This window comes from Alnus glutinosa, chromosome 7 (genome assembly GCF_958979055.1).
Source record: "Alnus glutinosa chromosome 7, dhAlnGlut1.1, whole genome shotgun sequence".
Classification (NCBI taxonomy): Eukaryota; Viridiplantae; Streptophyta; class Magnoliopsida; order Fagales; family Betulaceae; genus Alnus; species Alnus glutinosa.
In genome coordinates this window covers 24,583,348-24,703,202 of record NC_084892.1, presented here as the reverse complement: position 1 = coordinate 24,703,202, position 119,855 = coordinate 24,583,348, and the positions used below count along the sequence as shown (strand labels likewise).

Here is a 119,855-nt window from a genome sequence, read left to right as displayed (position 1 = left end):
CAAGTGATAGTAAATTGGTATAATTCACTAAAAATGTATCTTAATACTATTCGCATTTTTTTACTTTTAAACCTTAATATAATTTCTTATTTTTCGCTTAAACATTATCACGGCATATAAGATAGTCCAATTACATTTTACTATTAATCTTTTATGCAAACCTTATCACGGCATTTATTAAGGCCCTTAAATATTTATTTATCAAAATAGGTACTGTTTCAGTTATTTTAACTGAAATAGTAAGACACCAAAATAGGTTTAAGCTAACATATGACTTATTTTTATATTAAATAACTTAATAATTTCATCAATATAAATAATGAGCTTTACGTTTTAAAAACAAGTGAATGGAATAATAACATAAATAACCTTATTTTAATCTTATAAAATCTGGGTAGAATAATGGCATTAGTATTAATAATGCCTAAAAATACTTTGTTTTCATTTGGGTTTATAAAATATTTACTTTTTACTTTGGCATCATAATAGCATGTTTTATAATTTAATCACTTCGCTTTGAAAACTCTGTTTAAAACTCAACTTTAAAACATTATAATTCTTTAAAACTCATAAACATTTTAAAATACTTATAACTTTGAAATCATGACATAATTAACCAAAGTTAAATAAGGAACTTACCAAATATATCACAAAGTGATATATTTTGTACAAGTGTAGAGAATCGGCTAGGAGAGAGTGAGATGAGATTTCTTCCTTTTATTTTCCTTTTCTTTTACTGATGCAAAGAGAACAGAGACAAAGAGTGAAAGGATCCTTTTCGTTTTATCTACAGACCAGAGAACGTGAGAGGGAGAAAGATTTCTTTTGGTCTTTTTTTTTTTTTTTTTTTTTTCTTTCCCTTGTCAACTGAGAGATATAGAGAACCTTCCACGGCGAGAGAGAGCTGCTGAGATGGATAGGATCCTCTTCCTTGCTATTCACCAACCGGCCATGGCATGAGGAAGAAGAGAGTTAGAGAGATAGAGAGAGTTACAGAGACTTTTTTACTTTCTTTTTCTATTTTCTGTTTTTCTAATGCACCCTTATTGTTCTCCTTCCCTTTTCTTATTCTTGGTGCAAATGACTCGCACACAGGGCGAAAAGAGAGAGGCTTACCGAGAGCTTCTTCTAACTAAAGGAAACTGCACCATTGCTTTGCACACTGATTGGCCGAATGAGAGAGAGGTGGAGTGTGAGTTTGTTTTTATTTCTTAACCAAGAACACAACTAAACCAACAACAAAGAGACCAAACAGAAAAGAAAGAGACATAAGTTTACCAAGAGAGAGGGAGAGCTTGAGAGGACTTACCCAAAGAGAGGATCCTTTATATCTTCTCTTATCTTTTCTTTACTGTTCCTGTACAAAGAGGGAGAAAAGGAGAGTTTTGGGAGGATTTTTCCTCTTTTCTAGTAGGCTAACTCGAGAGAGAGAAGAAGAGGTTTCTTCTTCTTCTTCTTCTTCTGTTCTTCTTATTTTATACAAATAGAGAGAGATAGCACAATGAGAAGCTAGAGAGCTTATGCCTTTAGAGAGGAAACAAAGAGGAGAGAGCAAGAGAAACTGAGAGCGAATTGAGAAAATAAAGAAGAGGGATGCGTGATCCGAAGGGGGGTGCCTCTTTTAAATACATTTGGACGACCAAGTCTGCCAAGATCAACCTATTCTGATCGTATCCAACGGTTGCAGAAAGGTTGAGATAAGATATTTGATAAAAATATCAAAGCCAGGTGTTCGGCGCTGCTACTCATCTATTGCAGAACAAGGTCGATCGATTGCGATCGATAGATTGAGTCGATCGATCAACAGGTCAATTGATCGCCCAACGATGTGGATCGATCGACCCAGCGGTCCACTGTTTAGTCGTGTTTTCTTTTGCTTTGGGTTTATTAAACCATTTAATAAATTAGTCTTATAATTATACTACTAATAAATATTTATATCAAAACTGATGAATATTTATACCATAAATATTCAATTTTATTATATTTCTTTTATTAGGCCTTAAATTCTATTTTAAGATATTATACTTTATATCTTAAAATCTAGGATGCTACAGAATGTCTCTAGTTGGAACAATGTTTCCATTTGGTTGGCCGTTTATAAGGATAGAATACGTGATTGACCGTACACAAGACATCAAGAGATGAATCCAGCGGTCGTACGCCGTGCTCATGTCTAATTTTAGAGCCATAAAACCCTCATTTGCTTTCAATTGGCTGTCCATAGTGTGTAACGTTTCAAAGGTCACCAAAACATTGTTCGTAATTAGGCGCCTCGAGATGAAAGCGCTTTGTTCCTACAACATGATATGGGGCAACACTATTTTGAGCCTATTAACTAAGACCTTTGCAATGAACTTATAAAGCACATTACAAAGACTTATGGGCCTATAATTCGTTAGTCTTGTAAGAGATGAGACTTTAGGGCTTAGCACAATATTAGTATCATTAATAGTAGCATCAAAAGGACCCCCATTTTAAAAAGACAGGACAACTTTAGTTTCCTAAACCCCCACCGTAGCCCATGCTTGTTGATAAAACCCTGCTGAAAAACCGTCGGGGCCCGAGGCTTTAGAGGATGCATTTGATTGAGGGCAATTCTAACCTCCTCTTCTATAAACGGTTGCAAAAGTTTTGCATTCATAGCCTTGGTGACAAGACTTTCCACAAAAGAAAGAGTGGCTACAACTCCCTCAGGCCGATGAGAAGTGAAGAGTTCCTCATAGTAGGTGATGAAAGCCCGGCTTATCTCCTTTTTCTAGCTCCAAACTCGGCCACTTCCATCTGTGATACTCCGGATAGTACTAATCTTCTTGTGATGATTTGCCTGAGAGTGAAAAAATTGGGTGTTCTGGTCTCCATGGCAATACCAATTCTGCTTCGCCCTTTGCTTCCACTTCACATCTTCCCACGCAAGAATCTCATCAATTTCAGTTTAGAGCCGCTTTATAGAATCAGAAAGGGCTGGACTTTCTTGTTTTTGAAGCTCTAATAATTGTTTAGTTTTCTCTTTGATTTGTTCTTCCCCGTTACCAAACTTCCTCCAACTCCATCTTGTAAGGGCTTGTTGGCATGTTGAAAGATGTCGTTGAACAGCCTGCATAGGGTACCCATCGAGAATATCATCCCCTTAGGCCGTGTGCATCACTTCCTGCCACTCATCATCTAGAGTCCAACTTGCCTCGAACTTAAAACCTCGTCTATAGGGCTGATGTTTAGGTGTTTTGAAAAATAGATGACTTCTATTTTTTAATTGTGTGCGTGTGCACAATGTGTTAACAAAATAATATAAGTGCAGAATTTAAATAACACAAGAATTTTGTTAACGACGTGAAAACTCAATCAAGAGAAAAACCACTCTAGGGCAGCCAAACCTAGGATATCCACTATTCAGAAGACAAAGCTAGTACATAGGCAGTAACACTCACATACTTGATGCAGCGATTGTATCTAGTATTCTGACGTGTAACCCAACACGAACGCTTCCTAACCAAGTCACCTACTTGAAGAAGTCTTCAGTGGAATCCTTTACCTTAAGGCCAACCTCTAAGATAGACTTCAGTTCAACACAGCAATAGCACACAACGGCAACGGCAACGGCAACGGTAACGGCTTGAGAGAGATTGATTCAACACAATAACTCTAAAATATAACTCTCTAAGCTTTACGAAATTCAATACCGAATTCTTACAATCAACATGCCTAGGGACCTCTATTTAAAGGCTATAGAAGACCTAAATCGCGTCTGATTAGGTTTTCCTAGGCGCCGTTCGGACGGTAGACATAAGGCGTCCGGATGGACAATTGTGCGATCGGCTTTCCAAATTCGCTTGAAATTCTTTCTTGAATAGAGCCGCGTCCGGACGGTGTTGCCCTAGCGTCCGGATGGTAGTACTTTAGCTGCACGCAATTTCCATATCAAGGGTTGGAGCTTCTGGACCCTGAAGGCTGATGTCCGGACGGTTGAACTTTGAATGCATGACTTGCCTTATGAAGGAGAGCGTTCGGACGGGAACACAAATCGTTTGGACGGTTGCAACTGTCTTCTCATATATATGTTTTGGAAAGAAATCCAATAGCTGGTCGAACACTGAACGGCGTCTGGACATTTTGCTAAGACGTCCGGACGGATGTAAACTGGAACAGTTCGAAGCTTCTTGACACAGAGGAAGGTTCTGATGGATGATGTTGGACAATTGAGCCTCCGGACGGAATATCACGTCGTCTGGACGGATACAAGGGATCCGAATTCTCTAACTTGGAATCAATGCAGAAGCTTCTAGAACCATAACTTTGAATAAGAAGACTTTTGAAAATGACAGAACCCTTGTATAAAAGCATCATTACATGAAAGTGATTTTGTCCAACAGAATGTAGCTAATTACAAACCAACAAACTTCCATTTTGGCTATTCTAGGACAAAAACACTTGACCTGTTAAAAAAATACAATTCTGGTCTAAATTAAAAAATACTCCCCATTTTTGTCACAAAAAGATAAATGGTAAAACAGAGTATTAAGAAAACCCAAAAAGATTACTCCCCTTAAATGTCTCAGCAGGATAAGGGTAAACAGAATAAAAAATATCTAATAACAGTTCTAAAAAAAAAAAAAAAAAAAAAATCAAAGAACCTGTTAAAAAAGAAAACATCTTGCTGAAAAGGGAGAGAAAAACAACAAGGTTAGTTCCTTCACAAGTAGAGTAGCACACGCATGTTTCAAATTCTGAGAAATTAGCCAAATTGCAAGTCAGGATTACACAGACATAGAGTCGATATACAAGCATTAGATTGGCAAAAATTTTCCTGCAAACATAATAATTAAAATAGCTTGCTCAACTCATGTAATGGGTGTGTGTGTGAAGGTTTTCTCAAAAAGGTTTTCAAATTCATTGATATGACTTAAAGCAACCAGATTTTTTGGACAAGAGAGAAAATCATTGAAAGATCAGTCAAAAGTCAAACATCATTATTTACTATGGCCTAGCCACCCTCATTTGATACACTCCCCCCTAAGATGCAGCACCTAATTGTTTTTACTTATACCATGAAGGACAAGGTAAAATTTTTATTTGCACCATGAAGGACAAGATATAAAGCTAATTCAGCACAGAAGCAGTGAATATAAACATATAACAAGGAATTCAGAAGAATAACTGCTTGTTTCTTTCTGGTGCTGCAACCTAGAGAGAATGTTAGAATTTTTAGCTCTAGGTGCAACTAGCATGTTGGTCAATTCAACTATCTTATCAAAAACATCTCTCTCATTAGAATTTCTAGAACCAAGAAGTCAGAGAGGAAAGAATGTACCTTAGAGGGCCTTCGATAGTGCATAATATCATCACATGAGAAAAGCAACTATCAATCATAAAAAGTGAGCAGGAAAACTTTGCATATGTCAGACTTATGTTCTCAACCACATGTAAGTATAATTCATCAAAGCATAATGAACCAATAAAAAAGAACAAGAGACATGAGATAGCTGACAAACTTTTAAAGAACCACCCTACTACAGAACTCTCCCATTTATTATTATTATTATTAAAAATATCATGCTATCAGAGGACAAGACTTGAGAAACACAAAGAAGTCTAATCCTAGCATGGAAACGCATGTCTAGGACATGTCATACACACCAATGACTTTTCAAAGAGACTCAAACCTGCTATAATCCAACGGTTTAGTAAGAATGTCAGCCAATTGGTTATCAGTGGGAATGAAAGAGAGAGAGACTACCTCAGATTTCACAAGATCACGCAAGAAGTGATGTCTGATGTCAATGTCCTTGGTTCAAGAGTGCTAAATAGGATTCTTGGAAATATTTATAGCACTAGTATTATCACAGTTGATAATCGTGATATCCTGAGTGAATCCATAGTCACATAGCAGCTTCTTCATCCACAACAATTGGGCACAACAACTTCCTGCAACAATATACTCAGCCTCAGCAGTAGAGAGAGAAATCGAGGCTTGTTTCCTACTCATCCAAGCTACAAGATTATTTCCCACATAGAAGTATCCTCCCGAGGTGCTCTTCCTATCATCAGCATTTCCAGCCCAGTCTGTATCAAAGTATCTTGCAACAGCAAGATTTGTTTCCCTGGAATACCATATGCCATAGAGAATAATATCATTTACATACCTGATGATACGCTTGACTACAGTGAGGTGAGATTCTTTAGGATTTGCCTGAAAACGAGCACAAACTCCTACACTGAAGGCAATATGTGGTCGGCTGGCTGTGAGGTATAGGAGACTCCCTATCATACTCCTGTATAGAGTTGGATCAACTGTTTTCCCTATAAGGTCACTGCTTATCTTAACACTGGTGCTCATGGGATTTCGGGCATGAATCTTCCCATCTAGACCGAAACGTTTAACCAGATCCTTAGCATACTTGGATTGAGAGATGAAAATACCTTCAGAAGTTTGTTTGACTTGAAGACCAAGAAAGTAGTTCAACTCACCAATCATGCTCATTTCAAATTTCTGCTTCATCTCCTCAAAAAATTCATGGGCTAGGGAATCTAGAGTAACTCCAAATATAATGTCATCAACATAGATTTGAGCAATGAGCTTGTGTGTACCTTGATTTCTGATGAACGAGGTCCGATCATCCTGTCCCTTTGTAAACCCCTTGGCTAAAAGATATGTAGTGAGACACTCATACCATGCTCTAGGAGCCTGCTTAAGACCATAGAGAGCTTTTTTCAGCTTGTAGAAATGAAGGGGATGATGAGGATCTTGAAATCCTTTCGTTTGTTCTACATAAACTTCTTCTTGAAGAACGCCGTTCAGAAATGCACTCTTTACATGCATTTGATAAAGCTTGAATCCAAGATGGCAAGCGATGGAAAGAAGAATTCTTATGGATCTAACCTGGCAATCGGAGCAAATGTTTCATCAAAGTCTATGCCCTCAATCTAAGTGTATCCTTGGGCAACAATGCGTGCTTTATTCCTGATCACTGTACCATGCTCATCTGACTTGTTTTTGAAAATCCACTTGGTGCCAACGATATTATGATCAGTAGATTGGGGAACCAGAGTCCAAACAGCATTTCTGGTAAACTGATGGAGCTCATCATGCATGGCAGAGACCTAGCTTTCATCTTGTAGGGCTTTGTCAACTTTCTGGGGCTCTGTTTGTGCAAGGTAGCAGCTGTAGGAAACTTGATTAGCTACTTCACTCGACGGTTGGATGACTCTGTTTCTTAGCTGACGCATTTCTTCAATAGACCCAAGAAGCTATTGGGGGGATGATTGAGCTTCACCCATGACCGCTTAGGAGGATTTGTGAAATTATCCTCATCTTCAGAAGCTTTGGCAATAGTATCAGAAGTTGCAGGAATAGGAAGAGATTCAGCTGGAGACATACTTGGAGAAGTCTTGATCACGTCAGCTGAAAAAATAGGCAGTTCAGCTGAAATGAGCTGATTTTCCTCCCTCTTGCTTGGTGCATTACAACATTGATAGATTCCATCACAGTCTTTGTTCTTTTATTGAAAACCTTGTAAGCACAACTGTTTGTGGAATACCCCAAGAATATACCTTCATCACTTTTGGGATCAAATTTCCCAAGGTTCTCCCTATCACAAAGAATATAGCATTTACTTCCAAAAGTTCTGAAGTACTTAACTGTGGGCTTCTTACCTTGCCAAATTTCATAGAGAGTCTTATTTGTTTCAGGCCTCAGGTAGACTCTGTTGATAATATGGCATGCAGTATTGACAGCTTCACCCCAAAAATGTTGAGTTAGATTTTTTGAATGGATCATTACACGAGCCATCTATTGAATCACCATGTTCTTTCTTTCTACAATTCCATTCTCCTGAGTGATAGGAGAAGAAAATTCTTGCTTGATTCCATACGAAAGGCAAAATTCTTCAAACTTGGCATTTTCAAATTCCCTTCCATGATCACTGCGGATCCTCATAATTTGGCAGTTTTGCTCAATTTGAATTTTCTTAAATAAATTTTGAGCTGCATCAAAAGCATCAAATTTTTTTTCCGAAGAAGAATAGCCCATGTGTATCGAGAAAAATCGCCTACTACCACCAATATATACTTTCTCCCACCTAGACTAGTAGTTCTAGTGGGACCCATGAGATCCATATGCAGCAATTCTAAATTTCTGGAAGTAAGAATACCTGAGGTCTTCTTATTAGTTGCTCGAGTCTGCTTCCCTAGCTGGCAAGGACCACAGATTTCTTTCCCAATCTTCTCCATTTTAGGCAGATCTTTGACAATGTCTTTGCTAGCAATCTTCAACATATCTGTGAAATTCAAATGCCCCAACCTTTGATGCCACAGTTCACTGTTATCTATGGTTGCCTTATTGAAAATAATTTGAGGATCTGAAGTGAGACCAGGAAGGCCATAACAATTGTTAGCAGTTCTTTCTCCCCCCCCCATAAGCCACTTGCCACTGTTGTAAAAAATATTACATTCATTTTTGGAGAATTGAACCACCAGATCATTGTCACAGAATTGGCTGATACTGAGAAGATTTGCCTTGAGCCATTTCACATACAAAGCTTCCTGAGATGCTCTAAGTCCTGAAATGTCGATGATCCCTTTTCCAATAACCTTGGATTGGCTTCCATCTCCATAGGTGATTTTTTCTCATTTGCCCATCTGAACTTCTTTCAACAGAGTCTTATCACCTATCATGTGTTTAGAGTAGTCACTATCCAAATACCTATGATGAGTACAAAGTATTGTATATTTGGACCCTCTAATTTGCATATGTTAAACCTTTAACCTTGTTATTTTCTAATGTTTTTAGTTAGTTTTGGTATTCTAGTGTTTTGCAGGACATTGAGAGAAAACGACAGCTTTAAGGTGAAAGATATAAAGTTTGGAAGAAAGTACACTTTGAGAAGACCTAGATGCTGTGGTTATGTTTAACCAAGTCAATGAAAGGATTAAATTGAAATTTCTCTAATTGGAGTCAAAATCGGATTGGACTAAATTTTAGATTCTGTACATGTCATAGTATTTTGGCCATAACTTTTTGTTCAAGTATTGAATTAAGATTAAATTAGTGGTGTTGGAAAGCTAACTCAAAATGCTACAAATCATTATGAAATATGATTTTTCTAATTCGGACTTCTGCTATGCCAAAAGTGTCATATAATATAAGAACGCAAATCTGGACGATTTCTATTCCGATTTGTACTATGATTGCTTCTAAATTTGACTAGGAGATTGAAGTTTGATTTTTCTAGAAATTTTAGGGCTTCTAGGGTTTGTTTTCTCCCTATAAATAGACATCTAAGCCTCAAGAAGAGGAGAGGGAGCTAGAGACCAAATATATTTTCTTCTTTTTAGTTTAGTTTTTCTTTAGGTTAGGTTTTATTTTCAATAATCATGTGTAGTTAGATTTTTAACTAAGGTTGAAGATGAAGTCTCACCAATGAAGAACAACAGCACTTTTATGTAAGTTTTTATTGTCTGATTTTATTGGGTTTAATATTTCAATTGTTTTACTTCTTCTCAATGTGTAGAATGATTCTTGGTTATCTTTTGTGATTCAATGATACATTAAAATAAATGTAAAAAATATATATATAAAAAAAATTATTTGCAATATTTTTATTATATATATTTTTTTTTTTACATTTATTATTTTGGGGTAATTACCTTTTCCCCCATCAACTACCAGCCATTGTCAACATGCTCCCATGAACTGACACCTCGACCAAAAGAGAGCATCCAACTACCAACTTTACACACTTTGCCCCTTTCCGTCAAGGAATTCCGTTAACTTGGACGGAATATTCCATTTTTGGGCGTTAATTTTGGTTTAAAGACCAAAATGCCCTCCAACAGTAATTAATAAAAAAAAAATTAAAATTAATATGTTTAAAAAAGTTGAGGGCATTTATGTCTTTTTACGAATTAAACTTACGGAATGGGGCAAAGTGTGTAAAGTTGGTAATTGGATGCTCTCTTTTGGTCGAGGTGTCAGTTCATGGGGGCATGTTGACAATGGCTGGTAGTTGATGGGGGAAAAAGGTAATTACCCCTATTATTTTTATTTTTCATTTATTACAATTTTTTTTTTCTATTCTTTCTTATATATATATATATATATATATATATATATATATATATATATATATATATATATATATATATATATATATATATATATATATATATATATATATATATATATATATATTTTTCATTTTTATATTTTTATACAAACAAGTATCAAGAATTTTTAAGGCAGTATGATCAACTAGACACAGATTATCCTCTTTTTTAACCCAGACTTGTTTGAAAGTTTTCTTCTTATTGTTAGCCAAGACAGATATCTTTTCATTAGGAGTGAGGCTTCCTAACTTCTCACTAATAAGATTAACTTGATCACTTAAATTCTTGACTTGGTTCTCGAAACTAGGTTCACCTTCCCTAGGTACATGTGATCTATCCCAAGGTTTTTGAGAACGAATCTGGAAGCAATTAGGGCGGATGTGACCACTAATGCCACGGTGATAACAAGTAGGGATAGAATTACAGTTTTTATGACTAACCCTTTTATCCCCACAAGTAAACTGAGTATGTTTATGAGACATGCTAGGTTCAATAAACATAGTTCTATGAACAGATATAGCATGAGAAACAGAATTGACAGACATGCTATAAACAATAGAAGTCAAACAGAATAACACTCGAGAATTTAATCTTCTCAAAGCGTATCAAGCTTTGATACCAATTAAAAAATAGACGATTTTTATTTTAACCGTGTGTGTGTGCACAATGTGTTAACAAAATAATATAAGTGCAGAATTTAAACAACACAAGAATTTTGTTAACGAAGAGGAAACTCAATCAAGAGAAAAATTACTCCGGGGCAGCCAAACCCAGGATATCCACTATTCAAAAGACAAAGCTAGTACATAGACAGTAATACTCACATACTCGATGCAGCGATCGTATCTAGCACTCTGACGTGTAACCTAACACGAATGCTTCCCAACCAAGTCACCTACTTGAACGGGTCTTCAATGAAATCATTTACCTTAGGGCTAACCCCTAAGATAGACTTCAGTTCAGCACAGCAACAGCACACAACGGCAATGACAATGGCTTGAGAGAGACTGATTCAGCACAATAACTCTAAAATATTACTCTCTAAGCTCTACGGAATTGAATACCGAATTCTTACAATCAACATGCCTACGGGCCTCTATTTAAAGGCTACAGAAGACTTAAATCGCGTTTGATTAGGTTTTCCTAGGCGCCGTCGGGACGGTAGACATAAGGCGTTCGGACGGACAACTGTACGATTGGCTTTCCAAATTCGCTGGAAATTCTTTCCTGAATAGAGCCGCGTTCGGACGGTCGCAGTTTAGCTGCACGCAATTTTCATATCAAGGCTTGGAACGTCCGGACCCTGAATGCTAATGTCCAGATGGTTGAACTTTGAATGCATGACTTGCCTTATGAAGGAGAGCGTCTGAACGGTTGTAGTTGTCTTCCCATATCAATGTTTTGGAAAGAAATCCAATAGCTAGTCGAACACTGAACGGCGTCCGAACGTGTTGCTGAGACGTTCGGACGGATGCAAGCTGGAACAGTTCGAAACTTCTTGACATAGAGGAAGGTACAGACGGAAAGTTCCCGTCGTCCGGACGGATGTTGTTTGGACAGTTGAGCGTCTGGACGGAATATCACGTTGTCCAAATGGATACAAGGGATCCGAATTCTCTAACTTGGAATTTGAGCAGAAGCTTCTAGAACCGTAACTCTGAATAAGAAGACTTCTAAAAATGACAGAACCCCTGTATAAAAGTATCATTACTTGAAAGTGATTTTGTCCAACAGAATGCAGCCAATTACAAACCAACAGGTTTGTTCATTGAATTCCATCAGCATGGATTGTGATATGAAGTTCTTGCTGCCATAAATTACAAACCAACAGGTTTGTTCATTGAATTCCACCAGCATGGGATTGTGATATGAAGTTCTTGCTTCCATAATTGTCACTGAGATTGTTTGGAATCGGAAACCTACTCCAAATTAGCTACCGCTCTATCAAGTCTTTCATTTGTGAAACTCTCATCCTGTCTTTTGTTGCTCCAAGTAAACCTTGGTCCCTTGTAGCCCAAATCACAAAGACAACATTCTTCGAAGGCTGTCTGGAATCCATCCATATGGGATTCCCTTCTAAGAACCTCTCCCACTTTCTCTGAAGGCTCCAAAATCTCATTTAAATCTCCCACACACAGCCAAGGGGCTGGTTGGAGGGATTTTAAATGTTTTAATAAAACCCACTAATCCGCCCTTCTCGCACTCTCGGGATGGCCATAAAAGCCAGTGAGCTTCCATGCTTTTGTACCATCATCCTTTTTCACGACAACATTGATGCGTTATCTAAAGAAGTTATAGACTTCTAGTTCTCTTTCCTCCCTCCAAAGCAGAGCAAGGCCACCACTTCTTCCCACGTGGTCCACAACAAAATGGCCATCAAAGCCTAACTGAATCCTTATCCTTTTGAGATGCGTCTTCGTGCTCAAAGTTTCCATAAGGAACACAAAGCAAGGTTTCTTTTCCTTCACCATCTGGTGGAGGTCATGAACTGTCCGGCCTCGGCAATTCCAGCTTAAGATACTTATTGTGGCAAGCGGGGCTGTGTCATAGCCTTCGCCAATGCCATAGTTCGAGTTTCTGTGCCTGAAGTCCGACATTTCTTCTACTGTATCCCCTGGGCAGGTTGGATATCAAGGAGTGGAGCTTCTTGTTTACGTTTTCCTATGATGGCTACATTGATTCCAACCCTGGAATCACGGGCCTGCCACTTCTATTTTCGAACAGATTGTTCCCGGTGTTCTGAAAGATCAAGAGGTGTGTTACTTATGGTTTTCCCGCTTGGCGATGCATGGGGTTACATGGGAATAGTTGTCATAACGGACGTGGGACAAGTGCCCCTAGATTGGTCTTTAATGCCTGCCCAATTAAAACCTCCACGTGTTCCAGTCATGCAGGTTTGGTCCATGCGCCCCGTGTCCGCATACGTGGGAGGATCAGCGCCCGCCACTTTCCTTTCTTTCTACAGGAAAAAATGTTACTTGCGCTACAAGCCCACAACATGGGCACAACAACCTCTCACATGAGGGTGGGGCCCGTCTGTAGTGCAACAATGAAAACTCTTCTACAGGATACCAGCTTCCTTAATTTTCGTAGTAACGGTGTGGTTATAAAGGCTGACCTCCGTATTATCCGCCAAAATATTTTGCACCAGCTTTGCTATAACGGCTGCCAAATTAGTAACGGATGAGCTGGCCTGCGAGATGCTCCTAGAATCCTTTCCAGCTTGATTATTTTCCTTGTTGATAGGGAATTCACTTTTATGAGCCTCCGTAACTAGTGGATGAAAGTTATGACTCCCCGGGGAGCTGTTTGTGCCATCCCTGGGTGGTAGGACATCATCTGAATTTGACTTGCCAGCAGCTGTGGTACTAGTTTTCCTTGCTTCTCGCAAAGTTTGGCCTCCATTCTTGTACTGAAGATCATCAGCTCTCAACCAAACCCCCCACTGCTTCGCCTGTGCGTCCTCATTTAGACGAACCCCTCCTTTGCCATTATAGCTAAAAAGTTCATGGTAGATCCGCCCACAAGTATAGCAAAATTGGGGCAGTTTCTCATATTTGAATGACACCCAGGCGAACTTACCATTAATCATGAGTGCACGTCCCCGTTCCAATGGTTTAGTCACGTCTAGATGAACCCTAATACATAGACAATGACCCCATCCCACTCCATCTCCTGTGACATAAACATCCTCCACCATCCCCAGAGTTATCTTGATCTTGTGCTCTATCTCACGGTTCATGCACACTAGAGGCATATCGTGCACTTGAACCCAAAAAGGGGAGTGGTTAAAATTCATCTGTGTTGGGGATATGCTATCCTCCACTTCCTAGCTTTAGCACCAACACACTTCGGTCAAAATGCCATGGCTGGCCGTCCTTTACCCTCTGCTTATTAGATTCATTAGAGAATTCAATAAGCTAGAGGTTTTCATGTATTTCTTTAAACACCACGTTGCCCATGGTCTTCCACAGCCGAGACATCAAGACTTAGAAGGCTTCTTTTTGAATATGCCGTTCAGACATAAGCTTCCCAATAAGGCATCTACCACTCTTTATTCGTAAGTCCGCTGTTTCATCCCCCGAGATCGTTATGCCCATCTTCTCCCCGTCTGTGAGTGTCATTTTTCCACAAAGAGACTCCAACAAATCGGACATCCTTGTGTTCCACAGTAAAGAAAACCAATGCACACTTCCTCAGAAAGAGGAGTGGACTAGAAACTCCTAGCCGTCAAGACGACAGGAGACGATAACTCTCTCCTCTATGGTATCCTCAGAGAAAAAACCCTAGAGAGAGGACTTCAATGTATTCTAGTTAAATTGCACCATCCAAGGCTTCTGTCAATGCTCCACATAATACTACCAGAAATCTTCTCTAAATGCCAACTTCTTGACTTAAAGACATGCACACGTATCAAAATTTTATTAGACATGACATTACTATTAACCTAATTAAATGTTATTGCTCTCCATTGAAAAATCTAACAAAGGGAGTTATTTGATAACATTCTTTACCTTCGCGCAGGTTTTGGTGGGGTTTTATTCTAGTACGCAGATAAGCTTATTCTAGAGCTGGTTTTTTCGTTTAAATGAAGCCTTATACAGACCTACCGGCGACTCCCTACACTCTATGCTGACCTATGTTATTTAGTTTAATGTTTTTGGCTTCTTTAGATTGTGTTCTGTTGATTAATCTCTGCAGCCTATCATGATAGACTTTTGATCTAGTTTTTAGATCAGATCTTGCTCTCTTATCTTTTTATAGTAGAACTTATTGTAAAAGAGATGTGTTTTTCTGTGTTCTTTTGCGAATGCAGCTGCCATCCAAGTCAGGAATTAGTCATGTACTTTGTTTTTAGGAGTATTTGTACCCCTAATTACAGCTTTTGGCTATTTGGGTCGCAAATAATTATAATGAAAGTTATTTCTTTGTTAATATATATATATATATATATATATATATATATATATATATATATATATATATATATATATATATATATATATATATATATAGATACGTTGTAAACCATTAAACCATTAGAAGTGATTTGATAAAATGTCAATCTACATAGACCAATGCAATATTTTTCCCTTAAAGTACTTTAATGTCCATCATGGTTAAAAGTTTCAAACTTCCATTATAGTTAACTTAATTTTCACATATCATCATGTAATATTGTTGAGTACGCAAATTTTCATATTAATTTTAAAGGATACTAAAAAAAAATTAATGACAATGGGAAATTTCAACTACCCATTCGAATTCGAACAGAAACAAAATCACCTCATCTCAATAATAAAATATTAAAATTGCACTAAACAGAACATATAACATGGTATTTGTAGAAATCTACAATAGAATAATAAAAGTGGAAGCAAGAGATAGAGAAAATAACACAAAGAATTACGGGTGGTTCGATGTTAGACACTTACGTCCACCACTATGAACTAACTCTAAGATTACAGTGTGCTCATTAACTTATTTGTCTATAGTATAAAAGTCCCTATTTATAGGGTTTGAAGTAAATACAAGAATGATAATCAAATCCTAAAATTTGATTGCAATTAACACGTAAATAGAGAATATTTTAATATCAATTAAATAGGAATATACAAAAAATGTAATATATTTTCCATATATTCTAACAATATTGAATCAAGTTCCCGATTAAAGTAAGAACTTTAAAAAGCTTTTATGTAAATGATATAAATAAGATGAAAGGCGATCTCATCTTTTGAATACATAGCTAATGTTTGTATGATAAGTACTGAACAATTTATTCATACACAATCACATTGTGCTTAAGGCATTTCTAAGTAGAGCAAGTACGTATAGCAAAACAAAGCATTACATGTATATATATTGTGCTGGTTTACAGGATCTTTTTGACTTCGGCGAGGCAGTTGTCGTCGGTCATTGGTCCTTGTGTGTAACGTAGAGGGGATTTTGGATTAACTCGCTTGAGCCTGCACTCATAATAGTAAATGTATTTGTAAAAAAATTAATATTATTTAGCAGACTGCTATACATTTGGGACGATGTGGCAGTAGAAATCAACTCTTGATCTTTTTTATTATTTTACAAGTGCTGATCTAATAGTTGATTTCTACTGTCACATCGATCATTAAGCTATATAGCAGTCGTATAACAGTCCATTAAATAACATTATTCTTATAAAAAGAGTTATGTTATTTAGTAGATCGATTGCTATATCACTGAGATGAATCATCACATAATGACAAAAAAAGAAAAAGAAAAAGGGATATATACTTCTTTAGTAGATCATGTTAATTTTTAATTTTTTAATTTTTAATTTTTTTTTTTTAAGTAATTGCTTAATCAACTGGTTTTCTATATATATATATATATATATATATATATATATTAGGTGTGCCAGCTGGTGATGTTTCGTTCCCTTGGAGAAAGAAAAGAAAGGAATGTTGCCCATATTGTAAACTCACTTGTAGTTGAGGAGAAAATAATGAAGGAAAATGGTTATGATTAGCTTGGCCAGATCACCTCCAGGACAAGATCTACTTCCTGCTCCAAAGGGCATGAAAGCTGCTGCTTTGGTTTTTATATTCTATTACAAGAGAGAAAACGATTTAATTATTTCGAGAAATATATAGATATAACTATATAGGCTAAAGGAATATAAAAAAAGAAAAAGAAAAAAAAAAGTATAATATCTACCGAAAAGAAATTTTTTTTTACATACTAGTAGATCACTTACATCCCATCTTGATGGATTAAAGTCTTGTGGGTCTTCATAATTTTGTGGATCCATATGAACAGCTCCAGTCCAGACCATGATTTTCCATCCTTTTGGTATGGTGTAGCCTGAAAATATGGATATATAGTTACTTTCTCCTGATGAGCCATAAAATATATAAATAAGATGAAAATAAAGCCAGGGAAATATTAATTGGGCATTCATGACTAGTTACCATTGATGCTAACATCGACTTTTGCCTCTCGGAATATTGACAAGGGATTTGTTTTGCGCAACATCTCATCAATCACCTATATCATCAAAGATATATAGGAGTTAATTTGCAGCTTAATTGTTGCGTGTATTGAGCGTTGAATCAAGCTTTTGATCATGAGGGTTACTGACACAACCGAACCTTTGGAGTCCCCTTTGTTTTTATGCAGCATTTCATATGAGACATTTGGATTTGTACTTTTTTTGTCAGCATTAATGGATTTTTATTTTATTTTATTTATATATGGTTATTTTCGCTATAGTTTTATGTGGTGAGTACTAGCTAGTCTTGTTCTCCAAATTATTATTAATTGGCAACAGTATATATTATTAGTATCTAGATTAACCACTATAAAGGTTAGAATCCTAATTTATTTTTTCAAATGAATTTGGTATTTAGTTTATAAGTTTCAACGCAGTAATTTGGTACGGTACTATGCACCAGTAAGTTTCAACCATGATCATTTCATCTTAATTATTTGATTGGTAATTAATTTGGTGTTAGTTTAAAATTTAGTCCTACTATTTTTGTAAAAATGTGGACAAAGCCAAGTCAAAATAGATCGAGAAAAAAAAAAAATGAAAAAGTCGAAAACTCCATGCCTTATTAAGATATTCCATCTGTTTAATTTCTGCAAGACTCAATCCTTTCTGGGTAGATGGTCTTCTCTTCACGATCTCATCTTGTTCTTCCTGGAAAATGGAGTAAACAATACTTCATATCAATCGGCATCCACATGCATGATGAATATTGGGGATTTGAATCCAGGATGTTTGGTTTCAATACAACATAAATATATATACCTTGGCCTTTTTGAGGGCTTCAGGATTTTCTGTTAGGTATACTATTGCCCATAACGAACCAAATGCCGAGCTATCAAAACCAGCCGAAAAGGAAACGAGTATCATATCTATGATATGCTCATCCTCCAATTTTTGCCCATCCTCATCCTCAGCTTCCAGAAGCAAATCCATCAGATCTTTCTTTCCCTCGTGTTGATTGCTTTTAGCCTTCACCCTCTTTCCGTCCAAGATAGATTGAAGGACCTTTACCAACTTCTTTCTTGCCTGATGCATTCAAACCATATATATCACTCTAATTTGATTCATATCTGATTAATTCCGTTTAAGAGAACAAAGTTGGAAACCGACTGATCTTAATTAATTGTTTATTTTTTCACAAGCTACTTCTGATGGAAATTCATACCAACTTTAGTACCCCTTATTTTGATGGAAATGCCAAATTTTAACCACATAATATACATGTATGATTAAAAAAAAAAAGACAAAATAATAATAATAATAATAATAATAATAATAATAATAATAATAATAATAATAATAATAATAATAATTAAAAATCTTAACCTGAATTATTAATAATATCAAAATAAAAAATTAATAAAAACAATTAGGTTAGTTGCAACTATTCACCATAAATTGTAGATGGAGCTTTTTGCTAATCAACACCATAATTTGAGATCAATTTATAATATTTATCCCTAGTTGAAATTAGTGTCAAAATGAATATATTATTAGATAGATGAGATGGTGGAGAGCACTAATAATCTATTACACATAAATTGTAGATCGACCTTTTTGCTAATTAATCAACACCATAATTTGAGATCAATTTATAATATTTATCCCTCGTTCAAATTAGTGCCAAAATGAATATATTATTAGACAGATGAGATGGTGGAGAGCACTACTAATCTATTACACATAAATTGTAGATCGAGCTTTTTGCTAATTAATCAACACCATAATTTGAGATCAATTTATAATATTTATCCCTCGTTCAAATTAGTGTCAAATGAATATATTATTAGACAGGTGAGATGGTGGAGAGCACTACTAATCTATTACACATAAATTGTAGATCGAGCTTTTTCTAATCAACACCATAATTTTAGATCAATTTATAACATTTATCCCTCGTTCAAATTAGTGTCAAAATGAAAATATTATTAGACAGATGAGATGGTGTAGAGCACTAATAATCTATTACACATAGTGACATTATAGGCCAGGGTGGATATTACAAATTAATCTCGAATTCAAGATAGATAATTGCAGATTACCTATAACAATCTCCATCACCACGATAGGAGAGAGAGAGAGAGAGAGAGAGAGAGAGAGAGAGAGAGAGAGAGAGAGAAGTAAAGATGGTAAGTACGTATAAGGAAGAAAAAAAAATTCATGCAAAAATTGACGAAAATGTAAACAGAGATCTTAGACTGAAATCAATCAAAGCCTAGTTCTTGGGTCTTAAAATCAAAGTAAGGTAAAAGTAAAGAGATGTTAGTAATTATGTCTTCTCTTTTTCTTTTTCAAAAAAACTCTTACTTGACCGAATGAAAATATAAGAAGATTCTTTCCAAAGAAAAGTATTCTTTCTCAAATTTTTGGATGGAATGACTATTATTTGGTGGAGTAAAAGTATAAATTAAAGCCATCTGATCTGAGCTTATAATATATTTTACGTAAATCATTCATAGAGCAATGAAGTTTTACCTTTAATGCTTTATGAAAAGTAAACCCCGGGAGATCAATGGCCATGGACATTAGTCCCATACGGAAATCATTGTACAGATTATGCGTTGTCCAGAAAGTAGAATCACTGACAGAGCCCATAAAAATTTTGGTCATGACCTTGAAGGTAACCATCTTCATTTCTGGGCAGAACTCAAATGGCTTGTTCATGCTAGCAAATTCATCCAAGGAATTAATCACAATATCCTCTATATTTTCGATATACATTGCTAGGGCTTGATGTCCGTTGATGGGATTCGCAATTAGCCGGCGCAGACGCCTGTGTTCTGCGGGTGTAGTATTGTGTAGCGATTTTCTCCCTGCTAAAAGATATGCGGATTTAGGATAACCAAGTCCGAAAGTATCGTCGTTTGTCAAGACACGTCGACATAATTCAGGCGTACAAACGATGATACTTGGATAACCAAACAGGTGGGTTCTGTAGATGCCAGTTTTCCCATATCTGCATGCATATCCAACTTAACATATATCACTTTGTGATTCTTTTGACGATATATATATATATATATATATATATAGAGAGAGAGAGAGAGAGAGAGAGAGAGAGAGAGAGAGAGAGGACCTGGAGGCGAGGTTATTGACGAAAGAATTAGGGTCACCAGATCTTAGAGATTTGAGGAGAGACAACATGTTCCCGAAAAAAGGCCATCCCAAATCACCTGGTGGAAGAGGATATGCCGTTCCACCTCCCATCCTGCCAACATAATACCACTCATTCGCTCTCCTAAAAAACCAAAATACAAAAACTCCGCCAGCAATCAACCACAAGAAATTCAACTCCATCTTGAATTTCCTCTCTTTCCTCGCACACAATATGAATTCAAATTAACAGTGATGGAGTTCCAAATAGCAAATTATATGTATATATATATATATATAGAGGGAGAGAGAGAGTTGTTCTACCTAAAGTACTAATTACTCAAAGGAAAATAATAAAACCACAATCTCTTTGTACAACTTCCTCACAATTCCACTCACAATAGTGTGGAGTCCATATACATGGGTCCTACACCATTGTGAGTAAGGATTGTGAGGGAGATGTACTTAATCAAAACCTAATTTCTTTAGCAAACTTGTTTTTTGGTCTATGACAGTTAGGTTTGACATCTACACGAGTTATTGACGTTGACGAGGTTACTATTTATACGTTGCGGCGCTGCTAGTTTAAAGTAGCACACATGCAGTTACGTTGCAGTCAAATTCTTGCGGCGCTAATAGTTTGAATTACACGTAGTTATCAAAGTAATTAAATGCAACCCACGACTATTGCCACCAATATTACGACACAAAGTACTCTAATTTGTGTATATTGAAAAATTCTTATGGTTATGTGTATAACTCTAATTATTTTTTTTCAAACTAATTAATTATTGAATCTTTTTTTTTACATGTAGATCGGTCTTAGATATCCGGTGATTAATTTTAAATAAAAATTGTTAAAGTTGTACAGAAATTGTAAATCTATGATCATATCTTGTGTACACATATATATTTAAAGAAATACTAGAGGTATCAAATCTTTTACTAAGAGATAGGCACTAAGATGATATGCAGCTTATTTATTTGTACTCGTAACATTTCTGTTGCCCCACCTATTTTACATTGATTTCTTTTTCTTTTCCTTTTTAAAGAAAAAAACAAATAAAATAATAATAAGTTAAAGAAATTCGCGTTGGATGAGTGAGACAACCAAGGTACAAGATGTACAACCTAACAATTTTCAAAAAGGAAAATGATTGATTTACAATACCACCATAACATCTACACAACAGTCCCTCACATGGGGTGAGGTCCAGTGTGTAGGGTCCACCTCCATATGAGGGGCTATTATACAATTATTGTACTGATGAAATGTAGGAATCAAACTCCTTTCAAAAAAGTGAGAATATTTAATACGAGATTCCGGATGACTTTCACGTTCATATACAATCACAACTACATTTTGAAGGAAAATTTGTTGTGTTAGTTTCATGTGATTTAACGTTTAATAAATATATTTATAAATCCTTGTGTGCATCTACCCTTTGGTAGAGGGTACGTAGCTGAAAAGTTGTGCGTGAGCGAGCGACGATCACACATTCCGTGGGGTCATAGACTACTCATGGTCCGCCGGCCTCACCTCACGTAGCCCTAGCATGCATGAGCCACATATGTAGGACATATATGTTTGAAATCACACAAACTGCCTTATATTAAATTGACCTTGAAAAATAAGGGCACATTTAATTGGAACTTGAAAGGACAATTTTATATATTGAGAAAATCATCGATAGTTATATAATAATAACTATCGATAATGAAAGAATTAAGTTGAAATGGAATATCCATTCTTATATTTTAGTTTGATTTTAATAATGGAGTAGACACTGATCGAGTATATATTCTTTTGTTTGATATAATGCAATATACTGGTGAATAAAATTATAATATTGTAACTAAATTTTCTAAAACAACTTTATAATACAATTCTAATTTATATTTTTAAGGATTTTTTTTTTCTTTTTAAAAAATAACAATTATATTACAACATTGGCCAAATTGGACTAAACTTTCATTTTCAATATTCTAGGATCATAGTCCGGCTGAATTATGTCATCTTAGATTTGGCTGAGGTTTGGAGCCAAAAAAGTCAATTTTAGGTTTGGCACTAGGGAAGTAAACAAATGAACTATTTGTTAACTTATTCGAGATCGACTCGAATAAACTCGACTCATGCTCGATCGATTATTAAATGAGCTGTTCATAAGCACAAAATTAAACTTGATTATTAAACAATATAAACTCGTATAAACTTGGTTTGACTTGACTAATATTCGTGAACCCGCTAGTATAAAGATTGACTCGTTTATTAAGGCTCGATGTATATGTATATATATATTATAAAAACAAGTTATATATTAACAAATTAATATATAACTTATTTTTATAAATCACTCAATGTAATATCAAAATTAATTCAGAAATCTATGTAGTTTGCCTAATTTACAAATCGTTTCCTGGAGTCAAATTTCGTTAAATATAAATAATTAATTGGCTAACTAATCTAATGACAATTTTGATACTTAATCATATTTTTCATATTATATAAGAATAACTATAAAAAGGCCTCCCAAACTACCAGCCATTTTTAAAGTAGCCCCCTAAACTACCAAGTGTACTAATATGACCCTTCCAAACTACTAAAGAGTGCCAAAAAGCCCTCATTTTGTCAAAATATTTCTATAATACCCTTGCCATGTGTCATATATTCAATTAAAAAATAATTAAAATTTAAAAAATTTAAAAATTAAATTTAAAAATCAAAGAAACACATGTCATATATTCAATTAAAAAATAGTAAAAATTAAAACAATTTAAGAATCCGATTTTGGCCAATGGTAGTAGCTGGCCACCCCTATTTTGGAGAGTACTCTTTAAGGGTGGGCACGGGGTAGGGCCGTTTTCCACCCTTTTTTGCCCCACCCCGCAATCATGCGGGTTGTATAATTTCAACCCGTGAACCGCTTATTTTAAGGGAAAATTGTGCGGTGTAGGTATGTGCAGGGTGTGGGGTGCAAATTTGCAAGGTGGGGCGGGGTTTCTTCTTCAAATCATCAAATGGCAGAGAACCCAATAACCCATCACAGAGAAATATGTTTGCAGAGAAAAAAGAAATCAGAACAACTCGCAAATCAGAACAAAGAACTCAGATAACACATCTCAAGGACAAGAATAGAACCCAACAACTCACAAATCAGAAGTCCCCTTCATCTTCATCTACAAAGAAATCTCAAATTCATCGCTCAAACGAACAGTGCACAACTTTCTTCCATGAAAGGAAGACTGAAGAGAGAGAGAGAGAGAGAGAGGGCAAACTAGTAATAGATGGCAGAAGTGGGTCTAAAATAAAAGAAATGAGTGAAAGGGAAAGAAGTTGAAAGAAGCAAACCAGTCTAACCAGAGAGGAGCTAGATGAGGGAGACGACGAGCAGGGAAGAGACGCAAATGAGGAGAATGGTGGACTGTGAGAGGAAAATGAAGAGAAGAAGCTAGAAGACTAAAGAGGAGGAAAATGAAGAGAAGAAGCTAGAAGACTGAAGAGGAGTACGGTGCTACTAGGTTTAACATGAAGAATCTAGAAAAAAATGAAAAGACGAAGGTACGGCGCTAGGGTTATTAGGGTTTTTAGACTTTTTTTCCTTTTTTTTTTTTTTTTTTTTTTTTTTTTTTTTTTTTGCAGGGTGGGGCAGGTCTCCGGGGTTTTTTTAAAACCCCAACCTGCAACTTGCCCTGCCCCACCCGGGTTGGACAAAATCCAACCAGTACCGGCATACAAACACTTTAAAACAAGTGTATTAGGGGTGAGGGACGCAGGTTGGGGTAGGTGGGTGGGTTTTTGCCCACCCCTAGCCTCTACAAACTTTCACATTGAGTTTGAGGGGTTGTTAGAATATATGGTTTTAATCAAATCACTCTAATTACATATATATCATCTCCTATCTTTTAGGAAATCAGATTTAATTGATTTAATATTATCTTCATCTATCATATTGGTATTATCTTCACTAATTACTTCAATTCTTCTGCAGATAGAAGTCATTTGTAATGTAAATGATCAATTAAGCAATAAGAGCGAAAATGCAGTCCTATTGGGCTCTTTCCTAATGATGGAGGTAGTTGTCTAATATATATATATATATATACTGAACCACCCGTAAATACTTTATCTATATTTTCTTTGTTTCCTTTAATTTTCTTTTGTCATAATTAACTTCTTTAGCAACCACAACCTCATCTCAGTCACAAGCATATAGTGTAGCGAAAGACGGACAATCAGCCACCCCATTCGTTAAATCAACATCAGCAAGGATGCGTATACATGAGTTGGCTCATTAAAAGAACTCTTCAAACCATTTTTCCATTGCTTTCATTGTTGTTAATTTCCGATAGATCAATAGCAAAGCGATTCTAGTCCTTTGAAGAAGACGTAATTAAACATGCTACTCCCAAACAAGAGAAGATGGCCATGAATTGGAAGCCTTGACTCAACAAACATTAATCCGACCATCTTCAGTCTTTGGCAAATCCTTTTTTGCCATTGGCTTATAAACTTGATCAATTCATGCATTCCTTTCTCCTTCACAGATTAACATTACAAGCTCGGACTATATTGAGTTAGTATGACAAAATTTTGTAGAATGTACTTTTTGCTTTTTGACTATAAATATGAAATAAATGTGAAAAATAGTTTTAAACGTTTTAAGTTTTGAGTTGTGTTAATACTTTTAATATTTTGCTAAAAAGATAAAAACTACTCTAAAAAGCATTACCAAACAACCCAATTATATCTTATTGTGCAATTCATCTATCCCAAACATCTCATTTCAATTCAGCAAGCTTAATGATGATCATTAGTGTTGTGTTTTTCAGTCCCCTTTTAAAAATAGGACTCTAACATCTTTATTTTGTGACTTTTTTGTTGAAGGCCGTAAAATTATTGTCCTTTTTACTAAAGGATGGCAATTTATAAATAATTTTCATCAATTTTTTAAAAATGTCGTAAAATTAGTGTCATTTTTACTCAATGACGCCAATTTATAAATATTTTTCTTCATTTCTTTTCAAAGGTAATAAAATTAGCATCATTTTTATTAGAGGACGCCAATTTATATATTAAAAAAAAATCAACATTTCTTTAAAAGGGTAGTAAATTTAGCGTCATTAATTTTTATGTAAAGGACGCAAAGGACAAAAAAAACTGTTTTTTGGCATCATTTTATAAAGTTCTTTTAAAGAAAAGACACTAATTAAGGATTTTTTTTTTTAATCATCATTTTATTAAAAACACTATAATCGACCATTTTTCTTCATTTTTTCCGTCGTTTCTAGCCACCTCTTGCAAGCTGTCAAACACTAGCCTTTTATGCATTCCAGTTTTAGCCGTTGAATTAAACCTTTTAATCCTAACCCTCCTATCCTTATCATTCAACACTTAATTCCCCTTAACTACCCAACCAACCACGTACGTGGCAGTCATGCGATCCCCCTCTTAAAGACATGCCCATATCCTAAGTCGTTAGATTATAATTCCACTCCTGATCTCGACCATTGAAGCCATTTCAGCTATGCATTTAATTTACTGCCCACCTTCCCATCACATGTCTTCCCATACAACCCTTCATATCTCAGCCCTTCAATTTCTTAAGCTCAATCTGAGTCATCCAAAAATCCCTCAAACTAATCGCCCCTTTCAAAACATTTCGTATTCTCCCACTTTCCTTCTCAATTCCTAATTTCTTTCTCTCTTTCTCTCTCTCTCTCTCTCTCTCTCCACTTTCCTTCTTCCCCCAACCGCATCTTGTTTGACCCCCCTGCAACCCTAGATTCCCTCCTCCTCAAATATCTCTCTCATCCTTCTCTCTCTCTCATTCTTCTCTTTCCGAGGTGGCACATTAATCCCCATCTTCTCTCTCTATTGGTACCCCATTCTCTCTTTGATCTCTCAACCCCTGGCCTTCATCAACTGCCATCGGAGCATCACACGACCACTGTGGGTACATACATTATAGTAGGATTGTGTTTATATAAGTTTGATTTGAGAATTTTGGATTTGATTTCTCGAGTGTTTCTTAGGTATTTGGTTTTTTTATTATTATTATTTGTTTTGATTTTTCAGAAACATTAAAGACAATACTATTTCTTTTTTCCTTTAATTATGTTGCAAAGAAAAGTTTGGAAGTGAAACCATAACAAGAAAAGCAAAAAGTGTTCGGGATGATTTATTGCTTCGAACTTAACGAAGAAGAAGAAAGAGCTGAAGAAGAAAATGAAGAAGGTCCCTGTAAACCCCAAAATTTATTGTTTTGCTTGCTTTTTGGTTAATGAGAAAATATCAGCAACCATTTTTTTTTTTTTGAAAAAAAAAAAAAATAATAATAATAATAAACTCAACGTCATTTGAAAAACGACGTGCAATTCGTTTGTGTAAAGGATCTTAACTAAAGGCGTCATTTCTCTAACGATGCAAACAAATAGGACATGAACTACAAGTAAGTACAATCTTCACTACCTTGAAAAAAGGATATGAAGTCACATCCCTGAAAAAAGGACGAGACTTTGTTTACGTTGTTTTAAAAAACTTCTTGAAGAGATTTACCCGGGTTCCTTTAGAGCTCTCCCCTCTCTCCTCTTAAGCATTACTAGTAGCTTCCCTACAAGGGATCTGTTCCCTAAATTTGAGGGAAAATTTTAAGAAAGTCAAAAAAATCATCCCACAGCAGCTTCCCTACAATTATCTGTTCCTTAGGAAGTGAACAGTGCTTCCCAATGCATTGGGAAGCACTGATCACCTCCCATTCAATTGTTTATTCTAAAAATATAATCTCTCTCTTACTTTATCTCTTTCTTTTCTTACTTTTAATTAAAGTAAAAGTAACAAAATAATATTTTAATGATATAGAGAAAAATGAAGGGAAGCTGCTGTGGGGTATTTTTTGATAGGGAAGTAAAAAATAGTTTTATTCCCTACATTTAGGGAAAATGAAGGGGAAGGGAAGGGAAGCTGCTAGGAATGCTCTTAGGACAGAAAACTGAAGACTCGTCTTCTACTTAGTATTGTTCCCAGTTGGTTACGATTCTACCTTCCTTCTTCCTCTCTTCCTTTCTTCACCCTCCCGTCTTTCACTATGATTTCTACCGCAGATCTTAAAGCACTGATTTCGGAGACCCAAGCCCTAAAGTTTGATTTTTCGGTCCATCTAAGTTTTGGACAAACCACCTTCGAATAGAGAGGCTTTTGCTTTGATTGGTAAGGTTCTTTCGCTTAAACCTATTAATACTCAAGTTGTTAGGCATACGTTTACAGTTTCTTGGAGTTTTTCAGTTCCTATTGCTGTTGAAACTTTAGCGCAAAACAAGTTTCTGTTGGGTGTTTCGAACCCGGCACATGTGGATACTATCCTTAGCCAGGGTCCATGGAATATCCGAGGTTCCTTACTTTTACTGAAATTATGGTCATCGGAGCTGGCCATTGCTGAAATCGAGCTCACTCACTGTCCTTTTTGGGTTCAAATTCACGGGTTTCCGCGTCATAACATGGCTCTAAAAAATGTCATTATAATCGGGAAAGCTTTGGGTGATATCCTGGCGGTCGAAAATCTTGATACCTCTGGCTTGGTATGTCGACAATGGCCTTGTTTGATAAGCATGGTTACAGAACAGGATAGTGCTTGGTGCTATTTACTGTACTTTTTTTTTACTTTTTTATTTTGTCCAACAACAATTCACATTAAAACATTTTTACTTTTTTCACTTTTTATATCACATCAATAATTTTTTATTACTATTCAAATAAAAAAATTCACTACAATACAAAATTTTTTCACTTTTTTATACAAATTCTTTTTATTTTATATCACATCATCACTTTTTACTAATTTCAAAACTAACAACTCACTATTCTGTTCTGTTCTTTGGCAAACAAGTCCAATATCTTCGGATAAAGGTGAATATAGATACTTCCCAGCCTTTGAAACTTGGTTTCCATTTACCCCGATCAAAAAAAAAAAAAAGGATCTCTGGATCAGTTTTGGTTATGAACGTCTGGGGTATTATTGTACCAAATGTGGGTTGATTGGTCACAAAAAGCTTGGTTGTCCTCATCGCCCGGATTCGTGTTTTCCGTTGGTTCAATATAGTATCCCCCTTCGGGCTCCATCTGCCCTGAGCTCCCTTATGATTATCTTTGGAAAATCGAGATGATTCTGATTCAGGAATGTCTTCGGAAGGTCCAGCCCAATCACGCTCTGAGGTAAACTCCAACAGCTTCCATGGTACGTGTTGAGTCCGCTCAGTTGCAACTGGTTCCTCATCTCCAGTCGCTTAGATTTTGCCAACCACGTGTCGTTACCCCATGGATTGCCGTCTGACTTTGGTCTTCATGATACTCGAGTGGTGGCTCCCTTCCCTAGGCAAATGCATGAATCTACTACTATGGACACGTTGAATACTTCTGGATCTGCCTCAGGATGGTCGGCTCCGGAAAAGGGGAAGTCTCCCTTGATCGACACGTATATGCCAGCTCAGGCTCCGAATCCCCATCCATTTCTTCCTGCCGATTTTCACCCTGTGAGTTTTTATGGTTCAACCCCTCTCTCTCTATGAACTTTACAATTACTAATATTCAGGAAGTTTTGGATATATTACGATATATTTTATCAGTTTAGAGACTAGTTGTTCTTTTAGTTAAGTTTTTGTTAATTAGTTTCATTTCTGTTATTCAGTTTTGTATGAACTGGATCCTAGCTGTATAGTCGAGTTGGATTCTTAGTCTTAGTATAAATATTTGATTCTCGGTTGTAATTCATTTACGCACTTTTATCAATGCAAGAAGAATTTTCTTCCCTCAAACACTTTCTTCTCTCCAAGCTTTCTTTCATCACTTTCCTTTCTAAAAGTCAATATGGTATCAGAGCAACCGTCAATGGCGTCTGGCTCTTTTTCTTTTGCATTCTCTGATTCTTCTAGTCCTTATTACCTTCATCATGGGGACAATCCCAGCTCCGTTCTCGTTTCTCAACTTCTCCAAGGAGACAATTATCACACTTGGAGCCGCTCGATGATCATGGCTTTAACAGCCAAGAATAAGCTCAAATTTGTCGATGGATCATTGAAGAAACCATCTATTGAGCTTGAAGATGAATTTCACGCATGGAATCGCAGTAATAATATGGTGTTATCCTGGATCTTGAATTCTGTGTCCAAGGATATTGCGACGAGTGTGATCTACATCAATTCGGCTGAAGAAATGTGGACCGATTTAAAGGATCGTTTTTCACAGAAGAACGGGCCTCGGATTTTTCAATTGCAGAAGGCAATTTCTTCTCACTCGCAACAGAACCTCTCTGTTTGTGAGTATTATTCTCGACTCAAGGGGCTTTGGGATGAATTGACCAATTACAGGCCAATTCCACAGTGTTCCTGTGATACTCCGAAAATTCTTGCTGATCATTATCATCAAGATTACGTTTTTCAGTTCCTCATGGGACTGAATGACAGTTTTGCTCAAATCCGAGGGCAAATTCTCCTTATTGATCCATTGTCGTCGATCAATAAGGTGTTTTCTCTAGTGATTCAGGAGGAAAGGCAGCGCGTGATTTCTGTTAATCCTATTCAAGTTGAAACTGTTGCACTGCTGACGAAGACTGCTTCACAGTACCAAAATCAGCTGAATCGTACTGGCAAACCACCGTTTCGCAAAGAAAGACCTGTATGTACTCAATGTGGTTTACTCGGTCACACAATGTAGAAATGTTACAAGCTCCATGGTTATCCCCCAGGGTACACATTCAACAAGAACAAGCTGAATTCTTCTTCAGCTAATCAAGTTCAAGAAGCTGATCAACCTTTCCAGGTTCCTCAGCTGTCTATATCTCAGGAGCAGATTCAACAGCTACTGGCTCTAATCAAGCCGTCCACTTCCAATTCAGTTACTGAAGTTTCATCACCTTCAGCACATCAAGTCGTCAACTCTCAGGACCATTTGTTTTCTAATATGGGAGGTAATGGTTCTCATTCCATTCAATTTTCTTTTGCTTCTTTCCTTTCGAAATTGAAGCATTCTATGGTTCATTCTGTAATTTCCTCTGCTTCTGTTTCTGTTTCTTTGGACATAAAGCATTCCGTGTTTTCAACTTCACATTTACCACCGCATAGTTCATCTATTAATCTTCATTCTTGGATTATCGATACTGGTGCTGCTGATCATATGATCAGTACAATATCATTATTCACTTCAATTACTGCAACCATTTCTTCTCGTGTAAAATTACCAAATGGCAATTTTGCCATGGTTACTCATATCGGTATAGTTAAGCTTTCTGAACATCTTATTTTACATGATGTTCTTTGCGTTCCTTCTTTCTTTTTCAACTTGATTTCGGCTAGCAAGTTGATTAAATCTCTTAATTGTTGTCTAATCTTTCTTGCTAATTTCTGTTTCATACAGAATTTGTTGGATTGGATGATGATTGGAGTGGGTAGATAGCACGGTGGTCTCTTCTATTTGATGCATAAACCACGTTTACATTCTGCATAGGTTTACTCTGCTTCAATAAAGAATACTTCTAATGACATATGGCATTATAGGCTAGGTCATTTGTCACATTCTAGAATGAAATTGTTAGAAAGTTTCATTTCTGTTATTCCTTGTAGTCCTGATTCTGTTTGTACAGTTTGCCCTCTAGCAAAACAGCATAAGCTTCCTTTTCCATCTAGTATTTCTGTCTCACAGGCCTCATTTGATCTGATTCATTGTGATCTGTGGGGTCTTTTTAATGTGAAATCCAATAATAATGCTAGTTTTTTTTTGACAATTGTGGATGATTTTAGTCGTTTCACTTGGGTGTTTTTGTTACATTCTAAATCCCAAACTCGTTCTTTCATTCAATACTTCTTTTAAATGGTTGAAACTCAATTTCATACCAAAGTTAAATGTTTACGTTCGGACAATGGGGTTGAATTTGATATGGTAGAATTTTTTATGGCTAAAGGAGTTATTCATCATCGATCTTGTGTTGAAACTTCTCAGCAAAACTCCATTGTTGAACGTAAACATCAACACCTTTTAAATGTAGCTCGTGCCTTGCGTTTCCAATCACATCTTCCTTTACATTTTTGGGGTGATTGTGTACTTACAGCCGTTCACCTCATTAATAGACTTCCGACCCCTTTACTATCAAATAAATCTCCTTATGAGATATTATTTTCTAAACCTCCTTCTTATTCACATTTGCAGGTCTTTGGATGACTTTGTTTTGCTTCAACTTTAACAAGAAATCGTCATAAGTTTGATTCTAGAGCTGTTCCTTGTTTGTTTTTAGGATATCCAGCTGGTGTCAAAGGTTTCAAGTTGCTTAACTTACAAACTAAGTCCACTTTTCTATCTCGAAATGTGATTTTTCATGAGTCTATTTTTCCTTATAAATCATTTTATAAATCTGATTTCTTAGATTTTAATCATTCTGTTTTACCTCATTCTTTTTTTGATTTTCCAGAATCTGTTTCTCATCCTATTCCACATATTCCTTCACATACTCTCCCTGTTCCTATTCCACATACTTCGTTAGATAATGCAGATTTTGTTCCAAATTCAGTTCCTGTTTCTATTGATCCTATTTTTGTTCGACGATCTACTCGTGTTAAATGTAAACCTGGTTATTTGCAACAATATCACTGTAAGCTTGCCACTCACCCATCTTCTTCATCCTCTACTGACGAACAAGGTATTCCTTATTCCCTTTCATCTTGCATTGCTTATGACAAACTTTCTTCTACTCATAAACATTTTTGTTTTAGTCTTTCTTCTCATGTTGAATCGAAATATTTTTACCAAGCCGTTAAATCACAGTCTTGGATAGATGCTATGCATGCTGAGATATCTGCACTTGAACTTAATAATACTTGGACAATTGTTGACTTACCCTCTCATAAGCAACCTATTGGTTGTAAATGGGTTTATAAACTCAAGTACAAGGCCGATGGCTCTATAGAGCGTCACAAGGCCAGGCTTGTTGCCAAGGGGTACACACAGTGTGAGGGCTTGGATTACTATGACACTTTTTCTCCAGTTTCTAAGCTCACTACTGTGAGAATTTTACTTGCTGTTGTTGCTGCCAAAAATTGGTTTTTACACCAATTAGATGTGAATAACGCCTTTTTACATGGCGATTTACTCGAAGAGGTTTATATGACTCTTCCTCCCGGTTTTGATTGTCACGGGACTTTATTACCTACTGGTTGTAAACAGGACACCACTAAAGTCTGTAAATTGAATAAGTCTTTGTATGGTTTAAAACAGGCTTCAAAACAGTGGTTCTCCAAATTCTCTACCACTTTACTTAATTCGGGTTTTAACCAATCTTGCTATGATTATTCTTTGTTTACCCGGGTTCAAGGTTCTTCCTTTGTGATTCTATTGGTTAATGTTGACGATATTATCCTAGCCAGCAATGACTCTCAAGCTATTTCTTAGTTGACAGTGTTTTTGAACAATCAGTTTAAGTTGAAAGACCTCGGCCCTCTGAAATTTTTTCTTGGTTTAGAGGTTGCTCGAAGTGCTCAAGGTATTTTTGTTTCTCAACGAAAGTATACCTTAGAAATCATTGATGATGTGGTCTCCTTGCTTCTAAGCCTGCAAAATTTCCCATGGAGTCAAACTTGAAGTTATCTCAGTCTGATGGTGTTTTGCTTGAAGATCCATCAGTTTTTCGAAGATTAATTGGTCGTCTTCTCTACTTGACAATCACACGCCCGGACATCTCATATGCAGTGCAGAAACTTAGTCAGTTTATGGCTCATCCTAAACAGCCCCATCTTGATGCAGCATACAGAATTTTCTTAAAGGGTCTCCTGGTCAAGGTCTTTTCTTCTCAGCTTCTTCCACTTTTCACTTAAAGGCTTTTTGTGATTCGGATTGGGCAGGATGTCCGGACACCCGCCGTTCCATCACTGGCTTTTGCGTTTTCTTGGGAGAGTCTCTTATTTCCTGGAAATCCAAGAAACAACATACTGTTTCTCAGTCTTCCGCTGAAGCAGAATACCGATCCATGGCTTCCACAGCATGTGAGATTGTTTGGCTTATATCTTTACTTAAGGATTTCAGGATTGATCACCCACAAGCTGCATTACTTTTCTGTGACAGAAAGGTTGCCCTCCATATTGCTGCAAATCCGGTTTTCCATGAGAGGACCAAGAACATTGAGCTTGATTGCCATCTTGTTCGGGACAAAATACAAGAAGGCATTCTACGGACTCTTCACATTCATACTTAGCATCAGGTTGCTGATATATTCACCAAGCCTTTAGCTTGGGGTCCTTTTCAATTGCTCAAGTCCAAGATGAATGTTATTGACATATTCCCTTCATCTTGAGGGGGGGTATTACGATATATTTTATCAGTTTAGCTTAGACTAGTTGTTATTTTAGTTAAGTTTTTGTTAATTAGTTTCATTTCTGTTATTCAGTTTTGTATGAGCTGGATCCTAGCTGTACAGTCGAGTTGGTTTCTTAGTCTTAGTATAAATATTTGACTCTCGGTTGTAATTCATGTACGCACTTTTATCAATACAAGAAGAATTTTCTTCCCTCAAACACTTTCTTCTCTCCAAGCATTCTTTCATCACTTTCCTTTCTAAAAGTCAATAGGATACTCAAGGCCCAAATCTACTGGGCCAACTTACTGATTTCCTCTCCATTTAGGGCCTCTCCTCTAACCCCATCACCCCAGGCCCTTCTCCTCGACCTTTTCAGATTGTGAAACCACTTGAGCCAACTTATTTTCCTCCTGAACCAACTCGTCTTCCACAATTGGGCCTAGCTCCTCCCTCTCATTGCCCTACCTCTCCAACTTCTTGGCCTGTAACCTACCCGGACTCTCACTCTTCTACCAGCCCACCTTCCCCCAAACCTTCCCAACTTAGCTCTTCATCACCTCTCTCGCTGCTCCACCCAACAAAGCCCATCACACGTAAATCCCCAGCGACCCCCAAACTCACCAGATTCCACCCATACAATACCCGCTCCTCTAACCTTCCATTATCCATTTCTACTAAGCCTCCTCCGACCACTACATCTTCCCCTTTAACCCCTGACTCTGCTTTATTTGCTTCCAAGAAAAGGACTAGGCAGGAGGATGATGCTATGGATGAACTTCCTTTGGCTGTGTTAAAAAATATTAAAGGTGGTCTGAATGTCTAGTGCAATCTTAACCTTATGGAACATGCAGCTCTCTCCCTCACTTCACTGTAATTTGTGGTCCTGCCTTCAGCCTTGTCATCTCCAGGACCTATTGCTATTGCTGCTAAACCATCGGATTCATTGCAGCCTTCTCTGTTGCATCCTCAAGGTCTATCCACAAAACTGGACTCTAGGCTCATACATTCACTGTATGATGACACCCCCTCTACTATGGTTATTGACATGAAGGCTACTTTATCCCCCATCCGGAAGTATTACCAGTTTGTTCAAGGTTCAGCTATGCCTCTTCAAAGCCAGTCTGCTACTGCATCTACTCAAGAGCACACTGCACCCACCGAGACTTTTAAGGGGGAGGAATTTGTTCCTCCCCCAAATCCATGAAGATCCTTGCTTGGAATTGCAGAGGGTTGAATCGTGCCTCTGCATTTCGTATATTAAGGGTTAAGGTTCGAAAATATTCTCCTGATGTTTTGTTTTTATCTGAAACAAAGTCTACTGTTGTTGTTGTGTGTAATATTATGAACTCTATGGGATTCTTTTTGATGGCCCATGCTCCCCCGACTGGTACGAAAAGGGGTCTTTTGTTGGCATGGAGAAATGGTGTAGAACTGGAATACTTTATTACTAATGTAAATGCTATATCTGCTTGGTGTTACTCTGATCCTATTCACTCTCCATGGATGTTGTCTTGTGTGTATGGTTCTCCCTATCACCAAAATAGGGCACAATTCTGGGATAGTCTTCTGGCTATTGGTGCAAATTATTCGGGTGCATGGTTGTGTTTAGGTGATTTTAATATGATTTTAGACCAATTTGAGAAATCTAGTGGTCTTCCTTTTGCTTGTTCCTCTCGGGATTTTTTCAGAGATTTCATGAATACTCAGGGAATGGTTGATTTAGGTTTTTCTGAAAACCCTTTCACATCGTCAAATCACAGGGATGGTCGTCATCGTATAAAACAACGTTTGGATCGAGGGATTGCATCCACATCTTGGTTTTCTTTATTTCCATCCTTTTTCCCTACGTCATCTTCCGATTGACAGTTCAGACCATAATCTACTTATCCTTGATACTGTGGTATCACAACTTTCTCTCCCTAAACCTTTCAGGTTTGAGGAATTTTGGATAAAGCATCCGGATTGTCTTTCGATTATTGTGGCTGCATGGGAATGATTTGTTACTGGATCTTCTGCTTTTATTTTGATAAAGAAATTAAAGTCTACAAAGCATGCTTTAAAGATTTGGAATAGTCTTTCTTTTGGGAACATCCAGAAAAAAAAAAAAAAAAAAAAAAAAAAAAAAAATCAACTTTCTTTCTCAAATTCTAAATGATATTCAGCAATCTATATCTTCTTCTGATCTTCACAGGCATGAAATCGACATCAGAGTTGAATTGGACTCTTTTTATCATCATGGAGAAATCTTATGGAAATCGAAATCTTGTGACACTTGGCTCACTTGTAAAGATTTAAATACCAAATACTTTCATATGTCTACTTCGATTAAAAAGCGCAAGAATACTATTGACTTTCTTAAATTGCTTCGGGTTCTTGGATTTCTGATCGTCAGCTTATTGGTAATGCTTTCTGTCATCATTTTGCTCATTTATTCTCAACCTCTGAGACATCTGAGCCTTCAAATTTCCTCAATTTATTTGAACCATTAATATCGGATGCACTTAACCAGGATCTTTGTGCTATTCCTTCGGAACAAGAAATTTATGAAGCTCTTCTAAGCATAAGTGCCACCAAAGCCCCTGGGCTTGATGGTTTTACGACCCTTTTTTACCAAACATATTGGAATATTGTAAAGGAGGTGGTCCTAAATTGTGTATGGGAATTTTTTAGGGGGAATTATCTTTTGCGGGAGCAAAATCATACATTTATTGCTCTTATCGGTAAGTGACTAGGACCTTTCATGGTCAATCATTTTCGACCTATCAGTTTGTGCAACATCATCTACAAACTTATTTCGAAAATATTGGCCAATAGATTAAAGGGTCTCCTTCATCTGTTCATGTCTCCGCAATAATTAGCTTTTGTCTAGTCCAGGACTATTCAAGATAGTTCCATTTTGGCATAGGAATTGTTGCATTCTCTCAAATCTAAACTAGGTCGGGGTGGCCTTATGGCTGTTAAAGTTGACATGGAAAAGGAGTTTGATCGGATGGAATGGGATTTCCTTTTATCCATCATGGGAAAACTGGGTTTTCACCCTACCTGGATTTCATGGATTCGCATTTGTATCGCTACCACTTCCTTTTCTATTCTGATCAATGGCTCTCCTTTTGGGTTGTTTTCCCCCTCCTGGGGTCTTCAGCAAGGTGATCCTTTATCCCCTTTCTTATTCATCCTTGGTACATAATTTCTTTCTCGGTTAATTCATCACTAGGAGTCTATCGGTCTTCTTAAAGGGATAAAAATTGGGAAACATTGTCCTCCTATAACTCATCTTTTATTCGCAAACGATCTCCTCATTTTTGCCAAAGCTACTTCTTCTGAGGCTCGCACTATCAAAACTTGTTTGGATTCCTATTGTGCCTGGTCTGGCCAACAAGTTAATGTGGCTAAATCCTCCATTCTCTTCAGTAAAAATACTTTGGACTCTACAATCAGAAACATTAAAGGTATTATTCCTTTCCAAGATACATCTTTATCTTCTTCTTATCTTGGCCTTCCTTTTTTTATTGGGAAATCAAATAAACGGGCCTTTCAATCGATTTTGGATAAGGTGTTAAACAAAATTGAGGGATGGAGAGCAAAGACTCTTTCTCAAGCTGGTCGTACAGTGCTTATCAAAGCTACTGCTTCAGCTATTCCGTCTTATGCCATGAGCACCTTTCTTCTGCTTGATTCTCTGTGTTCTACGCTGGATCGTCATTTTAAAAATTTATGGTGGGGTTTTCCCAATGGTAAATCAAAAAATTTATCTCTCAAGTCTTGGCGTTCCATCTGTATACCTCGAGATCAAGTTGGTATAGGGATTCGAAATATGAAGTCCACCAATTTAGCTCTCTTGACAAAGCTAGGTTGGATGTTTATAAATTAGGCCCATAAAGTCTGGGTACAACAGCTAACCAAGAAATATATTCCCTATGGAAATATTTTTCAGCCCCCTCAGCCCCATCTTCTTCTTGGCTGTGGAAAGGTATTCAGAAATGTAAACCTTTACTCTCTGCATGTGCTTATCTAAAAGTTTCAATTTCTTCGGATTTTCCTATTTGGCCTACTGCTTGGGTTCCTACCTTGCCTTCTTTTATTCCCACACCGAAATTTCCAAATAATAGGGAGCAGCCGGTGGGTTTCATTTCGGATTTTATCCAGACAGGCACGGATAAATGGAATCTAAATGCCTTTAAATCTATTTTTTATGCTGTCTCGGTATTGGAGATTTCAAAAATTCATATTTCTCCCAATACACAGATTAGTTATCTCTAGACTTTTTCTACCTTAGGCAAGTTTTCTACAAAATCTACCTATATTCAGCTTAAGGAATCATAGCCTTCTATTCCTGTTTTGGAATGGTGCTTCCTCCTTGTTTTGGAAGAATTTCTGGAAATAAAATCTAAATGACCGGTTGAGACTCTTCCTCTGGAAAATAGCTTGGAATATCCTTCCTACTAGGGTGCGTTTAAATTCAATTTTTACTTCGCCAGACTCCATAGCCTCCTGTCCACTATGCTATCTTGGGGAGGATTCTCTATCCCATCTGTTTTTTTGCTCGAATCATTTGGTGTCTTTCCCCTTGGCCGATTGATTCAGTGGTTCTTGCATTTGTGTCAAATGTGGATTGGATTAAGGTTATTCTCGCTCCTGGGAAATTCCTGCATATTCCTAAAGAAGAACACCATTATTTCCAAATTTTTGCTGCTGTGGCCTATGATTTTCTATGGACTTCTTGGAACAAGGCTTACCATGAAGGTATTTCTATAAACGCATTATCTCTCTCTCTCGACAGATTAATAAAGTGGCTATGGAGCATTCAAAGGCTTGGTTTTCTATTAGCCCAAATCCAATTGTAGAAAAATGGATTCCTCCTCCTCAGTCTTCATATATATAAGATAAATTTTGACACCGCAATTCGGGAAAATTTTTCTGCCCAAGCAGCTATTTGCCGAAATCACCAAGGGAAAATCATCAAAAAAGATTATATCATCAATCCTCCCGGTCTGACAAATATGGGGGAAGCCCTTGCGACTCAATTGGCCGTCTCCTTGGCTATCTCTTTGGACCTCTCATAGGTCATTATTGAAGGCGATTCCCAAATAGTTATCTTTGCTTTGCAAGATCCATCTATTGCTCAAGATTGGAAAATTTCTTCTATAATCCATCATACCATTGATACTATTTCACCGCATCTTTCCTGGTCTGCTTGGAAAGTTGATAGAAGTGCAAATTTATGTGCTTATTATATAGTACAAAGGGCCGCAGCCAGCATCACACCTGGCAGCATTCTTAGTTGTTCTCCCAGTTACTTGTCTCCAGGCTCCTCGATCCAAATTATCAGTAAGAAAGATCCACCCTTTTAATTTTTTCCTTATTTTCCAGATGTTTTCTTGTTTTAGTTGGTTGTTTTTTTCTCTTCCCACCATTTTTTATGGTGTTGTTTGTTTCCAAAGTACTTCTTAAAAAAAAAAAAAAAAAAAAAAAAAAAAAAAAAAAAAAAAAAAAAAAAAAAAAAACGTCTTGAAGAGGAAGTAGCACCACGTTTTTGTGGTGCAACGTGGGTTTCCAACGTTTTGAACCAAAAAGTGGTTAACTTTTTTTATAGAATAAAGGTTAATTTACCAACTTTTGTAAGTGACCACGTAAAAAGGTCACGCATTGTTTCTACATTCTTTTTCTTTGGTTGGGGCTTTTTGAAAGGGAAGTTAATTGCCTTATTTCTTGTACAATTTTTGACATAATTTTTGTACAATTCCAACAACTGTTTTTCAAACTAACCATAAAATTTGTTTTCGAAAAATAATGGATTTACAACACCACCACAACAATTACACAACAACCCCTCACATGGGGTGGGGCCCAATGTGTGGGGCCCACTTCCATGTGAGGGGCTGTTGTACGATTATTGTACCGGTGAAGTGTAGGAATCAAACCTCTTTATTTTTACACATGTGGGTCCTACATATTCAATGGTTGATTAAAAAAAAAAAAAAAAATGCTTGAGTACTTGTACAAGAATTTTATAGAATTTGTAAATATGTTATATCTATATAGGCAAGTTACATGATTTTTAACGCTTATCACCTGGGTCACTCTTTATATTTTGTAACAAGTCAGAAAAAGGATTGTTAAAGTAATTACAGATTTTGTCATTTAGTTTGTCCAAATTTTTGTTACTAGATGCACGAAGATTTATCTCAATGTAATTACGGATATTTGACTTTTTGTGGTTTGTTATAATGGATAGTTAGGTTTTTTTTCGGTTTTTTTTTTTTTTTTAAGTTAGGGACCGTTTGGATTAGGATGAATTAAGAGCTATCATTAATATCATTAGCCTTCTAGGGTTCTATCACTAGCCTTTTAGGGTTTTATGTTAGAGAAAGTCTAAACTTCCTTCTTCAATATAATTTTTTTAAAAATTAGACATTGGATATATATATGTAGAAATCATATGTGTAAAGTTGTGAGTCTTACAAATTGTAGTTCTCTTTATTATATTCTACATGAAAGAAATTTGGAAAGCCATCCTGCCTTGTGAATTATTCTCATTTAGCTTGTTCAAATTTCCATGATCTCAACCTAATTACGGGTATTTGACTCTTTTTGGTTTGTTATCATGAATGATTAGGATTAGCATGAAATAATATGTTAGGATTAGCATGCATATATATGAAAATTCTTCGTCGTTTATCTTCTTCTTCTTCTTTTTTCTTGGTAGAAATCATATTATTAAGTAATGTACCCACATAAATTTTCAACATTACTTGTAGCCACCCTAGCTAGTCTATTTTCTTCCTATTCTATATAAACAAATTTTGTAAGTAGCCCCTAGTGTATTTTCTTCATTTAGCTTGTCCGATCCATTTTTTCGTGAGTAGCTGCATGTAGATTCGATCATCTCAATGTAATTACGAGTATTTGACTCTTTTTTGGTTTATTGTCATGGATGGTTAGGATTAGCCAATAGGATGAATTAATTAAGATCTATCATTAATAATATCATTAGACTTTTAGGATTCTACTTCTATCCCTCACCTTTAAGGGTTTTATATTATTTTATATAAAAAAATTTGGTACGCCATCCTACCTTGTGTATTTTCCTCATTTGGCTTCACTACAATAAATTTGCACCACGAAAAACATGATAATTCAAATGAAGGGAATAAGTTCACGTCGTTTGGTCTTAAAATGTGAGATTTCAAAAAGTGATTTTTTAAAACCTAATTAAGTGTTTGGCAAAATCGCAATTTGGCCTTTTTAAAATTGCAAGTTAGCCTATAAAATTATGTGTTTTTTAAAAAAACACCTATGATTTGAAAAGCAATTTTCAGCGATTTAAAATCGCAATTTTTTAAAAACACAATTCCCAAAAGATTTATTTTCTGTGATTTGGTTTAAAATCGCACTTTTTGTCTACGAAATCGCAATCCTTAACATACCCTTAGGGTTAAAAAAAAAAAACTAAACTAATTTACGTCGTTTAGATGCTAAATGACAAGAATTGACGTCGTTTGGCCTTAAACGTCAATGTAAAGTTGTTTACATCGTTTAACAAAACCGATGTCACTTGATTAACTCCTTTAAAAAAACAATTTTAATTTGTTAAAGTCATTTGTCAATCTGGAGTACAAATTAAAAAAAAAAAAAAAAAAAAAAAAAAAAAAAAAAAAAAAAAAAAAAAACTACTTGACATAAAAACCAATATATATATATATATACCTTATACAATTAATATCACTAACAAATAAACCCAAAAACCTTATACAATATCACTAAAAAGTAAACCCAAAAATTGAAAGGTTGGGTTGGTCTTCCCTCGTCGGAGAACTCGTCCTCTACTTCAAAATCGTTGATGCTCAACCGATCTAATCCAAAAACACGAAAATCATTGAAGGAATAAATAATGAAAAATGATGGAAAAAGAAAAAAGACAAAAGAAAAAAGAAAAAGAGAGACAGGGAAATTGATTGGGTACCTAAGTGAGAGCTCTTTTTTAAGGTTGAAGAAAATTTTCTTATAGATTTTAATTTTTCTTAAGAGTTGTCGGTGGCCAATGAAGCTGAAGCAGGAACTGATTGATATCACCATGGCCGTCGACGACCACTCGAACAAGGAGAACCGTTCGATCTACTCGACTCCCGCTGTGAAGATTGACTCGTTGGATATGTTGCTTGTGGATCCGCACCATCAAGAAGAAGCTCCAAAGGCTGAGATCGAACCGAGAGAGAACAGAAAAGATGCTCAGAAAGCGGTTCATGGTTTTTGATTTGAAGGTAAAGGAGCTAGTTCTAGAATTGAAATACCCCAATAATAATAATAATTTTAAACAAATAATAAAAAAATAAAAAAACTTGACAAAGTAGTAGTTAGAACATAATCTATAACTAAAACCCTTTATACAAAAAGTATACTTGTATTATTGATTTGTTAAAATAATTACATTAAAAATTGTAACAGACTGATCCAAGTAGTATGACTGTATGATATTGTTCGCTTTTCGCCTAGCCCCATGGTTTTGTTCTTGGATTTTACCCCCAAAATGCCTCATACCAACCTGTTTTAAAGCCGTGATGAAAATGAACCTATGAGAACTCCGCAGTTAAGTGTGCTTATGCGAGAGTAGTATCAGGATGAGTGACCTCCTTGGGAAGTCTGGTTCGGGAGAGCCAAAAGCAGACAATATTGTGTCGTTGGGATGAGTTATTACAAATGTTATCAAAGTCATTGTCTAGCACAAGTCATGGGGGTTGCCAGCAGGCCCTCGTTGGGAAGCTAAGAATGGGGTGATCCCATGAGGGTCACCAACAGGGACGATGAGTCCCGAGAGGTTGTGATTGTGATGTCTCACATCACCTGGGTATGTGAATAATTATGTGCTTATATGTATATTTGCATAATTATTGACACAACGCGTTTTAAAGTCGTAATAGTCATAAACCTATTAAAACTCCATAGTTTAGTTTGCTTATGCGAGAGTAGTACCAGGATGGATGACCTCCTAAAAAGTTTGATTTGGGGGAACTAAAAGCAGACAATATTGTATTTTTTTTTTTAAAGGGGGGTAAGTCGTTACAAAAATAAATATATAATAAATAATAAACCCTGATCGAACGTTAGACCCATTATTGGAACGTTCGATATGGACCCCTACTCGAACATTCGAAGCATCTTTGGAACGTTCGATGTGGACCCCTTTCCTTGTTCAGAACAGTACACCGAATGTTCACTCAAGTACACCGAACGTTCGACCCTACCTGAAAACCACTTTGAACCTACTATCTACCTCATTCAACCTTATCACCTTCAAACATTGTCTATTTAAACCGGCCCCACGTGTAGTGCCCCTAATTATTAATAGGATTGAGTAGGTCTTAATTGGAAGTGTAGACCTTTTTGACTTTATGCATTGGCCTAACGTTCGCTAAGAATCATGAACGTTCACTCTTCCTTCACAAACGATCGTAGTTCCCACCAGGAACGTTCGCGATTTTTTCTCAGGAACAATCGTGGTCCCCATCACAAACGATCATTGACGTGTTGTATTGTGTGTCGGAAAGTACATCCCACTTCTTTAGCCTGTGTGTCAGACCGTACCACGAACAATCGTGAGCGTACGCCGAACGACCATCTAACCTGGGTTTTTCACGAACGTTTGCAATATGCTTGTCAAATGTTCGCCAAAAGCCAGATTAGTTGATTCTTATCTACTTTGACTTCTTCACTTATAAATACCCCCTACCCTCACCTGCTTCACTTTATTTTCACCCATTTCACCTCTAAAACCTTGAGGGAGAGTGAGAGAGTGCTTTGGAGAGAGATAATGAGCTATCTTGGTCTTTCATCTTCAAGAGAGGTAACCTCCTTAACCTAACTTGTTTCTTAGATGATTCTTGCATTGTTTAGTTAGCTTTCATAGCCTAGTTTACTGTTTTGGCAATATCTCTATTCTTTAATGAGTTTTACACCTTTGCTTAATTTTTTGTTTTTATTCCTAGATTAGTGTTTGATTAGTAGGTTTAACGTACTTAGTATTGTATGGAGTTGTTATTGAGGTTAGAACTCTGTTAAAGATCATGTTAAGATCTTAGAACTTGCTTAGAACCAGTCTTATGGCTTTTAGGTTCGAATTTGGGATTCTGCCAAACCACCAAACGTTCGCCCTTCACTAAACGAACTAACGGTGTCTATGACGAACGTTTGCCATTCGCGAGATGAATGATCGCCAAACTGACAAGAAGCCTAATTTCAGTTGTTTAAGATTTTAGACCTGTTTTAGCTCGAGTTTAAGGCCGATTTTAGGTTTTTCACAGATTTTGAGGTTGTGGAGCCCCAAGGAGATTTGTTGGAGGATCTGTGTGATACAAGTGAGTAAAAATCACGTGGATACTTGTTTTTATTATTTTTTCGCATATTTAACACGAATATTTTGTGTATCAAAATATGCATGTTTACAACTCACATGAAATGTCGTTTTTATTACCGTGAACTCTATTTTGTGAAAATGTGTGATTAATGGCAAGATAATGAAATGATGAATTTATGAAATTACAGTGAAGACTAAATTGCATTATATGACATGGTACACTGGTACGTGCTGGATAATAGTCATGGGCTTACTATTATACAGGTTATTTTCTATGGTCAAAGGTTTATTTATTTTTATGTTTGACCTTGAATCCAACGGCTGTTTTGTGGCTGGTGCACCATACTTGAATGGAGATCAAGTTACGAATGTTATTAGCAGCATGGGGCACTAGAGGTCGGACTCGGTCAGGCTGTTAATGATGGACGGTAGCTATTCAAGGTTGGAGCTGTCTCAAAGGACCTGTAATACAACACCAGTGCCCTGAATAGCTACCGTCCATCATTAATAGCCTGACCGAGTCCGACCTTTACTATCCCATGCTGCTAACCAACCTTGTCGAGAATAGGGTTAATATCCTGGGTAGGCCATATGGAATTGAACTATGACATGATTCTCTTATTACAACATATGTTACATCTATCTTGCATTCATGATCATTTTTTTAAAAGAAGAACTATAATTTACATTGATACATGTGATTTATAAATAACAGAGTTCACCACATGATAAGCTGTCACCATGCGTATTATTACTCAGTCAGTCATGGACTTACGCTTATATCTTTTTCACCTATGAAACATGTATTGTTTCATTTTTGAACCACCTTTAGATATTGGATTCGAGATGGACCGCGAAACAGATGCGGATGTTTGGTGTAGTGATATCGATATGGTTGATGCTTGAGAACTTATTGGAGGATTTTGAAGGCCGTTCATGGTAGTTAGTACTTTTGGGTGATGTGTAGGCTTAATATTTAATGCTCAATTGTGTATTAATGTTTAGTTTTGATCGATGATTTGTATAGTATGATTTCAATTATTGTAATGACTCTTGGTAGATGCTCTGGTTGCAATTAATTTTGATAGAATATCTTATGTTTTCGCTGCGTAGTATTCTCTTCTTGAGGAGTAGTAGATCTCTAAGTCTCATTCCTTGTGGAATGGGATTGGGAGACGAACCGTAGAGTTAGTTACCAGTTAATTAATTTCTCGAGGCGTTACATCACACCCCTCAGACGTCTTCACACTTCCATGCATCTTTGCTACCTTATTTCTTGAGTAAGAGATAAATCTTAGAAAGAGAATAGGTGATCTTTGTGTGGTATAACTTCATTTGGGGGTGGCTCGTGGGCCACCCACGACCTCTGCGCGGCCACCCTTGAAATGACCTAGGGTGGCCGTGCGGCCACCCCTTAGGCCGGGGTGGGCCGCGAGCCACCCCAGAGGTGGCCGGAGCCACCTCTAGGGGTGGCTCGCAGGCCACCCGGCCACCCACCCCTTTTCCTTCAGGTTTTTGTTTTGTTTTTTTGTTTTTTTGTTTTTTTTTAAGACGAGGGTATTTAGGTCATTTTTGAAATTGAGTTAGGGCATTTAAGTCTTTGCATGGATTAGACTGACATAAGGGGGCAAAGTGTGTAAAAATGGTAGTTTGATGCTCTCTTTTGGTCGAAGTGGTAGTTCGTGGGGGCAAAATGACACAGGCCGGTAGTTCATGGGGGGAAAAGGTAATTACCCCATTATGTAAACAAGATCGAAGGCATCTCATCTTTTGAAATATACATAGCTGATACGATATTATGTATAATAAGTTAACAATTTATTCATACACAATTACGTGTATACATATATAGTGCAAGGCATTTATAAGTAAAGCAAGTATGTTCAGCACTAAAATATATATGTAGCAAAACAAAGCATTACATGTATATATATTGTGGTGGTTTAAGGGATCTTTATGACTTCGGCAAGGCAGTTGTCACTACAAAAAAATCAGCAAATGGCCACTTGCAATTCGCTACGTGTACGGAGGCTGTACACGTGCCGAACAGTTTGCCACGTGTAAATGGCCACGTGTTCGGGGCGTGGTAGATCCGGTTGTAGCGAATTGTACAATTCACCACATGTACAGTAAAAAACGTGGCCACTGTGCCACGTGTACAGTAATACATGTGACACAGTGGCCACGCTCATATTAGTGCACGTGGCTGACAGTCAGTCACGTGTATTTTCTGGACACGTGGCTAACTGTCAGCCACGTGTACTAATATACATGTGACTAATTTTTAAAAAATTATTATTTTAATTTATTTTTGAATTTAATTTATTTTTTGTTAATTTATTTATGAATTTATTTATTTTTTTTGTTAATTTCTTTTTTAATTTATTTCTTTTTGTTAATTTTTTTTTTTAAATTTCTTTTTTCCGTCCAAAAATATCACTGAATTTATTTTACCCAAAAATATGACAAAATCAAATTACTTAAATCAATAATTAATAACGTGTTTGTTAACTACACAAATAAACACAACAATATACTAATAAATGTGTTCGTTAGTAACAAAAAATAATTACACAAATATCTACAAATCTGCAGAGCGTCCCTACGGATCACGAGGTACCGTCCCAGGCGTGTACTCGCCAACCGGCGATTGCTGCGCAAGGGATGGTGTAGCAGGCGATGGTATCCCGACAGGAGAGTGCTAGCTCAGCCGTCGTCCAATAGGCGACAACGGACCAATCTTTGTCGCATTACCTGCAAGTTATAAAAACAATTAAAGTATATAAAATTATATGCAATTTTTAATAAGTAATCTAATAAATTAAAAATAATTTTGTCGTATACACAATATGAATCATACCTGCAGATGCACTATTGATAGACGACGTACTACCGCCGTTTGCAAGTGAAGACTGCTGAGCACCAGGGCATAGATGTGATTGTCCCATAGAGGTCATGAAGGCCTCGAATTGTCGCATGCGCTGCTCCAAGGCGTCGAATTGTTGCATGCGCTGCTCCAAGGCGTCATTCCTCTCTCTCTCAGCCTGTAGCATCGCCTCCATTTCCGCCATCTTCCGGGCATGTTCGGCCCAATCCCGAGATGTGCCCTCAGATGGTACCCCTTGTGAGCGAGCCCTGTACGAGAAACACGTCCCACGAACAGGAGTAACGTTCTGCCCAACCTGCCGAACCCTCCCTGCGTACTCAGGCCTCCTAACCGCCTGTTCGTAAGCGTCGTTCGGTGCCTAACGCACCGTGTCTTCTGAGACGCTCTGTGTGGCGGCAGGATCACTGAATAAACCCTGCATCATCCTCTCATGTACGTCGTCAACATAAAATACACATGTATTGAATACATACTTTATCACACGAATAAGTTAGAAATATTAGTAAAATAGATCAGTAGCATACACATAGGACCCGTGTACGTTCCTTGTGTGCGTTCTCATGAATGACTCGGCGCGAGTGGGGGGTGTGCCAGATGTAGATGCCTGTCGTCGTCCAGTTTAAATATATAACAACCAGTAATATTTATTTAATGTAAATATAAACAATTAGGCACAAATATAGGGAACTCAACATATACATATATTAGTTCATACCTCATCGTAATTAAATCTGGCATAACGTTTGGATCCAAGACAATGGGGAAGGTCATTCTGCTCCCGCAACCACCTCATTCGTTCACAGGTCGCCTACGCATTGAACATTTCATAAAAATGTAAGCATTAGCACTTAAAGTATTAAGTAAATTAAATGAACTGTTATTAAAAATACACAATATTATAGTAATACAATCAAAGACCTACATACCATTTTTTGCTCCGTGCACTAATCGCTCAGCATCTCCTCCACATCTGCTGGGTCATGCTTCTCAAAAACTTTCTTTGGCACTCTCGCACGTATAATCTCGGGCGTGTCACCGTCTCAAATACGAAGCTTGGTTCTAAACTTCGACTTCCACTAGCGGTGCTTATGGCCAACATCAGCCCATACTTCGTGTTGTGCCTTCTGCTCGTCTACGGATACAGGTAGATAAAACTCCTCCTGCACATTCAATTTAAGCATTAATTTCATAAGTTCAACAAAAACTTAATCTTAAGTTTAATTTAAATAAATAAAACAATTAGTTTCATAAACATACCATCAGCGCGTCCCACATAGCCTTCTTAATCTGCTTATCTTCCTTCGCCCATTCGTCTCGCATACGTATGTAGGACCTGCTCCTGATAAGCATGCATGTTGCACGCCTAAAACGATTGCAGGCTCGTCCTAAGGGTTGTGTTGCAGCATTGTACTGCAACACAATCTTCTTCCCCCTTGGGAGCACCTAATTCCTCTGTGGGTCCCTAATCACCTCATAATAGATGCTCCCGTCAGGGTTGTACCCTAATCAAAAAATATAAATCATTTAATTGTTTAACACTAAAAAACTTAATTATATTAATAAATTTAAAATGCAATTTATAATTTTATCGAACTTAATATTAATTAAAAATTTAAATTACTTACCCATCAACCAAATCTGGTCAGTCTGTATGCACTATGTCGCCTGCATGCTCCACGCCAACCCCGTCCGCCAGGGGAGGTTGCTGATCGTCATCTGAAAGCATATCCTGGGGCTATCGGGGGCCAGCTGATCGGAACCCAACATCACAACGTCCCCCTCAGGGGGCATCTGGCTCTCCCCCAGATTTGGCACCTGACTCTCACCAAAAAGCGGCACCTGGCTCTCCATAGAATATGGCACCTGGCTTTCCCCAGGCGCCAGGCCCTGGGGCCGTGCCGGTGCCGGCATCTGTCCCAACCCCATAGTCAGCATCTGCATCTCCCCCGTCTATGGCATCGAAAACCTATCATCCTGTGTCTCACTCTCGGATCCATATGGCGTAGGTTTAGTATGTGAACGGAAAGTACGGCATAGAACCATGTGTGCTCATCTAATCATGACCCTCTCGCGCCCACCATCGAGTCACATTCCCCGGTGAGGTGATCCCCATATGAGAGAACGTCGATGGCACCGAATATGGAGAAGAAAATATCCAGCTGTGCTGGTCTACCCATGATCTGACGTGGTCACACCTATCGTGCCCGGCATCAATGGTCTATAAGTGGCATCTGCGTGGTGTGGCCACACCGCAGTATATGGTGGCGCCGAAGTTGTGGGCATGGTTGTGGAGGGCACGGGTAGGCGTGGTGCCCGATGTGCACAAGGAGGAGGTCTCTGGTCCATCAATACTTAGGAACAAATGTAGACAAATTAATTAAAATTTGTATTTTATACATTACTAATAAACATTCAAATTATACAATGATCGTATTTATTAACCCTTATATTTTACAAATTAAAAAAGTATATTGAGTTCAAGCGAATTGTACCAACAATAAATATAGCAATCATTGTATAGCGGAAGCTTCAATCGGATCAATGTCAGGCCTGTCGTACTCGAATTCATCATTCATATCATGTAGGTGAGCAGTGGCTAGTACGAATGGTTCGCACTCGTGATAGGTTGTACCTGCCTCATTACTCCTGTCCCCCTGACCAACGTCGTACACGTTGTCCGATTTAGTCCTCACTGCACAAACCCAATTTAGGTTTTTTCCATCTTCGACGTAGAATACTTGATCTACCTAAGATGTAAGCACATAAGGCTCGTCACTAATCAGATCTCCCCTGTGGACGAGGTGATTGAAGTTGACAAACACTAGGCCATAATCGTCTATTTTGAATCCTCTGTTCATCGTGGGGTCTGCCCAATTGTACTTGAATAGGACGTACGTAGTCCTATCATAATATTCGACCTCAATTATATCGGTTAACTGCCCATAGTATGTTTCACCTTCAACAATTGGAACACATACGCCGCTGTTCTGAGTCCTCCTTCCCACATCATGGGCAAGCGTACAGAACAGTTTTTCATTTACCACATACCTGTTGTACTTGACTGCTGTCTTCTTTAGCCCTCTACAACGCATAACCAATTTGTGGCCCAATTCATCCCTATGTTGATCGTCCAGGCCATCGACCTACGTTATAATTATAAATATTAAAGACGACATTGGTTAATTACACTGAACGCGTAGAAATTTAGCAAATTGCTAAAATACCACTATTTCCTTACATATGCATGGTACCATTCACAGAATTGCTCATGATGTTGGGCTTCAATAAGAGCCTCTGCGATGCGACCCTAGTGCATGATCGCCAAAGCGCATCTTTGTGCATCCTATATTCAGCGGATACAATTATGTAATAATTATTAGTAATAATTTTATTTGAATTCTGTTAAATATATAAACACTACTTACATCCGTAAATGGAGGAACTCTTCAGAGTTGAACACAATATAACGATGAATCTGGTGCATTGTCAACCGGTTCAGGCTAACTCGCGTGTCTGCCCCCTTGGAACCATCGGAATTTCTCTGAGGTCTGTTGTGGAAGGTTGGTGCGTTATCCAGATACCTTGAACAAAACGTTACTAGCTCGGTCGCTATGTACCTCTCTGCAATGCACCCCTCAGGAGCCGCTTTATTGGGCACATTAGACTTGAAACCCCCAAGGCTCCTGGTGTACGCACATACACATCAATAATTAATCCCTCTACAAGGGAACCAATTAAATTGCCGGGTATATCCACCAATACTGCACGGGTCTGCCGAGTCTACACTCGTGCACAAGATGCTCAACCAAGTGGACCATGCTGGTAAAAAACATTGGAGGAAATACTTGTTCCAGCTTGCACAGGGTGATACAGACATCACCCTGCAGTCAGTCCATCTTATCTTGTGTTAGCTTGGTTGAACATATGCCTCTGAAAAATGCCGACATCTTCACAAGAGGCCTAACCACTTTATTTGGTAGTGACTAGCACAATGCAATTGGGAGAAGCTGCTGCATCAGTACGTGGCTATCATGGCTCTTCAACCCCGAGATTATACGGTCCTTGAGCCGAACACACTGTGAAATATTCGAGGCAAATCCGTCCGGGACCCTCACATTTCGAAGAACCTTCAGAAAATTTTCTTTTTTCTCCTTGGACATCGTGTGGCAGGCAGCGGGCATATATGTCTTACCATTTGCGGCTGTGAACAGATGTAACTTAGGTCTCAACCCGATTTCCTGCAAGTCCAGCCGAGCTGCCAGGTTGTCTTTTGTTTTCCCTTTGATATCCAAAATAGTGCCAAGTATATTGTCCATGACAATTTTTTCTATGTGCATGACATCATGATTGTGCCGAAGCAAATTGTCTTTCCAGTACAGCAATCTAAAAAAAATACTTTTCTTTTTCCACATAACATCATCGGAACTTGCTGCACCCGTCTTCCGCTTCTTCTGTTTCTTCTTACTCGCGTTCTCATCCCCAAATTCAACTCTGTCCAACTGTTGGAGGATCTCGTCTCCGCATGGCACATTTGGCGCGCTGTCAAATTCTTTAGTACCGACAAATGTTCTTCTGTTCATCCGCTACATATGTTCAGTTGGCAAGTTTCTCCTGTGCCCCATATAGCAAAATTTCTTTCTGTTCATTAAATATTTAGAACGTATCGATTACATACATCAAGGACATGCCTTCACACCCCTGTTAGGCCAACCAGATAAATCTGCATACGCCGGCAAGTCGTTTATTGTCCACGTCAACTGAGCTCGCATATTAAAATTTTCCATCTTTGAAGCATCAAATGTCCATACCCCTACATTCCACAATTCCAGCAACTCATCAATCAATGGCTGAAGGTATACATCAATATCTGTACCAAGTGAGCTTGGTCCAGGGATAACCAGTGACATGATGAACGACGTCTGTTTCATGCACATCCAATGAGGCAAATTGTACGGCACAAGCATTACGGGCCATGTGCTGTGAGATGTGCTCATGTTCCCAAAAGGATTAAATCTATCTGTTGTCAAACCAAGCCAGACGTTTCTACTGTCTGCCATAAAATCTGGATATACAATGTCAAACGATCTCCATGCCTCACCGTTAGCTGGGTGCCTCAATACGCCATCCCTAGTGCGGCCTTCTGCATGTCATCTTATATAGGGCGCAGTATGCTCAAACATGAATAACCTCTGTAGCCGTGGGATGAGTGGAAACCACCTCAACACCTTCACCGCACATTTTTTCCTTGATGATATGGCCTCACCATCCTCATCTAGATGTGTATCAACCCTCCACTTAGATTCTCCACATACAGTACATGAATCTAAGTCTTTATTGTCTTTCCAGAATAACATACAGTCATTACGGCACGCCGAAATCTTCTCATACCCTAGACCCATGGAACTTAGGAACTTCTTCGCCTCGTATGTATTAACTGACAATGTCTTATCGCAAGGAGGTAACAACTGATTGATAAGCTCGAGAATATCAAAAAAAATTTGTTACTAATACCTCCAACGCACTTCAAATTGTACATGTGTACAGTAACATTCAATTTACTATGCTTGGTACTAAGGTGAAGTGACTTCTCGGCAGTCTTTAACAACTCGTGGTACTTCAATGCGTCCCCGACAGAGGTTCCTTCATTAACTTCTTGCGGCTGCCTACTGACGGCTTCAGCAACATCGTGCACGCCGAAGGCGTCACGCAACATGGCGCGCATGTCACCACCCTGTTCCATGCCCCCCCTGTTTTGGGACTTCACCCTGTTCAGTGCTACCGGCAGACGAATTTGTGCCACTGGGATGACTTGAACATGGACCACGAACAGCAGACCCGCTCGCGGTCTCACCGTGCATATACCACAAATTGTATCCCAGAGTCATCCCCCTACCCCCTGTCAGGTGAGCAAGAACGTAATCTGGAGTGTGGCACTAGTTATTTCGACAATACTTGCATGGGCAGTAAATTTTGTCATCTGCGGCAGTACAGTTATTAACGGCAAATGCCACGAATGCTCTACACCCGTCCTTATACTGTGTCGTACCCCTACGTGCTGACATCCAAGACTTGTCCATATTTCTCTGTATAATTGTTAAGAGACCGAGACAAATGAAATTCTTTACAATATAAACTTGTAAAAAAAAAAAAAAAAACAACAACAACATGGTTTACAATTTTAGGGTTTAGGGTTAGGAATTTTGCTTTTTTTTAAAGGGTTTAGGATTTTTGTTTTCTTTTTAAGGGTTTAGGGTTTAGGGTTTTTGTTTTTTTAAAGGGATTAGAGTTTTTTTTTTATTTTTTTAAGGGTTTAGGGTATAGAGTTTAGGGTTTTTTTTTTTTTTTTTTTTTTTTTTTTTTTTTTTTTTTCGGGTGTAGGGTTGTCGTTTTCTTTTTAAGGGTTTAGGGTTTTTGTTTTCTTTTTAAGGGTTTAGGGTTTTTGTTTTCTTTTTAAAGGTTTAGGGTACGTTTTTGTTTTCTTTTTAAGGGTTTAGGGTTAGGGTTTTTTTTTTTTTTTTTTGTTTTTTAAGTGTTTAGGGTTAGGGTTTTTGTTTTTGTTTTTTTTTTAAGGGTTTAGGGTTTTTTTTTTTTTTTTTTTTTTTTTTAGGGTGTAGGGTTTTTGTTTTCTTTTTAAGGGTTTAGGGTTTTTGTTCTTTTTTAAAGGGATTAGAGTTTTTGTTCTTTAGTAAGGGTTTAGGGTAAAGGGTTTAGGGTTTTTTTTTTTTTTTTTTTCTTTTTTCTTTTTCGGGTGTAGGGTTGTTGTTTTCTTTTTAAGGGTTTAGGGTTTTTGTTTTCTTTTTAAGGGTTTAGGGTTTTTGTTTTCTTTTTAAGGGTTTAGGGTTTTTATTTTCTTTTTAAGGGTTTTGGGTTTTGGGTTAGGGTTTTTATTTTTTTTTAAGGGTTTAGGGTTTTTGTATTTTTTTTTTTAGGGTTTAGGATTTTTGTTTTTTTTAAGGGTTTAGGTTTTTTGTTTTATTTAAGGGTTTAGGGTTTTTGTATTTTTTTTTTTTGGGTTTAGGGTTAGGGTTTTTGTTTTTTTTTTTTTTAGAGTTTAGGGTTTTTGTTTTCTTTTTAAGGGTTTAGGGTTTAGGGTTTAAGGTTTTTGTTTTTTAAAAGGAATTAGAGTTTTTGTTCTTTTTTAAGGGTTTAGGTTTTTTTTTTTTTTTTTTCTTTTTTCTTTTTCGGGTGTAGGGTTGTTGTTTTCTTTTTAAGGGTTTAGGGTTTTTGTTTTCTTTTTAAAGGTTTAGGGTTTTTGTTTTCGTTTTAAGGGTTTAGGGTTTTTGTTTTCTTTTTAAGGGTTTAGGGTTTAGGGTTAGGGTTTTTATTCTTTTTAAGGGTTTAGGGTTTTTGTATTTTTTTTTTTAGGGTTTAGGGTTTTTGTTTAGGGTTAGGGTTTAGGGTTAGGGTTTTTGTTTTTTTTTAAGGGTTTAGGGTTTAAGGTTAGGGTTTTTGTTTTTTTTTTTTTTAAGGGTTTAAGGTTTTTGTTTTTTTTAAGGGTTTAGGGTTTTTGTATTTTTTTTTAGGGTTTAGGGTTTTTGTATTTTTTTTTAGGGTTTAGGGTTAGGGTTTAGGGTATAGGGTTAGGGTTTTAGGGTTTAGGGTTAGGGTTTTTTTTTTTTTTTTTTAAAGGGTTTAGGGTTTAAGGTTAGGGTTTTTGTTTTTTTAAAGGGATTAGAGTTTTTGTTCTTTTTTAAGGGTTTAGGTTATAGGTTTTAGGGTTTAGGGTTAGGGTTTTACGATTTTACGGTTTAGGGTATAGGGCTTAGGGTTTTTGTTTGTTTTAAGGGTTTAGGGTTTAGGATTAGGGTTTTTGTTTTTTTTTTTTAAGGGTTTAGGGTTTTTGTTTTTTTTAAGGGATTAGGGTTTAGGGTATAGGGTTAGGGTTTTTTTTTTTTTTTTTTTTTTTTTTTTTTTTTTTTTTTTTTTAAGGGTTTAGGGTTTTTGTTTTCTTTTTAAGGGTTTAGGTTTTTTTTTTTTTTTTTTTTTTTTTTTTTTTTTTTTAGGGTTTAGGGTTTTTGTTTTCTTTTTAAGGGTTTAGGGTTTATGGTTTAGGGTTTTTGTTTTTTATTTTAGGGTTTAGGATTAGGGTTTTTATATTTTCTTTTTTTTTTTTTTTTTTTTTTTTTTTTTTTTTTTTTTTTTTTTTTTAGGGTTTAGGGTTAGGGTTTTTGTTCTTTTTTTAGGGTTTTTTTTTTAAAGGGTTTTGTTTTCTTTTTAAAATGATGGCGAGTTTGTTTTAAAATAATTTTTGTAAAAGTTTGTCAAAAAAGATAATAGCAACACAAATGATCAATTAAACTTTACTTCTTTTTTTTAAAAAAAAAAATGTTGCAATTATATCGCATACTTGTTTAAATTTTATTTCAAAAACATGATTTTGTATATGTGGACGATTTTTAGAAAAAGGGTTTTTTCATATGTTGGTATTTTATGAATTTGTATCTGTCGACCATTTATAAAATGCGTATTTTGATTTTTTTTTAAGGTTTTTTAAATTTTGTCGTTAAGGCGAATTGTACCGAATGCTTCTCATAAATATGTCTTATCCTCACACCAACGTTTAAAGTGAAAAATGATATTGTTAATATTGTAATACGAATAATGAGGTAAAAAGTGGCGGTTGAATTGTTTTTTTTTTTTTTTTTTTTGGTTTTTCCTTATTCCGGTTTATTTTTCTTTCTTGGTTTTTTTCCATTTACACTCATTCAAAACCGTCACATCAACAATTAGAACTAAAAAATTAAAAATAATAAAAACACAACATCATAGTGAAAAAATCAAACGTGGCTTTCAAAAAAAAAAAAAAAGAGGCAAACCCTAAATGAGACCAAAAATTTGAATGAGTGTACACAAAAATTGCATCATCCATGTAATAACCAAATACAGCAAAACCAAAATAGTACACAAATACAAAAAAAAAATCTAAATCATATATATACAAATTTACAATAAATCAGTAATAAAAAAAGAAATCAGCAATTAAAAAAAAAAAATTAGGAAAGACCATGCTACACGTGTTGTTTGCCCAGTCCAAATGTGCTTAGATATTATCACAAAGAAATGAACAAAATGTACACAGATATACAGAAGAAAATAGAGAAAATGAGGGAGAAAATGCTCAAAATAGATTTCGGGGTTTAGGGATGCTTTTTTTATGCCTGCATATTTGGAGGAACAAATATGGAAAAAAGTTAGGATAATATCAACATATATATATATATATATATATATATATATATATATATATATATATATATATATATATATAGAGAGAGAGAGAGAGAGAGAGAGAGAGAGAGAGAGAGTAAACTGAGCTCGACCAAGTTGGCCATTACCGAAGCAAATCCAAGCACGGCCGGAGTACGCTGCCGGAGAGTAGTCCCAGTAGAGAGAGATAGAGAGAGAGAGAGAGAGAGAGAGAGAGAGAGAGAGAGAGAGAGAGAGAGAGAGAGAGAGAGAGAGAGATATAGCCGGTGAGAGATAGAGATGGCCGGTGGTGGACGGTGACCACGCCAGAGAGAAGGCCGGGAGCCGGTGGAACGGGTTGTAGCTGGTTGTGCTCGACAGAGAGAGAGAGAGAGAGAGCAATGGGTAACTTCCTCTTGAAGCTACCCATTTATTATATATATATTATTAATAATTATTTATGTAATATATATATATATATATATATATATATATATATATATATATATATATATATATATATATATATATATATATATTATTAATAAAATTCGGATTTTTAAAAAAAAAATCCGGCCATGTGGCAGCCGTCTGGCGAAACTATTGGCCACGTGTTATAAGTACACGTGGCCAAATGTAAATAATTTTATATATATATATATATATATAATTTAATAAAAATTGTAGCATTTTTATTAAAATAAAAAATTTATATTATATTATAATATATATATATATATATATATATATATATATATATATATATATATATATAATTTAGCCACGCACGCACAAATACAAATCCTAACCCAGCCATAAGTGTATGTATTGTACATATTGCTATACCCTAAGCCCTAAAACTAAACCCTAAACTATAAAACTAAACTATAACACTAAGTATACATACTATATACAGCACTGACCTAGGGTACCTTAGAGATCAATATATATTTAAATATATACCCATAAAAAGTATGTACGAGGAAATATATTATGTAATATTAATTTATTAACGTAAATAATTTTAAAACGTACTATATATATATATACACGTACGCATACTAGATATAGCACAAATATAAGATTAAGGTGGTATATAAATATTAAACCCTAAGTATAATATTTATATATAGCACGTGCACGAATCCTTAACACCTAACAATAAGTGCATTTACTATATATAGCCATAAACCCTAAGGTTATGGTATATACAAGTCATTATGAATGTATATAGTTTCTAAACCGCTTACATGCATGCATGTATACATACATTATGCATATATGTTTATAGTATTAATTATAGGTTTTTTTTTTTAACTTTTTTATGTATATTTTATTTTTAAAAAAAAACAAATAAAATTTTAAGGCGATGGTGTACCAAACCAATATGTAATCTGGTGTTATATATATATCTATATTACTGTATATATATGTATTACGTATATACGTACGAATATATGTATAATATATAAGGATTTATACGAGATTTGACTAAATGAAGAGAGTTGAAATAAATTAGTACTAATTGTTAAAGTATAAAATAAATAATAATTTATTTGTACTGTGTCCACGAATGTAAACGCTAACCCTAATTAAGGTTAGGGTTTACTTATAAGGAACTCAACCTGTAAACCCTAATGATACTATTTACATATAACACATAGTAATAAAACCGAACCCTATGTGTATATACTATATGTAGCAATAAACCATAAAATCTAACCCTAAGTGTATATACTATATATAGTCATAAACCCTAAAACATAACCCTAATTAAGCGTATATACTATATATAGTCATAAACTCTAAAACATAACCCTAATTAAGTATATATATTATATATAACCATAAACCCTAAAACTTAACCCTTAGCGTATATACTACATGTAGCAATAAACCCTAAAACCTAACCCTTAGCGTATATACTATATGTAGCAATAAACAAAAAAATCTAACCCTAAGCGTATATACTATATATAGCCATAAACCCTAAAATCTAACCGTAAGCGTATATATTATATATAGCCATAAACCCTAAAACATAACCCTAAGTGTATATACTATCTATAGCCATAAACCCTAAAACATAACCCTAAGTGTATATACTATATATAGCATGTATATAGTAGTATTATTTGTATATTTTTTTTTAAAAAAAAACTTTAGGGAAAAAAAAAAAAAAAAACAAGAATTATTACTATGACTGTAGGGTTCTATTAGTAAAATATACCATCAACACTTGTATATATATATATATATATATATATATATATATATATATATATATATATATATATATATATATATATATATATATATATATATATATGTATGTATGTATTATTTTATACATATATATATATATATATACGTACAAGGACTTATACAAGATTTGACTAAATGAGAAGAGTTGAAATAAATTAGTACTAAATTGTTAAAGTATAGAATAAAGCAAAATTTATTACAAATATCATATAGCTCTAAGTGTATATACTATGCATGTATGTAGTAATATAATAATAATAAGATTTTAAGTACAAGGATTTATATACATAGTGTACAAAATTAGTCGTTATATACACATTATTATGCATAGAGTACAAAACCTTAATTATATTTGTGTTTTTTAAAAAAAAAAAAAAAAAAAAAATTGTTGGCCACGTGTCCATGTGGACACGTGTATTACACGTGTCCATGTGGCCGCGTGGATGTATTACACGCGGCCATATGGCAACGTGTAATAAATACACGTTGCCATATGTTATCCGGCAACACTCTGCCACGCTGACATCAGCACACGTGGCTAACTGACCATGTGGCTACAGTAACATCTACTGTAGCCACGTGGCGATTTGCTGATTTTTTTTGTAGTGTATCTTCCGTCATTGGTCCTTGTGAGTAACGTAGTGGGGATTTTGGGTTAACTCGCTTGAGCCTGCATTAATTATAGTAAATATATTTATTAAAATCATCCAAAAAAAAGAAAAAAGATACTTCGTTAGTAGATCATGCATGTTAATAAAATTTGAAGTAATTTCTTAATCATATATATATACACACACTGCATGTGCGTGGTGATGTTTCATTCCCTTGGCCGGAGAAAGAAAAGAAAGGAATAATGGTTATGATAAAGGGTTGAGGAAACTCACTTGTAGTTAAGGAGAAAATAATGAAGAAAAATGGTTATGATAAGCTTAGCCAGATCACTTCCAGGACAAGATCTGCTTCCTGCTCCAAAGGGGATGAATTCCGCTGCTTTGGTTTTAATATTCTATTACAAGAGAGATAAGATTCAATTATTTTGAGAAATATATACAGAAATAATTTGTATATATTTGTAACGAATAAGAAAAAATAAAAAGAGTTTTACATGCTAGCTAGCTAGTGTACACCACTTACATCCCATGCCATCTTGACGGATTAAAGTCTTGTGGGTCTTCATAATTTTCTGGATCCATATGAACAGCTCCAGTCCAGACCAAAACTTTCCATCCTTTTGGTATGGTGTAGCCTGAAAACAAATAATTATTTTCTCCTGATGAGCCATAAAATATATAAGTAGTGAGGGAAATATTGGGTATGATCGACTAATTACCATTGATGCTAACATCTGCTTTTGCCTCTCGGAATATTGACAAGATATTTGTTTCGTGCAACATCTCATCAATTACCTATATATATCATCAATTTGAAACTTGTTATGTATTGAGCGTAAAAATCAAGCTTTTGATATTGAGGGTTAGTAACACAACCGAACAATTTTGGAGTCCCTTTGTTTTATGCACCATATGATATATTAGACATTTGGATTAATTTGTACAACTTTTTCGTAGCATTAATTGGATATGATTTATTTATTATATAAGGTATATATATGTTTCAATTCGCTAGCTATAGTTTTATGTGGCGAGCAGTACTTTTTTTTAAAACAAAAGATTTGAGTATTTCATTGATCAAATATTATAAGTATAAAGCTCTTACATCATAAATCATAAAGTTCTGCAAAATCATAGCCACAAACTATAAGGTTACATAGTTATAGGTACAAACAAAATTCTTACAATAAAGTATTATCTATGCATGGATTTCATCTTCCGCTAACCCATATACAAAAATAATTAAAGAGCAGATCTACTCCGAGCAAACTAGATTTAAGACAAGTGTAGCCAAATATCCTAAAAATTTGGGGTAATTATTTTTTCACCCCATGAACTACTCGCCATTGTCATTAATTATGCTACCACGAACTAACGTCATCATTAAAAGAGAGCATTGAACTATCATTTACATACCAAAACTCCTATTCCGTCAGTCAAATTCGTGAAAAAACTCAAATACCCTAACTGAAAATCAAAATTTATATAAAATACCATCAAAATTAAAAAAATTAAAAAAAAAATTAAAAAAAAAAAAAAAAAAAGGTGGGAAAAGAAAGGGTTGGCAGCCACCCCTTAGGGGGAGGGGGTGGCCTACAAGCCACCCCAAGTGGCTCGCAGGCCACCCTAGAAAAAAATATATTAGGTTTAAATTTTTTTATTAAATTACTATTTTATGGCATTTCTATCTTTAAACAAAATTTAATGTCTTAAAATAGCATATACCGTCCGATTTAACAAGATTCTATCTCGAACAGAATGGAGGTTTTGATATGTAAATTATAGTTCAATGCTATCTTTTAGTGAGAATGTCAGTTCGTGGTGACATATTGACAATGGCTGGTAGTTCATAGAGGGAGAAAGGTAATTACCCCTAAAAACTTATTTATGTGGCGAGTACTATCCTTGTTCGATCTCCAAATTATTATTGGTTATAATATCTAAACCACTATAAAGGTTGGAATACTTTTTCTTTTTTTTTAAAAAAAAAAATGAATTTGGTGTTTAGTTTAAAAGTGTCTGATCAAATTTTTAGACGGCCGAACGGGTCGACGGGTCTCTTGCACGACAAGGATAAAATCACCAGAGATACTGGATACAACAATAAGTTTCAACCATTCATTATATTTCATCCGATTTACTTAGTGTTAGAATATGGTACCTCACATGCACCAAAAATAAGATCTGATGTAGTTGTTCCACGTGCATTTACTCTTGAGTCTCTAGAATTTTTTTTTTTTTTTTCTTAATGATGGAGCAAGCTACTAGAGCGATATGACCGTTAATAAACTGTTGGGGCGCCCCTTTATTTCTTACACTAATTAGTAATCATGTTAATTAGTTTAAAATTTAGTCCTACTATTTTTGTAATATGTGGACTAAGCCAAGTCAAATAGATCGACAAAAAGAATGAAAAATTCGAAAACTCCATACCTTATTAAGATATTCCATCTGTTTAATTTCTGCAAGATTCAATCCTTTCTGGGTAGATGGTCTTCTCTTCATGATCTCCTCTTGTTCTTCCTGGAAAATGGAGTAAACATTAATACTTCAGATCAATGGACATTATCCACATGCATGATCAATGGGGATTTGAATCCAGGATGTTTGGTTTCAATACAACACAAATATATATACCTTGGCCTTTTTGAGGGCTTCGGGATGTTCTGATAGGTATACTATTGCCCATAATGCAGCCAATGCCGAGCTTTCAAAACCAGCAGAAAAGGAAATGAGTATCAAATTTACGATGTGCTCATCCTCCAATTTTTGACCATCCTCATCCTCAGCTTCCATAAGCAAATCCATCATATCTTTCTTTCCCTTGTGTCGAGTACTTGTAGCCATGATCCACTACAAAAATAGAAGCATTTTGACGCGTGTCTACAGTACCCGTTACTGTAGACACGCGTCAAATTAGACACGTGTCTTTGGAGACATGTGTCTAATTGTATAGCCGTCCAAAATGGACACGCGTATTAAATACGCGTGTCCAATTGGACACGCGTATTTAATTGGACACGCGTATGGACACGCGTATTTAATACACATGTCCAATTGGACACGCGTATAAAATACTCGTGTCCAATTGGACACGAGTATTTTATACGCGTGTCCAATTGGACACGTGTATTAAATACGCGTGTCCAATTGGACACGTGTATGAAATACACGTGTCCATTTTGGACAGCTGTACAATTAGACACGTGTATTCCAATACTCGTCTCAAATTGTTTTGACACGTGTATTCAAATACACGTGTCAGCACAATTTGAGACGAGTATTGGAATACACGTGTCAAATTTGACACGTGTATTCCAATACACGTGTCAAATTGTGCAGTTCGTGACATGATACGCGTGTCAAAATGCACGTGTCTAACTGTTTGACACATGTACGATACTGTACACGTGTCAAACTGCACGTGGCTATTTGCATGCATTTTTGTAGTGTCTCTTGTCAGGCTTTAAACTAAATAGCTCACATATGATTCTCATAAATTCGATTTGATTCCAATTCAATTGTCTGTTCAATAAAACAAACTTGAACAAAAATCTAGTCTAATTTATTCAATGAGTCTAGCCAGCTCATATAAGTTTTGCTTGAATCCTACACATACTCAAAACAAAATTACACGAGTTAAACATGAACATTTAATACTCATCAGTTCAGTTTGACTTCAATATAACCCCATGCCATGCACTCTCTTATAACCTTAAATACATATATTTCCTAGGAATCTTAAATTCTCAAATCTTAGAATATTGGCAAACTTCTGTTTTCTATGAATGGAGGGGTAATTTGAGAGAGAGAGAGAGAGAGAGAGAGAGAGAGAGAGAGAGAGAGAGAGAGAGAGAGAGAAAGAGAGACCTGGAGACGAGATTATAGATGAAAGAATTAGGGTCACCAGATTTTAGAGATTTGAGGAGTGTCAATGATCTCCTCTCTCACCACAACCACGTGACTGAATCTCACAGAAAATCACCTCCTGAAAAACCTCCAATCAACAAGCAGCTGATTTCTAAGACTTGCTGACTTTAAGGAAGCTGCAGTTTTTCAGGGCACTCTCCTCTAGAAACTGCTACCAACAAAAAACATGGGGCATGCTCTGCCTCCAGATTTTCTGCATTTCCACTCCTGTAGTTAACGTGCTTTAGCTTTCTAGCTACCTTAAGTATTAGTCTCCTTATTTAGTTTACCTCATGTAAAAACCTTCTCTATAAATAGTGTACTAAATGAAATGCTAAGCAAGACAATTTGCATCAATTTTATCAGTGTCTTCAAATTGTTATATGGTATCAGAGCTTCACTGACTAACGTCCTTTTTCAATTTTTCAAAATGGCCACTCCACCAACTTCTACTCCTCCCCCACTAGCAGCTTCTCCCATTCCCTCCACGACACTCCTCAACCCACCACTTTCAACCCCAACTGTTTCTACTAGTGCCATTTCCTTCCACAACTCTGTCACACACAAACTCACCCGTGACAATTACAGCTTATGGAAGACAACTGTTGTCCCTATTCTTAAGGGCCACTCACTTTTCGGTTTTGTCGATGGCACGTCAGAATGCCCTCCACAAACCATTACTGCCTCCTCTGAGAATGGTGATACTATCAATCCAAATCCTGCCTACCTGGCTTGGACTATGCAAGATCAACTAATCCTTGGTGCACTCACCTCCTCTATGACAGAATCTATTCTGTCCCATGTTGTCAAGTGTACAACTTCCCGAGATGTGTGGCTTACTCTTGAACGCTTGGTCACCTCCCATTCTCGAGCACGGACTATGCAAGTCCACTATCAGCTTGCCACTTTAAAAAAGGGCAACACCTCCGTTACAGACTATTTTCAGAAATTTACTTGTCTCACGGACACTCTTGCAGCTGTTAATCAGCCCCTGAATGATTTTGAGGCCATCTCCTTTCTCCTTGCCGGTCTTGGAACCGATTATGACTCCTTTGTGACTTCTATCACTACTCGTGTGGAGCCCCTCACGATTGAAGAAATTTATGGCCACCTTTTGGCCCATGAGCAACGTATTCAACATCAACTTTCTTCTGTCGATGTTTCTCTTGCAGGTGCTTACTTTGCTGCCAAAGGGAAACCACCAAAAGGTGGTCGTGGTACCAGATTTTCATCCTCTGGCTGTGGCTATACTACCTCCAACACTGGTCGTAGCTCTACTCCTCTCCACTCATCCCCCCTCCGAGGTAGGGGGCGTGGCCATGGATTCTCTTCCTCCCCACGACCTGTGTGCCAAGTTTGTAACAAAGCAGGTCATATTGCCTTGAATTGCTATCAACGGTTCAACACCAGTTTTCAACGTGACTCTCCTCCCAACCCGCACGCTCTTATGGCTTCTCCTCAAGCTCTGGCTGATCAGACCTGCTGGTACCCTGATTCCGGCGCCTCTCACCACATTACCTCTGACCTGGCTAATCTCAACCTGAAGGCTGAAGAATATACTGGTTCAGATCAGCTTCGTGTTGGTAACGGTACTGGGCTTTCTATTCACCATATTGGCAACGCCCAACTCTCCACACCCACTCTTCCCTTCACTTTATATAATGTTTTGCATGTTCCTCACATTACAAAAAATTTATTGTCTGTCCATCAGTTCACCAAAGCCACTAACACTTACTTTGAATTTCACCCTTTTCATTTCCTTGTGAAGGATTGGGCTACGGAGAAAACTCTCCTGCGCGGGCGGAGTAACCGTGGGCTCTACTCATTTCCATCTTTTCCTGCTTTCAATAACTCACCCCAACCTGCTGCCATGGTGGGTGAACGAACTTCGGTCTCTGGTTGGCATTCCCGCCTCGGTCATCCTGCCTTTCGTGTTTTGCGACCACTCCTATCCAAGTTTCAGCTTCCTTTTGTTCCCAACAAGGACCCTCCTACTTGTGCGGCTTGTTTCAGCTCCAAAAGCCACCAACAACCTTTTTCTCACTCTCACACATGTAGCCTGGGTCCTCTTGATCTTATATACACTGATGTTTGGGGGCCATCTCCAATTTGTTCTGTATCTGGTTTCAAGTACTACGTGTCTTTCCTTGATGATTTTAGTAAATATACCTGGCTTTTTTCAATTGCTTGTAAAAGTGTTGTCTCTACTATTTTCAATCAATTTAAGCTTTATGTTGAACACTATTTCTCTTGTTCCATTAAATCTGTACAATCTGATTGGGGTGGCGAATATCGCTCCCTTTCCAAAATTCTTCAACACCATGGCATCACTCATCGCCTTTCTTGCCCTCACACTCACCAACAAAATGGTGCTATTGAACGTAAACACCGTCACATTGTGGAAACCGGTCTTGCCTTATTATCCTTTGCTAGCGTTCCTCTTCAATATTGGGATGATGCCTTTGTCACTGCGTGCTACTTAATAAATCGCATGCCCACTCCTCTGTTAAAAAATCAATCTCCTTTTGAACTCCTCTTTAAAATTCCACCAGATTATAAAATTCTTCGCATTTTTGGTTGTGCTTGTTGGCCTCATCTCCGGCCCTACAACTCTAACAAACTGCAACCTCGCTCTCTTCAGTGTGTTTTTCTGGGCTACAGCTTACGTCACAAGGGATACAAGTGTCTCCATCTCCCCACAGGTCGTGTTTACTTCTCACGTGATGTCCTCTTTCAAGAAGACATTTTTCCATTTGCCATTACCCCCTCTCACTCCTCCCCACCTACTGTCAACTCCCCTCCAACACATCCACGTGAACCTCCTATCATTCTCCCTCCCACAGCACCAACACATCCACGTGCTACTGTCCAACCTGTCTCAAGTGCAGCCCCTCACACTCCATGTGTCATCCAACCCCCCTCTCCATTTCATGCTCCTCCTCACAGCGACACCTCCCCATCTCGGGCCACGCACAGTTCATCCCCCTCCCCTTCTCACGTTCCTTCCCTCCCAACTCTTCCTGACTCCCCCTCACCAGTAGCCCCTTCTCCCTCCAACACTGTCTCCCCACCTGGTGCTCCCAATCTCCAAGTTTCTCACCATCCTATGACCACACGGTCCAAACACAATATCTCCAAACCAACCCTTCTTCCAAATGGCCAACTCAAATATCCCCTTCCTCATGCCTTGTTCACCACTACTGACCTGGATGATCTTGAACCTACATGTTATTCTACAGCAATCAATCACCCAAGATGGCGTGAAGCAATGAATGCCGAGTTTGATGCTTTGCTAAAAAATCAGACATGGCAACTTGTTCCACCTTCCACTGCTCACAATATCATCGGTTGCAAATGGGTTTTTCGTATCAAACGTAAAGCAGATGGCACCGTCGATCGCTACAAAGCCAGATTAGTTGCCAAGGGCTTTCATCAACAACCAGGTGTGGATTATGGTGAGACTTACAGTCCTGTGGTTAAACCCACAACGGTACGCACTGTTTTATCTCTTGCTATTTCTGCTGGATGGGCTATACGCTAAATTGACATCAACAATGCATTCTTACATGGCACCCTATCTGAAGAGGTTTTCATGTCTCAGCCTCCGGGATTTTCTCATCCACAATTTCCCCACCACATATGCAAGTTACATAAAGCTCTTTATGGGCTCAAACAGGCCCCTAGGGCCTGGTTCTCTCGCTTGAGCAGCAAACTTCTTGCTCTTGGTTTTCGTGGTGCAAAAACAGATTCCTCCCTGTTTATATTCAAATCTCCTGAGTTCACCATGTTTATCTTAATTTATGTAGATGATATTATAATCACATGTTCGAAGGCCTCTGCTATTGATGACTTGTTGTCTCTTCTTCAATCTGATTTCTCCATCAAGGATCTTGGTCTGTTAAATTTTTTTCTTGGCATTGAAGTGGTCGACACACCTGATGGTTCTCTATTGTCCCAAAAACGCTACATTCTGGACATTCTTCGCTGCACCAACATGGTTGCTGCTAAACCAATTTCGTCTCCAATGTCCACTGCTACCAACCTCTCTGCCTTTGAAGGTGCTTTCTTTGATGATCCTACCTTATACAGGAGCACTGTGGGTGCCTTACAATACCTCTGTATCACCCGTCCTGATATCTCATTCACAGTGAACAAGCTCTCTCAGTTTCTGCACCAACCGACTGTCCTCCATTGGCAATCCGTCAAGCGCCTTCTACGATATCTCAAGCAAACTATCCACTTTGGTCTTCAAATTCACCGGTCTTCCTCTACCACTCTTCAAGCTTTCACTGACGCGGACTGGGCGGGCAGCCGCGATGACCGCCGTTCCACAGGTGGCTATTATATCTTCCTTGGTCAAAATTTGATTTCTTGGAGCTGTCGCAAACAAGCTACCGTCGCTCGTTCCAGCACTGAGGCTGAATACAAAGCCCTCGCCAATGCTACAGCTGAAATTACATGGCTTCGGTCTCTTCTCCATGAACTTGGCATTTCTGATCCCAATCCGCCAATCCTTTGGTGTGACAATATTGGTGCCACGTATTTATCTTCCAACCCTGTCTTCCACGCTCGTACCAAGCACGTGGAGATTGATTTCCACTTTGTTCGCGATATGGTTGCATCCAAAACTCTTGACATTCGTTTTTTGTCCAGCCGTGATCAAATTGCAGACATCTTCACCAAACCCCTATCCACCGCTCGTTTTGCCTCTCTTCGTAGCAAGCTCAACGTCCTGCCCTTACCGTTGACCTTGAGGGGGCGTGTCAATGATCTCCTCTCTCACCACAACCACGTGACTGAATCTCACAGAAAATCACCTCCTGAAAAACCTCCAATCAACAAGCAGCTAATTTCCAAGACTTGCTGACTTTAAGGAAGCTGCAGTTTTTCAGGGCACTCTCCTCTAGAAACTGCTACCAACAGAAAACATGGGGCATGCTCTGCCTCCAGATTTTCTGCATTTCCACTCTTGTAGTTAACGTGCTTTAGCTTTCTAGCTACCTTAAGTATTAGTCTCCTTATTTAGTTTACCTCATGTAAAAACCTTCTCTATAAATAGTGTACTGAATGAAATGCTAAGCAAGACAATTTGCATCAATTTTATCAGTGTCTTCAAATTGTTATAAGGAGAGACAACATGTTCCCAAGAAAAGGCCATCCCATATCACCTGGTGAGAGAGGGGATGTCATGTCTCCCACTCTGACAACATAATACCACTCGTTCACTCTCTTAAGAAACCAGAATACAAAAACTCCGACAACAATAAACCACAAGAAACTCAAGTACTCCATCTTCAATTTCCTCTCTACCTCACTCACAATATGCATTCAAATGTATATATATTAAACAAATTAACAAGATTTATATATATATAGTCTCTGTGTGGCGTACGTGGCTTGACTGCAAACACTTTTTCCGGCCTTTGTTTTGCCGCCAACCTCTTGTTTAGAAAGGGGCATCTTTGCCGTATGTTGGTATACCCTTGTTTGTTTGTTGAAGACTTGCATATATGCCGGCCGGCGCTAGCCGAATTCTCATATACGTAGTTCCATGTTTTTATTTTATAGGAAAAACTCTACTTATCACATCTAATCTTTCATCATGTTTGCAATTATATCTTTAAAGTTCAAAAAATATTAATTTAGTGTATCTATTTTTCAATTTTTTTTAATTTCAACTCTTCGTTAGAATTTTTCATTAAATCCTAACGGAATGGTGTCAAAATTCATTTTTTTTAAAAAAAAATGTAAGGATTTAGGTGTCAGTCAAGATTTAATGGAAATTGCAAAAATACTAATGCCTGAATACTTGAAAAAAAAAATTATATTTTTTTAAAGAAAAACACGAGAATTTTTATATGATTTCATGAAAAATTTTAACGGATAGGTGAAATTGAAAAAATTGAAAGATGAATACACTAAATTGACCATTTTTAAAGTTTAAGGATGTGACTGCAAAAGTGATGAAAGATCAGGGGTGGTAAGTAAAGTTTTTCTGATTTTATATTTTAGTATAAATTATATAATTTTTACCATCTCAATTTGAAATGTGAAAGTCATGTTTGTAATGACGTGGCCGAATTCTCATGTGCCTACTCATAAGATATATCTTATTTTTACCATCATCATCAATAATTCAGAGATAAAAATCTGTCTCAACATTACAAAATATAGCTAATTTGGTTTTGTGCTTCACAAATCGAATATATGTAACTTTCTTTGGACTTCATTTGAAATCCATTGACAGCAGTCCAACTCCTACAAAAGGTGTTTGGGCCTTGCATTGGGCTCATCCGCATAGGTGGGCCTTGGGGGTTATTACCGGGTATAACAATATGTTTTTATTTAGCATCAAGTGATCAAACTCTTCCATTCTTTCCCACCTCTTCAAACCCTACACAAAAGAGACTCAATTTCCTCTCAAAAATCCATGATCAGCAGGGAGTGTGTTTTCAACTCAATCATCCATCTTCTCTAAAATGAGCTCTCCCTCAAATTCCTTTCCACAAATTCGAAGAAGCAAAGAATTTCACCAAGATCTCAGTGGTCAAAGCTTCAAATTTTTCAAAAAAATCACTAGGGAGGATCTTTCCTTCAGGAACACATCCATCGGTGAAATTACAAAAAAGAAAGAAAAAAGAAAGATATTAAATTGATAATAAAACTTTTAAATTAAGAACATCAAATCAAACCGAGCTATAAAAATCTTGCCCTCTTAAAAAAAGGTTCAAGCTGTATAAATTTGAAATGAAAATATAAATTCTGGATTTTCTCCCTGAAGCAAAAGGAAAATGAAAGGCAAAAGATTTTGAGGTGGTTTAGTCTTAAAAGCGGACATTCACTACTGAGAAATGCCCTTTAAAGCTACATTGTACAATAAATTATTGTCATGCATGATTTACAATGCAATATGACTCCATTTATGGATGTAATCGAGCTGATTCGAGTCGAATTTTAAGATTTTAAGACTAACTCGTTTATGAGTTGAGCTTGAATTCAAGCCGAGCTATAAAATGTGTGTTCAAGCACAAATCATTTAAAAATCGGGCGAGCTCGAGCTCGTTGAGAATGACATTCCAGCCGAGCTGAGCCGGGTTACTCGACAAATTCAGCTCAACTAGAGCTTGAAGTAGACTGTTAAATTTTTCAAAGTATGATCAAAGCGAAGTTCAAGCCCGAGTTTGTGAACAACCTCTATACTAACTATTAATAACTTAATATGTTAGTTTAACATACTAAATACTATTATTGAAGTATTATAATTAATATGTAATATAATATTTACTTAGCTATTATACTGTGTGTGCGTATGTGTGTGTGTGTGTGTGTGTATTATTACATTTACTTCGTATATGTTAATAAACTAGATAATATGTTAGTTTATGAACTAACAAGTTAGTATATATGTTAACTAATACACACACATATAAATATTAAGTAACATATATAACATATATTACTTAATTACTAATATACATGCTTAAATTTATATAACTCATTTTTAGTAATATATAAGAAATATGAACGAGTTAATGAGCCGGGCAAGCAATCCGGTCGAGCTTTAAACGAGCTGAGCTCACGAACCCCCATCGAGTTTTGTTAAGCGAGTCGGATATGTATCACTTACTAATCGAGCGGGTTTCTACTGTAACGAGCGAGTTTCTACAGTATCGAGCTCGAGTTCGAATCGGGTTAAACCGAGTGAGTTGTTGAACGAACGGGTTTATTTATATCACTAAGTCTCTATATATAGGAAAAATAGGGTAGGTGGAGAGAATATAATAAAGATAAGGATTTGATTATAATCATGAAGGGTAAATATTATAATAAGAAAAAATCCATCGACCTAATATGGAAATCATATATTCTAACATTCCTTTTCAAACTTGAGTTTGGAAACAAATTTTTTTTTTTCTTGAAGTCGGTCTGGTGTGTCAAGAGAAAACTTTCGAATGTGAGCTCAGCCTTCAAATGCATTGATGAAATGGTGAGGATCCTGTGTGGGAACAACAAGTTGGATGTGAACTCGAATAGGGCCAGAATCCAATGCAATGTGAATGAATATATGAATGTGAGCTCAAGAGCACTACAAAAAAAAAAAAAAAAAAAAAAAAAAAAAAAGGTTTGGAAAAATGTCCAGACAGTTTTTGTAGACGGTTTTAAACCGTCCATGAGAATTGGTCTGTATTTTGAGTTGCGGACGGTTTGGGCCAAACCATCCGCAATTATAAACGATTTGGCCCGAACCATCCATAAGATGTTTGTTTATGGATGGTTTGGGCCCAAACTGTCCGAAAATGTTTATGGACGGTTTGAGCCAAAACCGTCCGTAATTTTGTATATGGAAAATGTACATTATTCTGGACGGTTTGGGAATTGTATTTTTTTAAAAAATATATATATAATTAAAATCCAAAAAAAAAATCCCTAATATAGAATTTCAAATCCATTTCCAAAATCCCAAATTCAAATTCAAATCCAAATCCAAATCCAAATCCAAATTCAAACTCTTCACAACAACGGTCTATTAGCTTACATATTTCAAAAATCCAAGCATACCTATTATATAATTCAAATATAAATACATAATTAAAGTCCAAAAAAATTAAAAACCTATATTCGATGCACCATTATAATCATCAATGCATGCAAGCTCAGAGGAGAATCCAATTTACGGCCTTATGTGTATTGCTTGCTTCAACCATCTTGTTCATTTATGCTTCTAGTGTTTGCTGCAATAGGTATACAAATCCCAAATTGTTAGGTAAGAATCATCTTAATGAGGCTATGATTAACATGTTGCAAGGTGAAAACTAAACACAACTAATGATTATAATATAACCGCCTAGATACTCATACAAGCAACTTCATTTTTTCTTTTTTGCTCGAAAGGATAGAATAGATCCTTGAACTAGTAGTAGCATTAGGAATTAAGCAGCTAACTTTTAACTGCCAATATTACTTGAGCTAAGCTAATGAAAGAATAGAGAAAACAATGACGGTATTTTGCACTACAGAGCCATTTCAGCACCTACACTACCAAAGATTACAAAGTTCTACATAAGTTCATTGATAAGCAGCTAAAATTGTAGCTCATAGAAAATATGAGTTGACGATGTTTTCCCCCAAGAAAAGACATGTTTACGAGGATTTCAAGATTCAACCTAAGCATATAATAGTTAACATTCCTCTTCAACCATAAATCATTCTGGTGGAATTTGAAGTAAAATAAAACAAGGCCAATGAACATTAAGAGGAGACAATTAATGACTGATTAATAAAAAATTAAGTGTAAACCAAAACATCAGCTTCTTTGTTGTTTCCCATTAATGGTTGTTTCCCTGCCATAATCATGGCTACCATCCGTTTGACGACTGCCAGCTCTTCCTATTGCGCTGCAAACTTGTTGTTTTGCTCTTGCAGTTGATTGTCTTGCTCTTGCAGTTTGATGTTTTGTGCTTCGTACATAGTCTTCAAATGTTCCATCTCAGCAACCATCTCTAGTTCTTTAGGAGTAGGCACACTAGAGATCGATCCTTGTCTAGAGGTATAAGACGTGGATTTACCGGGAGTCGGCACTAGCCCTACCCCGCGTACACGACCGGAATGTTCTCGTCCAAGCACTTGTGCACACGCATCGTTATGCGACCAATAGACTGACCCCTGTGAACACACTCGTTCTATAGGCGACTGATTCTCGATAATTTCTCTCATTTTCACCTGCACAAAACATCCAATGGTGAAAACTTGAACATATAACTAATATTACGTATTTACCACTTACGATAGCTTCCCTAGCCTCTGCATTCACAGGGTTCCCATCTTTCTTGGTATGCAAGACAATGAATATATCATCTCGGTTTGGTGTTTCTCCTATGTCTTCCTCCTGCAACATCATTAACATTATCAGTTATAAGCTTATTATATTGCTACAGTATGTACACGCTGTGAATGTTTATCTATTATACGTACCATTTCTCGTTCAACCTGTGCGATGCTCTTCGATCCTAGAGTGTGAAGAAGTGCGTTTTGGCCATGACTTGTCCTGGACTTCAACGCTCTCTCCTATAAATTTGGTAATGTTAATATGTGGATTTCTTCAACAAAATAAGTAAATAAATGAAAATACCTTATCAGCCGAAGACAACCACGTTTTAACTTGCATTTCGAAGTCTTCTGCATCGAAGACCGGCGTTGTCGAAGCCCTACTGATCACAGACTCTACAGTATCACCTTCTTTCAAATTTAGACTCTTCTTGATCTCGTACCTGTATTGCCTTCTTTTCTTTGCTAGGTCCATCAACGTTAATCTTTTTATGTGCGCGAGTAGGTGAACAAGCTTAAAATAAAATTTTTTCTACACCAAAAATGAAATCCCGTAGCTTAATTGGAAATGTAAAGCTACAAAACTATAAATAAGAAGTGATTGACATGAAAATAAAAAGTTTCATACCGTTAGGGTGCGCCACATATCTTCATTCCCTTATAATGGTAATGTCCTCCAATTACCATGCAACTATATAAATCGACAATTTCTTATGATCTTCCCACAAATCCTTCTAAATTTCTCGACCCACGGGCCGGTTGGTTGGTGGGATTGGTTGAATTCGATCACCACCTTTTCCCCATCAGGTATGTGCCATATGTCCTTAGGGCTACCAACAGTCCTAACATTCTTTCTACCCTGCTCATCTGCAACTCATAAAAAAAATTTACGTCACACTTGATTATTACTAAATTAATAGAAGATTATCAAAGTAATTGTCTATCATCAAATATAAAAATAATTCGTACCTATTGTGTAAACTTTCCCATCCCGTAATATACGCGGCACCCGAGTAGTAACACTATGATGTGAAGTCTCAGGTTCTGATTGTGCTGATGATCCAAACTCCATATCAGGTGCTACACATTGTTCAGAATCTACAGCCTCTTGTGTCTCGTTAGGGTCCTATGTCGTATCGTCTAACCCTACAACTGGTTGCTCATGTAGTATATGCTGAGAATCTACGCCCCCTTGTGTCTCGTTAGGGTCCTATGTCATATCGTCTAACCTTACAACTAGTCGCTCAACCAGTGTGCGGTCTATAAGCGTCCAAAAATCCTTTCTCGGATGCGGCATCCTTTGTTTAGGGGCCATGTCTACCTAAAAACACATTAAAATGGGTCACATTTAATAGTAAATAAAATATACAATATGTAGCAACAAAAACGACATGCTTAAAAAATATAAGTGAAACGACTATAAGTAAGTCATTCTAGACACCATATATTTGGATTCTATTTAATAGTTTAACCATTTTCATACATACAATTATTATGTTGCTTCGATGGCCGGTACATTAGTACGTGCACAATCAATGTCATCAAAACCAACGTCTCCCGTCACGTTGACATTGGAAGGCTCATGCTCATGATAACTGTCAGCCTCGGCATAATCATCACTTTCACCACTGCTAACATCGTACACATTTCTTGGTTTTATTCTTACAACAATAGCCCAATTTGGATTTTTGGTATCCTCGACATAATACACCTGCGATACTTGATTTGGAAGTACGAACGGATCATTAGTTATTCGCGCACCCGTGTATATTAGGATCTTGAAATTTACAAGATCGAATTCATATTCGTCCTTTTTGTATCCCTTATTCGGTTGAATGTTGGCCCAATCGTACTTGAAAAGCACATACCGCATCAAGTCGTAGTATGTAACCTCGGTTATTCGAGTTAGCTTACCGTAGTAGGTGGGACCATCTTCAGTTATGACACACACTCCACTGTTTTGACTTCTTTTTTCTTCGTTGACATCCATGGAGCAGTACAACACGCCATTAACCACATACCGCTTATATTCTACAGCATCGAACATTGGGCCTTCGGCATGACTTACAAGTTTCTCTCAATGCCATTCTATTCGCCTCGGCCAACTTATCAACCTGTGATTTAGACACCTTATTTAAAAAACAGGGTTTCATGATGCTTTTATAGGTAAATAATTATTCAAACCAACAATTTTCTTACGTATGACTTGTACCAGCTACAAAATTGGTCCCTCTGTTGCTTCACCAACTGTTGATGTGAGGTACGTTCCCTATTGTTTGGTTCCATTAGCGACTCCATGTGCATCCTATACATTAACAAAAGATGTATTTGGTTACTTTTCATTGTATTTAGAGGCATACAATACATATTTAATAATGTGGCTCACGTGCAAAATTGGAGGAAATAAAATATATCAGTGTGCTTGCTCAAATGTGATCTTATCAAGTTTTATTCAATTGCTCACCCCTCTCGATTCATCTTGGTGTCTTGGGGCCTTATTGTGGACCGTTGGCGCGTTGACTAAATATCGCAAGCAAAATGTCAACAATTCGTCTACAATGTAACCCTCTGCAATAGACCCTTCGGGTGCGGCCTTATTACGAACAGTACGTTTTATATCTACCAAGGCACCTACATTAAAGTTAGACCATGAGACCGTCACATAAGAAAGATATATTGTAATAGGTCATTCGGTTGAATATATAATAAGTTAACATAATTTTAACATTACCTCTCAACGGGATACATCCACCTGTAGTGTACCAGTCCGCCCAGTTTACATTCACGTACTAAATGTATGATTACGTGCACCATGAATGTAAAAAAACCCGGAGGTAATATTCATTCCAATTTGCACAAGATTATGGGTATTTGATTCTTCTTCCACCCGCAGTGTTTTTGAACAAATGTCTCTAAAGAACCCACATAGCTCGATTAAAGGCCTCACAACATCATCCGATAAGGTTCCTCGAAGTGCAACTGGCATGAGTTGTTGCATGATTATGTGATTGTCATGACTCTTCAAACCCCCAATAGTACATTCCTTGAGCTTGACACAGCAAAACACATTTGAAGAATATCCATTTGGCACTCTAACATCATGTAACACTTGCAGGAAGTCAATCTTCTCTTTTTCCGTCATTGTGAAACAAGCTGAGGGCAAAAGTGTTTTGCCATTTTTCGTAGTAAATGGATGAAGTTCTGGTCTCAATTTCATCTTACGCAAGTCTTGACGTGCTTCGTGGTTGTCTTTGGTTTTACCATTCATGTTCAATAGCATGCCAAGTATGTTATCAACGACATTTTTTTTCTGTGTGCATCACATCAATGTTATGGCGTAGTAATTGATCTTTCCAATAAGGCAAATCGTATAATACACTTCGCCTCTTCCAATCAACTTCCCCAATCGGCAGCTTCTGTCCGGTCCTTACCTGATTGACAACACATACTAATTGTCTAATGATCTCATCGCCATCCGGCACTTTGGGAGGACCAACCATTTCCTATACACTGTTGAATCGTCTCTTGTTTCTTTTCCATAGATGATCTGGAAGCAACCATCGCCTATGTCCCATAAAGCAGAATTTTTTACCATAAGTTAGCCACGTTGATTGCGTTTCATGCCTACAACAAGGACATGATTTCCGTCCATGTGTATTCTAACCTGACAAATCACCCTATGCCGGAAAGTCATTTATTGTCCACATCAAGGCCGAATGCATTGTGAAATATTTTTTTCGAGGTTACATCAAAAGTTTGTACCCCTACTTCCCATAGTTCCTTAAACTCATTTACAAGGGGCGCTAGGTACACATCTATATTCTGTCCTAGTGTACTCGGACCAGGGATAATCAAGCTTAACATAAAATACTGTTAGAATTTTGGCCTCATTCAGTGTTTGGACAAAATAACTTATATGTAAGGATGCTGCAAACAGGGATTCCACTGTTCAGAGTGAAGTCTGAAGAATTTCAAAGTTTCCTGTCAGCCGTCCGGACGATGTGCCATCCAGTCCAGACATCCATCTGTCTACTGCTCTATCCGTCCGGACGATGTGTCATCCCGTCCGGACACCAGACAGTCCAGCATCATCCATCCGGACGTCGTGCTTCTTCCGTCCGGACACTTCACTGTATCGAGAAGTTTCTGTGCTAGCTTGCTCCGTCCGGACGTTTCAGCAGCACGTCCGGACGCCTATCAGTTCTCGAACGGTTCACTGATTCTTTTCAAGTTCCAAGAAAGGGAAGATCAATCAACTGTTCGGACGATGTGGTATACCGTTCGGACGCGTATCTCCGTAAGGCAAGAATCACAGTTCAAAATGAACCGTCTGGACATTTGACAGCTGTGGTCCGGACGCTGGTGCATCGTATATGGTAACTAACGATTTGAATTCAACCGTTCGGACGTCTCCCCCTTATGGTCCGGACTCACACGCATCAGATATGGAAATTGCGTGTTGAAGTTTAGCAGTCCGGACGCTCCTGCCCCTTGGTCCGGACACGTGAAGCCTGTTATGGAAATTACTTACAGCGGACGTGCGTCCGTCCGGACGATCGAGCCATCCCGTCTGGACGATGTTCTTATACAGGAAAGACTTCTCCGCGGAATTTTCGAAAAACCCTGTCGCACAGTTGTCTGTCCGGACAATCATGGTCCACCGTCCGGACGGCTCACAGGCTTATTTTGCCTAACGCCCATTCTGACCCCCAGACTATAAATAGAGGTCCTTGGGCACTTAGAGTTGCAAGAATTCGGTGTGAATTCCATTAGAGCTTAGAGACGTGTTATTTCCTCTAGAGCCATTTTTCAAGTGTGCTGCGCTATAAATCGAAGTCTATCTTAGAGGTCGGCTCTAAGGTAAGGAGTTCCATTGAAGACCCCTTCAGGTAGGTGAACTTGGTTGGGAAGCATTCGTGTTGGGTTACACGTCAGAGATTAAGGTACGACCACTGCATCGGTACATGTGAGTGTTACTATCTTGTATCTAGCTTTGTCTTCTGAATAGTGGAATTCCTGGGTTTGGCTGCCCTAGAGTGGTTTTTCTCTTAACTGAGTTTCCACTTCGTCAACAAAAAAAATTTGTGTCATTTACTTTCCGTTGTGCCTTAATTTTTGTTGACACTTATGCACACACTTTATATTTGAAGTCAAATTTCAATTTTCAAATACGATTGTTTCATGCACATCCAGGGAGGCAAATTGTAGGGTACTAATATTACCGGCCAAGTATTGTGACTAGAGAACATGTTCCCAAAAGGATTGAAGCTATCTGACGCTAAACCTAGCCTCACATTTCGCGGGTCTGATGCAAAGGCTGGGTAAAGTGAATCAAATGCCTTCCATGCTTCTCCATCGGCCGGATGCCTCAATACACCGTCTTTTGTACAGCCTTGAGCATGTCACTTCATATATGGCGATGTATGATGTGACATAAACAACCTCTGCAGCCTTGGTATTAGAGGAAACCAACGCAAGACTTTGACTGGCTTTTTTTTCGAACTTTTTATAAACCCATCTTCATTAGTTAAGTCATACTTCCACCTAGACTCATTGCAGAATGTACATTTGTCCAACTTTTCATTTTCTCTCCAAAACAACATACAACCTTTGCAACAAGTCGATATCTTCTCATACTCAAGGCCCAAATCCCTCAAGTACTTTTTCACCTCATATGTGTCTTTAGGCAAACTTGCATTCGGATGCATCAGCTCATTGATGAATTCGAGCAACATGGAGAATGATGTATTGCTCCAACCGCTCATACACTTAATACTATATAGACGCACAATAGCTCCCAATTTGCTATGTTTTGTATTTCCATGGAGTGGCATATCGGCATCCTTTAGCAATTCTTCTAACTTATTCGCCCCTATAAGTCTTCAATTTCAACATCCACAGATTCGGTTTCAGCCTCAACTCCCACTTAAGACCCACCACTTAAGACCCACCGGCTTCATATATTGCCTCATTATCAACGGGAGGAACAAGTAATTCCCCATGCATTATCCACTCGGTGTAACCCTCAATAAGCCATGCACCTGATGTTAAATGGGTAAACACAACTTCAGTAGACCATGATTTGCCCAATAAAAACTTCTTACAGGGACACACAATGACCCATTTTCTATTCTCATGTTCATGTGCAAATTTCACAAACACCATAACCCTGCAAATATACTCTCGTGAACTTCTCGGCAACTTCATCCAACTCTTGTCCATCTTTCTAACTACATCACAAAATAGTCCAAATATTTCAAGATAAGATACCTTAAGAGTACTTATTGACTCCTAAGAGCACAAAATTTCAAGATAGTTGATATAATTATATTTGGACCATAAATCCCATCCAAAAATTGTAAATTTGTTAATCTTATCATTAATCAATTCAATTTTTTAGTAGGGAAAATGATTACATAGAGATCTAGGATATTAATCTTATCCAATCCTCAACCAATGAAATGCTTAAAGTCTATATGGATTTTCTTAACATGCATGATATGAGCACATAATGGGTATCAACCATTATGATGACCTCGACATGAAAATACTTTCGTTAGGACGTAATTATAAAGCACCTAGTTTCACATCAAACACTTACCAGGTAAAGAATTAAACTATAATTGAAAAACGATTATACTACCAAAGGTGTGGGGGATTGATGCTCCCTAGCTTACTACTCAATAAAACAAATTAATAAGCATACACAATACATGAATACCCTAATTATGCCACAATGATAATGTATCTTAGTTTCACACCGATCTATTCCATGTAAAGATTAAACTACAATGGAAAGACATTTTACACTACCAAAGGTATGAAATGACTGGTGTTTCCTAGCATATCCTACAAGGTGACTCTAATAGGTAAACACACATCATGTCAAATAGAATCATTGCAAAAGACATCATTCTCTTTCAAGAATATTGATTTTATTCATGAATCTAAAAAAACTCATAGACAAGCAATATCCTTTTTTCATGAATAAATGGATTGGAATCTTGAAGACAAAACCTTTTAGCATGGGTTTTGCAATCCTCTAGCCCTTCACAATCATCAAACATCTCAAGAAAAACTCAAGAACATCAAGAACACTTCAAGGTTTTTGGAGAAGATTTTGATCAAACCCTAAGAACTAATTTAGCTATGCATAATTGAATCTAATCTAAGCATAAAAACAGTAAGGAAACAAGATCAAAATGAACTAAAAACAATATATTTAAAGTATGAAATTCGGAGTACACAAAAGAAATGAAAAGAAAAGACAAACCTAAACTAGAAAATGAAGAACAAGGAAGAAAATGCAAAGGTAACAAGCTCTCTGGATTTCGGTCCAGAGAGTTGCAGGAACTTAAAAAGCAATCAAATTAACTAAAATACAACTGAGAAAATCGAAACCCCTAAAAGATGCATCCTCAAACCCTAAACCCTCATCTCATATAGATAGAAATTTAGATTTACAAAAGACTCATCAAGGATCAATTCTAGCCGCACAAACAGAGCTGGTCGCCGTCCATTTCTGTCCATAGAACTCAACTTTTAATTTGGAAATATCTGGATCTTCTGGAAAATGCGAAGTCAATCGATCTTTGTATGCACTAAGAATCGATTGATCGCATTTAGATCGATCAAAATTGGGTCAACTGAAAGTCGATCGATCGAATTATTGGTTGTACAAATAATCAATCGATCAAAATTCCTTGGACAATTTTTCATCTTTTCAGAATCAACCTTGAACTCTCAAAATGACCAAATTGCCCTTGATGTATTTTCAGGTCTAATTCAAGTGTTTTGAACTAGATTTCAACTAAGACCTAAAAATAAGACACAACACAAAACTACAACAAAACGTTATAGATACAACACAAACTAGGTCTAACAAATGCAAATTAAGGGGTCTTGAATCAAATAATTCAAGACTTATCACACCCCCAAACTTACATAATGCTAGTCCCTAGCATTACAACTAGAAATTAAAATACAAACAACTAATCTACATCCTCTTTCGTGGGAAACGCGATTGCATTTAGCACATGCAACAAGCCTTTTAAACCCCTAGGCTACCCTAGTGGACGAGTGAAGTCTCTCGAAAGTTTAGCATAAATGCTACCTACAAACATTCTTTACAAAATATAAATGTTACCTAATAAAAAGAAGTATCATCACAACAATGGTTCATAATTCATGAATAACTTTAAACTAATAAACTCCATCTTCACACAGTTCAAAAAAATCATAGTCTACTCACTTACAAATGGCCGACTAAGATCTCACATGTTAGAAATGATGCATTTTGATATTAACATACAGTTATGAGGCTTTCAAAGAATATAACTTACATACATGCTCCAGTGTCTCAAAATTCTTTGTATCTCTCATCAGATGGAATCACTAAGGCATAGACAGAATTTATTTACATTATTTACTATGGTTGTGCAATGCTCAACTTCTTTAAACTTCTAAATGACCTATGTACCAAGTGTTAGGTCAGTGACTCCCAAACCAGATGGCTTTAGGGAACTAGATGTGAAACATCTCTAAGGGCTTAATAACTCAAGTCAAGAAGAACTATGAAGTCAAACTAACCATTAATTATTAACCATCTTTTGATGCGAACACTCAATGCTTAATGAGGCAAGAGGTTCGGTTACTCAATGAAGCTCTTATTCCTTTTTCTTTTTCTTTTTTAAATATGCCCACGTCATCTATCTAACAAGTCTCTTGATTTTTATCCGAGACACTAAAAACACATATGCAAGGTATTACTTAAGCACATACCCTACAAACAATATGCCAACGTATGTCATGATTTTCAAATTTCACATATGAATCTCATAGCCAAAAGTAATTAAGCAGACTTAAACTCTCTAATTATGTGATCATGTGTTCAAAATTTTAAAATTGTCCATGAAAAGCAAATCACAGTTATAAATCAACTAATTTCTACAAAACAACAAAGATAATCACAATGAAATTTGAATAGACTAAGTGTATAAGTGTACTTCTATACCCCCAAACTTAAAATAACACATTGTCCCCAATGTGTATAAAATGAAAACATGGTTTTAAGGGATGAAGAAAACCTGAATGGGGAGTTATGGCTCAAAGCATACCCCCAAACTTATATGTGAAAACACTTAACTTGAAAAGCAAAACTAAGAACAAGAGTAATATACAAGATAATAAAAGAAAGAAATAAAAAAAATAAAATCTCACATTCCCAATGGAAGTATTAAATCAAAAGTCATGTCCGTTATATCAAAATGGCATGTTTAAAAGTACATTGTGTAAAACAGAAAAATATCCAAAAGAAAACACAATGTCTATCAAAAATACATGCCCACAATCAAAAGAAAGAAAGATAGGTGCCCAACGGTACTCATGGCGCAGCATTCGGAGGTGGTGGAAGACGTCCTAAAATATCTCTCAGCATGTCCTCCATATCACTCTGCCAAGCCAGGATCTCCGCGCGAGTCTCTCGCATCTCAATACGCGTGTCGCGCATCTCTCTAGCTAGAGTGTCCAACTGACCCTGAAGTAACAAGAAATCTGTGGGAGTGGACTGAACGGATGCCTACCTAGGAGCTAACTGCTCACCCTTGTGCGTCTCAGCTGCATGAGCATCATCTACCTCCATATCTACCTGCTGCTCGCCCATCTGTGGCATGTGGAAAATACTCTGAGTCCACTAAGCGAGTCCAAAAACTAGGTTATTCCTATCTAAGATGGCCCTCTCAGGAATAGGAATTCCACTATCTACAATGAGCTTGGTAATGAGGCAAGGAAATGGAAGTGGTCTCTGTGCAGCACTTGAGAGTCGTTTCTTTATCATATCTTCCCAGCACTTTTGCATTTGCCTCCATATCAGTTGGAATACATTAATCCAATACTTCTTTTCAAAAGCAAAAAGGGCAGCTAACACATCACCGATTCTTTGAGTTTTGTGCCCCAATGGACACACAGTCTTCTTTAAGACCGAATCAACTAGTAATTGGTGATGGGGCAATTGTGCCGTCTTCGCACAAGTGTTTTTATCGTCACCGTAAGCACCCTCAAACATATCACGAATAATGAAATGTAAATCACAGTGCTGAGGGTACTCACCAAATCGACCTCTCGGATCGTCGGTAGGGCAGCCAAGTGCTCTAGCAATATCCTCAACGCTCACATACACTTGTTGGCCCAAGACGATGGAAGATAAGTAAGCCGGATTGTCTGTGTCATAAGTGAGATTCTGGTAGAACACACGGATAAACGGTGGATAGAAGAAATCACCGGCGAGCTTCAAAAGTGACAACAAGTTGCGCTTTTTGAATTGCCTATACGCCCACTTCACCGATTCTTTTTCGTGGAATGCACCGATAATGTCAAAACGAGTTTCAACATTGAACGGTCTTCGCTGCCATTCCCTTCAGATGAACTCACTGGGTTGTCCGGGTCTGTCGGGGACGAGAGGAGAGGCAAGTTCCATGAAAATCTCACTTTGAGGATTTTTGTCGAACAGTTGGTGTGCCAAAACAAATTTGCCAAGGAATACAAAATTTTGAAATGCCAATCGGTTGGAAATGTAAAGGAAGGAGAGAAAAAGAATTTAAATGCAAAAGAAATAAAGAAAAAAGATAGGAAATGAAGAAAATGGGGGAGATGGGAAGATAGGTCCGAGAGGTTGAGGAAGAGTGCTCACGGGTCTGGGGGGGAAAATGGGGAAATGAAGGAGCACGGGTGCTTTAAAACCCGGTCACGTGGCCTAATGGCCGATGTCGATCGATCGATTAATAATTGATTGATTGCATCCCGATCGATCGATCGAATTTCGATTGATCTAAATAAAAATCGATCGATCGAAATTCTTTTAAGTATTAAAACAAATAAATAACAAGCATAAAAATAATAAATATGAAATATACACAATTAAACAAAATGAATGGGGTGCCTCCCAGGAGCGCTAAGTTTAACGTCTTCAGCCAGACCCTTCAAAACTCACTACTAATGAATGGATTTGTGTCTAGCAGTGGTTGGGCAAAATTTATTGTTTCGTGCCCATTCAGATCCTTGAGACAAATTGGATAAGGCTCTTCAGTTTTATAGTGGGTCTCAAGGAAGGGAGAATCCGGTGCATCAATTTGCACTCCCTTGCCCTTGGCAAGATTTAACTTTTCTGATTGCCCTATCGGTTCAATCTTCGTCTCTCCCACCTTTGGGTTAGTGACTACCCCTCCACTCCTAGGATTAATAACAGGTGGACTAGAACACTTCCCTTGCTCTCTCTCTCTCTCTCGTTAAATGACTTAGTTAGTTGTCCAAGTTGGACTTCTAGCTTTGTTATAGACTGAGAGTGGGAAATCAGAATCTGAATTTGAGACTCAAATTTACTGAGACTGGTCAATACCTTTTCCTCAAATGTAGAATTTCTAGGAAGTAGAAGGGTTGATTGCTATTGTGGGTTGGGAGGACGACTATTAGGTGGCGGCTGATAAAATTGATGGTTGGACTGCTGATAAGCTTGGTTTTGCAGTCCATTAAATTGTGGAACATTTGACCGCCACATATTACTATTGTTTCTCAAACCTGGGTTATAAGAACTATTAAAATGATCACCACCCGGTCTAGAGAAAGCTGCATTCATTTGCTCAGCTGGAGGCTCAGAAAATTGTCCAACAATAGGACAATTTCTACCTGATGTGATGGATCGGAGCAAAATGAACATGCATCATGTGGTGTGTGTATATGAGATGCGGTCGCAGGAACAAAACCAGATGCAAGTAATTGATCTAACTTTCTAGACAAAGCATCCACTTTGGCATTCAAATTCAAAGGTTGGGATACCTCATAGAGAGTTTGGCTCTCTCATAGAGAGTTTGGCTCTTAGCATTTGTCCTACGACCGGATGATAAATGGTGTGAAAATTGAAATTTGAAATGACTTCTAATTTAAACAACAAGTGTGTGCATAAGTGTCAACAAAATTAAAGCACAGCGGAAAGTAAATGACACACAGATTTTTGTTGACAAAGTGGAAACTCAGTTAAGAGAAAAACCACTCCGGAGCAGCCAAACCCAGGAATTCCACTATTCAGAAGACATAGCTAGATACAAGACAGTAACACTCACATGTACCGATGCAGTGGTCGTACCTTGATCTCTGACGTGTAACCCAACACGAACGCTTCCCAACCAGCAGTGGCGGAGCCAGGATTTTAGTTAAGGGGGGTCAAGATTTTTATTTTTTATTTTTATATATTTTTATGAATAAAAAAAACTAAATTTAAACAAAAATTGATTAAAAATATTAAAAAATATAACTAAAAAAAATTCAATTATTGTTCAAAACATATAAATGTAACATACAATTTATTCTGTCACGCCTAGCCCCTTTTTTTTTTTTGGGTAGATATGTCATTCAAATTTAGTCTTTATCACTAGGATGGTATTAAAAAAAAAAAAATTCTTAAGCAAAGATATGTTTGTATATTTGTTAAATCTACCTCGGCACGAGCTCATTTAGAATTTGATTGGAGCATAATAAAATTATTGTTGTTCTTCATAATTTCAGATAACTACAATTATATATTTCATAAAATTAAAATTTGTAAGCAAAATTATATATATATTCATAATTAATTTAATTGAGAAATCTAAATTTAAAATCTCAATCAAAATTAAATTTTGATTATATACTTGAAAATTTTTAAGAAATGTGAAATTCAAAAAGCAATTGATTTGAATTATTAAACACTTAGAATAAAAAAGAATTGGACTACTGACGTTTATACGTTTTGAATAGAAAATAATTTTTTAAGTTGTTAAAGGAGTTTAAAGGCTTGGACTTTTGAAAAGTTTTGAAATTTGGTCTCTCAATCTCAACCAAACCCACTGGCCCGCTGCTGTTTTGTTTTTTCCTAAACCCACCAACACCTCAAATGAAAGAAATAAACAGTGCTTGAAAGAAGCCCACTCCACAAACAGTCCCACGACACACATTTATTTAAACGGTGTGTTTAAAGGGCACCGTCCTGTTCATCTTCTTCTTCCCCATTTTCACATACAGTCTAACGACAATACCTAAACCTAAAATCCTGAAATACTGAAACTGTGGCAGAAAATCGTTTGCCCCTGAAATTGGTGACTGGATTTCGATTGTCCCTGATTTGCAGTTTGAGAGTGGGCAAACAAGGCATCTAGAGGATTTTCTACCATGGGTAAGAAATATTTTTGGAGGTTGAGGGGGGGCATGTGCCCCCTCTCGACCCCCCCTGGCTCCGTCCCTGCCAACCAGGTTCATCTACCTGAAGGGGTCTTCAATGGAACTCCTTACCTTAGAGCCGACCTCTAAGATAGACTTCGGTTTACAACATAACACACTTGTAAAACGGCTTCAGAGGGATTGATGACTTCTCTGAGCTCTAATGGAATTCACACCGAATTATTGCAGTTCTCAGTGCCCAAGGGCCTCTATTTATAGGTTGGGGGCTCAAATGAGCGTCAGGCAAAATATACCTGGGCACCGTCCGGACGGTGGACATAGGCCGTCCGGACGGACAATTGTGCGACAAGATTTTCTGAAAAATTCGCGTAGAAATCTTTCCTGTTTAAGGACATCATCCGGACAGGATGGCACATCGTCCGAACGGTCGCACATCCGCTGCAAGTAATTTCCTTATAAGGCTCTCGAGCATTCGAACCATGGTGGATGAGCGTCCGGACGGTTATTCTTCAACACGCAATTTTCATATCGGTAATGCGGGCGTCCGGACCATGATAGGCAGTCGTCCGGACGGTTGAAGTCGAATAGGCAATTTCCTTCTTTGATGCACGCGCATCCAAACCACAGCTGTCAGACGTTCGGACGGTCATATTTGTTTAAGGACATCGTCTGGACGGGATACCAAATCGTCCGGACGGTTGATTAATCTTCCCTTTCTTGGAACTTGGAAAGAAATCAGAAACTGATCGAGTACTGGGAGGCGTCCGGACAGGGGCGGAGCCACACTTTAGCTTGGGGGGCCTGGGCCCCCCAAGCCAAAGGTCTCCCCCCTAAAAAAAAAAATCTTAAAAAAAAAAATTAATTTTTACCCCTATTTTTTAAAAAATTTATAGTTTTGGCCCCCCAAATTTATTTTTTTTTTCATTTTGGCCCCCCCAAAACCTTAAAGCTGGCTCCGCCCCTGCGTCCGGACATGCTGCTGAAACGTCCGAACGGATGCAAGCTGGCACAGAAACTTCTCGATACAGTATGGGGTCCGGACGGAATGAACACTTCGTCCGGACGGATGATGCTGGTCTGTCTAGCGTCCGGAACAGATGACACGTTGTCCGAACGGATGGAACAATGAACAGATGGGCGTCCGGATGGGATGGCTCGATCGTCCGAACGGCTGATAGGGAACTTGAATTCTTCTGACTTGCAGACTCTAAATAGTAGAATCCCTGTTTACAGCATCTTTACACTTAAGTGATTTTGTCCAAACACAGAATGTGCCAAAATACTAACAAACTCCCCCTTTGGCCATTCTGGGACAAAAATCACTTGACCGGTTTGGAAATACATTCCCGGTCGAAAAATAAAAATTACTCCCCCTTTTTGTCACAAAGGGATAAAGGGTAAAACAGAGTAATAAAAACGAATTGTCATAAAAATTACTCCCCCTAACGGTCACAAAAGGACTCGGGAAATAGAGTAATATATATCCAAAAAGTTTTAACAAAGTAGAAATTGTCTCAAAATAACAAAAGACAATAAAAAATCTACAAAACATAAGAGGGAATCAAACATCCTCAGTCATGGGTAAAATCCCATCTGCAACATCCTCATCATCACTACTGCTAGGATGATGATACTTCAGGCACTCCTGAAGGTCCAGCTGGTTCTACTCCACGCGCTTATCGATGGAGTGCATAGCTAGCTGTATGGATGAGATAGACTGCTGCATGGAAGACATAGACACCTACATGCTGCTCATCCCTCCCTGAAGTGCAGTAAGAGCCTCCATAATCTGAGTATAATTGACCTCTGGCTCAGATGGCGGCATAGTATGTGAGGATGAAGCCATATCTGGAAAGTCGACTGGCATAGCAACAGGTGGGGGCACCTCATCATCGGAGTCATCTCTTCGCAGCTGCGCATTAGACTTCATCAATGTCTGCTTACTGATGGGCTGCTGGATTTTCATCTTCGGTTCGCCATTGACATTGATGCCCGGCTGAAGAATAATCTGAGTAAGGAGGCAGCCAAAAGGGAGACCAGTAGTGCTCTCATCACAGGCCTCTAATATAACCCCCAAAATGTGCTTGCACAGGCAGAAAGGCAAGCGGAGGTGGATTGCATAGACAAACTGGGTCCATTTCAGAATTAGATCACTGCACCGGGCAACAGGCTAGATGTTCTGCTGAACGATCTTGGCCAGCATGCAGTGGGTGGATGACAGGGCACCAATCTGGATGGCAGTAGAGCGCTCCTCACCTTGGGGAACGGCACAAAAGAATTCCCTGAGATTATCCAGGGATGGAGGAAGCACCACCTCATTGTATAGGCTGGCCAAAATCTCGAGCACTGGGACTCGGATGATGTGGCTGATGACTTGAGGATCAACAGTGATGAGATGGCCTGCAACTGAGGACTGAAGCACCACTCCACGATCATCATTCTGAACCACCTCCAGGTTGACGTACAACAGCTTGACTAATCTGGTGTATACCTGACAAGCACAGCTGTGGAGATATCCCCAGTTGTACATCTTGATGATGTCAAGTATGTTGTCCAGCGGTGGCACCATGATATCAGCCCGAAGAACGTTCCGCTCAGCAATGACGAAGCGGTCCATAATTTTGGCCTGAATTGCAGCCCTATCTTCCACAAGCCTCTGACAGACCCTGCGGGGTGGACTGCCGGCAGACATGATTCTGCAAAAGATCCAACAATAATTTTTCAAAGAAAAATATTCCAAAAATATTCTTGTTAGGATAACAAAAATTTGGCAGAATAACAATAGTAAAAAAACTTGTGAAAATAAATAGTAATATCACAATGAAGTCCAAGGAAGTTCAACATGGCAGCAATATTCATCTCATATTAAAAAAAATAACATTCTAACAGTTTAAAAAAAAAACTGAAGAGAAAAAGACTAAAAAAAATACCTGAAATATGAGAGGAATATGCAAAAAACCAAAGAACTCAAAGACAAATAACTCACAAGCAGCCAAAAGTTCAGATTTTGTGGGGTATGAAGGGAATGCGGCGAGCAGGGGTTTTTATAGCCACTGTGGGGTGTTGTGCAAATATCTACCTAAATAAATAGGCAAATACTTGTACGTTTTACTCGCAAGTGCACAAGATCAAAATAATAGTATAGCAGGCAAATACGAGATCATTCCCACGAGGATTGGTATAAATTGTATTTAAAGAGAAATTCCTAAAAGTGATATGTTGAATAAGATGGGATAAAAGATTGAATTAAAAATACTATGAAGAAAAGGAAGGGCTTCGATATCCACAGCTAATCATACTCAAATAAGATTCGCAATATGCACAATACTACAATCATAACATGATGCTTAATGTTTACCAACCACAAGGGAATGGTATCTTCTCCTAAAGCTATTGATTTCCCTAAGCAACGAGTTAGGCATGGTATCTACTCTAACTCTTTTCTTCCTTGAAGGATTTAGCATGGTATCTACTAAGTTGTTCTTCAAGAAAGTATAAATCTATGGAAATCGGTAAACACACTCAGATTGGAATATGATATCTATTCCAGATGTCTTTATATTGATTAATCCAAGAACCTGTGTTGGGGTTCTTTCGTTACTCTATTATGCTCAGGACTCGGTCATCCAAATTGACATAAATAAAAAATCCATACCATATGCATATGATGGCCAAACATAAACATGCGAGGAATTCAAGAAACTAGAATTAATCAAGTTAAGCATCAATATATAAATTGTAGCAAGGCAAATTGAAAAACTTAAAGAGACATGATTAGAGCTTCAATCGAGCCCTAACTAAAGTATTAGTTACAACTAATATAAAATAAAATTATATACATACAGAAAATAAATAAAGAAAGAAAATAAAAACTAAAAAGAACCTCTTTCTTGATTTAGCCTTTGATTCTTCCTCAAAGCTTGTGTGTCTTTTTTCAAAGGCTAGAGGCCTATTCATAGGGATTAGAGAAGCTTTAGAAGCTCTAGAATTCCTATTACAATTCTAAGTAGGTTTTCTAGTCCAAAAAGAATAATTACAAGTCTTCTCCTTTTCTGAAATTTCTATCCAAGTAGGAAAAAGATTCCAAAATTCGTACAGATTTGCGATCTTTTATTACGGAGAGATTTTGGCATGGAAAACGTTCGAATTAGGAAAAACCTATTTCTGACATATTTGTTTCCTTTCTTATTAGCTTTCCAACGCCACCAATTTTGTTACAATATAATACTTGAGACGAAAGTTATGATTAAATTACTGAGACGTGCTCATTCTGGATTTTTGTTAAAGATAACGAATTTTTGCCAACTTCTCTTTCCTTAAATTCAAAATTGATTTGGTTTTTGAATCTATCCAAAAGTGAGTTTGCTGACTTCATTATAATCTTGGAATTTGATTGGTTTTTCTTCTAAAACCTGTAAAATACAAGAAAATACAAAAACAACACAAAACATCAAATTATAACAAAATTAAGAGCTTAACATATGTAAATTAAGGGGCTTGAATGTGTAACATTCAGCACTTATCATGGGGTCCCCATCCGGACGGTGGATTGATGACGTCCGGACGCTCGCTGCCTCATAAAGGAGCAGACTGGTCGCGCGCGTCCGGACGATATAGAGAGACCGTTCGGACGATGATGACAGCGTGCGTCCGGACTCCGTCAGGTCCTGTCTGGACATGTGGGCTCCATCTCCGTCTGGACTCCAAGAGAGAGCGGTTCGGACCACCAGTCCGTCCGGAAGTCAATGTAGATGATGTGGTCTTTTGTTTACCAAAATATATCAATAATAAATAACCACTCGCAATAGGACGAATCCTTGTAGGATAAGGCTATAGAGAGGGTGTCGAACCTCAAGGACTGCAGGGGTATTGCTATCAAGTTTATGAAGATTAAAAATAACTAATGAAAAGATTGTTGAATTTGTAATTAACTAAAGTGCATAAAATAAACGTAAAAGAGAATTGAAATATAAGAGAGAGAGAAAGAGTAGAGTATTGACTTCACCGCTATCCGCACATCAATGGTTAATCATATTTAATTAGAGAAATTCATTCTATGCATGCTATAAATAAACAAGAAATTACCATATTAAAGCATAAGTATAATCCATCTTCGGTTGGCACGGACCGTCCACCTAACTACTAAGATGCGGTACGACCCGTCTTCCCTAGGCATGGATTAGCTACGTCTTTAATAGGATACATACAATCAATGAAAAAGTATAACCCATCTTCGGTTGGCACGAATCGTCTACCTAAATTACACTAAACTAGGGTGTAGTACGATTCGTCTTCCCTAGGCATGGCCTATCTAATCCTCTTGATCATATGTCAATTAAACCCGTTGTATAATCATCATTCTCATAATCACAGAAAATAAGAATGATTTGAGTTCAATAAATGTAAAAAGCTTTCTAAGACAAGAGAAGAATTCTACCAATATTGATTATGAATTGAAGAACAATTGCATTAAAAGATGAAGAACAATATCAAATTGTAGCAATTCTCATAATTATACAACCAACATGCATAAACTAAAATTCTCTAAATTAAGATACAATCAAACCATTGTGCTTGGATAGGGCTACATCAATACCCTACAAAGGTTTTTAGCCGCTCATGAAGTTGCTGCAATGGCCTCTTGCCATGATTACTTCTCTTCAACTCTTCAAGCCTTCAAGAAGTTTTTCTCTGAATTTGCTCTAGGTAGCAGTGTGTCTTTCTTCAATGTTTAGAGGCCTATTTATAGAGATTAGGAGAGGCCTAGAAGCTCTTATAATTTCAGAAAAATTGTCTCTTGAGTCTTCTTGTCCAAGTAGGAGATTGAAACTTCAATCCAAGTAGGAAAAGGATTCCAAATTCGGCCAGAATTGTGGTCCTTTATTGCGAGGCGATTTTGATATATTAAACGTCTGAATTTGGGAAAGCCTATTTCTGACATATTTGTTTAATTTTTTATTAAATTTCCAACGCCACCAATTTCATTGCAATCCGATATCTGACGCAAAAGTTATGATCCAAACACTGAAGACATATGCAGAATCCAAATTTGAATCCAATCCGATTTTGACTCTTAACGGAGAAATTCCGATTTAATCATTCGCTTGATTTGATTAAACTTAACCACATTATATAGGTATTCTATTATGATTGGTTAAGCTTAAACATATCTTCTAGGTCTTCTCAAAGTGTGCTTTAAGCCCAAAATTAATGGAATTAATTGCATCTTTATTTAAAACCTGAAAACAATAAAACAACACAAAATCAAACAAATAACAATGCTAAGGAATTAACATATATAAGTTAAGGGGCTTGAATGTGTAACATTCAACGCTTATCAGTAGACCGTCTGGACGCTCCACACTGAAACACTAGAAAAGCTGAGGAAAATTTACAGAGATCAAATTTCCTCAAGTCAGTGTTAGAACACGCATGTATAATCAACTGATAACACAATCAGAGAGCATCTCAAAAACTAAACAGAGATATAAATGAGAATTGAGAATTCATTTAGCACAAATAGTTTTTCTGAAAATAGAAAATTCAAATAGGCAACTCAACTCATGCAATGCGTGTGTGTGTGTGTGTGTGAAGACTGAACCCACAAGGTTTTAAAAAAATCATGACAAGAGCAACCAGATTTCCTAAAGAAGATAGAGAATCCGTGACAGATTAGCCAAAAGTCAAACCTTACTCTTACTAGGGCCTAGCCATCCTCATCTGATACACTCCCCCTGAGATACAGCACCGAATTGTTTTACTTGTACCATGAAGGACAAGATAAATTTTTACTTGCTCATAGAGGGCAAGGCATATTGCAGATTCAGTACAGAAGCAGTGAATAAACAATCTTAAAGCACAAAAATCATACAAATAACTGCTTAATTCTTATGGTGCTGGAAGCTAGAGGAAATGCCAGAATTTTTAGATCCTAGGTTCAACTAGCCTGTGGTCAATTTGACCATCTTATCACAAACCTCTTCTCTTATTCAGAAATTCTAGAAGCAAATAGTCAGAGAAGGAATGATGTACCTTTTGGGAGTCTCGGATAGTGCACATTTTCATCGCATGAGGAAAGGAGCTATCCTACTTTTGCACAACCAAGAAAACTAACTTGGCCAAAATAATCATATACTCTCAAATGTATCTAAGCAAAGTAAATTAATGCTCATAGAATTGAGATATCAGGTAAAGATACATACAATATATAATAAGTCAAGAAGAAAAAGTCCTGCAAATTCTCCCAAATTTATTTATTTATTTATTTATTTTTAATTATTAAAAACAAACAAAACATGCAATATGAAAATGACATCATATGCAAAGGTAAGATCACACCTGTAACTGCTCAAAGATGCCAGTACAAAAAAAAGTCGCTCGACTTGCTTTTTGTCTTCCCCAATAGATACCTGCAAAGTTCTCTCAAGAGAAACAGAGGGTACGACAAGCTAGTTCCTAAATTGCATAACAAGCACATAAATATAACATAAAAAGTGCATGCAATCAAACCTGATGCCTTAGGATTAGGAACCAAATCCAAGGCATGAACACCCAAACCTGCTAGGTGCGTCGGTTCCCCTTCCTGGGGTAACTGTCCTTCTCAGCCCAAGTCTGCCTTCCAGTGTGTGGTTGCTGACAAGACTGCATCATCAATTCCATCATGTTTTGCATCCAGACAGGAGGCTCACTGGAGTATTGCTCTTGAGGCCTTCTCAAATGCTTGGGTTTGCTTTTGTAAGTGCCTCTGTAATTGGCAGGTACAAACCGCTGCTGAGGCCGCTGATGTTGAGGAGCATGAGACCAAGGGGCTTGATACTGATTCCTTGATACTTGTCCCCATGGTACTTGATAGGATGCCTGATGCCAAGGAGTCTGATGCTGAGCCGCAGGTCTAGCGCCATAATGAGCTTGTCTGGCCGTTTCTTTCTTGGTTTTGGCCTTTTGAGCTTTCAAGAGGGAGCACTGAGGCCGAACATGCCCACTGAGACCGCAGTGATGGCAAATAGGAGGTCTTCTGATGGAATGAGGCTGCTGAGTGCCTGGAACATCATCATTGACCCTTTCCTTCTGTTTATCTTCAACAGTAGGAGGAAGCTCTGGGACTGTAGGTTTCACAAATACAGTCTTTGAGGAAGAAGGAACATCAGAAGAGGAAGCTACATACCCGAGACTAGTCTTGTCATTTGGGCTCTTCTGGATGGACAGCATACGAGTCAACTTCTCATCAGTGACTCTCTCTAGCTGGAGTTGTCTCTCTAGTAGCTTTTCCTCCAGCTCTTGTACTTTGTGCAGCAATGAACTCTTCTCGGTCTGCAAACTATCAGATCATTCAGGTGCTGCTTTCGGCCTTCCCTCATCTTCTTAAACTCTTTGTAAAGTGTCTTGTAGGCCTCCTTGAGCTCTTCCTCATTTTCACTATGCTCTGAGTAATATGAGTCTTCTTCTTCAACATGTAGGGCTACAAAGGCCATAAATTTTTCAGACTCTGGAGCTTCTTCTTCTGACGCATCACTGAGAGTCACATTGTATGCCTTCCCCTTGCCCTTTTTGAGATTTCCACAATCCGCCCGGATATGCCCAAAGCCTGAGCATTCAAAACATCGGGGTCTCTGGGATCTCTCTTCTCCTCTTCCTTTGGTTCAGCCTCTCTGAGAGGTTTCTTCATTTTATCAGAAAACTTCTTCTTGAACCGATTATCTTTCATCAGTCTTCTGAAATTTTTGGCTAACATAGCCACAGCTTTGTCTTCATCCTCAGAGTCATCTTCAGAGGAGGCTTCTACCTTCTTCTTGGAAGCCTTTAAGGCAATGGTCTTCAATTTCTTGACCGGGGGCAGAGACAGCTCATATGTTTGAAGAGATCCAACTAGCTCTTCAATCTTCATATCTTCAAGATCCTTGCTTTCTTTGATCGTTGTTACCTTGATCCTGAAACGCTCGGGCAAGGATCTTAGAATTTTTCGGATGAGTTTTACATCCGAGATGGATTTCCCAAGACTCACCATGGAGTTTCTAAGGTCACTTATCTTGGAGTAAAACTCTCCAAAAGTCTCTTCTTCCAACATCTTAATTTCTTCAAATCTTGAAGTCAACATTTGAAGTTTGGCAGATTTAACTAATTTCGTGCCTTCATATGTTGTTTCTAAGATTTGACATGCTTCTTTGGCTGATTCGCAGTTTGAAATTTTGGCGAATTCAGAGGGAGAAAGTGCTTGGCACAAAGCATGGAGGGCTTTATCATTGGAAAGTCGGGCGTTTTTCAGAGGGACTGTTTCAGGAGTTGTATCCTCTGGTTTAGTCCAACTAGAGTCAACAATACTCCAACAGTCAATAGATTTTAAAAAGAATCGCATCCGAGCTTTCCAATAGCCATAGTTCGTACCATCAAAGGTAGGAACAGAATTAAGATTTTGAGACATATCAAGATATAGAAGTCAAATATAATAACACTCAAGAAATTAATCTTCTCAAAGTGTGGCAAGCTCTGATACTAATTGAAAATTGAAATTTGAAATGACTTCTAATTTAAACAACAAGTGTGTGCATAAGTGTCAACAAAAATTAAAGCACAGCGGAAAGTAAATGACACACAGATTTTTGTTGACGAAGTGGAAACTCAGTTAAGAGAAAAACCACTCCGGGGCAGCCAAACCCAGGAATTCCACTACTCAAAAGACATAGTTAGATATAAGACAGTAACACTCACTTGTACCGATGCAGTGGTCGTACCTTGATCTCTGACGTGTAACCCAACACGAACGCTTCACAACCAGGTTTACCTACCTGAAGGGGTCTTCAATGGAACTCATTATCTTAGAGCCGACCTCTAAGATAGACTTCAGTTTACAGCACAACACAATTGTAAAATGGCTTCAGAGGGATTGATGACTTCTTTGAGCTCTAATGAAATTCACACTGAATTCTTGCAGTTCTCAGTGCCCAAGGGCCTCTATTTATAGGCTGGGGGCTAAAATGAGCGTTAGGCAAAATATACCTGGGCACCGTCCAGACGGTGGATATGGGCCGTCCGGACGGACAACTGTGCGACAAGATTTTCTGAAAAATTCGCAGAAAAATCTTTCCTGTTTAAGGACATCGTCCGAACGGGATGGCACATTGTCCGGACGGTCGCACGTCCGCTGCAAGTAATTTCCTAATAAGGCTCTCGAGTGTCCGGACCATGGAGGATGAGCGTCCGAATGGCTATTCTTCAACACGCAATTTCCATATCGGTAATGCGCACGTCCGGACCATGATAGGCAATCGTCCGGACGGTTGAAGTCGAATCGGCAATTTCCTTCTTTGATGCACGCGCGTCCAGACCACAGCTGTCAGACGTCTGGACGGTCATATTTGAATTGCGATTCTTGCCTTACGGAGACGCGCGTCCGAAAAGGATACCACATCGTCTGGACGGTTGATTGATCTTCCCTTTCTTGGAACTTGGAAAGAAATCAGAAACTGATCGAGTACTGGGAGGCGTCCGGACATGCTGCTGAAACATCCGGACGGATGCAAGCTGGCACAGAAACTTCTTGATACAGTATAGGGTCCGGACGGAATGAACACTTCGTCCGGACAGATGATGCTGGTCTGTCTAGCGTCCGGACAGGATGACACGTCGTCCGGACGGATGGAACAATGGACAAATGGGCGTCCAGACGGGATGGCTCGATTGTCCGGACGGCTGACAGGGAACTTGAATTCTTCTGACTTGCAGACTCTGAATAGTGGAATCCCTGTTTACAGCATCTTTACACTTAAGTGATTTTGTCCAAACACAGAATGAGGCCAAAATACTAACATGGTGTAAAGAGTTTTCCGATAAATTTTCAAAAAGTATCCATGCATCATCCTCACTCTTTAACATAAACGTACCCCCACATGAAGCATCTACCATCTGTCTATGAGGCTCAGTTAAGCAATCATAGAAGCATTGTACTAACTGCCACTTGGGAACAACATGATGTGGACACTTTCGTAAAAGGTCCTTCATCCTCTCCCAAGTCTCATGAAATGGTTCTCCCTCTATTTGCGAAAAACCAGTTATGGCTTTTCGTATTTGATTTGTTTTCCCTATGGTAAAGTACTTCTTAAGGAACTCGTGTTGCATCTGAGCCCAAGAAGTAATAGAGTTAGTCTTTAAGGAATTCAACCAATACTTAGCTTTATCTTTCAGAGAGAACGGAAACAAGCGCATCCTTAAAGCATCCTCTGAAAAATTCTGCAACCTTATGGTGGAGTAGATTTCAATAAACTCGTCTAAATGCTTATAAGGATCCTTGGTAATAAGTCCGTAAAATTATGGAAGCATTTGAATGAATTCGGACTTAATTTCAAAATGAGCTGCCGTAATGTCCGACAACTGAAGGCTTGAAGTAAGTGTGTATGTTAAGGGAACATAGTGGTCCCTCTATAGCACATGCTTTGGTTCTTCAGCCATTTGGTCTTTAGAAGGGGCTCTTAGACGTGAGTTCCGTTTAGATCTACTTCGTATAAAAATTTGCTCTAACTTTGGGTCGTATGGAAAAATAGGCAATGATAATGAACAACAACCAAACATGCACCAACAAAATTTAATCTATGTATACTAGGTACATAAAAGAAATAAAATGAAAAAGGAGAAAAATTAACCGGTTCTGCAGTGAGACAGTGCAGCAGCAGGTGGCGTGCTACTGCAGGAAAAGTCGCTCGATCGACTTTTAGGTAGATCGATCGAAACTTCGATCGATCACTTTTAGAGTCGATCAATCGATTCTCTGCAAAAAAGTAAAATGCAAGAAAAACGCAGAAAAATAAATATGAACAAAATTAAAGACTAAATATGCAAAGGACTGTAAGAAATTAAAGGTAGGTTTGGTCTAGAGATAGCAGAAAAGCAGTGCTGCTCAAAACAAAAATCGATCGATCGAAAGTCGCTCGATCGATTATTATTTCGATCGATCGACTTTTCTGCAGAAACATAATTCTGCAGAAAACAGACAGAACCGAATTCAAACACTAAAAACCGCAAAAACAGTTTACAAACAGAAATAAAACCGCTTATAGACAGAATTTACAATATGTACTAAATCAAACTAAATACAATCCTAAATATCCTATAAACAACCGTTACACATCCCCGGCAACGGAGCCAAAAAATTGGTACGCTCGAGTTTAGATACGTATGTGGATTTTAAATTTATATATTGAACCACTTCGCAATAGTACAAATCAATTGTACTATAGTAAGGGTTATTAAACCACAGAGATTTGGGGGTTGTTAAGTTGGAGAATTGAAGCTACAACGAATCAAGTAAAGAAAAGTGAAAAGTGAAAACAAACGTAAAAGAAACTTAGGGTATTGATCTTATCCAATCCTCAACCAATGAAATGCTTAAAGTCTATATGAATTCATGCATGATATGAGCGCATAATGGGCGTGGACATAAAGCACCTAGTTTCACATCAAACACTTACCACGTAAAGATTTAAACTATAATTGAAAAACGATTATACTACCAAAGGTGTGGGGGATTGATGCTCCCTAGCTTACTACTCTATAAAACATCCTAATAAGCATACACAATACATGAATACCCTAATTAGGCCACAATGATAAGGTATCTTAATTTCACACCGATCTATTCCATGTAAAGATTAAACTAAAATGGAAAGACATTTTACACTACCAAAGGTATGAAATGACCGGTGTTCCTTAGCATACCCTACAAGGTGACTCTAATAGGTAAACACACATCATGTCAAATAGAACCATTGCAAAAGACATCTTTCTCTTTCAAGAACGTTGATTTTACTTATGAATCTAAGAAAACTCATAAACAAGCAATATCCTTTTTTCATGAATAAATGGATTGGAATCTTGAAGACAAAACCTTTTAGGATGGGTTTTGCAATCCTTTAGCCCTTCACAATCATCAAACATCTCAAGAAAAACTCAAGAATATCAAGAACACTTCATGGTTTTTGGAGAAGATTTTGATCAAACCCTAAGAACTAATTTAGCTATGCATAATTGAATCTAATCTAAAGATAAAAACAGTAAGGAAACAAGATCAAAATGAACTAAAAACAATATATTTAAAGTATGAAATTCTGATTACACAAAAGAAATGAAAAGAAAAGACAAACCTAAACTAGAAAATGAAGAACAAGGAAGAAAATGCAAAGGTAACAAGCTCTTTGGATTTCGGTCTAGAGAGTTGCATCAAAGGAACTTAAAAAGCAATCAAATTAACTAAGATACACTTGAGAAAATCGAAACCCCCAAAATATGCATCCTCAAACCCTAAACTCTCATCTCATATATATAGAGATTTAGATTTACAAAAGACTCATCAAGGATCAATTCTAGCCGCACAAACAGAGCTGGTCGCAATCCATTTTTGTCCATAGAACTCAACTTTTAAGTTGGATCGCACAAAGATTTCGAAATATCTGGATCTTCTGGAAGATGCGAAGTCGATCGATCTTTGTATGCTCTAAGAATCGATCGATCACATCTGGATCGATCAGAGTTGGGTCAGCTGAAAGTTGATCAATCGAATTATTGGATGTACAAATAATCAATCGATCGAAATGCCTTGAACGATTTTTCATCTTTTCAGGATCAACCTCGAATTCTAGAAATGACCGAATTGCCCTTGATGTATTTTCAGGTCTAATTCAAGTGTTTTGAACTAGATTTCAACTAAGACCTGAAAATAAGACATAACACAAAACTACAACAAAACGTTATATATACAACACAAACTAGGTCTAACAAATACAAGTTAAGGGGTCTTAAATCAAATAATTCAAGACTTATCAATATATATATATAGTTTCAACCAAATAATCAGATTGCCAAGAGACTTCCATATATTTTAATAAAGTGCACAAAAGCATGGACCAATCAAGAAAGATGGCATCAAATTGAATAAGTGCAAATCAGAAAGAAAAAAAATACTCATATCATTCAGAGAAAGAAAAATAAAAATAATCTCAACTTTTAACTTAAATAACAATGTAAAGCAATTCAACAAAGATAATCAAGCATTAATAGATAAATCAACATGCGTAAGGAAAATTAACCTATCAGTGGAATTTGAATCGATACTTTCAAAACTGATCCTTAACCATTTTAAGCAGTCAGAGGTTAAGAGAACTATAAATTTAAAGACAACCATTATTAACACAATGAAATTTGACGCTTTTGGGTTTAGGGGATCCTGTTGGGGGTTTTTGGGGTTGGATTGGGTGCTTTTTATGGGCTTTTATTGCATTACGAGTGTTACTAATTGGGGTTTCTTTTAATCACAATCATTATTTACAAATAAAACAATCATGTTCATATCAATATTCATTATATATTATTTAATTTGAATAAATGTATATAATAAAAATAATAAAAAAATTGTTTTATCTAAATTTTGTAATAAAATTTATACAATATTATTATTTTTGTGCAAAAAATAAAAACTTTAATAAAAAAAAAAATGTAATATGCATGCTTATGCTAGGTTAATATCGGAGCTTATCTTAAATTTTATCGCTTTGGATAATATACTTATTCAAATCTCCTAAAAACTTTCAGCATAATTTAAGCCCAACACCGAATTCTACAATTTCTTACCAGAAACAAAACTCTAGTAATATTTCTCAAACCCCACTTGAAAATCTAACAGGAATTATCCAAATTCAACCCCACCCAAATATAACCTCCAAAAACAATTTTAAAAACGCTAGAGATTCATAATATTTCCCACATGAACTCACTCAAACGACAAAAACTCATAGAACAATCACACCCATCAAAGCAAATAAATAGAAAACCAATTCAAAAGCACTCACGCTTTGATTTTCCAAGATGAAAAGCATAGGCTTAAAGCACAAAAGCCATGAAGCTCAACACCCATTTACTCAAAAAAATTCGGGGTAATTACCTTTTCCCCCCATGAAATACCGGCCTATGTCATTTTGCCCTCACGAACTACCACCTCGACCAAAAAAGAGCATCAAACTACTATCTTTACATACTTTGCCCCCTTCCGTCAGTCTAATTCATGCAAAGACTTAAATGCCCTAACTCAATTTTAAAAATTACCTAAATATCCTCATTTTAAACAAAAAAAAAAAAAAAAAAAAAAAAAAAAAAAAAGAAAAAAAAGAAAAGAAACTGAAGGAGCCCAGAGGTGGCCGGAGCCACCTTATGGGTGGCTCGCGGGCCACTCCAGAGGTGGCCGGAGCCACCTCTGGGGGTGGCTCGCAGGCCACCCGGCCACCTCAAGGGTGGCGGTTTTCCTTCGGTTTTTTTTTTTTTTAAAAAAAAAAAAATATATATATATATATATATATATATTAATTACTGTATGGGCATTTTGGTCTTTAAATCAAACTTAACGGTAAAAAATGGCATATTCCATCCAAGTTAACGGGATTCCCTGATGGAATGGGGCAAAGCAGTAAAGATGATAGTTTGATGCTCTTTTTTTGTCGAGGAGGTAGTTCGTGGGGGCAAAATGACATAGGCCGGTAATTCATGGGGGGAAAAGGTAATTACCCCAAAAAATTCCCAATCAAAGCTTTTTTACTTTAAATCTTTGAATCAATCAGAGCATCCCAATGATTAAAAAAAAAAATGTAGTATCACCAACCTAATTACAAATTTAAAAGGAAAAAAAAAATAGCAAAAAAATTAAAAAATAACCTTTACACTGAGCGTCGGGGGTGTGGCTCCTAGGGCTAGCTGGGACACGTCGAGTGTCGCCTGAGAAGGTGAGGGCAGGCCGGCGTTTTCTTGATCTGATAGAGAGAGGGGCTGGACGGAGTACGAGAGAGAGAGAGAGAGAGAGAGAGAGAGAGAGAGAGAGAGAGAGAGAGAGAGAGAGAGAGAGAGAGAGAGAGAGAATGCCGGACTGAGTGAGAGAGAGCGCCGGAGAATGGGTCGATAGAGGGCCGCCAGTCAGGGGAGAGAGAGAGAGAGAGAGAGAGAGAGAGAGAGAGAGAGAGAGAGAGAGAGAGAGAGAGAGAGAGAGAGAGATCTTGAGCTAGAAATTTCTGGATGACAATAGCTAGGTTATGGACGACACGATTTTTTTTACTAATTTTAGAACTAGGTTATGGACGGTTTTAAAAAAACCGTCAAGAATTAGAGAATTCCAAACAGTTTTTTTAGAAACCGTCTATCTATTTATAAACGGTTATCTTCAAATTGTCTGTAATTTCTAATTACGAACAATTTTCTTCAAACCATTTATATATTTATAGACGGTTTGAAGAAAACTGTCTGGAATTTTCTAATTACCGTCTCTGCTTTTAAGGACGGTTCTATTAAACCGCCCTTTTTTTCTAATGGTTTCAAAAAAAAAAGTCCGTAATTTTTTTTTTCTAGACAGTTTTAGAAACTGTTTATAAAAAAACCATCCAGAAATCCAGTTTTTTTGGTAGTGGAGGTGGCTGGATAATGGTTATAGGGGGTGGTTGGATAGTGGTCGGAGATGGTAAAAAACGACAGGAAGATGACGGTCGAACAATAGCCAAAGATGATGGCTGAATGAGGTGGTTAGACGATGGCGGGATAAATGGGCCAAAATTTGGTCATTGACAGGGTCAACTATGGGTGAAAAGATAGGGCCAATTGGGTCAAAACACAAGGCCACTTGGGTGCATGGAACTGCATGAGACATGTGGCTAAACTATCCAAACTTTTCGGACAGCGCGTGTGGGCGGGTGAGAACTTCCTTTTGATTTTGGTTGTGTTGCGTAGATTGGCTTTCAAACTTTCGAATGATATCTTCGTATGCATGATAGGATTCTCATAAGGCAATGATCTAAAACAAATAGTAGTTGAAAAACAATGTGGAATGCCAAGAAGAATGTCAGGAGGGAGGCATAGCGAGGAAGAACTACGAAAAAAGGAAGAAGAAGGTTGAAGTCCATAGGAACCTGGGTCTGATAGCAAGTAGAAATTTGTAATAAAATAAAAATTGTGTAAAAATAACAGAAGCAAATATGAAAATTAAAGCAAAAGATTTTGGAGTGGTTTGGCATTAGAGGCCTACATCCACTATTGAGAATTGTCCCTTAGGGTTAAACTGTGCTCTTATTGCCTCGAATGATTTACAATACAACATGACTCTATTATAGGTCAAATATGGTAAGTGAAGATAATACAATAAAGCTAATGAATTTTATAGGATTTGATTACAAGATGACCCTATTATAGGGCAAATGTGGTAAGTGAAGATAATACAATAAAGCTAATGAAATTTATAGGATTCAACTACAATCAAACATAAAATCGTAAATATTCTAATTAAAAAAAAAATTATTAACCTAATATGAAAATCATATATTGTAATACAAACCCTTTTTAAGATATAAGAGCTTAACCTTTGTACGAGTTAAATGAAAATGAGCTATTTTTTTATTATTATTATTGAAATTTAGGGAAAAATCATATTTAGTCCTCAGATTTTTATTTTATTTGAATTTAATCATTGAGTTTCTAATTTCAAGAATATGTTCCTTAGGTTTTGTACAAATTTTAAATAGGTTTCTTTGTCACTTTTTTACTCAAAATTAATAGTTTGTAATATTTCATATATGTCTAAATTGACACATCACCATTCATATCAGCACTTAATATTAATGGCACATCATTAAACTCCAAGTCATTCATAGAAGAAAAGAAGAAGAATCTTCTTCTTCTTTTCTTCTATGACCCAACTTTATAATAAACAAAAATTATCTTCTTCGTCATCCTAATATTTTAGATTTGTAACATTAGATGGAAAACAGTTAACTTTGATGTTGACATGGAAAATGACATTATATTGGGTGCTAACATGAACCCTAGAGTGTCAAATAAAACACATGTGACAAATAAAAAAAAATAGATCGATCAATTGACACATGTGTTTTATTTGACACTCTAGGGTTCATATTAGCACCCAATACAATGTCATTTGAATCTTTTAAATATTTGTCTCTTTTAAATTCCACATTTAATATTTTGTTGCACAATTTTGATCACATACACACACGTTAATTAGGAGTCTTTATTTTTTTCAGTTTTAAATTGATCGCTCTATTACTTTACTTTCAAAGTTAAAAGAGACAAATATTTTGTTGACGAAGTGGAAACTCTTATCAAAAGAAAAATCACTCCGGGGCAATCAAATCCATGAAATAATTCACTATTCAGAAGACAAAGCTAGTTACAAGGCAGTAATACTCACATAACCCAATGTAGTAGTTGTACCTCTAACTCTGACAAATACCTATACATGATCAATGGACTCATTTAGCTTAGGGCTCCTCCCTAAGTTAGACTTCAATTGATCAAATCACACAACATAAAAACTCTAAGAGAGCTAGCAAATCTAACAATCTCTGCCTAAACACCCTCTCTTAGCACAATGGAATTTAGTACCGAATTCTTTCTAAATAAACAGCCTATGAGCCTCTTTAAATAGGCTTTAGAAAATCCTAATTCTACTTAAACTCAGATTTGTATAGGCGGCGTCTGGACCTGGTTTTTGGCGTCCGGACCTGTAACTAAAACTTTGAGTAAACACTAAAACGTGTCTGGACTTGCAACCCTAGCGTCCAGACGGTTGCATAAGGTACTTTTAGTGTCCGCAGTCAACGCATTTGCGTCCGGACCTTCATACAGACTTTTGCTCTTTGTGGCTTACGTATGTTGGGCCGTCCGGACCTTTATAAGACTTTTCCTCTTTGTGGCTCGCGTTTGCTAAGCCGTTTGGACCTTCATAGGACTTTAACTCTCGGCGGCTCGTGTTCGGACTCTAGCATCTAGGCGTCCGAACGGGCTGTAGGGAAAAACCCACTTTCTGAGCTGTAAAGTCTCCAGAATATTTCATTCAACAAGAAATTATCTTCTTAGGGATATTCTGTGCAGATATCATGTCTTGATCAATCCATTCCATATTTGGAATTAATATTCTATAATATTTTTTTAGAAGACTTTGAATTACGTTGTCCCTTATAGCAGTCCCTGAAAATGAGAGGTCCTATTATGGAAGCGTCAACCAGAATGTAGCCAATAAAAATAAACCAATATAAATTTAGGCAAAAATTAAGGACCTTATTTTTGAAATTGAAAACATACGGACTAAATCCAAATCAAATGAAAACTTAGAGACTAAATATGATTTTTTCTCTAAAATTTATTATAAATCCAATAAAAATATATATTGTCACATTGTTTAAAAACAATATGGATAATTGCCCAATTGGTTCCCTGTGGTTGGCCTAAATTACAAAATACTCATTGTGGTATCAACATAAATTTAGAGATCTTTGTGGTTGGCTTAATTTACAAATCAATCCATGGAGTCAAATTCCATTAAAATTTTTGACAGATTCTGTTAAACGCCACATAAGCCCCAATAAGATGGCGACACGTATCCATCTTAATAAAAAAATAAAAAAAATTTAAAAATAAATAAATAAAACTTACTTTTTTTTTTAATTTTTTTTTTTATTAAAAAAAAGGCAAAAGAGTGGTTGCTGGTTTGGGGGGAGGCCGGGGGTGGCCTTCTTGGGGGTGGCCAATAGGCCATCCCGAAATGCATTTTTTGAGTGGCCTGTTGGCCACCCCAGGCCACCTCTGGGGGTGGCACGCGGCCACCCATTTCCTTTTTTAAAATTTTTTTATTAAGATGAACACGTGTCACTATCTTATTGGCTGACATGGTACTTACGTAGCGTTTAACAGAATCTGTCAAAATTTTTAACGAAATTTAACTCGAGAGATCGATGTGTAAATTAAATAAATCACAAGGATCTTTGAATTCATATTGATAATATAATGAGTGATTTGTAATTTAGATAACCACGAATACCAATAATAACTTATTTTCATTTTCATTAAAATAAAAATTCCTAATCCCAACTAATCACAATTCCCAACGAAAGCTTGTGGAAAAAAAAAAAAAAAATCATTTTCCAAAAGAATCACACGTCTTGGAAAGGCGGTGCTTAAAGGAACGAATATCTTGAAAGTGATTTGGGATGTCTCCCTTTCACCTAACCAAGTTGGGGGGAGAGAGGTCTGAGTCAGACGACAGAGGTTAAGGGAGGGACTCCTTTTTTTAACCCTTTCTTCGTCGACAAGGATTTTTTTCATTATTATATAAATATGTCATCTTATTTAATTTTTTTAAAATAATATAATAAGATATTCACTGCTTCTCATTATGTACACTTTTAAATCTATAAAATAAAGTCCTGATAATAAATAGTTATGGTTTTGGTAACCTTTTTTTTCAAAAAAAAAAAAAAAATTGATTAAAAATTACTTTTATATTTATATTATATCATAATAATTTTTTTAAGAAGAAACAAAAATAATAAATAAACGGCGCTATTTATTTCTCTCCCGCCCTCCCTCTCTCTCTCTCTTCACTGATCCCTATACGATCTGTCAGGCCTGCGTCGTAACGTGGGAAGACTAGCATACTTGTGAGACGCCAGCTGGTCCAGCGAATGCTTGATGTGTTGCACTCGTACTGGTTATCTGATGTAGCAAAGTGTCCAACGGTGGTGATTTAAGGAGCAAGTGGATGTGGTTCCTAGGAGTAGGAGATTAGTGCGGCCCCCGTTGTGTAGTTCCCTCGTTTTCTCATTTTCCACCACTAAAACCTTTTACCTTTTCAGAGGTTGGCTCGAAGTGGAGATCAATGAGGATCCCCCTCAATTTTACCATATGCTCGATGTGTCAAATCACTCCTTTTTTTATTCCAACCATGCCCCTCTTCCCCTTTTTCATTTTAACTGGACTTTTTTTTTTTTTTTTCTTTTGTTGTACTTTTTTGGTTACAACCAAAAAATAAAGAGCGTTTAGTTTTCAAATAAAATTGTGAAGTGTGAAATATATTTGAAAAAAGAAGTTAAAAATGTGAAAAAAGATTTTGTTTTCAAACCGTAAGTGATTGTGTTTTTAAAAGGAGAATCGTGATTTTATCCAATTATTAGCTGTGTTTTTAAAATTTATATTTTCATTAATTATTTTTTAAAATCATTATTTTTGAAATAGCTTATTTTAAAATCAATAAACCAATCGAACCCTAATAACATACCTCACTCTTTATGTAACTATACACATAAATTTTTTTTATAATATTAATTAAATAATTAAATTAAATTTTTATAATATAAAGTAAATAATTAAATTAATTTTTTATTAGTGATTTAAGATATTATCAAAGCATGTCTTCTTAATTTCAAAAAGAGCTTTGTTTTCTTAATTTAGCTTTTGATTCCAAACATAAAGAAGAGCATGAAAATATTAATTAAATTTATTATACTTTCAGAATAATGAGGCTTTGTTAGTTGATATATATATATATTTAAAAAAAAAAGTGTTTTAATTTAACATAAAATTAAAAATTATTTTTGTGTTTCTAAAAGTATTTTAACAAAATGAGCGTTAGTAATTATTTAATTAATATTTTAATAAACTAAAAAAAAAAAATTTATCTATCAAATTGAGAAAGCCGAAGGAGAACGAAGCACCACAAAGCAAATGATTACGAATCCAGCGAGAAGAGAGGGCAGGGCGAGGAATAGAGCGTTTGGTGGAGGGGCAAAAGAGGAATACGAGGGAACGTAGAGAACTACGGGTCTGATGTGAGTGTTTTTTGTACGGTGAACCCAGAATTTAAAAAGAGAGAGAGGGAGAGGGAGAGGGAGAGGGAGGAAGATAAAAAAAGGACCCACCACGTCCAAGTACAGAGAGTGAGAGAGAGAAAAAGAGAGAGGCAAGGAAAAAACCGACGTAACGTATCACTGACTCTCCTGCGCGCGCTTCTGCGCGGAGCAGAAGGTCGCGTCTCCATCAGACTCGTCTCCTTGTGCCGTGAAACGCGGACTACAGTCCCCTCCACACCCCCACTCAGTTTCTGGGCCCCCACCTTCCACGTGTCACTCACACCTCGATCACCCCGACTCCTAATGATGGCTCCAGAAGATCCTCCCCCGATCCCCTACGATCCACCCTACCCTATCCTTCCTCTCTGCTGGTCTCCTTTATTGATGACCACCTGTTCTCCCTATTCCCCTCTAGGCTTACGCAATCACCGCCCCCCTTATTGCTCATAGGGTCGTAGCCTGTGAGCTACATAGACACAAGAACAACTCTTGTCTCTATATGTGACTGTGACGCAATGGGATCAGAATTTCCTCGGGGGCCACCACCATTCTTTCATCATCATGATCACCATTATTTATCAAACCAACGGTTAGATGCTTCGCCCGTCTGCCTGATCGGTCATCTGTGGCATTTATTTTTCCCCCACCCTGAAGGTTTCCAGACTTGGGTGAGTTCGCTAATGTGCGCCGAAATCTCGGAATGACGGGTTCTTGATCACAGGCGAAAACAGGTTCACGAGTGGGCCTGGGGGACCACGGAGAGACGTTGGGGTAGAATTTCACCTAACCCGTTAAACGCCACGTGCATGGTGTGGCCCGCTTCCCAATAATGTAACTCGCCGTACTGCCTTTTTTCCCTGACCCAGGTGGCGTCAACGATTGAAATCGAAGGTCGACGGGAGCTTTTAATTTAGCTGTGTTTTACTGAATATGACAGCCTTGTAATGATAAAACCAACACGTATTAACGGGGCGCAAGCATGTTTGTTACAGTATTATGTTTTTTTTTTTTGAAAGGATTACAGTATTATGTTAGCCCGAAACAAACAGAAAGCTGTGAAAGGACGGAAGGTGGCGCATTTTAAGCGCTGAAATCGAGCGTACGCCTCTGGAACATAAATGCACCAATCTCTCTCTCTCTCTCTCTCTCTCTAACGCTATAAGCTAAGCTCTGTATCTCTCTCGCTCATGGTTTCCTATTTAGCTTTATGCAACAGTATAAATGCAAGGGGGGTATTGGCGGAGGGGGTGAAACGAGCACCGGGGCTTACGGTAGCAAATTCCCCAAAGGACGTCAGCGTCGCTTTCTCTCTCTCTCTGTTTGGCCTCCTTTCCTCCCCATTCGCGTGCCCTCCTTTTTCGCGCACTGTCAGCTCTCTCTCTCTCTCTTTTCTCTCTATGTGTTGTCTTAGCTTTATCGCTCTTTTCGGTATAGTCTAATCTCTCATTTCTTGCTCCTCTATTTCTCTCTCTGGTCCCATTTACTATGCTCCGTGCTCTCTCTCTCTCTATCTCTCGCTCTAGGCTTGGGATTTTTTCTCGCTCTAGGGTTTGAGTCTTCAGCGTTTTCCAAATTCTATTCTTTTTTAAAGATACGTCTCTGTTTCATTGAGCTGGAGATGCGTCGACGACGAAGCCCGGTTCTGTGTTGTTAAGAGGGAATGTAAGCGTCTTTCTGTAGCTGTTTTGTTCTTTTTCAGTGGTATCTGGTTATTGTTGTATTTTTCGTTTCGATAAATGTTAAAGTAGTAGTAGTAGTAGTAGAAGTACTTTTCCTCTTGATATGCCTAAGAAATTTGGGTTTGTTCTGGTTTTCCCTGTGCTGTTTTGTTGCTGAGAAACGGTTGGGAACGAAAGAGAAACTAGAAAAAAGTTCGAATAAAAGCTATGTTGAAGCATAGCGCTTAATGGGCTTTGCGTTCATGTTGTCCTGGACCAAAAATACCATCATTGATGCGGTTAAATAATATTAACTTTTCTTTTCTTTCTTTCTTTTTTTTCCAGTTTTTCAAATTTATCTGCTAGTGAAGTAATTGAGTTTGATATTTGCCTTTTCATCCTCAATTATTGCCTTCAGCCAGATCCCATTTCGAATTAGTGATGATTATTAAGTATGGCTGTGTACGTGGTCATGCAAACTTTATGTATTGTGTAGGATGAATATTTGGATTATCTTACAGGGAAGTTTCTGGCTTTGAAGGTCGTGTCGGAAACAATTTGTTTTCCGATTTTTTTTTTTTTTTTTTTTTTTAAATATTAGTTACTATTGGATTAGCAACGATTTTAACCTGGTTCCAATCGCTTTTTTAAAGAAAATTTTAAATGATGTCAGGTATTTTCACTTGTCAAAAAGAATGATATTGTATATTCTCCTCCTTTGGTTAGTTCCTCATTCTTCACGTAGATCCTCTTGAATATTCTATTTTATTTTGTAACTTCTTATTTCTTGAATCCCAACACTGTCATTCTCTGGATGAATTGAGTCCAACCCATGTAAGGATTATTCGTCATTACGAATTTGTGCTGTAGCTCTAAAAATGCTGCATTTTCACAGTTCATCCCAGATTCGGATTGCGGGATTTGTATTTGTAATGTTTGTTTTGCTGTTTCAAACTCATATTTGTATTGCATTCTTGTGTATGCCATCCGTAGTTATAAGGACATTAAATATTTAGAATGAGTAATTGCTATACCAACTCAAAATCGTATTTTTTTTGCTGTATTTGGATTTGCCTCTGCTTAATTCTTCTGTTCCTTATGTTTCACGATAAAATGAAGTTTGCAACGCAAAATGTATGATTTAAAAGTTGAAAGTGAATGTGATCAAGGTTTGTGGTTGACACACTTCTTGACTCACTGGTAGATGTTCAAACATCTAGAAAACTGTGATGCCACATCGACGTTATATTTACAATTGTATATCTCACTATAACATTGTCTTTTACAAGAAAATTCTGGGGCTTATATGTTGAGAGTATTAACTAAAATTTTGGCATATTTGCCTCTTCTTACTGATGCATATTCACTTGTATTGTTATGCAGTGTTAAATTGCCAATAAGACAAGTCATGTATATAAATCCACATTATTGACACTGGAAAATGTTAGATTTACAACACTAATACAACAACTGCACAACAACCCCTCATATGAGGATGGGCCCAACATACTGGGACCCAGCCTCATGTGAGGGGTTGTTGTGCAGTTATTGTGATAATGTAGTGTAAGAATCAAATCCCATTCTAGCATATTTTTATGTGACATTTTCATAGGTTGGTTGTCATTGTTGTAGTTAAGGGGTAATTAGTTTTATAAAGTAAATTGGGACTAGCTTGTACCCAATACTCTTGTTGAGAATTATATTTAGACCACCCACGAGGAGGCCCAGTGGTAAGGGCTAGTAAGGGACTGTGTGGTGAGGCGCACGGTCTCGGGTTCATTCCCCCTGGGATAAAACTCGTAATTTAAGTGGGGAGTCGTGGCGGTGGGTTGCTGCGCTAGCTCCCTGCAGGGGATTAGTCTCACCGAAGGTGGGGACACCCCTGTTATATATATAGCACCATAATGTGCACTGTGATTTTGATTTGTTTGGCCGATATGCTTATTGCTGTGGTGGCTATTATATGAGCAGATGAGCTGAACTAAAGAAACAGCAGAATTCTATCTTTGTTTTTTAGTAAATCTGAATATACTTATCTTGCAAGTCTGGTTGGTTTAGGCATCATATGTGACTTTACCTGGATCCTTGTCTATTTAAGTTTGAGGAAATCCTAAAACAAATTTTTTAATTTTTTTTTTTTGAACAATTGTTGGATCAGTTGTTCAATGTCATTATATGTCTAGTGAAAAGTGCCCCATCTTTTGTACAATGAGGAAAACATACTTGCGATTTCTATGGTTTTTTATTGTCAGACTTCCATGAGGAAATGAAGGAATTAAAAAGCTACAGAATTTCCAATTGCCACTTTCAGCTTTTGTACCGTTATTTTAGGCAGTTCATTAATTGCCACTTTCAGCTTTTTGTACCCTTGGTTGCTGCGAACCTTTTTTCTTATACAAGAATCCGTTGTGTAGGGTACAAATTACTTCTTGATTCCTTTAGCTTGTTGTAGGTTCATTCGTAGCTGTTCGTATCTTTTGAATTTGCTGTTGTCCTGTTTATTAGTTTTATCTTCGCGTTCTAGGAGTGCTTTAGTCTTATATATTAATTGATAATCTGTTTCTGGAGCTCTCATATTTTCATCTTTTGAAAAACTTCCAGATACATTATGAGGAGTTTAAGTTTGAGGCAATGGGCAGTGGAGTTTGCATCTGGAAATGAAGGAGAGACAGCGTTGGAGAGCTGAGGAGGACGCATTGTTACGAGCATATGTCAAACAATATGGCCCTAGGGAGTGGAATCTCGTGTCACAGCGCATGAACACAACCCTAAACAGAGATGCCAAATCCTGCTTAGAAAGGTGGAAGAACTACCTCAAACCTGGCATAAAGAAAGGATCCCTAACTGAAGAGGAGCAGCGTCTTGTTATCCGCCTTCAAGCCAAACATGGCAACAAATGGAAGAAAATTGCAGCTGAAGTCCCAGGTCGTACTGCCAAGAGACTAGGCAAGTGGTGGGAAGTGTTTAAAGAGAAGCAGCAAAGGGAGCAAAAGGAGAATAACAAGGCAGTTGACCCCATTGAAGACGGCAAGTACGATAGGATTCTTGAGACTTTTGCAGAGAAGCTAGTGAAAGAGCGAGCTGCCCCAGCATATCTCATGGCCACTTCCAATGGAGGTTTTCTGCATAGTGACCCACCTGCTCCTGCACCAGCTTTGCTACCTCCATGGCTTTCTAATTCCAACGGCACCTCCTCAGTCAGGCCACCCTCCCCGTCTGTAACCCTTAGTCTCTCTCCCTCAACGGTTGCAGCCCCTCCCTCAATCCCATGGTTGCAGCCTGATAGAGGACCAGATAATACCCCTCATGTTTTCGGCAATTTGCCACCTCAAGGGTCAGTATCCGGTTGCGGAGAGAGCATGCTGATATCTGAATTGGTGGAGTGCTGCAGAGATTTGGAAGAAGGGCACCGTGCTTGGGTAGCACACAAGAAGGAAGCAGCCTGGAGGTTAAGAAGGGTAGAGCTGCAACTGGAATCGGAGAAGGCATGCCGGAGGAGGGAAAAGATGGAAGAGATAGAGGCAAAGGTGAAGGCTCTCAGGGAAGAGCAGAAGGGTGCTCTAGATAGAATCGAAGCAGAATACAGGGAACAATTGGCAGGACTAAGGAGGGATGCAGAAGCCAAGGAGCAGAAGTTGGCTGAACAATGGGCTGCAAAGCACTTGCGTCTTACCAAGTTTCTTGAGCAGACGGGCTGCAGACCCAGGCTTGCTGATAATGGCCGATGAGGAAAATCCATAGTGGGGTGGTTGTATCATGTTTGTCTAAATCCTATGCGCTCCTCCTATCTTGTTTGCTTGATCACGTTGTGTCCATTCCTCCTCTTATAATCTATAATAGGTGTCTTTTTTATCTTTACTGTCTACTTATTGGCTGGACCGACTGAATGTAAGGTAGCATATGCTGAACCTGCTCTACGTGCATTTTTTTTTTTTTTTTCCTTTTAGCTGTATGATATGGTTATATTCAATTGTTGCTTGAATCTATCTGGCCTTTCATTTTTTCTTTTGTTGCTAGTGCATACTCTGGATTAGATTTTGGAGTCACCGGTATTTTTACATCTTGAACTACGGTCAGGTAGTGTGCACTTGAAAGTGTGGGAGTGTGAGTGGGAGTGTGTTTAGAATTTCTGATACCGAATATGGAAACATGGAAGGTTGGATGAAGTTTTTTGTAAGCCACAATGCAAAAAATCAGTTTTAGTAGAAGTCGAGAATACGTTACGAGCAAGATTGAGGACCAATGTCCTTGGATTGTCGTGGTTGCTGGTTCATCAAGTGCTGGATTATTACTCTGTTTTGTTCATGCTGGTTTATTGATTGCTTCAAGAAGGAGATTTACTTACCTATTTAGATGTGGTTTATCTTTCATATGTTGGATTCTACATAGGATTTAGGATTGCTGTCGTAGCTATTCTCAATCTCTACCTCACTGTCTTTATTGTTCGTATCCATCCATTCTCCCTATATGTTACTTTTATATATATATATATATATATATATATAGGTCTACCTATGTGTTACTATAAGATGATTGATGTATGGATTACATTTTTATTTCATAAAATTGATGACTCAATTTTAATCAACCCTTGGATCAGTCATTATTAAAATAAAAAAATAAAAAAAATTAAAGGGTTGGTTGGGATTGTCATATTAGCATTACAATAAATGAGAGTTAAAAATGTGATATATTGTAGTTCATTATTATAAAAGAATGAAATAGGATATGGAATTCAACAAATATACCCATTTTAGCATCATTTCTCCGGTTGATAAGCAGTCTATATAGCAGGCAACCAAAGTACAAATGGTTGTTTTGAAATAGCCCTAGAAAAGCCATATATCTTCCAGCCAACAAACTTCTGGACATTTTACCTGAATAGCTTCCCAGGTTTCTTCACAAGTATACACACATTTCTTAGAAATATTCCAAACGAGTTGATCCACCTCCCTGATATTACTTTGGATACAAACCAAATTATCTCACTGCGCTGGTTGCCAACACCAGGTTTTATCCTTTAAAACAGTTGCCAATTTATCTTCTACCCTGCTGCCAGCATCATGAACAACTCTATAGCCAAACTTTTCATAAAGTATCCTATTTGGATGCCATCTATGAAGCCAAAGATGAACATCACTTCCATACCCAACCTTAAATTGAATGAAACTCCAGGCTATGGCACGCAAATTTCAGAATTTTTCTCCAGCTCCATGAACACAACTGAGGGATTTTCACTATCCAAATACTCCTTTCTCTAAGCAACCCAAAGTGATCTAGCCTTTGCATATAGATTCCAGATGTACCTCATAATAGCATATTTATTCCAGTCCTCCAATCTTTTCACCCTCAATCCACCTTCTCTTTTCGAAACACAAACCAAGTCCCAAGACACCTTAGCTCTAGCTCTGATTGAATCAGTACCAGACCATAAATATCGATTGAAATTTTGTCCCAGGATTTCGATAATTTTCTTTGAAAGAAAATACTAACTTGGGCACTCTAAAAAATATCCATGTAGTTTTGCCTATTATTAGCGAGTTAAAATACAAGCTCATACTCGGAAACCTATGGAATATGGTTGATCATATCACAATGTTCAGTATTGGCAGGAGAACTTGAGGATACACATGTATTGGCTTCCACTTCAGCAGGATAGTCCTACACTTCTACTGAATTAGTTTGCAGTTCTACAAGATTTGCTTGCTCTTGTATAGGGTTGGCTTACACGTACCTATTCTGAGGATGGGGTTACACTGCTTTGCCCTTTTTCTTTTGGCTCCTCAACTCTTCCCCTCATGTTTCCTGCTATAAGTGATTGAAAACAAAACAAAAAATACCATTAAAACACTGAAGGGAAGGAGTAAAGTTCTTCAAACTTTTGTACATGGAGCTGGAGGAAGATATTGAAATTGAGAGAAGAAATTAGAAAGTTTTTGGAGTTTGAAGTAGGAAATGGAAGAAATATTCACTTATGGTTTGATTGGTGGCATTCGGAAGGGATGCTTTATGAGAAATATGGCCATCGAGTGGTGTATGATGTGCAAAGTAAAATGGAAGCCAAATTATCTGCTGTTCTTAAAGAAGGAAATTGGAATTGGAGGCCAACTCGATATGAGATCTGGTAGAAATACAAAGTAGTTATTTCTATGAAAAAAAATAAGGCTCCAGGACCAGATGGTTTTTCAACTGGATTATACCATAAAGCTTGGCCTATTGTTGGAGATTTAGTAGTTGAGGCGGTTTTGGATTTCTTCAAATCTGGAAGGTTACTCAAAGAGGAGTTGGTTAGTGATTATCATAAAAGTCAAGGAAAACCTAGATGTACTCTGAAGGTTGATCTTATGAAAGCCTATGACTCAGTGGATTCTAACTTTGTGTTGCATTGTTTGATAAGTTTTGGTGCTCCTTTGAAGTTTGTTGGGTGGATTAGAGAGTGCATTACTAGCCCTCGATTCTCTATTTCTATTAATGGTACTCTTGTGGGATATTTTCAAGGGAGAAAGGGATTAAGACAAGGGGATCCTATCTCCCCTTACTTATTTGCTGTTGCTATGGAGGTTCTTTCCCTTTTATTGGCTGAGGGAGCTTCTTCTTCCATTTCTAGATTTAGCTTCCATCCGAAATGTCATGATTTAAATCTAACTCATCTTTGTTTTGCGGATGACTTACTTATATTTTCTGCTGCTAACTTGTCTTCTATCTCTTCGATTAAAGACATTCTAGGCGAATTTGAAAGTCTCTCGGGCTTGAAGGTTAATCCAGCAAAGAGCTCTTTCTTTTGCTCTAGTGTTAAACCAGTTGAGAAAGAGGGTCTGCTGAATGCTCTGCAGATGAAGGAAGACCGGTTCCCTATCCGGTATTTGGGGCTGCCTCTTATTACAAAGAGGCTGTCAGCTGCGGATTGTGAAGGTTTAATTGCTAAATTCACTGCTAGAATCGACTCTTGGTGTGTCAAACACCTTTCTTTTGCTGGGAGGTTGCAGTTGATTTCCTCGGTTCTGTTTAGCTTGCAGGTTTTTTGGTCTAGAATTTTTATCCTGCCTTTGAAAATTATCCGGTTGTTGGAGCAGAAGCTGAACCGTTTTCTTTGGAATGGCAATGATTCTTATGCTCGAGCTAAAGTGGCGTGGGATAAAGTGTGCTTTCCTAAAAAAGAAGGGGGTCTAGGTATTAAGAACATGGCCATTTGGAACCAGGCAGCCATGTTGAAGCACATATGGAGTCTTTTTGCACAGGCTGGATCTTTATGGGTTGCATGGGTGGATAAGAATTGGTTAAAGGGTAGAAGTTTTTGGGAGATTTCTATTCCTAAATCTTGTTCTTGGAGCTAGAAGCAACTTCTTAAGCTAAGAGAAATTGCTAAGGAGTTTTTAAGATTCAAGGTAGGTGATGGTACTCGGATTTTCTTATGGTTGGATTGTTGGCATCCAGATGGCTACTTAATGGACATATATGGTTTTCGTCCTGTTTATGATGCTGGTAGTTGTATTGATGCTAAACTTTCTTCCATCATCAAGAGGGGGGAGTGGCATTGGCCTTATGCTCGGTTTGATCTACTGGTCCATATTCAAAGTCAGCTTTCACTAGTGACAATTGGGTTAGATGACCAGGTTATTTGGAAAGCTAAAAATGGAGTTTATAATTGTGCAGAAACGTGAGATACTCTGACGAAGAAGGAAACCATTGTTGAGTGGTGGAGGCTAGTGTGGTTTCCTATGGCTATTCCTAGGCATTCTTTTTTGCTTTGGTTGGTGTTCAGAGATGCTTTGATTACCAAGGAAAAAATGTGCATTTGGGGTTATGAGGGTGACATCTTATGTCCATTCTGCAGAGCATGTATTGAGTGTCGTGATCATTTGTTCTTCAAGTGTAGTTTCAGCCGTCGGATTTGGAGGAATGTAATGCAAAGTTGCTTGGAACCTTTTCCAGTTGTGGATTGGGATGATGTGGCTATTTGGTGTATGATGCAGTTGAAAGGTAAAAGCCTTAAAACTAGGCTCTGTAAATTGAGTCTAGGGGCTGTTGTTTATCATATTTGGATTCAACGTAATAATTTGATTCATGGTAATGTGGTGTATTCAAAGGAAGGCCTTATTGCAAGGATCAAATGGGAAATCAGGTCAAGGCTTATGGGGAAGGGGCAGTATCATAGATCTATGGTCAATATCCGTCTTCTGCATAACTTGTTGATGGATTGATTTTAATTCTGGTGTTGTTTTTCTGTGTTGTTGTTGAGAATTGTTTGTGTAAGGGCTGTTGATTGTATTTTTATTTTTTTTTTGGTTGTAAGCCCTTTTGGGTAGATAGTTGTCCAGCTTGCTAGTGTGTTGGTGTTTTTGTTTAGTCTATAAAGCTCTTATTCATCAAAAAAAAAAAAAAAAAAAATACAAAGCAGTTTGCCTTTGGTGGAAATAGGGGAGAATGATAGGCCGAGATGGATGATTTCTAAGTCAGGAAAATACATAAGTTTAGAGACACGAGATGCACTAAGAGATAGGTAGATGCAAGTGGTATGGTGGAATTGATTTGATTTTTTCTAGCTAGTCAAAGTAATTAAGTAAGCTTTCGTATTATGGTTGCCTATGAAGGATGCATTGACAAACGATGATCATGAAATCACGATACAAACCGTCATATTTATATTTATGAATATACTTGTCAACGATTACTTACATGAACATATTAAGGCAAAAAATGTATATTCCTTTGGTGGCTCATATCCCCTGGTTTGCAGTGTCAGCTATGACAAAGCCATTACATTCAACCTGGCTTACTGCGCCATTGGTAGCCTCATACCAGCCGTTCACAGCTGCACCATTTACTATCTGGCCACTAGCAACCACTATTGGTACCCTCATTCAGCATTCCGCCTCCGCTGGCTGTCCACTGGCAGCCTACCTCTGATCCTGCCATTAATGCTAGCAAACATCTCTAGTATCGCCTCTTTCAGCCATCCTCCGTTTACCGCTCTTCGACATTAAGCTGGCCAGCCATTGTCTGACTGCTACTGTTCTCGAGCCATTGTCCTCCAACTATTGTCACCGTCTTCTGGCCACCACTGCCCTCTAGTTGCCCCACCTACATCTTCCTCCGACAGCCCCCCGACTATTGCCTCTGACAGCACGTTGGCCAACGCTTCTGGTAGCCTTTTGGCCACGCCTTTGACAACCCCCTCCTACAACCCTCTAGCCATCGTCACTGTAACACTCTGACCACCTCTTCTAGTAGCGTTCCACAACCCGAGCTCACTTCCTAACTTTGCTCGCGTTGCACTGGATCTTTTCCCATTTGAGTTCACATACATTTTGCACTCTTGCCACACAAGATCATTATTAGCTTCATCAATGGTTCTTAAGGCCAAGTATGATGACCCATTTTTTATTTTATAACAAAACGAATCATCACATTGACATGACGATTAGCCATGGACCAACCTAAACACAACACATTTAATAATTTGGGCATAACGTATAAGAGATTATACATATAGCAAGGGAAACTTCTAATATTAACTAAGAGAAATAATTACAATAGCCAGAACCATATAATTGTTTAAGTATTTAAAGCTTAATCAAATATTGTTTACATATCAAAAGAATAGCTATACAAAAGGTGTCACATGCGACACGTAGTTATATACAAAAGTACTACACCAAAAGAGGACTATCCATAAGTCCAACCCTTGCAACTGATATGTATAGCCTCAATTGTAATAATTCAAATACAAAGTTATAGAGTCATCATCGACATCTGCGGTACTTGCAGCCAAAACATCATCATCTATACGATCGTGGTGGTTGCCACATTTGCATAGGTAGAATAATGAGTATACGATCTCAGCAATATAAAATTCACTAAGTTTTCGAAATAAGCCAACGTATTTTTCTATCCCATACATTTACAATAACAGCTACCGTGGGTGTGACAATTATTTCTTAAACTCACTTCGTAGCTGATAAGGTAAATACTGGCGTTTTATAAACATGTGAAATCATATTACGCAGTTGTGAATATACATACATGTTTCAATCTCCCACTTGGAAACTCATACATATAAACCTATCTATAACACGCTTTATATGTATGGGTAGAATAATAAGCCCACGGTCTCACCAGTATAAAACTTACTAAGTTTTTGCAATGAGCCTACATATTTTTCTATCCCATACGTTTACAATAACAACTACCATGGGTGTGACAATTATTTCTTAAACTTACTTCCTACCTGATAAGGTAAACACTAACGTTTTATAAACATGTGAAATCATACTACGTAGCTGTGAATATACATACATGTTTCAATCTCCCACTTGAAAACACATACATATAAACCCATCTACAACACGCTTTATATATATATATATATATATTACTTAGCAATACTTGTATATATACAAGCTTTGAAAACTTTTGGAAAATACAAGCACATCTAAGCATGAAGCTTTATAAACCATCATATGTAAACCAGTCATAATACTATACATATGATCTGTTCCATTCAAACTAGTAGGTATATTAATACTTCTAGTATGGAATCCCACATCAATCATTCTATGCAATCTAACTGTAACACTATGCATATGTTATGTTCCATTCAAACTTATATACATATTTATACATCTAGTACCATAATAAATCATGTCACATGTCATCATTATGTTATGCTTGCATTTCATCTGTTTTTCTTGTTTTGTTGTTGATGCTTAAGGGACTTAAACCCAACTGGTTTGACACTTGAGCAGC

The 119,855-nt window shown here is 37.4% G+C and overlaps 5 protein-coding genes and 1 non-coding gene across 8 annotated transcripts; 4 read left to right on the top strand and 2 right to left on the bottom strand.

Annotated features, from left to right (window-relative positions):
- Nucleotides 1-15,777: 15,777 nt before the first annotated feature.
- Nucleotides 15,778-68,091, bottom strand: LOC133872400 (beta-amyrin 11-oxidase-like). Of its 2 annotated transcripts, XM_062309906.1 has the most exons (9): nt 68,075-68,091; nt 20,208-20,447; nt 19,607-20,087; nt 17,894-18,157; nt 17,693-17,782; nt 17,052-17,127; nt 16,838-16,944; nt 16,566-16,687; nt 15,778-16,070 (listed from the first exon to the last, which is right to left on the bottom strand). In XM_062309906.1, the coding sequence occupies exons 2-9, from the start codon at nt 20,426-20,428 to the stop codon at nt 15,977-15,979; spliced, it is 1,455 nt and encodes a 484-aa protein (XP_062165890.1). In that variant the 5' UTR covers nt 20,429-20,447; nt 68,075-68,091; the 3' UTR covers nt 15,778-15,976. The 2 variants fall into 2 exon arrangements, with proteins under 2 accessions (XP_062165890.1, XP_062165889.1); XM_062309905.1 differs by lacking the exon at nt 68,075-68,091 and having other exon boundaries at nt 20,208-20,501.
- On the top strand, nt 28,386-34,759 carry LOC133873364 (uncharacterized). The gene is made up of 2 exons (XM_062311081.1): nt 28,386-28,750; nt 34,505-34,759. The coding sequence occupies exons 1-2, from the start codon at nt 28,598-28,600 to the stop codon at nt 34,757-34,759; spliced, it is 408 nt and encodes a 135-aa protein (XP_062167065.1). The 5' UTR covers nt 28,386-28,597.
- Nucleotides 58,827-61,702, bottom strand: LOC133873363 (beta-amyrin 11-oxidase-like). The gene is made up of 6 exons (XM_062311079.1): nt 61,493-61,702; nt 61,289-61,378; nt 59,575-59,650; nt 59,379-59,490; nt 59,129-59,250; nt 58,827-58,914 (listed from the first exon to the last, which is right to left on the bottom strand). The coding sequence occupies exons 1-5, from the start codon at nt 61,700-61,702 to the stop codon at nt 59,163-59,165; spliced, it is 576 nt and encodes a 191-aa protein (XP_062167063.1). The 3' UTR covers nt 58,827-58,914; nt 59,129-59,162.
- Nucleotides 68,092-96,752: 28,661 nt separating the features above from the next.
- LOC133874414 (small nucleolar RNA R71) lies at nt 96,753-96,858 on the top strand. The gene has a single exon (XR_009901276.1). It is a non-coding gene; the product is annotated as a small nucleolar RNA R71 (small nucleolar RNA).
- Nucleotides 96,859-108,481: 11,623 nt separating this feature from the next.
- On the top strand, nt 108,482-113,093 carry LOC133873929 (transcription factor AS1). 2 transcript variants are annotated; one of them, XM_062311730.1, is made up of 2 exons: nt 108,482-109,113; nt 111,711-113,093. In XM_062311730.1, exon 2 carries the CDS (start codon nt 111,767-111,769, stop codon nt 112,835-112,837), a length of 1,071 nt encoding a protein of 356 aa, XP_062167714.1. In that variant the 5' UTR covers nt 108,482-109,113; nt 111,711-111,766; the 3' UTR covers nt 112,838-113,093. The 2 variants fall into 2 exon arrangements, with proteins under 2 accessions (XP_062167714.1, XP_062167715.1); XM_062311731.1 differs by lacking the exon at nt 108,482-109,113 and adding an exon at nt 109,263-109,408.
- A 2,165-nt stretch (nt 113,094-115,258) lies between these two features.
- On the top strand, nt 115,259-118,093 carry LOC133873362 (uncharacterized). Its single transcript, XM_062311078.1, has 4 exons — nt 115,259-116,429; nt 116,544-116,766; nt 116,872-117,231; nt 117,847-118,093. Exons 1-4 carry the CDS (start codon nt 115,259-115,261, stop codon nt 118,091-118,093), a joined length of 2,001 nt encoding a protein of 666 aa, XP_062167062.1.
- Nucleotides 118,094-119,855: the final 1,762 nt, after the last annotated feature.

Bases quoted from the DNA above. Each gene is read 5' to 3' on its own strand.
- LOC133872400 (XM_062309906.1), bottom strand. From the start codon at position 20,428: ATGGAGTTGAATTTCTTGTGGTTGATTGCTGGCGGAGTTTTTGTATTT. The intron at 20,088-20,207 runs GTCCTCTCTCTC...ATATGCATGCAG, and splicing joins GTCAATAACCTCGCCTCCAG to ATATGGGAAAACTGGCATCT. The intron at 17,128-17,692 runs GCATGGAGTTTT...TTGATGATATAG, and splicing joins AGATGGAATATCTTAATAAG to GTGATTGATGAGATGTTGCG.
- LOC133873364 (XM_062311081.1), top strand. From the start codon at position 28,598: ATGCATGAATCTACTACTATGGACACGTTGAATACTTCTGGATCTGCC. The intron at 28,751-34,504 runs GTGAGTTTTTAT...GATTCATTGCAG, and splicing joins TTCCTGCCGATTTTCACCCT to CCTTCTCTGTTGCATCCTCA.
- LOC133873363 (XM_062311079.1), bottom strand. From the start codon at position 61,702: ATGGCTACAAGTACTCGACACAAGGGAAAGAAAGATATGATGGATTTG. The intron at 61,379-61,492 runs GTATATATATTT...TCCATTTTCCAG, and splicing joins AAGCCCTCAAAAAGGCCAAG to GAAGAACAAGAGGAGATCAT. The intron at 59,491-59,574 runs GTAATTAGTCGA...ATTTGTTTTCAG, and splicing joins AGCAGATGTTAGCATCAATG to GCTACACCATACCAAAAGGA.
- LOC133873929 (XM_062311730.1), top strand. From the start codon at position 111,767: ATGAAGGAGAGACAGCGTTGGAGAGCTGAGGAGGACGCATTGTTACGA.
- LOC133873362 (XM_062311078.1), top strand. From the start codon at position 115,259: ATGAAAAAAAATAAGGCTCCAGGACCAGATGGTTTTTCAACTGGATTA. The intron at 116,430-116,543 runs GTTCTTGGAGCT...GTTGGCATCCAG, and splicing joins GATTTCTATTCCTAAATCTT to ATGGCTACTTAATGGACATA. The intron at 116,767-116,871 runs GTGAGATACTCT...GTTGGTGTTCAG, and splicing joins GTTTATAATTGTGCAGAAAC to AGATGCTTTGATTACCAAGG.